This window comes from Nuphar pumila, chromosome 8 (genome assembly GCF_984573655.1).
Source record: "Nuphar pumila chromosome 8, dmNupPumi1.hap1.1, whole genome shotgun sequence".
NCBI lineage: Eukaryota > Viridiplantae > Streptophyta > Magnoliopsida > Nymphaeales > Nymphaeaceae > Nuphar > Nuphar pumila.
Genome location: NC_143256.1, coordinates 89531407 through 89675585, shown reverse-complemented (window position 1 = coordinate 89675585; position 144179 = coordinate 89531407).

Sequence of the window (144179 nt, the reverse complement as noted above, 5' to 3'; positions counted from 1 at the left end):
ACAAATAAAATATGTTTTTAAAAAGGATTCTAGTTACCTTTTTTTCATAAACCATAGAATGTCGACTTACTTGAAGTCATCATTCTCTCTACAAAGCATTAAATAACTTCTGTAACAAATCCTTGTTAAATATCCTTCTCAAAGAATGTCGACCTTCTTTTTGGTCCTCATTCTCTCTAGAGACTTTGAAATACACAACATAAAGAAAACACTTGACATGACTATGTACAAATAAATATCTCAAAGCACTCATAGTACTTACACTCATTTAAAGTAAAGAAGTACTAATGTACCTCAAATCATTAATTAGAATAAAGACAAAACTACAACCCAACGTTCAATGTACTATTGTAAGAAATAGACTTTTTACATAAAATATGTATTACCTAAAATATTACAACGACTAGTGTACCCACTATTTCACCTTTATGGAAAAAGGCATTCTCGAACTTCTCTAAAAGATGTTTTTGAAATGACCTAACATTTCACATTTCAAAAAGTTACAATTCCAAAATGTAACGACTACTTTTTATAAGCTATATAAACACACACAAATAAACTATTCAAACAATGGAATGAAATAGACGTGTGAGCTTACAAAGAGAAAATTTTCTATTCGTGATTTGAAAAGAGAGCCTTGAAAAAGAAAGAGAAAAAGAAAAAGAACGAAAAGAGAAAAAGTCAAGTCCAGCTCTTTGACAAAGAGTATCCTCTGAGTGACAAACAGAACATTCTTAGAATCCTTCATTCGTGCATTCATATCATTCTGAAGGTTCTATAGGAAGTATTGTAACTCTGTTATTCACTGTATTCCTTCTTTGTTTAAAGAAGTAGACCTCTGTGAAAGAGGGTGTTGCCCTTCTCTGTTGAGAGAAGAAGACCTCTTGGGAAGAGGGTGTGCCCCTTCTCTGTTGAGAGAAGAAGACCTCTTGGGAAGAGGGTGTTGTACTATTTATCTGGTAACTCGGATGTTATAGTGGAATCTCAAGTGGTTTGCTTGGGGACTGGATGTAGGTCTGGATATTGACCGAACCAGTATAACTTCTGTGTTTTATGTGTTGTGCCTTATTGCTTAATTATTTTATATTATCAATCATTATCATATTTCACTATTCACCCCCCCTCTAGTGGAATTTCATTTGGTATCAGAGCAGGTTTGCTGGTTTCGACGTAACAAGTCTTCCAGCACAAATGGCATCTACCTCTTATGCTCGTGATATTGAAGGTCAACACGCATCTCGTCCTCCTTTCTTCAATGGCTCCAACTATGGATATTGGAAGTGCAGAATGGCTATCTTTCTCAAATCCATAGACTTTGCTGTATGGAAAATTGTTGAGCATCCATACACATCTCCATCCGCAGACTATAACTTATGGTCTGATGAAGAAAAGAAAATGGCAAACCTAAATGCAAAGGCTATGAATGCCTTATATTGTGTCATTGATCAGAATGAATTCAACAGAATATCTATATGTGAATCCGCATATGACATTTGGCATTCTTTGGAGGTCAATCATGAAGGAACCAACAAAGTAAAAGAAGCCAAAATATCATCTCTTGTTAGAAAATATGAGTTGTTCAAAATGAACAAAGATGAACCCATCACAGAGATGTTTACCAGATTCACCAACATCACCAATGATCTGAAATCTCTGGGTGTAACATATTCCCAGACTGAAAAGGTGAAGAAAATCTTGAGATCTCTCACAACTGATTGGGAGAAAAAGACTACTGCTATTGAAGAAGCTCAAGATTTATCTAAACTTACATTGGACGACTTAATAGGCAATCTTATGGCCTATGAAGTCCACATGAAAGAAAGAAGGGAAGAAGAGCAACCAGTAAAGAAAACTCTAGCTTTTCCAGCCCTATCTGAGAATGAAGACTCAGATAAAGAATCAGAAATTGCGCTACTTACCAGAAAATTCCAGCGCTTCATGAGAATGAACCGGCTTCCAAACAGGCACAAGGAAAGAAAAGATCTTAAAGAAGATCCCATGTGCTTTCAGTGTAATAAGTCAGGCCACTTAAAACATGACTGTCCCCTTCTCAAAAGAAAGTCCAAAACTGAGGAACCAAATAAGAGGTTCTTCAAGAAAAAGGCTCTGCATGCTCAATGGAATGATTCAGAACCATCTACTAGTGAAGAGTCAAGTGATGATGAAGCCGAAACTGCAAATATGTGCTTCATGGCAAACAAAAATTCGGTAAGTGAAATCTCTGATTTTTTCTTTGAAGAACTTCTAGATGCTTTTCAAGAACTATTTAAAGAATCTAGAAAATTGAGTTTCAAAAATAAAGTTTTAAAATCTGAAAATTTAAAGCTTTCTCAAGAGAATGAAAAACTCAGCAGTGAAAATTTTGAGTTGAAAAAGAAAAATCTTTTGCTTATGTCTGAAATTTCTTCTACTAGCTCCAAAACTAAAAATATGTAAATAGAGATTTCAGAGCTAAAAAGTAAAACTGAGAACCTCATAAAAACGGTTTTCAAGTTTACTAAAGGTAAAGAGAACTTGGATAAACTCTTATCCTCTCAGAAGATCTCTTTTTACAAGAATGGTATTGGCTATTCTCATTTCAAAAAACCTTCTTATATAAATCAAAAGACCATGTTTGTGAAAAGTTCATCTGAACCAAATAAGGAGTATTATAATGATAATCTTTTTAACTCCTCTAAAGAGATAGACAAACCCAAATCCAAATGGATATGGGTTCCAAAGTCTAACAAAAAAGGACCCGATTGGGTACCAAAAAGGAGATTTACTTAATGTTTTGCAGTCTCCAAAGAAGAAGAACAGATGGATACTAGATAGTGGATGTTCAAAGCACATGACAGGACATCCAGACCTTTTTGCTGTTCTTCATCATAAAGAAGGAGGAACCGTCACCTTTGGAGACAACAACAAAGGTTTGATAATTGGTATTGGAAATATTGGTAACATAGACAAACCTCTTATCAAAGACGTTCTCCTTGTTAAAGGCTTAAAACATAACCTACTAAGTATCAGTCAAATGTGTGACACAGGTTATAATGTTAGCTTTAATCATGATGCATGCCTCATAGCTGACACCAATGAAAACATCATCTTAAAAGGTATAAGAAAGAATAATATATATGAACTGTACCTAGAAAACATCACAGAACATTGCCTCATAGCTAATAATGACACTCAACATCTATGGCACATGAGAATGGGTCATGTCAATTCTAAATACATGTCTAAACTAGCTAAAGATAAGTTAGTACGTGGGTTACCCAACATATCTTTTAAAAAGGATTGTTTTTGTGATGCATGTCAATTAGGAAAATTGTCAAAATCTTCTTTCAAATAAAAAAATGTCATTTCAAGTAAAAGACCTTTAGAGCTTCTCCACCTGGACCTTTTTAGTCCTTCTAGGGTAGCTAGCCTTAATCATAATAGATATGCTTTTGTCATTGTAGATGATTACTCAAGATTTACTTGGGTAATATTTTTGAAAAACAAAAGTGACACGTTTTGTCAGTTTGAAATCTTATGTAAAAAATTACAAAACGAAAAATCTTGTTCTATTGTTAAAATCCGTAGTGACCATGGAGGAGAATTTGAAAATGAACTCTTCGAAAATTTTTGTAACTTGCATGGTATTTCTCATAACTTTGCCTTTCCTAGAGCTGCACCTCAAAATGGTGTAGTAGAAAGAAAGAATAGAACCCTTCAAGAATCTGCCAGGACTATGCTCCAACACAATAATCTTGCAAAATCTTTTTGGGCAGAAGCTGTTAATACTGCATGCTACATAACAAATAGAGTTCTCATTAGACCCTTATTAAATAAAACTCCCTATGAACTATTCTATGACAGAACTCCAAGAATAGACTATTTCAAAGTCTTTGGATGTAAATGCTTTATCCTAAACACAAAAGATAGCCTGGATAAGTTTGATGCTAAATCTGTTGAAGGCATATTCTTAGGATATTCAAGTCATAGTAAAGCATACAGAGTTTTCAATAAGAGTCATAATACTATTGAAGAATCTATGCATGTTAGTTTTTGCGAATCTATTGATCAATCTGTTCATATACAAACTAATGATGATGATGTTGAAAGTACAGATTTATTTTTAGATAACACAGCTAAGTCTAATGAAGATGATCACCAAAGAACCTTTGTCGATATCAAAGATCATCCTCAAAAGCAGATTTTGGGAGAACTAACAAAGGGGGTTCAAACTAGAGCTCAGCTAGAACGGATTGCAAACATGGCATTCATTTCTCAACTTGAACCAAAGAAGATTGATGAAGCCATCATTGATGAGTTCTGGATGCTAGCCATGACTGAAGAACTGAATCAATTCCAAAGAAATGACATTTGGGATCTTGTACCTAGACCAAAGGATCATCCAATTATTGGGACAAGATGGATCTTCAGAAACAAGCTAGACGAAACAGGTAATGTTATAAGAAACAAGGCCAGACTAGTAGCTCAAGGATACAACCAGGAGGAAGGTATTGACTTTGATGAAACATTTGCTCCTGTTGCTAGACTTGAATCTATTAGAATGCTCTTAGCATATGCAAGCTATATGGATTTCAAATTATTTCAAATGGATGTTAAAAGTGCTTTCTTAAATGGTTTTATAAATGAAGAAGTCTATGTAAAACAACCTCCAGGATTTGAAAATGAACAATACCCAGATCATGTTTTTAAACTCAAATGTGCTTTGTATGGTTTAAAACAAGCACCTCGTGCTTGGTACGAAAGACTTAAAACCTTTTTATTAAAAACTGGTTTTTCTGTTGGCAAAGCAGATTCTACACTATTTGTCAAAGTAGTGAATAATCATACCCTAATTGTTCTAATTTATGTCGATGACATCATCTTTGGATCTTCTAACAACACTCTCTGTGAAGATTTTTCTAAGTTCATGCAGAAGGAATTCGAAATGAGTATGATGGGAGAACTCACCTACTTTCTTGAACTGCATATTAAGCAAACCAAGGATGGAGTTTTCATCAACCAATCTAAGTATGCTCGTGAACTTCTGAAGAGGTTCAACATGAACTCAACTGCTTCAAAATCTACTCCTATGAGCACTACTACTGTGTTGGACAAAGATGAAGATGGTAAGTCTGTTGATACAAAGGTATACCGAGGTATGATAGGATCACTTCTTTATTTAACTGCTAGCCGTCCAGATATAATGTTCAGTGTTTGCTTGTGTGCTAGATTTCAGTCAAATCCAAAAGAATCACATCTTAAAGCTGTAAAAAGAATAATGAGATATTTAAAAGACACAGTTGATTTTGGATTATTCTATTCAAAATCCTCTACATTTGATCTAATCTCATACAGCGATGCTGACTTTGCTGGAAGTAAATCTGACAGAAAAAGCACAAGTGGAACATGTCACATGCTAGGGCACTCACTAGTATCATGGTTCAGTAAGAAACAAAACTGTGTATCATTATCAACTACTGAAGCCGAATACATTGCTGCTAGCCTAGCCTGTACACAAGTCATCTGGATGAAACAAACTTTAAAAGATTTTGGTTTAAATTTTGAAAATACAACTATTTTCTGTGATAATACGAGTGCTATAAACCTATCTAAGAATCCTATTTTACACTCACGAACTAAGCACATTCAAATAAGACACCACTTCTTAAGAGAACAAGTCTTAAACAACATAATTAAACTAGAATTCATACCCACTAATCAACAATTAGCAGACATATTCACTAAACCATTAAAACATGAAGACTTCACACGAATTAGAAAAGAACTAGGAATATGCAAACTAAGTGACTTATAAATTAATCACACTTATTACCTCTTATAAGTTTTGTTTAAATCTTAAATAGCTTTCCTTCTTATCGATTTTTGTTAGTCAAACTAAGTTTCCATATTCACGTGCTCTTCATATTCTTATAAGACACATTCTTTATGTCTTTCAACTTGTCATCTTTCAAGTACACATCCATTATGACTCCTTGTCCTATCTCCTTTCTCTCATATCCATAAAAAAAAAATTTAAAATTATATTAAAAGGTATCATAACAATGTTCACATCACTCAACTCCTTTATTATTTTTTTTACGATTCACCTCTCTACTTAGTTTATGAGAACTCATACTTTTCATTAGTTAGAATCGAATGACTTTTTTTTTGTCCTTTTACCTTTTTCTAAAAGATCTAGTTGCTATATTCTCACGTAAATTGTTTTTACTATATCATTTGTTATATCATAGCCCAACAAACTATCTATTATCATCTCTCTCATATACAAATTGAGCCTCCATTCTCGTCAATTCTTGTTTAAAACTTAACCTTATTCTCTAATAACTATGAACTTCCTCAAATCAAGCTTCTTTAAGAATATAAACAATAATTCATATCGATCATAACATTATGTCTTTCATCAATCATGTTTTTTTATTACTTCTTTATCCTACACAAAAATCCATATATGTCATCTCATTTCTCTCTATGACAACTCACAATTATTACTCTTCACTCATAAATATTTCCTTGTCTCCTCATTTCATCTCTCGAATACATTTTTTTATTATATATTTTTGAATCCGACTCCTCCATGTCTATTCTTATTTTTAATCTATCATTTATCAATTCTTATATACTTTTGACTCTTTCTCCTTTTTGTCTCATCATCTCTTTTACCACTAGTCAAAGTCCAAATGTGTCCTTCTCATATCTACGTATACTCATAAAAATTACAAATATGAAAACACATTAATCATGAAACATTTTTGTAAGGCACTCTTTTCTTTAAAATGTCATATCTTTCAAAGTACACATCACATGATCACCCTATGACCTATTTCCATAAAAACTATTTCTATATTAAATAAGCAATCATGACTTTTCTTTCCATCCGTGACCTTGCCTCTCTCTTATTGTATATCTCACTAAAATCGAGAATCATTAAAGTCTTGTCTCCAAGCAAACCTTTATTTATTCTACCTCTACTTTATGTCATATCTTAATCAAGTAAATGTTGTCCTTTATCACCTTTCTCTCTTCTCTACATATCCATATCATCTTTTTTTGTCCTTAACTCTCCATTCACGAATTTAGAATCCCTCCACATAGAGTAAAAAGTTGCTTGTTTTATTAGGCCATTATTTTCAAGATCAATCACTCTTTTTTTGGTTCAATATGACACCCCATACTCTATTAATGGCTTCTCTCACTAGTCGATAAACTCATCCATAGTAAAATCTATATATTTCAATAACTATGTCCTCCTCAATCTAATATAATACACTATCCTCAAACATTGATTTGATTTGTCATTCACAAGTCTCTTAACTTACTACTCACGGATTTCCTTATTTGACTAAAATCTAAAAATTACTCACTTCCAATGTCATTCATTTCATATCAACAATTATTTTCTTCTTTCTATTTAATCAATTGGTTCATCTCTTACCATTCCATTCGAACTTTTCTATCCTTATACAAACTTTCTCTCGGTTCAAACTCGCTCTCCTTAGTTCTTTGTTTTACAAACTCTTGACAATGGGCCAAAATTCACGTCGCCGCCGCCGCAAGCTCAATACCACTGACTCTGACTAAAACTCATTTTTTATCTGTAATAACTTTTCAATACTTTCGGTCTGTAATAAATTTTTTTTACTCTGATCCCTCCTTTTTGTCCATGACAAAGGGAGAGAAAACCTGTCTCCATTATTGGAGAAATATTCTCTCTTTAAACATTATTTCACTTTTTTATCATATTATTATTTCTATGCATAATGTCTTTTTGACAGAGGGAGCATATTTTGTCATCATCAAAAAGGGGGAGAATGTTGAGAAACTCGGTTTTGATGTCACATAATATGATACACTGTCTCATTTGATTTTATATGATATGATAATATGTTCTCTTGAAATAATGTTATATTATGACTGAATATGTTTTGCCATAAATCTAACGAGTATTTGATGCAAGGATATCTCACCCAAAAAGGATGGAGACTTCCTGTTCAAGTACAACTATGGTGCAATCATACTCCTTGAAGAAAAAGCTTGATGAGCCATGCTTTCCTAAAGTTCAAATGAAGAGATCGGCTACCTCAAGATGAAGATTTTTTTCTTCTTTAGAGTCATATGTAACAGAACCTTCAGGAACTTGCATATTGCATATTACATACTCATTCATAAACACTATTTCATAAAAGTATAAGATAGTTTCAAAAAGCTCCTTTTTGAAAACCAATAAGTGTACCTTCTTACAACCTTTTATGAAAAAGATATTTTGTCATATAATAATTGTACCTTCTTACAACCTTTTATGAAAAAGACATTTTGTCATTGTACCTTACACTATATACAAGACAACATGAAAAAAGGAATGTAGGAAAAAGACAAAAACATAACATCGACTACATGGAGAAAATAAATAAAATATGTTTTTGAAAAGACTCTAGTTTCCCTCTTTAAAGAAATATTTTTTATAAGAAGAAGACAAAAACATAAAATCGACTACATAAGAAAAACAAATAAAATATGTTTTTGAAAAGACTTTAGTTATCTTCTTTAATGAAATGTTTCTTAATACAAGAAGAAGACAAAAACATAAATCGGCTACACATAAGAAAAACAAATAAAATATGTTTTTAAAAAGGATTCTAGTTACAATTTTTTCATAAACCATAGAATGTCGACTTACTTGAAGTCATCATTCTCTCTACAAAGCATTAAATACCTTCTGTAACAAATCCTTGTTAAATATCCTTCTCAAAGAATGTCGACCTTCTTTTTGGTCCTCATTCTCTTTGGAGACTTTGAAATACACAACATAAAGAAAACACTTGACATGACTATGTACAAATAAATATCTCAAAGCACTCATAGTACTTACACTCATTTAAAGTAAAGAAGTACTAATGTACCTCAAATCATTAATTAGAATAAAGACAAAACTACAACCCAACGTTCAATGTACTATTGTAAGAAATAGACTTTTTACATAAAATATGTATTACCTAAAATATTACAACGACTAGTGTACCCACTATTTCACCTTTATGGAAAAAGGCATTCTCGAACTTCTCTAAAAGATGTTTTTGAAATGACCTAACATTTCACATTTCAAAAAGTTACAATTCCAAAATGTAACGACTACTTTTTATAAGCTATATAAACACACACAAATAAACTATTCAAACAATGGAATGAAATAGACGTGTGAGCTTACAAAGAGAAAATTTTCTATTCGTGATTTGAAAAGAGAGCCTTGAAAAAGAAAGAGAAAAAGAAAAAGAACGAAAAGAGAAAAAGTCAAGTCCAGCTCTTTGACAAAGAGTATCCTCTGAGTGACAAACAGAACATTCTTAGAATCCTTCATTCGTGCATTCATATCATTCTGAAGGTTCTATAGGAAGTATTGTAACTCTGTTATTCACTGTATTCCTTCTTTGTTTAAAGAAGTAGACCTCTGTGAAAGAGGGTGTTGCCCTTCTCTGTTGAGAGAAGAAGACCTCTTGGGAAGAGGGTGTGCCCCTTCTCTGTTGAGAGAAGAAGACCTCTTGGGAAGAGGGTGTTGTACTATTTATCCGGTAACTCGGATGTTATAGTGGAATCTCAAGTGGTTTGCTTGGGGACTGGATGTAGGTCTGGATATTGACCGAACCAGTATAACTTCTGTGTTTTATGTGTTGTGCCTTATTGCTTAATTATTTTATTTTATCAATCATTATCATATTTCACTATTCACCCCCCCTCTAGTGGAATTTCAAATCTGTGCTCTGATACCAAATGAAAGTGCACTAGGATCGAGGCAACGAGCACTAGAGGGGGGTGAATAGTGCTTTTAAAACTTTCTGCGGAATATTGAAGGATTTTGCAAATCTCAAAGCAAACACACAAAGAACACGAGATTTTATCCTGGTTTGGTCAAACCCGACCTACATCCAGTCCCCAAGCAAAACCCGCTTGAGATTTTCCACTATCAACCTTGTAAACTACAAGATCACACAGACCATAACCGGTCCCACTTTCAGTAACAATCCCACTGAAAGCAAACAACTCCTTTACACCAAGGAGTCCTTCTTTTTACAGAAAATAAATAACAACTTACAATACAACCTACGAGCCTTCCTTTTGAATGTAAATGAGATGCAATTGGCTTTTGAGGTTGTTGAAACACTCTACTCACGAATTCACTATCTCTCAAAGTGATTTTAGTGAAAAACTGAAGTGAAAATATCACGTGAGTGAGAAAACAAATACTTGAATGAATAGGAGTGAAAAGCAAGAAGTAATTCAATATAATTCTATTGAATTTTATGTTTTTGAGTGTAGAATGCACTCATATTTATAGTTAAAATATTCCATACGTTGAGAGTATGAAAGGGTGTCAAAACTGTCCATTTTGAATGATCAAAACGTTTGAAAAATGAAAAGACACGCCTTTTTTGAAGTTTCAGGAAAACGGCAAAATTAGTCGACTGAAACATCAGTTAGTCGACTAATAGTTAGTTATTAGTAGACTGACCGTTATCGTCGGTCGACTGATCTGTTAATCGAGCCGTTTAAAAATCTGAACTTTTGAAACTTAGTCGACTTGAGAAAAGTTAGTCGACTGATAATATCATCAGTAGACTGAAAAACCTTTTAGTCAACTGCTGCTAAAAACTTCTGAAAAACAAACATTCTGTTCGGTCGACTGATAAAAAGCATTAGTCGACTGCTGCTAAATTTTTCAGAAAATAGACATTCTGTCCAGTCGACTGATAAAACCTTCGGTCGACTAATTTGACAAGAATGACTTTTTAGAAAATATGGCGTGAAAGGATTAGTCGACTGATAAGTCTATTGGTCGACTAATAAACATGAAAATTTAAGAAAAGAGTTTTCTAAAAAGATTTTCAAAAGAGTTTCTTTTAGAAAAGTTTTTCTAAAGACTTTTAAGGTGAAATGCAACCTAAATATGCACTCTAAGTAAGGCTCTTACAAGAATCTAAGACTTTTAATGAATTAAACATATGCACACTAGTCTTCAAAGATTCTTCACTGAATTCTTCAATTTATTCATAGCCTTAGCTGAAATGCAGTTGATTCCACTTGCTCATCATCAAAACCTTGTACTTGAAGTATCATGTATGACTTCATTGTCGTAACAGGGAAGCCATTACCTTAGAACCGGAGAAATATTTTTATGCCACGTACTTCTAGCTTCGGCTTGAGTATATCGGCATACCTTGATTAGAATCAGATGATCTGAACTTCAGAGTTAGGATTAAGGTCCTACGAGTCATTTCAAAATATTGCATTTTAGAGTCAGCTTCTAGGGAGTGCTATTCTGTGCATCATTGCTTGTATAAATTGATTCTTTTGTAGATATTATCTTGAAAAATCTTATTTTTCAAAACCCTGGATGTTTATTTTATAAAAATCCTTTTATGTTCGCAAATCCAGGATTGTATATTTCTCATTTCTTTATTCTTTCATAATTTTCTTAAACCCTGGACATTCTTTTAAGTTTTTCCTCTATCTTTCAAAAGTCCAGGCGTATTTATCTTCTTTTCTTCTGATTTATTTAAATTCTTTTGATCCTGCCTGCAATTTTTCAAAATATTCAGGTCTTGTCATCCATCGTCAAAAATATCTTTAAAATTCTATTTTCTCATCCAAGACCTCTTTTTATCAAGAGATCTCTTCTCAAAATCTTGTAAATATCTCTTTCATCGTCTCTTTTTCCCAAAAAATTCCTCAAGTTTAAATCCTTCCTTTATTCTACAGAAAACATCAACACTTCATCATGGTTCAAACACGGGCATGAAGGAGGGAAGCTCAGCAGCACAATGACAGTGAGGTGGAAGAATTGAACTCTCCCAAATTATCCCGAAAACATGATTCAGATGAAGATGATGTTGACCCGGCAATGTACAAAATATTTCAAAAGATGATGGCAAAAATGATGTCCGAGCAAGCTGGGGCAGCTTCAAAGAAAGCATCCTCTAAAAACAAAATCAAGAGAAAGCCAGTAAAGAAACATGTCAGGATCAATAAAAGGAAAGTTCAGCAGGACAGTACCTCTGAAGGTACAAAATCAGAAGAGGAGTATTCTGAGGAAGAACAGTTTGTATTCATCCCAAGACATCTGCGACAGCCCAAGAAGGTGACAGAAGAGCCTGAATCAGTCAACAAGCCTAAAGATGGGGTTTCGACAGAAGATTCAATTTAAGTATTGACTAAGATGGTCAAAGATCTTCAGATTCGAGATAAGGGAAAGAAAGTGTATACTAGACATGACTTCTACCTTGGTCTAGATAGGGACAACAACTTAGAAGACCTCTCCAGAAAATTCATTAAATTCGATGGATCCAGTAACCCAAAGGCCCATCTAGCAATGTTTTTCGCAGAGTGTGTCAGATTCAGCGAAGACAATCGTGCTCTTTTCTTGTGCTTCCCACGCAGTTTAGAAGGCGTAGCAGCTAAATGGTACACAAAACATATCAACCCTATTGAGCTGCAAGATTTTGACAAGGTCGTTAATTTGTTTGTGGAACGGTTCATGTTCAACACTGAGGCACTGCCAACCCTCAATCACTTATACAACCTGAAGCAAGAGGACAAAGAAAAGGCCGTAGATTTCATTCGCAGATGGAGAGATACATGCAACAAAATGTGAACCCCGATCTGAGAAGAGCACGCGCTCCAAGTCATCTTGAACAATTTTTCTCAGCCTCTCAGAAGCCTTGTTTCCACTTACCCATTAAAATCATTCATAGAGCTTATTGAACGAGCTGAGTGGGTCGAGATGGGGATAGACAATGGGAATTATGAGCGCATCACTCTCATGAAGAGCGGTCAAGACCTCAAAAAGAAGGTGAATTATACATTCTCAGCTAACTCTAGGGGCAGTAGCAGCAAGGATAACAAGAACAAGCAGACAGGTCAGCGAGAAGAACCCTTCAAGAAGAATGAAAAGCCAGTTCTAGCCAAGCAGAAGGAGAAGATAAAACGTGAAGGTTGGGGTTATGACCACCAATTCACTGCTCTGGAACAGTCTCTCGAGCAAGTTCTGGAGTATATGTTGAGCAAAGATATGATTAAACTTCCGAGAGTTGCTGATCTCCCGGTCCCCCTAAGAAAATGGAAGAACAAATTCTGCAAGTTTCACCAAGCAGTGGGGCACGATATCAAACACTGCTTTGTCCTAAAGAACATCATCCAGGACTGCATCGATAAAAACCTTCTGATAGAGGATGAAGATGAAGAGCAGCCCGCTGTCCTAACCAAGCCTTTTCCGGACCACTCCAAGAACTAATGATGCTGAAGTTTTTCTGTCTTTTTCCTTTTCTTAGCAGTCATCCTATAGGGGCAAGTCAGCCCCAATCTTCTGTGATCTCTTTTTATCACATACTTGTAAATATCCAAGTTTTGTTTCCAGTCGTTACTTATCAATGAAATGTCAATTTTCTTCCTATCTTTGATGTTCAATTCTTATTTCTTTCGCCATATTGGGGCATCTTTTATTGTTAAAATTACCTTTACAACTTCAAAATATTCTTTTGCCATCAAATTCCTATTCTTTTCAGGATGAAGGGCAGTCCCGACATCATCCATGAGAGAAATGATATTACCTATGAGGGTTTTTCAAAATCATAAAAATCTGAAAAACTTCTGCAAAATCTTCGTCATGATCACCAAAAGTTCAAAATTTTGATCCAATCTTTTTCAAAATCAACCATCGTGTTGATCCTCCTTTTCAAAATCGGTTTCAAACCATTGTTTTTAAAGAATCGACCCTCATGATGATCTCTCTTCAAAAATCAACCCTAGTGTTGATCCTTCTTCAAAAATCAGCTCTCGTGATTGATCATTCTTCAAGATCAACCGCACGGTTGATCCTCTTTCCAAAAATGATTTTCTCATAAAAACATTTTCATCTCATTTTAAAGATCCCACATGCAGACAGGATCAAACAAATTCTTTTCCTCAATCAACTCTTTTCATTTGCCAATTTTTATCAGTCTTATCAATTTTTATCATTTTTTGTCAATTTTATTGATTCTTTATTGATTTTATTTATTTTTCTTGTCAATTATTATTTCAAAAATACCCTTTCAGGTTAAGGGATAAACCTGATGCCTCTTTCCCATGAGGTATTTCTTTTTTCTTCTGAATTCCCACTCAGGTTAAGGGATAAACCTGAATTTCCCTTTCAAGTTAAGGGATAAACCCGAACCTCGTCCTACGAGGTCCTTCTTCCTTCAGAATAAGGGATACTTCTGAAGTCTTTCATTGTCCTCCAAGAATCCTCAATTTTTCTACCAAATTTTACCAATTTCTACCAGATCTTTGTCAATCTTTGTCAATTCTTTATTAGTTCTTATTTTCTATCAATTTTATTGATTCTTTATCATTTTTGTTATCAAATTCTTTTGATTCTTTATCAACCTTTTATCAATTTGGTCAAATTTGTCTATCCTATTCTTTTCCCACTCAAATTAAGGGATAAACCTGAATTTGCCGCTCAGGTTAAGGGATAAACCTGAACCTCGTCCTACGAGGTCCTTCTTCCTTCACGATAAGGGATAGTCTTGAAGTCTTTTATCATCTTTCAAGCATTATCAATTTTATTGATTCTTTATCATTTTTTATCAATTCTTTTAATTTTTTATCAACCTTTTTGTCGAATTTGTCAATTTTATTCTTTTCCCCTTTCAGGTTAAGGGATAAACCTGAATTATCTTCCATAATTTCTTTAATTTTCATCAATTCTTAATTTTCTTTCTATCTTTTCCTTTTAAGATTCGAGTTTCGACTCGGGTCTTCCTTTTTATCTTTTCTTTTGAAGTTTCGAGTTTCGTCTCGAGCTTCCCTTTGGTTCTAATGCTCGCCTTGGACCAATCATTTTCTTTAAAAATTCGAGTTCCAAAAACTCGAGTTTTCTTTTATCTTTTTCCTTTTAAGATTCGGGTTCCGACTCGAGTCTTCACTTTTATCTTTTCGTATGAAGTTCTGAGTTCCGACTCGAACTTCCTTTTGGATCCAATGCTCATGTTGGAACCAATCGTTGCTTCAAAAATTCGAGTTTTCAAAACTCGGGTTTTCCTTTTATCTTTTATTTTGAAGATCTGAATTCTAACTCGAATTTTCCCCTTTTATCTTTTCTTTTGAAGTTTCGAGTTTCGACTCGGACTTCCTTTTGGATCCAATGCTCGTGTTGGAACCAATCATTGCGTCGAAAATCCGAATTTTTAAAAACTCGAATTTCTCTTTTATCTTTTATTTTGAAGATCCGAGTTCTGATTCAGGTTTTTCCCTTTTATTCTTCCGTTGAAGTTCTGAGTTCCGACTTGGACTTCCTTTTGGATCCAATGCTCGTGTTGGAACCAATCATTGCGCCGAAAATTTGAGTTTTCCAACTCAATTTCTCTTTTATCTTTTATCTTTAAGATCCGGGTTCCGACTCGGGCTTTCCCCTTTATATATTCCATCTTCCTTTTTAAAATACCCGAGTTTTGGACTCTTCTCTTTTTAAAAAAAACCCAACCCTCAGATTGGTCCATCCATCTTTTTAAATATCTGAGTTCCGACTCGGGCTCTTCCCTTTTTCAAAAACCCAACCCTCAGGTTGGTCCGCCCATCTTTTTAAATATCCGAGTTCCGACTCAGACTCTCTTCTTTTTCAAAAAACCCAATTGCCAGGTGGGACCTTCTTCCAAAATCAAAACTTCCGGCTAATCACTTCCAAACTTCAAGCTTCAGGTTTATTCTCTTCAAAAATTCCTTATTTCTCCTTCAGGTTAAGGGATAATCCTGAAACCATTCATAGAAGCAGCGCAACCTTCTATAAGGGTCTTTCAAAATCCAGTTTAACACTGGTCCTTCATCAAATCCAATTCTCACATTGGTCCTTCCAAATCCAGTCTAACACTGGTCCTTCCAAATCAAACCCAATTCTCACGTTGGTCCTTCCAAATCAAGTCTAACACTGGTCCTTCACCAAATCCAATTCTCACATTGGTTCTTCCAAATCCACTCTAACACTGGTTCTTCATCAAATCCAATTCTCACATTGGTCCTTTCAAATCCAGTTTAACACTGGTCCTTCATCAAACCCAATCCTCACACTGGTCCTTCATAAAATCCAATCCTCACATTGGTCCTTCCAAATCCAGTTTAACACTGGTCCTTCTTCAAACCCAATTCTCAAATTGGTCCTTCAAAATTCCAATGTTTTCATTGGTCCTTCCAAATTCCAATTTCTCAGATTGGTCCTTCAAAATTCTAGTTTTACACTGGTCCTGCAAATTCCAAATTGGTCCTTCATCAAAAAAATTCCAATGTTTACATTGGTTCTTCAAAATTCCAATTTTTCAAATTGGTCCTTCAAATTTCAATTTTACACTGGTGTTATCATCGCAAAATTTTTATTTTTGCAAGTCAAACTAACCTTTGAAAAAGTTTTTGAAAATAACTCGCCTCTGTTTTAAAATGCGAGATAATTTCGAAGAATGAGACTCGCTTGTCGATACGAGGTTCAATCGTTCTTGGCGCCTTTACCAGGGCTAATTGAACCAAGAATCAATTATGTGTTTAGCTTTGCTCAACTTGTCTAAATCGTGTTCTATTTCCTAAATGCACAAAGAATCAGGCATGTGCTATGAATTTTCTGAAAATGCAGATTTGAAAACATGATGTTTGCTTCTGAGATTTGAAATAATTGGAAAATTCTTGGAAAAGAAGTCCTTTGAAAATCGTGAATCATGATTGAGAGAATGTTTCTGAGAAAATGAAAATCGATTTCTGAAGAAATATAAGGGTTTTGTGAAAATCGATTTCTAAGGAATTTGAAATAACTTTGGAAAAACTTGATTTCTCTGAATTAAATCTTTGAAATGGAATATATAAAATGGAAAATCATGATTTGAACTTGATAAATACTTGAAATATCATTTGAAAATCAATGTTTTGAGAAAATCAATTTTTGAATAAGACTTAGAACATTTGAGAAAATCGATTTCTTGGAATTGGAATTGGAATTTGCAAATGAATGAAATGAATGAATATGGATTTGAAAGACTTGATTTTGAGGAATTGAGAAAATCCTTTTATATTTTTGAGAAATACAGTGCATTTTGAAGTTAACAGAGTGTAGGCTGAACGTGGCTAATACGAAGATCACAAATCTAGGTCTCATTCGTATTCTGACTATGGCCATAAATACGAATTCCACCAAGTTTTTCAACTCCATAAGAGCTAGTGCACGTGCCATTCGTGTAGACCACAGTGAATTTGAAAAAAATGTGCATGAATTGGCATACATTGCAATTATATATCAAAGTTTAAAACTATATGCAATGCAAATCCTATTCTATGCAAGAATTGAAATTCTTATTCCAAATTTATTTACAATTTACATCACTAATTGAATTTAAATGACTGAAAAGTAAAGTCTTTAATGCCCCTAAAAAACTAGAAAAATAGATTAGTGAAGATATGTTGGCTTTTCTAGGTTTATCCAGCAATATCTGGAAATTGCTGGATTTTGTTAGATATAAGCCTTTTTCCATGATTCCCTGATATAAACTTATTGAAATATGAAATATAAAATATGAAATAAAACTAAATAAATAATAAAGATGAGATTTGAAAATTCGAAATTGGGGTCAAAATGACCAAAATACCCCTGATAGCAAGACTATGGCCTTGAAATCTGGGTTTTCAGAAAGATATTTTGTAAAATACAACTTTTGAAATTCAAATGAAGATAAATAAAAAAAATATGATGTTATAAGATAGAAAATAAGAAAATTAGGGTTTAGAATTTCGAAATTGAGGTCAAATGGCCAAAATGCTCCTGATAGCAAGACTATGGCCTTGAAATCAGGGTTTTTTGAAATAGATTTTGGTAAAAACTTGGGATTTATGATTGAATGAAGTCAAATAAACATAAAATTAATCATGAATCATCCTAATATGATTCTAAACATGAAAAAACCCTAAAAACATGAACTTATACACGAAAATAATAAAATATCACAAAAATCACAATTTTGGCAGTGTTTCTAGATCCTGCAGGTACCTTGTTTTGCAATTTGATCCATTCAAGCATCAAATGAATTCCAAAATTCATAAAAATTGGCACATACACTTATTATAACCTTAAAATAAGATTGGAATTATAAAAATATATTTTTGACATTATTCCAACTCGAAAATTGTATTAAAACCCTAAAATAAGCTATTTTTACCCTTGGTCACAGACCAGTTTCAATGTTAGACCCGAATCAGGAGTCAAATCACCATAAAAATTTCTGAAAGTTTACATAAGTAAACTAGACAAAAAACAAATTTTTTTTTTTTACAGATTGGAAAAAACATCTCCGATGAGGGAGAAACTTTTCCGGCAATCTGGACTTAAATATAACGAATCTAACATTGGTTAAAACAGATACTTCCGGTTGAAAATACAAAAATAAATAGCATACTTCATCAAAAATTTCTCAAATTTCAGCAGTGAACATTAGACAGAAAAATAATAAACTTCTTTTTTTACAGATCCTGAATCGGATCTATGGTTTGAGATCTATGATCAGCACAAGTCAGATTAGGGTTTTGGTAAACCCTAACGAGTTTTAAATTTAAAATCCGACTCTCTAACATAGGAAAAATACTAAACAGAAGCAAAAAATTATCAAAATTTCACAGTAAATAGTTCACATGAATATGAATCCACTGCACTTTACGGATCTCGAATCGAATATCAAATGAGAAAAATAACACAACTGCAAGTTGCCTATGAATTTTAATAATGATTCTAAATGATTTAAACTTATGGTTTAATCTTTTATTTTTCTGACAGAGTTTTTGAATCCCAAAACTTCTGATTTTTTTATAGTAGTTTACTGACATATCCGTGTATCACATATAAAAAATCAGAAATTTACAGTGAGTTTTCAATACAAACTAACATGATCTTTACTGATCTAAGCTTAAAACAAACAGAAATTTAACAAAACTTAATAAAACATGCATTAATCAATGAAAACAAATAAAATAATACCCAAACAGTAAAATGAAATTAATTTCTATGCTGGAACACATGTAATAAACATGAATAAGTAAAAAAATAATTAAAACACAGGGAATCCAAGGCTGGAATTGCTTTCACCTTTGAAATCATGGATTTAACCCATTTAACGGGTAAATCTCACGTTTCTTTGGTTAAGAACGTAGAAAACACACCTTTCATCGATTCTAATGGATTAGAATACTAGAAAACAGCATGGAATAGGTTTAGATCATCTTCTTGGATTGAACTTGAGGTTCTTGATGGTGATTTCATGGTTTAAACCATGAAAAGGGAGGTGCCAATGGTTAAATCCATTGAAAAATCATAAACAAATAATAAAAACTATCAAAAAATACTAAGGAATCTTACCTTGGATGGTGCAGCAATGGAGGGAGCAGCTGGGAGGATAGAGAAGGTCCAAGAAAATTCTGAGAAAGCCTTAGGGGTCGACCTCCCCTCTAGCCTCTTTAAATAGAAAAAAATTAGGTTAAAAAAAAGGCTAATTAATTCCAATTTTGTCCCTTTTAAAAACCTATCTCAAACAATTATTAGAAGGTGATTTTTCCTAATTAAATTTGACTCTTGACCTTCCTAATTAAGCTCCTAACCAACCTAAGACTGCTAATTAGACCTCTAATTGACCTAAAGACCCCAAATGTTGCACCATTTGGGCTTTTCAAAAACCTAATTTTTTAAAACTTTAAAATCAAAGTTAGAAACTAGAGTGAAGATAGGGTTTTTTTAAAATTTTGACTCACCTAGACATCTAACCTAGGTAGGACATTGACTAATCCTAGTCTAACCCTGACTTTTACAAATGTGGCGCCACCTTGAGTGGGCCCCACTTGAATTTTCAAAAATGATTTTAAAGCTTGAAATTGAGAGAATTTTCAAAAGATCTTCAAAAGTAAACTTGAAATTAATAGTTTTGAAATGGCATAGAGTTCTAACTGGGCCAAAACACCTCAGGATATGGCGCCAATTGAGTGGACCCACATCAGGTTTTGAAAAAGTTGAAATAAACACTGAAAATAACTTTAAAAAGGGGTTAGAATCAATAGTTGAAATTCAGAATTTTTGAAAATAGCATCTCAAGCGAACTGGAACTCCGGGTTAGAGTCTTGAAATTTTAGGACTATGAGATTTTGGGTTTTAAAAGCCAAATGAAAGAGCTTTTGAAAAGATTTTACCAAAAATTGTGAAACAAGTCAGAAAATACAGTCAGGGTTAGACTCCTAACTCAATCAGAACTCTGAAATAGAGTCCTGGATTAACTGGACTCTACAAAATGACCTAATTTTTGAAAACAAATGGAAATAAATGAAAATGGAAGTAAAAACGATCTTTAAAACAGACTCCTGACTAGATTAGGACTTCGAGACAGAGTCCTGATCGGACTAAAACTCTAGATTTTTATTGGTATTTTTCTAAAAAATAGATAAAAAAACTCGTAAAAACAGTGAAAACAATAACAAATATTGAAATAAACCAGAGTTTTGATTCAACTGAGACACTAGGGACAGAGTCCTAATTGAACTTGGTCTCTCAGATTTTTGGATTTTCTGAGAAAACAAATGAGAGAATTTTGAAAAACAGTTGAAAACAGTATAAAATTGAAGTTTTGGTTCAGAGTCTTTATCTAATTAGGACTCTAAGAAAGAGTCCTGATTCAATCAGAACTCTAAAAATTTTGGTTTTTCTGGTAAGCAAATGATGAAATTTGGGCAAAGCTTTTGAAAACCAGTGAAAATGAAGTATGAAAACCAATTTTGGATAGAGTCCTGATTCGATCAGGACTCTTGGGCAGAGTCGTGATTCTATCAGGACTCTAGGATAAAATCCCAGAATTTTGAAATTCTTTGATATAAGTGTAACAGTTTTCATAGATAGAAAGATTTTTAAACGATTCTCTCAAAATTGAAATCAGGATCAGAGTCCTGATCCAACTAGGACTCTCTGAACAGAGTCCTGTTTTGACTAAAACTCTGAGTTTTGACTCATTTTGAAAGATTTGGTTAAAAACAGGTAAAAATAGTGACAAAAGACATAGTCCTAGTCCGACTAAAACTCTGAAGAAGAGTCCTAATCCGACTGGGATTCTTGAAGAAGAGTCCTAATCCAACTAGGACTATGGGATTTTAGCCAAAATGGAAGATTTTGAAAGGTTTTCTCCAAAACCGGTAGAAAAGGTAGTAAAAAGTAGAGTTCTGATCTGACTGGGACTCTGGAAAAAGAGTCCTAATCCAACTAGGACTCTAATATTTTGGCCAAAACGGAGGAAATGGACAAGGGATATGACCAAAACTGGTTTAAAATCAGAATAGAGTTTTGAAAATGTTTTAAAAAGATAGAGTCCTGATCCAACTAGGTCTCTGAAATTTTTGAAATTTTTGATAAATGAAGGAATCCAGAAGAGACACCACCTAAATGGGTCTCATTTGAGAATTAAAATCAGATGAAAATTGAGTTTAAAACGAATCCAGATTGTTTTTTGAGAAAACATTTCAAAATATAAGGTCCTGGGGGTTGGCAAATGACAGAATGTTGATTAAAAACCCAGGTTTTAAAATTGATTTTGAAGAAAAGTTTTAAAACTCGAATCTGGATTAAATATTTTGAAAACAGGAGTGTTGGATCTCGAAAATGAGATGTAATGACATACAATGCTATGCAATGCAATGAGATGACTTGTCAAATGGATGAAATGATATGCAATGACACATGAAATATATAAACACTGGATGAGGGTAAAAAATTGGGGTGTTTACAGATGCCCCTCTTTGCTACTAAGCCGGTTGTAAGCCGAGCTTAGTGGCAAAGAAAAACACACCAAATTTGGACTATAAAAATGCCCCAATTAAAAAAATTATGGCTGGGTGTGAAAGAATTAATTCAGATAATGATAAATATGGAATATAGAACAAAGAGGAAGATTCACCTCATCGAAATGAGGCTCAGGCTTATCCCTTAATCTGGATGGGATGCGAAATGAAATACCTCATAAGAATGAGGCTCAAGTTTAACCCCTTGACCTGATCGGGGACAATACCTCATGGAAAAATGAGGTTCAGGCTTAACCCTTTAACCTGAAATGGGACGATACCTCGTGGAAAAATGAGGTTCAGGCTTAACCCTTTAACCTGAAAGGGGACAATACCTCGTAGAAAAATGAGGTTCAGGCTTAACCCTTAACTTGAAAGGGGACGATACCTCGTGGAAAAACAAGGTTCAGGATTAACTATTAACCTGAAAGGGGACGATACCTCGTGGAAAAATGAGGCTCAGGCTTAACCTTTAACCTGAAAGGGGACAATACCTCGTGGAAAAATGAGGCTCAGGCTTAACCCTTAACCTGAAAGGGGACGATACCTCATAGAAAAATGAGGTTCAGGCTTAACCCTTAACCTGAAAAGGGACGATACCTCGTGGAAAAACGAGGTTTAGGCTTAACCCTTAACCTGAAAGGGGATGATACCTCGTGGAAAAATGAGGCTCAGTCTTAACCATTAACCTAAAAGGGGACGATACCTCGTGGAAAAATGAGGCTCAGGCTTAACCCTTAACCTGAAAGGGGACAATAAACAGAATCTTCAAATAAAGAAACCATGATGGGACCTTCGAATTTTGCATAATAAATCCGAGAGGGGTTTGCAAAAGGAAGAAAGGGGGTTCCCTAAAGCTTGAAAAGGGATTGATCTTGGACGTCTCATTACTGGGACTAGATGGCTTTTAAAACAGATGACCTTTTGCAGAAAAATTCAGGTTTAACCCTTACTCTGAATGGGAACTGTCTATGGTGGGACAGTGGAGAGCACAAGGAAGTGTGCGAATCTGAGAGCCCAGGCACTCAGATCAAAACAAGAAAGGAAGGATCTTGGACAACTCCCATCATCTGATCCTAAAAGAGATAACAACAACGCCTGGATACATCAAAATAGACATCAAGCTCTCACTTCATGTCAGGATAACTTGAAAAGATTGCCAATAAGATAAAAAAATTGCGATTGATTAAAAAATAATCGAAATGTAAGCATATTTATATGAAAAATATTCCCTCTTTTCTACTTGAAGTATTACCTCCAACGGGACTTAACTTCGTAAAATTAAGATTCGAATTCAAATTGCTTGCAATTGACTTTTTTTCAAGGAAACTATCAATTTCCTTGATATGAACAGAAAAGAAAGGATTCTCATTGTAAAAACAATTGGTGAAAGGATATTGATAAAAGAATTTCATAAAATTAAAGAAGATTCTTGGCAGATTCAACAGTTTGATATCCTGGAATTCTTTTCTCAGAATGGTCTTTCTGCCTGTACTCTTTTTTTTTTCGACAGAATTGAATCTTTTGGCTTTTTGGGGAATTCATTACATCATCCTTCATTTTGGAGATGTCCTAGCTTTTTCTCTCTTTTTAGAAGGGTACATCACAAACTCCTTCATCTTGGAGATGTTCTGATCCTTCTTTGCCTCAGGGATTATATTGACGATATTGACTCATTGGCTGGTGATCTCTTAATGATAGCTGAAATTAAATATCTTTTAGGGTTTGTCGGGAGGCTCATCGCAGTCGCCTTCATCTTGACGATGCTCTAAACTTTCCCTAGAAGGATCCATCACAAACTCCTTCATCTCAGAGATGATCCAAATCTTCTTTGGTTCCAGGGGTCTAACTCGCATAATTCATCTTCATCTTGACGACAATTGAGCGATCCCTTTTGCAGATATTTAATTATAGCTTGGGTGATTGAGGAGATATAGGAATTGAATTGATTTTTCTGTATTACCCAGGATATTTCGACTGCCTTATCTTTACAAGAATGATCTTTAAAAATGTGCCATAGCTTCGATCAATATCAATCACTTATGGCTTTGCGACAACATTGAATTTTCTTTGCTGGTCATATCAAGGATTTATTCTTCATCCCTTTGTGGTTGGTCAATAAAAAGAATTTGGATTTTGAATCCTTCTTCGCAAAAGCTTCGCTCTTTTCGAAGTAATACTGAAGGTAACTTGAGATAATTCTTTTGTGTAATAAAAGATTTTTGGAATCAACAACTATTTTTCATAACAAATTGGCAAAATATTCTTGGAATCCTTGGTGAAAGAAATCACTTGAGGTCTAAATGACACATCCGTGGCTAGATTCTCCTCTCATTTCCCCAAAGGAGAGACTCAGGCTTGACCCTTACCTGAACGGGTAACAAAATATACTCCTCTCTTCCCTAAAGAGAAGGTGTTTGCAAAACGAACTTTCGAAGAGAAATGAAGTTTTTGTCAAAACTCCCTATTTCTAGGCTTCTCTAATGGAAAGGGGGCCGCTAACAAAAGTTGGAAGGATATCATAGAGGAACAAGTCCATCACACTCTCCCTGGAAAAAGGGTCCTCGATGACGGGAGTGGCCTAACAAAAAACATTCAGGATTACAAAGAGGACGAGTTTCCGTTGAAACTCTCCCTGGAAAAAGGGTTCCTTGTATGACAATAAAGATTGTTTTGCAAACTGTTCGTGAAGCATGAGTCCCTTCAAGCTCTCTCTAGAAAAAGGGGTTCAACGAACGAACAATAAAAACATGCAAAAAGAACGAGCTCCCTCGAACTCTCCCTGGAAAAAGGGTCTCTCGCAAGAGAAAATGATTGATAATTGATTTTGAACTAATTGGCAGACGGATTCGACATAAAAGTCAAATCTTGAAAGACTATGATTGCAGAATACGACTCAAAGGTCGGACAAATATGATCGACATTGATAGAATTTGATAACCCAAAGGTTTGCTTGGTAAAATAGATGACCGGAGGTCTGAAAAAATTGGTGACCCAAAGGTCAGATCAATAGAATGGGGTGACCTAAAGGTCTGATAAAGATTGTTTGATTCGCAGATCTGAAGATTGAGTCTGAACTTCAATGTGAGATTTATGTTGCGACTAGTATGAAGACCGAACTTTGACAAAGTACCAGTACGAGCACTGGAATTTAAAAGATTACCAGTACGAGCACTGGATTTTTAAAGGATACCAGTACGAGCACTGGATTTTAAAAGACTACCAGTACGAGCACTGGATTTGGAAAGATTACTAGTACGAACACTGGTTTTTTGAAAGACTATCAGTATAAATAGAGGATTTGGTAGAGCAATCAAGACGATGTTGGATTTCATAAAAGGACCAATTTGAAAATTGGATTTAACCGGATCGGTGGAAGACTAGGTTTGGTTGGAAGCTTCGAATCAGAATTCAAATCTTCAAGGAAAGACTAGATGAGTTGGATTTTGAAAGAGAATTCGAGTCGGAACTCGGATCTTCTAGACCAATTGCTAAATTTGTAGGAAAGTTTGAGTAGAAGTTCAAACTTTTAAAGAAAAGCTAAACAAATTGGATTTGGAAGAAAACTCGAGTCAGAACTCTAATCTTCTGGACCGATTCTAGACATTTGAATTGGATTTGGAAGAAAATTTGAGTCAGAACTCTAATTTTCTAGACCAATTCAGAAGGAAAAGAAAACTCGGGTCGGAACTTGAATCTTTGAAGGAAAACTAGATCCATTGTAGAAGGAAAAGAAATTCAAGTCGGAACTCGAATCTTGAAAGAAAAGTAGATGAATTTGGGAGAAAAAGAAACCCGAGTCGGAACTCGAATCCTGAAGAAAAAAATAGATCAATTTGGAAGGAAAAGAAATTCGAGTCGGAACTCGAATCCTGAAGGAAAGGTAGATTAATTAGAAGGAAAGAAAATTCGAGTCGGAACTCGAATCCCGAAGGAAAACTAGATTAATTAGAAAGAAAGAAAATTCGAGTCGGAACTCGAATCTCGAAGAAAAACTAGATTAATTAAAAGAAAAGAAAATTCAAGTCGGAACTCGAATCCCGAAGGGAAACTAGACCGGTTAGAAGGAAAGGAAATTCGAGTCGGAACTCGAATCTTCTAAACCAATTCTAGAATCTGGAGGAAAGAAAATTAGATGAACTAGATTTGGAAGAAAATTCGAGTCGGAACTCGGATTTTCTAGACCAATTCTGAATTGGATTTGAAAGAAAATATGAGTCGAAACTCGGATCTTCTAGACCAATTCAAGACATTTGAAGGAAGGAAACTTAGATGAATTGGATTTGGAAGAAAATTTGAGTCGGAACTCAGATTTTCTAGACCAATTCTGAATTGGATTTGAAAGAAAATTCAAGTCGGAACTCGGTTCTTCTAGACCAATTCAAGACATTTGAAGGAAAAAAAACTAGACCAATATAATTTGGGTTTGGAAACATTGACTAGAAAGAAAACGAAATCAGATTTAAGAGTTTTAACCAGTAAAATAGGATTTAGAAAAGTACCAACACGAGTACCGAATTTTGGAAAGATACCAGTACGAGCACTGGATTTTAAAAGATTTGTCAGTACGGGCACTGGGTTTTGAAAGATTGTTGGTTGATTGTAATAAGGGATTTTCAATCTTCACCCTCACAATGACTTGGACAAACACCACGGGTCTCAGGATTTACCCCTTATCCTGAATGAGAATTGGACTGATGTAAATTGATGCAAATGAATGCAAAATGATGTAAGTGGGTACACATGCATGCAAAATGAGAGATTTGTTTGATCGTGTTTGCATACAGAATGTTTTGAAGACAATTTTCAAAATAATGCCCAATGTAATGGGGGAGTAAGATATTGGACGAAATGATAAATAAGTGATATTTAAGGAACATTCTCTCAAGATAACAATGGAAAGATTGATGATGTGCTTCTTGATGGATTTGGGAGGCACTTTGAAAGATGTTACTCCTTGTAAAAAGATATTTTGTAAAGGAGAAATACAAAAGATGACGACAAGCTGTGAGGAAGATTGATAATTTTATTGATGAAGGAGATAGGACCATGCCATCCATATAAAATGACAAAAGCAAAATGCAAGAATGAAAGAGTGTTGGCCTTGTCGCTCTTAGGGTGTTGATGATCTGGCTGCTTTATCCTCTTCTTTGCCTTCCACAAGGATATTTTTATCGATATAGTCTTGGATAATATTCCTGAGAACAAATCAGTACTCGGTATCATGCCCCATGGCCCGATGAAACTTGCAGAATTGATCTTTAAATCTTCCCCTAATCATAGGAGGATCATCGACTCTTGGGAGCTTAATCATATCCTTGGCCAACATATACTCAAGGATTTCTTCGCGCGACTGATCTAGAGGAGTAAAGTCACGTTTAAAACTCCAGTTGTCGTGCTTCGACTTTTCTTGAGGTCTCGACCCTTGCTTAAAAGTTTGCTGAGGTTGCTTATCGTACTGGAGAATCGACTTACCTTTTTGCTCATTTTTGCAGGGTTTTGGTCCCCCTGAACCAGAGCTGTGATTTTTTACATTTTCCTTATGATGGTTTTTGTTGTTGCTGGTAGAGTAGGTAAAATGGGTTTTCTTGTTAGATTCTTGCTGACTATTGTTTCTGGTGAACATGAAGCCCTCATAAGATTCATTTTTCATACTCAACTCAAGCCATTCGGCTCGTTCTGTCAGTTCTATGAAGGTCTTTGATGGAGAGGTGGAAATTAGTCCCCTTAGGGGTTGCGAGAAGTTACTCAGGATTAAAGATAGTGTGTGTCCCTCTGATATCGGATCACGCATCTTGTTGCAAGCAGATCTCCACCTATGAATAAAGTCCCTGGCTTTCTCATTTTCTTTCTGCTTCAGACTGCAGAGTTGGCTGAGAGTTGGGAGGGCTTCGACATTGAATAAAAAGCGCTCAATAAACAAATTGACCACTTTGTCGAACTCTTTCAGCTCTATAGGATTAATATGCTCTGAATATCATTTCACTGCAATACCCTCCAAACTGCGGGGAAAACAAAGGAACAAGGCTCGATTATTCCTTTTGAACTTGGAACACTCTGCAAAAAAAAGGGAGAGATGTGCCTTTGGGTCACCTGAACCATCGAATTTGATAAATTTCTTGAGGAGATTGTCAAGATCATCATCCCCATCCAGTTCGTTATAGAAATCTTCACTTGTGAAGACCCTTTTGCCCTTGTCACGGGCCTGCAGATCCTTGACCATCTTCATCACATCTCGGAGTTGTGGCTGAGTAGGGTCATTGACAGACTGATTCCCAGATTTATAAGCTGACCCCTGCCTTTGAGTAGACTTTCTAATTGCTGGGTGAGTTTCATATTCCTCATCAGTATCTCCCGCTGATTCATCAGATGTTTCTTCGTGACGATTCTGCTTCCTAGTGATCTTCACATTCTTTTTCACTGTTCGGCCTTTGACCTTTTTCTTATTGTGGGCTTTTCCTAAGCTAGCTCATGTTTCTTCAGTCAATAACTTACTCAGCATTCTCTGGAACAACGAATACATCTCAGGATCGATGTCATCATTAGCTTGCTGATTTCTATTTCCGGCAGATTGTTAAGAGGTCATTTCTTGTACTGAAACTGACGGGGAACTGGTAATCTGGACTGGTGCGGTTTTCTTTCTGGACCTCGTCTGAACCATGTAAGGATACAAGTGCTCTCTGCAGGGCAAAACTGAGGGTTAACTGCTGAAAATGATTTTTGAATAAGAAATATTTGCTCGATATCTGGTAGACAATTTGAATGATGTCCCATAACTAGGGACTGAGTCATCGCTGGAGTCACGACAATTGCGTTGTTATTCTTTATAAAATAAACAACTGAAAATACGCCTTGTTACCTAGGCGAGGTCGTCAAACCAAGATAGGATGAAAATTAAAGGAATTTTATTAGAGGAAAAACATGATTTTATTAATAATAAACTTGACAAAAGGGAGCGGGTCGAACAATTTTTCACCACTCCTGATAATCATTGGACACTCGAGGACCAGGAAAAATAGTGAGAGTAACAAAAGAATCCCAGCCATGTCTGGCAGAATGGTATGCTCCGGACCACTGATCTGATGTGAGATCGAACTTTGGCAAGATCTCTGATAGTAGACGAATTTCTATGCACTTTTGTCTTTGAGAGAACTGCCTGACACAGCGCTCTGGATGATAGTATGCACAAAAGAATGGGCCAAGTAGCCTAAATTGTTTGTCATATGCATAAGTATATCTAGGAGGTGATTCCTGACGATCAAAGTAGCCTCATACGACTTCTTCCTCTTGAAGGTTGTCGATTAAAAACCAATATCGCGCAACTGGCAGAAGCTTTTCACCATTGTATCTGAATGAACTGGCTCGGGCTGACACATGTCGGAGGAACCAAGATTGCAATGCATAAGTGCACCCTTCGACCAGAATTGATTCTCCGAGTGTGAAACGGGTCAACCCTCTGAAAGTGCACTAGGATCGAGGCAACGAGCACTAGAGGGGGGGTGAATAGTGCTTTTAAAACTTTCTGCGGAATATTGAAGGATTTTGCAAATCTCAAAGCAAACACACAAAGAACACAAGATTTTATCCTGGTTCGGTCAAACCCGACCTACATCCAGTCCCCAAGCAAAATCCGCTTGAGATTTTCCACTATCAACCTTGTAAACTACAAGATCACACAGACCATAATCGGTCCCACTTTCAGTAACAATCCCACTGAAAGCAAACAACTCCTTTACACCAAGGAGTCCTTCTTTTTATAGAAATAAATAACAACTTACAATACAACCTATGAGCCTTCCTTTTGAATGCAAATGAGATGCAATTGGCTTTTGAGGTTGTTGAAACACTATACTCACGAATTCACTATCTCTCAAAGTGATTTGAGTGAAAAACTGAAGTGAAAATATCACATGAGTGAGAAAACAAATACTTGAATGAATAGGAGTGAAAAGCAAGAAGTAAATGATTCAAATCGATTGAATTCTTGTTGTTTTTTAGTGTAAAATGCACTCATATTTATAATTAAAAGATTCCATACGTTGAGAGTATGAAAGGGTGTCAAAACTGTCCATTTTGAACGATCAAAACATTTGAAAAATGAAAAGACACGCCTTTTTTGAAGTTTCAGGAAAACGACAAAATTAGTCGACTGAAACATCAGTTAGTCGACTAATAGTTAGTTATTAGTAGACTGACAGTTATCGTCGGTCGACTGATCTGTTAATCGAGCCGTTTGAAAATCTGAACTTTTGAAACTTAGTCGACTTGAGAAAAGTTAGTCGACTGATAATATCATCAGTAGACTGAAAAACCTTTTAGTCGACTGCTGCTAAAAACTTCTGAAAAACAAACATTCTGTTTGGTCGACTGATAAAAAGCATTAGTCGACTGCTGCTAAATTTTTCAGAAAACACATGTTCTGTTCAATCGACTGATAAAACCATTAGTCGACTGCTGCTAATTTTCTAGAAAACAGACATTCTGTCCAGTCGACTCATAAAACCTTCGGTCGACTAATTTGACAAGAATGACTTTTTAGAAAATATGGCGCGAAAGGATTAGTCGACTAATAAGTCTATTGGTCGACTAATAAACATGAAAATTTAAGAAAAGAGTTTTCTAAAAAGATTTTCAAAAGAGTTTCTTTTAGAAAAGTTTTTCTAAAGACTTTTAAGGTGAAATGCAACCTAAATATGCACTCTAAGTAAGGCTCTTACAAGAATCTAAGACTTTTAATGAATTAAACATATGCACACTAGTCTTCAAAGATTCTTCACTGAATTTTTCAATTTCTTCATAGCCTTAGCTGAAATGCAGTTGATTCCACTTGCTCATCATCAAAACCTTGTACTTGAAGTATCATGTATGGCTTTATTGTCGTAACAATCTCCCCCTTTTTGATGGTGACAAACTTAATCAAAGATGAAGCATTTAGATGCATAGATGGAGATTTTACTCCCCCTATCAATATGCTGCAAAACATTAAAAGTTAGCACATTTAAAGCACATATATCACATATTGATTGGTTTGCATTTCCATTCATCATTTCTTCATGCATTTAGAAATAAATTCATTCAAAGCTTTCTTTTTCTCTTAATTTTGCATTTCTCATGCAAGATCTCCTGTAATGTAATTGCTATCATCTTTTTCTCAAGATCTTCTGCAATTTCAATGTAATGCTATCTTTATCTTTTTCTCCCCCTTTGTCAGAATCAAAAAGAGTAAGGGCAAAAATAGCATAAGCAAAATAGACTTTTAACTCGTATCTCTATTTTAAAACACGGCAAGAGAGTTCCGGCGTGTTTTGAAGATGCGTCAGTCACTGTAAGAGGATTCTGGCGTTTCAAGATCACGGCCAGAAGATTCTGGCATCTCCTTGTTATGGTAAGAAAATCCCGGCGATGATGGAGTCGAACGGCACTCCGAGGGTTTTTCGGAAGAGAGAGAGGCAAGAGAGAAAGAGGGGTTTAAGGGTTTCGTTTTTAAGAAAAAACGAAAAGGTACGAAGTGAAACGATGCCTCTTTTAAAAAAAAAAATAGGTTTTAAAACAAATCCAAGGGGTGTCGGGTCCCTTCACTTTTTTTTAAAAAAATTTAGTCGACTAAAACTTTATCGGTCGACTAAAAAAGTGCGACTTTTTCTAAAAATATCATCAGTCGACTGGAAATATATCGGTCGACTAATATGGTGCGATACATTCCAAAATATAAAACACCAGTCGACTAGAATTTTATCGGTCGACTAATATAGTGCGATTTTGAGATTTTGTTCAAAAATCTGCATTTTTATAAATCCAAAAATGAGCAAATACCTAGTTCTCTCCTAATTCTCATAAAATCTTCATTTTTAAGAGGTTTAGTGAAGATATCGGCATGTTGTTCTTTAGTGGAAATAAAATTTAACGAAATATCTCCTTTTAACACATGATCTCTTAAAAAATGATGTCTAACTTCAATATGCTTAGTTCTTGAGTGCTGAATAGGATTTTTCGAAATATTTATAGCACTAGTGTTATCACAATAAATAGTTGTTGTGGAGTAATTCAAACCAAAATCTTTTAAGGTTTGTTTCATCCATAGTACTTGTGAACACGCTAAACTAGCCGCTATATATTCTGCTTCAGTTGTTGAGAGTGACACTGAATTTTGCTTTTTACTAAACCAAGAGACTAAGGAATTTCCTAAGAAATGACAAGTTTCGCTAGTACTCTTGCGATCAAATTTACTTCCTGCAAAATCTGCATCACTATATGAAACTAAATCAAAGGAAAATGATTTTGGGTAAAACAAACCAAAATCTGAAGTATCTTTCAAATAACGAAGAATTTGTTTTACTGCAGTTAAATGAGATTCATTTGGATTAGATTGAAATCTTGAACATATACAAACACTAAATATTATATCAGGTCGACTAGCAATTAAGTATAATAGAGATTCGATCATACCTCTATAGAGCTTAGTATCTATATTTTTACCATTGTCATCTTTATCAAGAGAAGTAGTTGTACTCATAGGATTTCTTCTTGATTTCGATGAGTCCATCCCAAATCTCTTGAGAAGTTCTTTTGTATACTTAGCATGATTGATGAAGATTCCTTCTTCAGTTTGCTTTATTTGAAGTCCAAGGAAGTAGTTTAATTCGCCCATCAAGCTCATTTCAAACTCTTCCTGCATAGCCTTAGCAAATTCTTTACAAAGAGAATCATTAGTAGAACCAAATATTATGTCATTAACATAAATTTGCACAATAAGAATATCTGAATTAAAATGTTTAAAAAATAAAGTGGAGTCTACCCGACCAATGGAAAAACCAAATTGTTCTAGAAAATTTCATAGTCTTTCATACCACGCTCTTGGTGCTTGTTTGAGTCCATACAAAGCTCTTTTCAATTTGTAGACCTTTTCTGGATATTTCTCATTTTCAAAGCCTGAGGGTTGCTCTACATAAACTTCTTCATTGATGTGTCCATTTAAAAATGCACTCTTAACATCAATTTGATATAACTTGAAGTTCATGTAACTAGCAAAAGCAAGCATCATACGAATTGACTCTAATCGAGCCACTGGTGCATAGGTTTCATCAAAATCTATTGATTATAGCCTTGTGCCACTAGCCTTGCTTTGTTACGAATGACTTCACCATTTTCATCCAGCTTATTTCGAAAGACCCATCTTGTTCCAATTACTGGATGATCCTTTGGTCTATCAACTAGATCCCAAACATCATTCCTAGTAAATTGGTTAAGTTCTTCAGACATGGCTAAAAGCCAAAATTCATCATCACATGCCTCATTGATATTCTTTGGTTCTAATTTAGATATGAAAGCAACATTTGAAATATATTTTTCTAACTGCCTTCTAGTTTGGACACCACTCTTTATTTCACCAATAACTTGTTCATGTGGATGATTAGGAACTTCTTTCCAAACCGGTTGAAGAGGAATATTTTCTTGAGAAGTACTCTCTATCAAGGGTTCTTCTTAAAGTGTTGCTTCTTCTTCTTCGCTTAGAGGAATAACCTGCTCACAATTCTCATCAAACGCAACATGTAGAGATTCTTCAATACAAGATGTTCTTTTATTGAAAACACGATATGCTTTACTTCTAGAAGAATATCCAAGAAATATTGATTCATCTGATTTTGAATCAAACTTATCAAGATTATCTTTGGTATTTAACAAGAAACATTTACTATCAAAAATTTTGAAATATGAGATCTTTGGTATACGATCATAATACAATTCAAAACATGTTTTATGTAAAATTGGTCGAATAAGAACACGATTTAAGACATAACATGCTGAATTAATTGCTTCAGCCCAAAAATATTTTGGTAAATTTTTATCTTGAAGCATGGTTCTAGCACATTCTTGCAAAGTTCTATTCTTTCTTTCAACAACTCCATTTTGTGGAGCCGCTCTAGGAAAAGCAAAGTTGTGAGATATACCATGTAAATCACAAAACTTTAGAAAAGATTCATTTTCAAATTCACCACCATGATCACTACGAATTTTAATAATAGATGTAGATTTTTCATTTGTAATTCTTCTACAAAGTTTAAAAAATTCTGAAAAAGCATCATTTTTGCTTTTTAGAAAAATCACCCATGTAAACCGAGAATAATCATCTACTATAACAAAAGCATACTTGCTACCATTCAAACTTTGAATTCTAGATGGTCCAAATAGATCTAAATGTAAAAGTTCAAGAGGACGTTTTGTTGAAACTATATCTTTAGCTTTAAAAGAACTCTTAATTTGTTTACCCCTTTGACAAGCATCACATAAGTGATCCTTTTTATATGGTATTCTAGGTAGGCCTCTTACAAGATCATTCTTGGATAATTTTAAAATATTTTTAAAATTAACATGTCCAAGTCTCTTGTGCCATAACCATTGAATTTCATTTGAAACAATAAGACATTTTTCATTAAAAGAGGGTAATTCATCTAGATATAATTCATACACATTGTTTCTTCTTTTACCTTTAAAAATGATCTTTTTAGATTGAAAATCAGAAATTAAGCATAAATCATTTTCAAAAGAAACATGAAAACCTTTATCACATAATTGATTAATAGATATTAAATTATGCATTAAACCATCCACTAAAAGAACATTTTCTATCAAGAGAAATTTTGGATTACCAATATTACCAATACCTATCACTTTTCCCTTGTTATTGTCACCAAAGGTGACGGTTCCTCCATCCTTATTTTGGAGGGTGGAAAATAACTCCGGCCTTCTAGTCATATGTTTGGAACAGCCGCTGTCCAATATCCATTTGCTCCTTATGTTGTGTACCTACAACAAAATCAGAAAACAGAGCATTTGACCCCTTCTATTTTCGGGTCCATGAGAGTTAGTCTTAGGAACCCATATCCATTTGGATTTTGGTTTTTTTTTATAATAAATATTTTTTCTATAAAAGAATTTAGAATAAACATTTCTAGAATAATCATTTCTAGATGCATTTCTATTAGAACTAGAAAGTTTAGTTTTATGAACAAAAGGTTGAGAATAATGTCTTTGATTTTTCACCACATAGTTTGGTCTATTTTGAGTATCAAAGAAGCTATATCCCAATCCGGTTTTATTAACCGAGCATCTTTGAGAACCAAGAAGTTTTTCTAGATTCTCTTGACCATTTGTGAATTTGGTCACTATAGAAAGAAGATCATTTGACTTTTCTTTAAGACTAAATATTTCATTTTGTAAGAGATTGGTTCTAACTCCAATTTCTTTTATCTCAAGTGCTTGGCAAGAATTTTCCTTCTTGAGATCTTCTATTTCTTGAAGTAACACTTTATTTTGAGAGTCAAGAGTTAAATTTTTAGTTTTTAACTCTTTATTTTTAGAACTAAGACTCTTAAATTTAGCATATAAATCATTAAATGCTTCAAATAACTCATCATAGTCAAATTGACTTACCGAATCTTCTTGTGCTACAAAACACATGTTGGCGACTTCTTCATTTGATTCTTCATCGAAAGAGGAGTCACTATCATCCCAACAGGCTTGAAATGCCTTTTTCTTCTTGAATTGGTCCTTGGGCTTGAATTTGAGAAGAGGACAATCTTTCTTGATATGTCCTGCCTTTTTGCAGTTAAAGCACTTTACTTCATTGGGAATGAAAGAATCTGCTTTCTTTGCCTTTCTTTGAAATCTTCCCTTTTTGATGAATCTTCTGAATTGTCTTGTGATGAGGGCAATATCTTCATCTTCATGTTCTTCAGAATTTTCTGAGTCAGAAGTAGCCTTAAAAGCAAGAGATTTCTTTTTAGGCTCTTCTTCTTGTCTGTCTTGAAGTTGGACCTCATATGCCATTAGGTTACCAACTAAGTCTTCAAGAGTGAGAGTATTGAGATCATTTGCTTCTTCAATAGCAGTGATTTTTCTCTCCCATTCAGGAGTTAAACACCTTAGAATCTTTCTGACTAAATCCACTTGTGAATATTCTTTTCCAAGGGATTTCAAAGTGTTAGTTATATTGGTCATTCTAGTTACCATGTCCGATATAGATTCATTTTGCTTCAATTTGAACAATTCAAATTTATGAACTAAAGAAGCAATTTTAGATTCCTTTACCTTTGACATACCTTTGTGTGTTACGAGAAGAGTATGCCAGATTTCATTAGCTGTAGAACATTGAGAGATGTGATTGAACTCTACCTTGTCAACGCTACAATATAAGGCATTCATTGCCTTGGCATTAAGTGAAGCAGTCTTCTTTTCATCATCGGTCCATCGGCTAAAATCAGTTGATGGAGTTTGGTACTTTTCTGAAACAACTCTCCAGATATCGAGATCCATGGATTGCAGGAATATTGTCATTCTTACTTTTCAGTATCCATAGTTTGTTCCGTTGAAGAGAGGAGGACGAACAGAGGAACTTCCTTCTTTGTGCTGAGATGTTGTAGTTGCCATGCTAGATGATGGTCAAATCAAAGTAATAGCAAACTTGTGCCCTGATACCAAATGAAAGTGCACTAGGATCGAGGCAACGAGCACTAGAGGGGGGGTGAATAGTGCTTTTAAAACTTTCTGCGGAATATTGAAGGATTTTGCAAATCTCAAAGCAAACACACAAAGAACACGAGATTTTATCCTGGTTCGGTCAAACACGACCTACATCCAGTCCCCAAGCAAAACCCGCTTGAGATTTTCCACTATCAACCTTGTAAACTAGAAGATCACACAGACCATAACCGGTCCCACTTTCAGTAACAATCCCACTGAAAGCAAACAACTCCTTTACACCAAGGAGTCCTTCTTTTTACAGAAAATAAATAACAACTTACAATACAACCTATGAGCCTTCCTTTTGAATGCAAATGAGATGCAATTGGCTTTTGAGGTTGTTGAAACACTCTACTCACGAATTCACTATCTCTCAAAGTGATTTGAGTGAAAAACTGAAGTGAAAATATCACGTGAGTGAGAAAACAAATACTTGAATGAATAGGAGTGAAAAGCAAGAAGTAAATGATTCAAATCGATTGAATTCTTGTTGTTTTTTAGTGTAAAATGCACTCATATTTATAGTTAAAAGATTCCATACGTTGAGAGTATGAAAGGGTGTCAAAACTGTCCATTTTGAACAATCAAAATGTTTAAAAAATGAAAAGACACGCCTTTTTGAAGTTTCAGGAAAACGGCAAAATTAGTCGACTGAAACATTAGTTAGTCGACTAATAGTTAGTTATTAGTAGACTGACAGTTATCGTCGGTCGACTGATCTGTTAATCGAGCCGTTTGAAAATCTGAACTTTTGAAACTTAGTCGACTTGAGAAAAGTTAGTCGACTGATAATATCATAAGTAGACTGAAAAACCTTTTAGTCGACTGCTGCTAAAAACTTCTGAAAAACAAACATTCTGTTCGGTCGACTGATAAAAAGCATTAGTCGACTGCTGCTAAATTTTTCAGAAAACACATGTTCTGTTCAGTCGACTGATAAAACCATTAGTCGACTGCTGCTAATTTTTCAGAAAATAGACATTCTGTCTAATCGACTGATAAAACCTTCGGTCGACTAATTTGACAAGAATGACTTTTTAGAAAATATGGCGCATAAGGATTAGTCGACTCATAAGTCTATTGGTCGACTAATAAACATGAAAATTTAAGAAAAGAGTTTTCTAAAAAGATTTTCAAAAGAGTTTCTTTTAGAAAAGTTTTTCTAAAGACTTTTAAGGTGAAATGCAACCTATATATGCACTCTAAGTAAGGCTCTTACAAGAATCTAAGACTTTTAATGAATTAAACATATGCACACTAGTCTTCAAAGATTCTTCACTGAATTTTTCAATTTCTTTATAGCCTTAGCTGAAATGCAGTTGATTCCACTTGCTCATCATCAAAACCTTGTACTTGAAGTATCATGTATGGCTTCATTGTCGTAACACCCTCGGTATAGAAAAGCTAGTGCGGCCATGGCTATGGAGAGACGACTGGTCTATCGACTTCCCCACCTTCGCAGAAGTTGAACTATCCTGATATCCATGTAATTTCGTCCATCTGGAAAGGGAGCTAATCCCATAGTGCATAAGACCATCACATGCTGGATTCTCTCTTGAGTTGTTCGAGATAAGGAGCTGACTTCCGCAAATGCCCCATACTGTCTGTAGATTTTAAGCAGGTTCACATATTCATTTCCATTCTCCTCGATCAATGGCCAAGACTTGCGTCCTATCATGCGAGCTAAAGCGTCTCGGGGGTCTAGACCTTTGACATTGATAAAAAATTGTTTCTCCATTGGGTCTTTAGGCTAACCAACTGGTTCAGGTAATCCCATAATCTCTGAGAATTCGTCCATCAACAAAGTCATTTCCCCCCATGGGAACCATAAGGTACTAGTGCTCGGGTTCCACCGCTCTTCCAGTGCGTGGATCAAATTGTCGTTGACTGTCTGCTTTTCCACTGCAGATGCCAGTTCTAAACCACAATCGCCCACATGGTCTAGAAACATATGAGAAAAGTTCTTGAGCCATGAATAATACCACCGGAGAATGAAGGATCCGATGTTGAGGACTCGATGTTCAGGAAGACCTTGTCGCACCTCGTAGGAGATGTGACCCTCAGGAAAGACTAAATCAAGTCGACTGGATGCCATCAGACTAAAAAACATGGAAAATTTGGAATAAGACTTGGGAAAATACAAGAATTTTGAAAAGAATGCAGGCAGGATAAAAGAAATAAAGCAGGAAATTCGAGATCCAGAAGAAAGAAAGGATGGGAAATCACCTGGAGTTTTGAGAAAAAATCAAGGAGAATTTGGAAAATCATCCAGGGTTTGAATAAAATAGGAATTTTTAGCTAGTATATGGAAACAGATGGAGAAACTGGGGATTTTTGAAAATCGTCCAGTATTTTAGAAAACTTGTGGTAAATGTAATAAAATAGAATAAAAGAAACTAACATTCAATCTCATCCTGTACAAACAAGCATGCACATACAACATTCTCTAAAGGCTGACTCTAGATGCATCCATTTTGAAATAGTTGTAGGACCTTAATCCTAACTCTAAGGCTCAGATCATCTGTGTCCAATCATGCTATGCCTATATACTCGATCCGAGGCTCGATGTACGTGGCATAAAATCAATTTCTCTGGTTCTAGGTTCAAGTTTTCCAACATCCTTGAGCGCCTACCGATATACGTTGGACTATGGCCCTTAGTACGTGGCAGGGGGTGTTAACCCAAATAGGTGGCCCAGTTGTGAGGCTCTGTTCCGAACTATGGTTCCGGAAGAGAGCCCAACAACGTGAAGACCGGGTAAAGATAGGTGGGGTGGTTTTTGAAAACATGAGCACATGCAAGAAAATCAAAAGGCTCTAAAACCTAAAGAGATAGAGATTTTAAAATTTTTGAAGAAGCAAACATTGTTTTCATACAAATCCTAGATTGAGGAGTGTTGTATTAGACCTAGGTCTATGTGAGCATGAATAATTCTTCTCAATATGGTCCTACCAAACCATGTCTAGTCTACATGCAATCCATGTCAGCTGGGTTCAAATCTAGGCTCCTAGGTTCACATGATAACATAAAGTAAAAGCTGACTTTCCATGGAACACGATTTTGACAATTTGAACTAAGTTAAGCACACAATTGATCAGGCGAAGCCAGGTCCCATCTTGGTCGCCAAACCTGTTATCATCGCAAAATTTTTACTTTTGCAAGTCAAACTGACCTTTGAAAAAGTTTTTAAAAATAACTCGCCTCCGTTTTAAAATGCGGGATAATTTCGAAGAATGGGACTCGCCTGTCGGTACGAGGTTCAACCGTTCTTGGCACCTTTACCAAGGGTAATTGAACCAAGGATCAATTATGTACTTAGCTTTGCTCAACTTGTCTAAATCGTGTTCTATTTCCTAAATGCACAAAGAATCAGGCATGTGCTATGAATTTTCTGAAAATGCAGATTTGAAAACATGATGTTTGCTTCTGAGATTTGAAATAATTGGAAAATTCTTGGAAAAGAAGTCCTTTGAAAATCGTGAATCATGATTGAGAGAATGTTTCTGAGAAAATGAAAATCGATTTCTGAAGAAATATAAGGGTTTTGTGAAAATCGATTTCTAAGGAATTTGAAATAACTTTGGAAAAACTTGATTTCTATGAATTCAATCTTTGAAATTGAATATATAACTTGGAAAATCATGATTTGAACTTGATAAATACTTGAAATATCATTTAAAAATCAATGTTTTGAGAAAATCGATTTTTGAATAAGACTTAGAAATTTTGAGAAAATCGATTTCTTGGAATTGAAATTGGAATTTGCAAATGAATGAAATGAATGAATATGGATTTGAAAGACTTGATTTTGAGGAATTGAGAAAATTCTTTTGTATTTTTGAGAAATGCAGTGCATTTTGAAATTAGCCTGAGAGTGTAGGCTGAATGTGGCTAATACGAAGATCACAAATTTGGGTCTCATTCGTATTCTGACTATGGCCATAAATATGAATTCCACCGAGTTTGTCAACTCCATAAGAGTTAGTGCACGTGCCATTCGTGTAGACCATAGTGAATTTGTAAAAAATGTGCATGAATTGGCATACATTGCAATTATATATCAAAGTTTAAAACTATATGCAATGCAAATCCTATTCTATGCAAGAATTGAAATTCTTATTCCAAATTTAATTAAAATTTACATCACTAATTGAATTTAAATGACTGAAAAGTAAAGTCTTTAATGTCCCTGCAAAACTAGAAAAATAGATTAGTGAAGATATGTTGGCTTTTCTAGGTTTATCCAGCAATATCTGAAAATTGCTAGATTTTGCTAGATATAAGCCTTTTTCCATGATTCCCTTATATAAACTTAATGAAATATGAAATAAAACTAAATAAATAATAAAGATGAGATTTGAAAATTTGAAATTGGGGTCAAAATGACCAAAATACCTTTGATAGCAAGACTATGGCCTTGAAATCTGGGTTTTCAGAAAGATATTTTGTAAAATACAACTTTTGAAATTCAAATAAAGATAAATCAAACCAAATATGATGTTATATGATAGAAAATAAGAAAATTAGGGTTTAGAATTTCGAAATTGAGGTCAAATGGCCAAAATGCTCCTGATAGCAAGACTATGGCCTTGAAATCAGGGTTTTCTGAAATAGATTTTGGTAAAAACTTGGGATTTATGATTGAATGAAGTCAAATAAACATAAAATTAATCATGAATCATCCTAATATGATTCTAAACATGAAAAAACCCTAAAAACATGAACTTATACACGAAAATAATAAAATATCACAAAAATCACAATTTTGGCAGTGTTTCTAGATCCTGCAGGTACCTTGTTTTGCAATTTGATCCATTCAAGCATCAAATGAATTCCAAAATTCATAAAAATTGGCACATACACTTATTATAACCTTAAAATAAGATTGGAATTATAAAAATATATTTTTGACATTATTCCAACTCGAAAATTGTATTAAAACCCTAAAATAAGCTATTTTTACCCTTGGTCACAGACCAGTTTCAATGTTAGACCCGAATCAGGAGTCAAATCACCATGAAAATTTCTGAAAGTTTACATAAGTAAACTAGACAAAAAACAATTTTTTTTTTTTTACAGATTGGAAAAAACATCTCCGATGAGGGAGAAACTTTTCCGGCAATCTGGACTTAAATATAACGAATCTAACATTGGTTAAAACAGATACTTCCGGTTGAAAATACAAAAATAAATAGCATACTTCATCAAAAATTTCTCAAATTTCAGCAGTGAACATTAGACAGAAAAATAATAAACTTCTTTTTTTACAGATCCTGAATCGGATCTATGGTTTGAGATCTATGATCAGCACAAGTCAGATTAGGGTTTTGGTAAACCCTAACGAGTTTTAAATTTAAAATCCGACTCTCTAACATAGGAAAAATACTAAACAGAAGCAAAAAATTATCAAAATTTCACAGTAAATAGTTCACATGAATATGAATCCACTGCACTTTACGGATCTCGAATCGAATATCAAATGAGAAAAATAACACAACTGCAAGTTGCCTATGAATTTTAATAATGATTCTAAATGATTTAAACTTATGGTTTAATCTTTTATTTTTCTGACAGAGTTTTTGAATCCCAAAACTTCTGATTTTTTTATAGTAGTTTACTGACATATCCGTGTATCACATATAAAAAATCAGAAATTTACAGTGAGTTTTCAATACAAACTAACATGATCTTTACTGATCTAAGCTTAAAACAAACAGAAATTTAACAAAACTTAATAAAACATGCATTAATCAATGAAAACAAATAAAATAATACCCAAACAGTAAAATGAAATTAATTTCTATGCTGGAACACATGTAATAAACATGAATAAGTAAAAAAATAATTAAAACACAGGGAATCCAAGGCTGGAATTGCTTTCACCTTTGAAATCATGGATTTAACCCATTTAACGGGTAAATCTCACGTTTCTTTGGTTAAGAACGTAGAAAACACACCTTTCATCGATTCTAATGGATTAGAATACTAGAAAACAGCATGGAATAGGTTTAGATCATCTTCTTGGATTGAACTTGAGGTTCTTGATGGTGATTTCATGGTTTAAACCATGAAAAGGGAGGTGCCAATGGTTAAATCCATTGAAAAATCATAAACAAATAATAAAAACTATCAAAAAATACTAAGGAATCTTACCTTGGATGGTGCAGCAATGGAGGGAGCAGCTGGGAGGATAGAGAAGGTCCAAGAAAATTCTGAGAAAGCCTTAGGGGTCGACCTCCCCTCTAGCCTCTTTAAATAGAAAAAAATTAGGTTAAAAAAAAGGCTAATTAATTCCAATTTTGTCCCTTTTAAAAACCTATCTCAAACAATTATTAGAAGGTGATTTTTCCTAATTAAATTTGACTCTTGACCTTCCTAATTAAGCTCCTAACCAACCTAAGACTGCTAATTAGACCTCTAATTGACCTAAAGACCCCAAATGTTGCACCATTTGGGCTTTTCAAAAACCTAATTTTTTAAAACTTTAAAATCAAAGTTAGAAACTAGAGTGAAGATAGGGTTTTTTTAAAATTTTGACTCACCTAGACATCTAACCTAGGTAGGACATTGACTAATCCTAGTCTAACCCTGACTTTTACAAATGTGGCGCCACCTTGAGTGGGCCCCACTTGAATTTTCAAAAATGATTTTAAAGCTTGAAATTGAGAGAATTTTCAAAAGATCTTCAAAAGTAAACTTGAAATTAATAGTTTTGAAATGGCATAGAGTTCTAACTGGGCCAAAACACCTCAGAATATGGCACCAATTGAGTGGACCCACATCAGGTTTTGAAAAAGTTGAAATAAACACTGAAAATAACTTTAAAAAGGGGTTAGAATCAATAGTTGAAATTCAGAATTTTTGAAAATAGCATCTCAAGCGAACTGGAACTCCGGGTTAGAGTCTTGAAATTTTAGGACTATGAGATTTTGGGTTTTAAAAGCCAAATGAAAGAGCTTTTGAAAAGATTTTACCAAAAATTGTGAAACAAGTCAGAAAATACAGTCAGGGTTAGACTCCTAACTCAATCAGAACTCTGAAATAGAGTCCTGGATTAACTGGACTCTACAAAATGACCTAATTTTTGAAAACAAATGGAAATAAATGAAAATGGAAGTAAAAACGATCTTTAAAACAGACTCCTGACTAGATTAGGACTTCGGGACAGAGTCCTGATCGGACTAAAACTCTAGATTTTTATTGGTATTTTTCTAAAAAATAGATAAAAAAACTCGTAAAAACAGTGAAAACAATAACAAATATTGAAATAAACCAGAGTTTTGATTCAACTGAGACTCTAGGGACAGAGTCCTAATTGAACTTGGTCTCTCAGATTTTTGGATTTTCTGAGAAAACAAATGAGAGAATTTTGAAAAACAGTTGAAAACAATATAAAATTGAAGTTTTGGTTCAGAGTCCTGATCTATTTTGGACTCTAAGAAAGAGTCCTGATTCAATCAGAACTCTAAAAATTTTGGTTTTTCTGGTAAGCAAATGATGAAATTTGGGCAAAGCTTTGAAAAACCAATGAAAATGAAGTATGAAAACCAATTTTGGATAGAGTCCTGATTTGATCAGGACTCTGGGGCAGAGTCCTGATTCTATCAGGACTCTAGGATAAAATCCCAAAATTTTGAAATTCTTTGATACAAGTGTAACAGTTTTGATAGATGAAAAGATTTTTGAAAGATTCTCTCAAAATTGAAATCGAGATCAGAGTCCTGATCTAACTAGGACTCTCTGAACAGAGTCCTGTTTTGACTGAAACTCTGAGTTTTGACTCATTTTGAAAGATTTGGTTAAAAACAGGTAAAAATAGTGACAAAAGACAGAGTCCTAGTCCGACTGAAACTCTAAAGAAGAGTCCTAATCCGACTGAGATTCTTGAAGAAGAGTCCTAATCCAACTAGGACTCTGGGATTTTAGCCAAACCGAAAGATTTTGAAAGGTTTTCTCCAAAACAGGTAGAAAAGGTAGTAAAAAGTAGAGTTCTGATCCGACTGGGACTCTGAAAAAAGAGTCCTGATCCAACTAGGACTCTAAGATTTTAGCCAAAATAGATGAAATGGACAAGGGATTTGACCATAACTGGTTTAAAATCAGAATGGAGTTTTGAAAATGTTTTAAAAAGATAAAAAGATAGAGTCCTGATCCAACTAGGACTTTAAAATTTTTGAAAATTTTGATAAATGAAGGAATCCAGAAGAGACACCACCTAAATGGGTCTCATTTGAGAATTAAAATCAGATGAAAATTGAGTTTAAAACGAATCCAGATTGCTTTCTGAGAAAACATTTCAAAATATAAGGTCCTGGGGGTTGGCAAATGACAGAATGTTTATTAAAAACCCAGGTTTTAAAATTGATTTTTGAAAGAAAAGTTTTAAAACTCGAATTTGGATTAAATATTTTGAAAACAGGAGTGTTGGATCTCGAAAATGAGATGTAATGACATGCAATGCTATGCAATGCAATGAGATGACATGTCAAATAGATGAAATGATATGCAATGACACATGAAATATATAAACACTGGATGAGGGTAAAAATTTGGGGTGTTTACAACTGGTCCTTCAAAATTCCAATGTTTCCCTTGGTCCTTCAAAAATTTTAATTTTCATGAATTGGTTCTTCAAATTCCAGTTTCTACACTGGTCCTTCAAAATTCCAATGTTTTCATTGGTCCTTCCAAGTTCCAAGTTCTCAGATTGGTCCTTCAAAATTCCAGTTTTACACTAGTCCTTCAAATTCCAAATTGGTCCTTCAAAAAAAATCCAATGTTTACATTAGTCCTTCCAAATTCCAATTTTTTAAATTGGTCCTTCAAATTCCAGTTTTACACTGGTCTTTCAAAATTCCAATGTTTGCATTGGTCCTTCAAAAATTCCAATTTTCACGAATTGGTCCTTCAAATTTCAGTTTCTACACTGGTCCTTCAAAATCCCAATGTTTTCATTGGTCCTTCCAAATTCCAATTTCTCAGATTGGTCCTTCAAAATTCCAGTTTTACACTGGTCCTTCAAATTCCAATTGGTCCTTCATCAAAATTCCAATGTTTACATTGGTCCTTCCAAATTCCAATTTTTCAAATTGGTCCTTCAAATTCCAGTTTTACACTGGTCCTTAAAAATTCCAATGTTTGCATTGGTCCTTCAAAAATTCCAATTTTCACAAATTGATCCTTCAAATTCCAATTTCTACACTGGTCCTTCAAAATCCCAATGTTTTCATTGGTCCTTCCAAATTCCAATTTCTCTAATTGGTCCTTCAAAATCCTAGTTTTACATTGCTCCTTCAAAAATTCCAATTTTCTCCAAATTGATCCTTCAAACTCCAATCCTTTAAAAATTCCAATGTGTACATTGGTCCTTCAAATTTTCAATTTTCTCAAAATTGACCCTTCAAATTTCCAATTTTTCAAATTCGTCCTTCAAATTCCAGTTTAACACTGGTCGTTTACCAAAATCTTTTTACCAAAAATTCCTTTACCAAGATCCTTCTCAAATTCCAGTTTAACACTGGTCCTTTAACAAATTCTTCTACTCAAAATCTATATTGAGTGATTATTTCATAAAAGATTCTAAAAAAACTTTGCCAATTTGCTAAAAATATGTGTTGATTCCAATATTTTACTGCACAAAAGAATTACCTCTAGCATTCTTTTCAAAAGAGTGAAGCTTTTTGCAAAAAAGAGTAAAATTCAAATCTTCTCTCTGTTGGTCAACCAAGAGGATGTAAGAAATATCCTTGGTATGATTAGAGAAAGAAATATTCAATGATGTTGAAAAGCCGGAAGCGAATCGATATTGATCATAGCTATGATGCATGTTTAAAGACGATTTTCTGGCAATCAGGTAGTGGAAATATCCTGAGCGAATAAAAAGAATCCACTCAATCCATATCTTCGCATTCATATAAGCTACAATCAAATATCCGCAAAGGGGATCTCTCAATTGCTATCAAGTTGAAGACGAATATGCGAGTTTGACCCTCGGGGCCAAAGAAGATTTGGATCATCTCCGAGATGCAGGAGTTTGTGACGGATCCTTCCAGGGAACATTTAGATCACCATCAAGATGAAGGTGACTGCGTTGAGCCTCCCGACAAACCCTAAAAGATATTTGATTGCCGCTATCATCTAGATATTTTTAATCAATGAGCCAATATCACCAATATAATTCCTGAGAAAAAGAAGGATCGGAGCATCTCCAAGATGAAGGAGTTTGTGACGTACCCTTCCCCGAAGAAAAAAAAGAAAAGCCAGGACATCTCCAAAACGAAGGATGATGTAATGAACTTCCCCCGAAACCCAAAAAAAGGCTCAATGTCTTAAAAAGAGTGCCATAAAGATCATTATGGAAAAAGCCCCAGGATATCAAACTGCCAAAATTGCCAAAAACCAGTTTTTCTCATGTAAAATCCTTTTATCAATATCTTTTCGATGCTTGCTTTTATGAAATTAAGAGTATTTATTCTCTATTCATGTCAAGGAAATAGATAGCTTCCTTGAAGAAACTCAACAACTTTAAAATTTGAATCTGACTCTGAAATCCAGGGAGTTAACCTCGTTGGAGGAAATACTCTAGGTAAAAGAGAGAATATCTTTCGCACATACGTGCACACTTTAAAGCATTTGAATCAACTACATCTTATTGGCAAAATTTTTTGGTTATCCAAAATGAAATAAATGCTCAATATCCATTTTGATACAACGTAGCATTGTTTATATTTTTCAAAGAGAATCGCTTCATTCCGGTGAGGTATTTCTCCTAGTCCCATCATGGTTTTCTCCATCAAGGAATCCATGCTTTATATATCCATTCAAATAAAGATTATACCTGGACCTCGTCTCACGAGGTATTTTTCAAAAATGTCCCATCGTGGTCTTTCAAAATATCTTCATCCCATCTAGGCTAAGGGCTAAACCTGTGTCATTTCAAAAAAATTCTTATTTTTGTCTCGGCCACGAGACTTCTTCAAAATCTCTCCTTTTTACCATTTCGGGATATTCATCCCAAAGTCCCAACACGATTCCCTCATTTTTCTTCTGTCCGAATTACTTTCTTCTCGAGGATTTCGTTTCTTCCCAAAAACCTTTCAGGGTAAGGTACAAAACCTGAAAAATAAAGCTTTTCAAAGCCGATTCTTCCACACCCAGTTCAGACCTTCTGACTGGGGCATTTTTTTAAAGAAAATTTGGCATGTCTTCTTTGCCTCTAAGCTTGGCTTACAACCGGCTTATCAGCAAAGAGGGGCATCTGTAAATACCCCAAATTTTCCAAAAAACCTAAAAATTCCCCTTTTGCCCCTGACCTTTGTCTTTTGAATAATTTGGTTAATTTTTAAACCAAAATTCTATTCATTTCTCGGATTTGCTGGAATCCAAACTCAATTTTCATTCTTGACCCAATTTCTGATCCAAATCGAGCCCGGATCCATTCTGAAATCCCAATTTTCAAAATTAACCTGATATTTTCCAGAAACCTCATTTTTAGAAAAACCTTATAATTTCAAAACCCTATCTGGATCTCATCTTTTGAAAATCCTCAGGTTTTTCCTTGTATTTTTTCATGTCTTTAGAATTTCTCTCAAAAACTTAAAAAAGTTTTTTTAATAAAAATATATATTAGCTTAAAACCCTTTTGCTAAAACCCTTTTTAGAAAAACTTTGAAAGAAAGAGCCTTGTTTTTGAATTTTTGAAAAAACCTACGAATGGTTTTCTCGCCCTATTCTCCTTCTCGAACTTTCCCCAAAAAAAACCCTCTCCTTTTCTTCCAACTCTCTCTCTCTCTCTCTCTCTCTCTCTCTCGAAAGATCTCTCGATCGCCATCCTCCATCACCAACAACCTCCTCCATGTGCTTCCCCTCTCAACTATTGATCGCCAACTCCACCTTCGCTCATCTCCAACCGACTACCTTCCAGAGTCTTCCTTCTCCCCTTTTAAAAGCACGCTGGAGTCGATGAAAACTACCGCGTTTCACCTCTCCACCCTCTTCTGTCATCCTATTTTCTTCATCCTCTGCTTCCCCTTCTTATTTCTCCGATTTGCCTTCAATCAACGAAAAGGATTAACCAACCTTCCAACAATCCGTTCACAAGAAGCACCATTCCCTCTTCAGTTGAAGCCTCACAATCGGGAGTTTCAATCCTGAAATTCAAACCACGAATTTCTTCCCTGACGGCTGAAGAAGGTCGACTTCTCAAGGCAAGGTAAACAACTATCTCCTTTCGTTTTGATTTTCTATAAGGATGTTATTTTGCAGCATCCCTACTGCTTAGTTTTTTTTTCTCTTTATTTTCTTTTTTTTTAGGCATCAAGGGTTTTGATCGACCTGCATATAGCAGGATTGATCCACCCTATGTTACAGCAAATGGAATCTCTGATTCCAATATTCGTTGTTGTTTTCTTTTAAAATCTCTTTAAGTTTAAGTGACTTGAATATCAGTTTAGTACAGTATTTCCCTTACAATATATCTTTTTCTGGTTTTTATCTTAGCCATTAAATGCTTAAATTTAAACCCTGTACATAATCTTGGATTAATATTTCTGGAATGACTTGCATTTGTATTTTAATTCTATTTGATTTCCATTTCACTGCTTTCACTTATCTCATCGTTCACTGCATTTCGACAGATGCAGATCCAACATTTCAAGCAGGGCAAACTTACCATCCCTGCATTTTGATCCTACATCGCACATCATTAGCATATCTGTTATTTCAATTCCACTGCATTATTAATTTTCATTTTGCTTTATGATACGTTTTTTTCCTTTGCCACTCAGACATGTATTTCATGGTCTTCTCTGCCTCCATCTCCACTTAAAATCATTTGAGTTCTGTCCATCCATGCATCTGAGTTTATTTTTTTTCTTAGAATCATGTCCAACTTTGAATCGACATCCATTGTTAGTTTAAAATCAAATCTTATAATTCCATGTTTTACTGTGATGATTCCTTTTAGATTATCAACAGGTTTTGATCTTGTACGTGTCATTTGAGTAATGGTAAGTCCGATCTCTAGCTTCCCCACTGCAATATCTCTCTGATTTTTATAGCCATTTTTGTGGCATCAGTTTTACAGTAGCCTTTTTACATCTTATGAGATCGTGTAATGTCCCTTTATCTCTTCTCATGACGCTCTCTGTTTTCTGCAAATTTTGTTTTATGTCACCTAAACAACAACAGATGTGGGATTGGGTTAGAGATGGAGTGCCCCGTTTTCTTCTTACAAATGTTGACTTATGCTCAAAACTGTTGATTAGATAAGAAAATTTCATTGTCGCTTTTGTATATGCTCTGTATGGAACACAGAGAGGATTATTGGCCAGACCCGATCTTCATATGGGAACCTTTGTCGTATAAGTTTTGAAGGAGGCCAGAATTCAAGATCATTGGCATGGCAAGGTATAAATACAGAAAGATCCTTTTGTAGTTACTGTCAGAGTTCCCGGGCTCATTCTTTAGTGCAGAAAAGATCTTTCATGATCTTTCTCGCTTTTGGAAAATTTGGAGAGAGAATACCTGGTAAGGAAGCTAGTAATTGGAAACTGGTTTTCACGTTTCATGGCAATTCAATTGGGTACATGTGATGGAATATTGATGTTCAACCATATATTTCAAGTGAGCTCATTGATTTTGATTGTACCAATCTATAGCAATTAGCAGGGCTGCCTGTACTAGTGACAATAATAATTCTTTGAAGTGGTGAATTCAGATAGGAATGCACAGAAAATGCATGGTTGGTCACTGTGTTTTGTGTCGGCAGGTGAACATTTCACTGAGCTCTTGATATGTGTTTTGACAATGTTGTGAAACTTCTAATCTCTATTGTTGTTGTTTCCCTGTATTACAAATTTTGAATTGTTTCAGTCTATGTAACATTTTCTTCATTCACAGGTGAAGTTCATGTGTTTTCCTCCAATCTTCCTCAAATAATTATTTCAAGATTGCATATGTCCAATTGCCTGCTTTTCCCCTGTGTGATTCCCCTTGGATTGACTAACGTGGTTACTTTTGTCAGCTATGTGATTGTTTGTATAATTCATTCCATCAGCCTGTTATAGTAACATCTTCGTTGTTATGGCTTATAGTTAAAAAAAAAAAAAAAAAAAGAAGCTGGATGGTGTCAACATGAATTAGATATATATGATGCAACAGTAAGAGGAAAAAAACACAATCCAGGAAGGTACATCTTTCGAGTAACTGCTTCTATTATGATATATTTGAGGTTTTTTTTTAAACTAATGTCCTCATATGTATGGTTTTGTAAGTTCCCATCACATCTACAATTCCATTATTACACATGCTGTTACATCTTATCCAATCTTCCCTCCAAATAGCACTATTCACTGGCACCTGTATTCACATCACTCCAGCCACTTCCACTTAGCAATGACCAGCCTACCCTTTCACTTAAACATTGCAACACTCACTTACCTACAACACCATTACACAGTATCACTTCACTGTTCTTCTTAACTTCTTCATAACATAGGCCTTCCATCTTGCATATACCTTCAGCCGTCACACCCACAATGCACAACCTCTATGGTTTGCGCATCAGCCACCTGTTGTGGCTCACGGTGCCCCATCTTCCATCTAACTACCACCTGCTTACAGTATCATATACCTTTCCCTTCATAGCTGAATATACTCTTCCCTTTACAACACATTTTCACTGCTGTCAATTACAACACCTTCCTCCACTTTACTACTTATTACATAGCATACCTATTGTAACCTTCTGCACATTCACTAACTACAACATATGTAGTTACACCCACCCTCTTCACTTTACATTCATTCACCATCACAAACCATAACATCCACTTCCCCAACAACATACATCACCTTCACCACTATGCACAAGCCTTCATAACAACCCTGCTGTCACTTACAGTATCTTCCTCCAATTAGCTTCAGCCAATATATCACTAATACCTAAATCACAAATTATATATTTTGAAACTTGGATTGCAATGTAGTTGAGCATTCTTTTCCAAAATTTATGGTGGTTGATTCATATGTATAACGATATCTCATCTCATTCTCATGCAAGCATAAGATATCATATGGGCATCGTCATTCTTTTTGTAAGCACATGTATATATGTACTCTCTCCATGTAGACATCCCATTTGCATATATAGGTTTTTGGTGTAATACCTACCCTTGTCTTCCATGTTTTTTTTATGCTAACCCTGTTTCGCAAGAAATGTATGGAAATGTTATTTTCTCTCTTAGCTTAGAAATTATAATTTCAATCCCAATTTCAGGATTGTATTAATTAGATGATAATGAGAAACCTTACCTTTCCAGCTCTTAAATTAGGATGTATGAGCATGTAAATAATACTCGTTTCATATTAACTTTTTTTTCCATTTTAAAATTTCAAATAATGGAACACGAATGACACGTGCACCATTCTAATAAGAGGTGATTAAGTCCTAAGTTGATGATTTGCTTCAATGGCCATAGTCAGGGTGTGAACAAGACTTAGGATTTTCATCTTTTATGAAATAACATTGGACCCACACTGGATCCCTTTTCAAAAATCATCATATTTTTCTAAATATTTTCCTTTTTTATCAGAGTTTAGTTTAAAATTAATTCGATATATATATCAATGACCATAGTTAGGATATATTGAGAGTTAATTTCATTTTAAACTCTATAAAAGCACCAAAATATGTTTTATTCTTCACCTGAATTCAAATATGATTACTATATAATACATTCAATGACCATAGTCAAGGATGTATTATATTTTCAATCTTATTTCAATTCATTTAAAGAATGAAATGTGCTTTTCAAATCCAATTTGAAAATTCCTTAAATTCATTCATCATTTAGGATAGAATTACATCATGTTTTCAAAAAAAAAATCTTTTTTTTTTCAAAATCCGAGTGATTTCCTTCAAATATCTTCTTCACTTCTCAAATCAATTTTCAAATCTTGTGCTATCTTCAAATTCTAACTCTAAATTCAAAGTCCAATTTGACTTTGAATTTCATTTATATATTCAAAATTCAAATTCTAATTCTAATCAAATTTCAAAGTTCAAATCAACTTTGAAATTCCAAATTCATCTTCAGAATTCAAATTCAAATTCAAATTCAATTCAACATTTCGGATTAAAATTCAAAATTCAATTTAACTTTGCAATTTTCAGATTCATGTCCTGATTCAAAGTTTCAGTCTCTGTCCTTCCTTTCAAATTTCAAAAGTCAATTAAAATTTCTCAGATCCAATTCCAGGTTTCATCTGGATTTCTGAAATCCAATCCTATCTTCAAATTCCATGGGAATCTCTCAAATCTATTTCAGATTCAATATGGGTTCTCAAATTCAATTCTGAATCTCTCAAAATCTGATTTTCTACTTTTTCAACATTGGATATTTTAAAGATCCCAATCCAAATCCAATTTAGATCTTGAAGTCCAAATACATGTTCAAAATCCAACCTTCGAATCCAATCCCATTTAGGATTCTAGATTTCAGATTCAACTCCATCTTGGATTCCAGACTTCGAATCCGACTTTATCTAGGACTCTAGATTATAGATCCGATTCTACTTTTCAAATCCCATCTTGGATTCTAGATCCGATTCCATCTCTGATTCCGGATTTCGGATCCAATTTTATCTAGGATACCAGATTTCACATCCAATTCTAAAATCCAAATCCCATCTAGATTTCTTCCACATTTTCATTCAGATTTCAAATTTTAAATCTAGAGTTCCATCCTATCTTCAAATTCCATCTTGACCCTCAATTCTAGATCCGTTTTGAAGTCCATATTCAACTTTCAATTCTTATTTTCTAAACTCCCTTCTTCAAATTCAGGTTCATCTCAATCTTTGATTATTTCAAAACTCAAGATCTATTCTTAAGTTAGAAAATCTAACTTTTCCAAGTCCTTCAACTTTCAAAAACCATTTCTTCATCATATTCTTCACAAATTGAAAATCACTTGGATAAAGTTTCCAAAATTCTTCCCAAAAGAGCATACATCTTTTGCATTTACACAAGCATGATTCTTTGTGCATTTTCTAGACTTAAAATAATTTCTTAGACAAAATTAAGGCAAAGCAAAAAAGCATAAATTCGATCATTGGTTTGATTACCCCTGGTAAAGGTGCCAGGAACGGTCGAACCTCGTACCGACGAGCGAGCCCCGTCTCCCAATTTTCCCGCAAATATTTCAAAAACGGAGGCGAGTAATCTTTTAAATCTTTTCAAAAATTAAGGTCAAGTGAGACCTTCGCAGAATATTTTCTCTCTCTTCTTTCTTTTCTTTTCTCTTCTCTCTTCTTTTTTGTCTTTCATTTTCTCCCTTCAAAAAGGAAAAATAGAGGCTAGAAAAGAAAAAGAGAAGGAAAAGAGAGAAACCACAAGAGAGGAAAAATTTTTTGATGATCACACTTGGCCACATACCTGTAATGTGCCCGGGGTTTTCTAAAACTGATGACCTATTATCGTCTGATTCTGCTGCTAAAAGCTTTTGTCAGTTCGTTGCGAAGAAAAAAAAAGAAATTCATGAAAATTTTAACTTCGCTTTGTTTTGAAAATCTGGGGCATTACACTTTGGTTGCAAAGCTTCTGAGTTGATCCAAGCTCCCCCTTTCCAAGGTAAAGTACCTATCCTCTTCATCATTTGAATGATTTTTCTTGCTGTATAATGACATGAGTTTCTCTTTTTTTTTATGATATGAATACAACGTGAGCCCAATTAAAACTGAATTCATGTTGATCTTGCTTTATGGATCTAAACAATAGGAAATATTGGTTTTATCGTGGCAAAGCTATGCAAATGAGGCGATCCATCCGATGAATGGATCAAATCCCTCATTTCAATGGCTAACATAAAACATCAAGCATATCTCCCTAAGGTTTTTCATGTTTTATTATCATCATCATGTAGATTTCATGTTTCTTTTTCATTTAACATTGCATTTAGTTTTATTTCTTAGTTTTATAGTCGTTTTATTCATTTAGCTTAGTTTAATTAATGTTAGATAATTAGTTTATAGGTTTTAGATTCATATGCACAGTCCAGTTGTTATTTCATGTGGATATTTTCGTTTATAAATCTTGGAAATTTTATGATAATTATATTTATTTTTCTGTGATCTTCTGCCAAAAAATCGAATTGATTTGGGTTTTGTGACTCCATTAAAAAATCAAATGTTGAATCGAGTTTTAGTACTATAGAATCGCTATGCGTGGTTAAGGCTGAACTTTTTAATCTGAGATCTCCCTCATGGGAGATCCAAATCATGATCTGTAAAATATAGTGGATTCATAGAGAAATCTAGTAATTTACTAGATTTTACTGAATTTTTGTGATAAAAATCTCTATCTTTCAAAAATCGGGTTTTACATATCAATGTGAAAAACCTGTTATAAGCTATCGGGGTCCTAAATTGAACTAGACCGACTGTGGCTTTCTGACCTATGAGTTGGATGCTCTGACTGTCAACAGAGGAATTGTTCCTCAGGATATTCTCTGTCATTTCCCAGAATTTCAGGATTTAGATTTTGTGAACACCCCAAATTTTTTTAAAATTCACAAAAATTCCTTTTTTGCCCCTGACCTCCGTCTTCTGAATAATCGAGTCAATTTTTAACCAAAATTCCATTCATTTCTCGGATTCACTGGAATCTGGACTCAATTTTCATCTCTGACCCAATTTTTTTGGATCTGAACCCATTTTCTGAGAAAATTTTCAAGGTTTAAACCTGAATTCTCAGAAAACCCTTCTTTTGTAAATATTTCTCAAAAATTACAAAATGGTTTTTAATCCCTTATTTTCCCTTAGATTTTAGATTTTTATTTCAAAAACACCAAAAAAATAGAAATTGCAAAAAAAAAGAACAAAAAAATAATAATAAAAGGAAAATGCAAAAAAGTGGTTAAGTGAGCCCCTTTTTATAAAAGTTGTTTTAGTAAAAAAAAACCCTTTTCATGAAATTTCTTATAAAGAAGCCATTTTTCTGATTTTTATTAAAGCTTCTCAGATCATTTTTGAAAAAAAAAACCTTCTCGATGTTTCTTCCCCTTTTATAAAAATGGGCACAGGGAAAGGGGTCGAGCACCGCCCCTTCACCCCCGCACCCCTTTTCTTCATGCATCAACCGCCTCTTCACCCCCGCACCCCTCTTCTTCATGCATCAACCGCCTCTTCACCCCACCATTGTCGCTCAGATCCTTCCTCTCCCCTCCTTCTTCCCCTTTTCCTTCTCTACATTCCTCTAGTTTTTCTCCCCGTCGATTAAAGAAGGTCGACGCTATGACAGAAATTCCAGAGATAAGTACTTTCGCTTCTGCTTCCTCTTGAATTTTACTTTCAGTTTTTATCTCTTCTCTGTTTAAAGCAAAATGATGCAATGTCGATCTGCTTATGACAACATCAGAATGAATCCTGCAATAAAATGTTGGCACCATTGTTGGCTACATTTCTTTTCATGGATTGATACACTTTGTTTTTTTTTATTTACATCTTTTTATTGTATATTGGTGGTAGCCGATTTTAATTTCCAATCTACATTCGATTTCCCGTTTTAGTTTGCATTTGGTTATTCTCCTAATTATGTTTCATCCATATGTTTTACTGTATCTCATCAATGTTAATTACATTTTGCTGTATTATATTTCCACAACATTTGATGCCCTTCCTGACTTATTGATTTCCATTTGATGCAAATTTTCAGTTGTTTACCTATATTGTTATGCTTCAATGATCCTTTAATATCCATCAACCGCCAATATGATTCAGCATTCGCTTGAATCCAGTTCACGGTGAAATCCATTTGCTCTGCATATGATTTCACTGTGAACCCATCCATTGGATTTACTATGAAGACCATCCCCTTCTACGATTAGATTTGTTCATGCTACATCCCCTTACTTAGATCTCTCATCCTTTCATTTTTTTTTTGATTTTATAAAGCATTAACGGTGGGATCGACTTGCATATAGCATGATCGACCCACCCATTGCAACATCAACGGAACATTCATGTTCCCACAATTTCTTCTGACTTTTTTTTTTTTTATATTTCGTTTGCAATCCATCATCATTCTGTTTTAATTCAATCCTATCGTCGATCTGTATATTCCAACTTATATTTAATTTTGTTTTGATTTTTTGTTTACATCCTTCATTTTGATTGTCTTTCTTTCTTTTATTTACGTGCTTATGTAATCTATTTTCTATTTTTCATCCCTCATATTTTATTACCGTTGTTTCCTGTATGCCAATCTTATTTCTCTTTACAGGTATATCTGATCTAAAGGCACAATTCATGTCCTAACAGCTTAATGGGTTCCACAGTTCCAATTCTTATCCAGGCTCAAACAATTCCTGTCAATGTGGCAGGGCATCGTGTACTCGTTAATGCCGCTACAGGAACTACCAATGCAATGGTGTATCTTGCTCCCATAGTTCGTCACTTGCAAATGTTTATGAAGTTTTGCAGATAATGTTACATCATTTTCATTGGATTATCCCCAGTTAATTAAATGGATGGTGAAAATCGCTAAAAGGAGAAGGCCAAATTATGTAAAGGAATATCAACTTTTATTGCAACCCCATGCCGACTTCTGGACCATTTGAAACATACATCATCCTTCTTGTAAAAAAAAAAAAAAATTGTGTTGGGTGATCTTTGATGAAGCTGATAGGATTTTGGAGCCTGGCTATGGCAAGGATATGAAAGAAACACTTAATATTCTAGGGACAAGGGAGCCAAATTTGATTTCTGGGAACAGTACAATGCCAAAGCTCCACACAAAGGGGTCCTTAAGACAAAATTTGTTACTACCTACAACTTCGAATGAAAAGGTCTGAATAATAAATTTGATCTGCCAAGCCATGCGTCATACTTAAGTGCATTCCAAAAGTCCTGTTGATCCCAGCGCTATATGGGGTGTAAGCACGTTCACTGTGTGTATTCACTTCATCAGGTATGTGATCACTGTAAGCACATTCCTACACCTGTGGTTTCCTTGCATAAAATTTCTATATCTTTGTCTTTGTTTCCCATTATTTACATTTACACAATTGAAGGAGGTATGCTCGCTCACCATTGCCTTTCTTCTTATGCTTAAGGGTTTTAATGAACATTTGTTACTGTTGATTTTTCTCCTGGAGGGTTATCCATGGCTGTTAGTATTTCACAAAATTTTACTGTATAAACTTATTCAAGGTACTCCTCAGCATGCGCATGGTGTGTCTTTTTATAATTTTGATGGGGGTCCAAACCATTCCCTTCAAATAACTTGCATATGATAGAGCTTTGTAACTGACTGGGGCATCATCAACACCTGCATTTGGAGCTATTTCTACTTCTCTATTTGGGGTATCAAGCGCATCTGCATTTGGTTCATCTTCTCCTTCACTTTTTGGCTCAACGACAACACCAACGTCAACTCCAACATTTGGAGACTAATCCATTCAGCACATCATCAACTGGATTTGGGACAAATTTATTCACCATCAATTCTATGCCATCAGTTGGATTGGGTCAAATTCCATCACTTGCAACTGGTTTTCAACCCATTGCACCTGCTCAGACATCTGGAGCTTTCTCCTTCAGCAACTTTGGCCAGACGCAACCTGCTGCTTCCAGGAGTTTTGAAGGGATATCAAATGCTTTTGGTTAGAACACCCTTGGGCAGCAGATTGTCAACTAGAATGCTACAATTATGCAGCCGGATCCTCCTACAAATCCTTTTGGATCGCTTCCAGCGATGCCTCAGATTTCAATTGGTCGACAAGTTTTCAGAAATGGTTGCCAATAGTAGCGAGAACCATGCTTCACAACAAATGGCTTCAAAGCCACCTTCAATGCCATCACCTTTGCGCAGTTCCAAATTTTGTCAGTAATGACAACCCAAATTGCGAATCTTAGCGACTAGTGGAACTGGATTTATTGGCTCTCACTTGGTAGATAAATTGAAAAAAAAATGATAAAAATGAGGTAATGCAATGTTCTCTTTTATGAAAAGCATAGTTTGCCCTTTTTATGTTGAACACTACTAATTCTTTAAGGGAACACTCGTAGTCATTGTTAGTTTTTTTTAGTTAATGGAAGGAATGACACCCACTAATTTTTTTTAGTGATTTTGTTTGTCATGAACATTCTACATTTGTTTTGTCATTTATGGAAACATATATCAATGAATTTCTTTACCATGTTGTTGTCAGCAAACATGTATCAACATGTTGTATTGCACCCAATCACTTCACCTTCACAATACTCTTTCTGTAATTTTTATGAGTTTCATAAGCACAATATCCACCTCTATTTTTTTGCTACATTCCTCTGTAACCTGTGACTTACCAACAGTATATATCCACCAGCAGCATTGCACTTCCTCCAGCTCAAGCACCCTACACCTCCTTCCCAACCATCTTCAATGTCTATACCATTTGCTCCCTACTGCATTTCCAGCCCCAGCACCCACAGTCCATCTTCATTTCATCTTCCCTTGCCACTCAATTTTCCCCTTCTCCAACATTCCCATCTCACGGCATATGCACACACCACCGTCACCTATGTTGGATACCTCTATCAGCACCCAATACCCATCTTACTAGAGCTTCAATCACCCTGTTACACCCTTACTGTAGTATATCACTTCTATTTCCAACATTATACTTATAACCCTCTTCACATACATATTTCCTAGGTGGCATAATACATCTCCATCAGTATCGGATTACCCTCATTTATTGTATTTTGCATCTCTGGTGCACTACAGTGTACTTGTTGCTACATCATTTGTATTTATCCCATAGCCCCCTTTTTCATTCACTTTCTACTTATACCCCCCTTAGCACCTGCTATCACTGCTATGCACTACCTCTCCATTCCCCTTGCTACAGTCATTCTGGCAGCATCACACACTACATATGTTGCTTCAATACACACAACATCAGCCATACCTATTGCTTCTCTATTTTGCCTTCATTAACAATACCTATTTTCCAGCTCTCACATCCACTAATGGTATAGCATCACCCTCCTGCACTCAACACCTACTTGTTGTCACCATTACCCCTTTTACCATTTGCATCTTCCTGCTAATGGTAATATTCATCACAGCTACATATATGTTACCTATAATACATTTCAGCACATTATTCCCGTCTCATGCACATCACCTGCAAACAACACTATTCACAAGTTTCACCCCAGTACATCACCCATCTATATGCATATCTTCACCATCAACTTTACACATACATATTCATAGGCACTCTTCAAACATATACATTGTATCATAAAGGCATCTTCATATGTGTGACATGTTGGCATATACATGAATTCTTTACCATTTAAATTTTTGATTCAATGTAATGCTTCACAATTTTCCTTCTCTATGTATCTTTTACCTTATGCTAACTTGGTTTTGTAGGAAATACATTACTTTCCTTCTGAGATTAGGATTTTTGTAACTTCAAATATTGTAATAGGTAGATATCAATGAGAATTTACATTTTCAGCATTAGATCAGAATGTATGAGCATGTAAATATTGCTTGTTTCATATCATCTTTTCTGTTATTTCAAAATTTCACAAATGGAAACACGAATGGCACATGCACCATTCTAATAAGAGATAATCAAATCTTAAGCAAATGATCCACATTGAAGGCCATAGTCAAAATGTGGATAAAGCTTAGGATTTTTATCTTTTATGGAATAACATTGGGTCCACACTAGACCCTTTTCAAAAATCATCATATTTTCTGAATTTTTCCTATTTTATCAGAGTTTAACTTGAAATTAACTAAAAATATATATCAATGGCCATAGTCAAGATATATCAAGAGTTAATTTCATTTTAAACTCTATAAAGGCACCAAAATATGTTTTATTCTTCATCTGAATTTAAATACAGATTATTTTATAATACATTTTATGACCATAGTCAAAGATGTATTATATCTTCAATCTTATTTCCATTCATTTAAAGAATGAAATATGATTTTTCAAATTCAATTTTAAAATATACTTTTTAATTCATTTCAGCATTTAGGATAGAATTATATCATTCTTTCAAATTATTTCTTCAAAAATCAAGTAATTTTTTCTTCAAATATCTTCTTCATTTCTCAAATCAATCTTCAAATTCTTATTTAAATTCATTTTTCTATTCTCAATTCTATTTTATTTCAAAATTCAATATTCCAAAATCGAATTTCAAAATAATTTTGAGATTTCAATTTCATCTCTGAATTCAAAAATTCAAACTTTCCATTTCAAATCAAATTTCAAAGTTCAATTCAACTCTGAAATTCCAAATTCATTTTTCAGGGGTCAATTTCAAAATCAATTCAATATTCCATATTGAAATTCAAAGTTCAATTCAAACTTTGAAATCCCAGATTCATCATCTAATTTCAAATAATTCAAGTTTTAAAAATAAGTTTATTTTCTATTCTTCGCTTCAAGTTCTTAAATCCCCAAATTCTTTATAAAAACTTCTGAGTTTTCGATCTTTAAAATCACTTTGAAATTAAAGATCAAAGTTCTAAAAAATAGTACTAAATTCAAGTCCATCTTCAAATTCAATCAAGGATTCTCAAATCCAAACGCATCATCAAGATTTATCTGGATTTCTTAAATCCCAATTCCATTCTAAATTCCAAACTTTAAATCCAGAATTCAATTCCTTTTCTATCTCAATTTCAAAATCTAGATTTAAAACTCAAAATTCAAAGCTTACTTTGGCTTTGAAACTTCATTTTTTCAAGTATTCTAAATTCAAATTCCAATTTCCCTTTTCTCTTCATCTAAGATTTATTTCCCAAACTCTGATTATTTCCAAGACTTAGAACTTCAAGTTTCTTCCATATCTATTTCAAAGTTCTAAGTTTGATTCCAAATATTCAAAACCTTCAAAAATCATTTCTTCACCATATTCTCAAGTTTATTTCAAAATTACTTAGATAAATCTCAAAAGTTCTAAAATTATTCTTCTCAAAAGCATACACTTCTGCATTTACATTTCACAAACATGATTTTTTGTGCATTTAGACTTAGAATAAATTCTTAGATAATATTTAGGCAAAGAAAAAGGCATAAATTTGATCCTTGGTTCGATTACCCCTGGTAAAGGCGCCAGAAACGGTCGAACCTCGTACCGACGAGCGAGCCCCGTCTTCCTTTTTCCCGCAAATATTTCAAAAATGGAGGCGAGTAATCTTTTAAATCTCTTTAAAATTAAGGTCAAGTGAGACCTTCGCAAAAGAGTTCCTCTCTATCTTCTTTCTTTTCTCTTCTCTTCACTCTTCTTTTTCTTTCTTTTATTTTCCTCTTTAAAAAGGGAAATAAAGGCTAGAAAGGAAAAGAGAAGGATACAAGAGGAAAAATTTTGCGATGATCACAGATTTTTGTTTGTCCTAGATTTTAAAAGTTTATTTATTGATTTCCAGTTATTTCAATTTCATCAGATTTGGGGGTTTGTTAATCCAATATGTCCTCTGTAACCGTAGCTCCAATGTCAAAATTGCAAAAAAGGACATGCTCCTCTGTGTGTCAGTGACATTCGCCTAATTTTTCATAAATTTTGGCCACTGTTTATTATTTTTCTCAGAATTTTAGAAAACAACTTGTTGTTTCTCACTGGTTTTAAACTCACCAGATTCCGATCAATTTTGTCAGAGTTGTAATTCTCTGACCATAGGTCGAATCTTAAATACATAAAAGGCGAAAATCATTGTCTAACTGTCCTCTGTTACTCTGTAAAATTTGGTGAGTCTCTATAGTAAGTTGCTACCCAAAATTAGGTTGTCATTAGAATAGGTGCAGACTAAAAGGCAAAATTCATGCATTTTAGGATTTTTTATTAAATTTCTATATTGAATATTACCAAAAAAATTGATTTTCGTATTCCATTCCATTCCTAGGATTAAAATAGGTGTCCATGCCAAATTTGATTTGATTCTAAGTTTAATTGCCAAGTGTGTTAGTCAAATTGTCAAAAGAAAGGCAAAATTCAAGCGAAATTCAGGCAAAATTCAGTGTTTTGTGATATTTTGCAATTTTAAAGTTTTAGCATGCATATAATCATATCATATCATCTTATGTTTGATTCTATCTTCATTTGAATTTCAAAATTCTCATTTTTACAAAAAATATTTCTGAAAACCCTGATTTCAAGGCCATAGTCTTGTTATCAGGGGCATTTTGGTCATTTTCACATCAATTTCGAATTTCAAACTTTTATTTTTGAATTTTCATGCATTTGCATCATCTATTTCTCATATTTATATCAGGGAGGTATGAATTAGGGTTTATATCTACATAAAATTCGATAATTTCTTGATATTGTCGGATAAATCCAGAAAAACTTACATATTTGTGTTAACTCATTTTCTAAGTATTGCAGGGATATTCAAAAGAAAAATTTTATTTATTTTTCTTTTATTTCATTCAATGTAAATATCAAATATAATATTGGAATAAGAATTTACATTTCCTACATAGAATAGGATGCATTGCATATAGTTTACTTTCATAAAATTCTGATATTTGATGTATGGCAATTCATGCACATTTTTCAAATCCACTATGGTTGACACAAATGATACGTGTGCAAGCTTTTAGGGAGTTGACAAACTTGGTGGAATTTGTATTTATGACCATAGTCAGAATATGAAGGAGACCCATATTTGTGATCTTCATATTAGCTACATTCAGCCTACACTCTTAGGCAATCTTCGAAAACTATTGCATATTTCAATTTTTTCATAAATATTTTATCAAAGTAGCATTCATTCATTTAAGTTAGAGTGCATCATGAAAATATTTCCTAGGGACACACGCCCCTTTTTCTGACTTACTTTTTAATTCCATTTCAGAGAAATCAATTTTCTCAAAATTTTGGAAGTCTTTGTCAAAAATTGATTTTCTCAAAACTCTGAGTTTTCAATGATGTTTCAAATATTTCCCCAGTTCAAATCATGATTTTTCAATGTTCTAACATCTTCAATTTCAAGGTTCAAAGCTCCAAGAAATCAATTTTCTCAAAGTCATTGGGATTTCATCAGAAATTAATCTTTCAAAATCTCATGATTTCTTCAGAAATCAACTTTTCTTTTCTTTAAAAATGTTTTCTCAATGCAATTCACAATTTTTCCAAAATCATCATTTTTCTAAAGTATTTTTCAAGCAACAGAAGCAAACATCATATTTTTCAAAATATGTGTTTTTCAAGAATTTCATAGCACATGCCTGATTCTCTATGCATTTAGGAAAAAGAGCATAATTTAGATATTTGAGACTAGCACATTTTTTATCCTTGGTTCAATTATCCATGGTAAAGGCATCAAGAACGGTTGAACCTCGTATCGACAAGCGAGTCCCATTCTATGGAATTTTCCTGCAAATTTTAAAAACAGAGGCGAGTTATTTTCAAAAACAATTTTCAAAACTTTGGCAGAGTTTGACTCACAGAATCATTTCTCTCTCTCGCAGAGGGAGGGAAAAATTTTGCGATGATAACAACCCACCCTAGAGTCCTTATTTATAGGTTTTCAAGCATTAATTAGGGAAAGTCCTAATTGTTTTGAAATTTTCTTAATTAACGTAATTAGGGAGGGCAGTTTTTCCAACTGAGAATCCTATCCTAACTAACCTCTAATTAGTCAACCCTAACTAAGACTCCTAATCAGACCTTAAAACCAACCCAAATGTGGTGCCACCCCTGTGGGCCCACATTTGATTTTAAAACTTTAAATAAAACAAAGTTAAAATTATTAGAGTAAAAATGGATTTTTTTAAAGTAAATTTTGACTCTTTTAAACTCCTACCCTAATTAGAACACTGACTAACCCAAAGCTAACCCTAACTCTTTCAAATGTGGCTCCACCTAGAGTGGGCCCTACTTGATTTTTCAAAAGCGATTTTTAAAACTTGAAAATGAAAGTTTTCAAAAAGAGGTTTAGAATTTGTAATTGAAATTCAAAGTTTTTGAACCAAATAGAGTTCTGACTGGATCAGAACTCTTCAAGATGTGGCATCAACTGAGTGGACCCCACATCTGGGTTTTGAAAAAGTTAAAATAAAGACTAAAAATTGTTTCAAAACAGAGTCAAAATCATCGAATGAAAATCAAAAGTTTTAAAAATAGAGTCCTAAGTGAACTGAAACTCTAGACTAGAGTCCTAAACCAACTAAAACTCTAAAATTTAGGTTTTTGAAAGCCAAATGAAGAGGTTTTTTGAAGAATTTTCTCAAAACTAGTGAAAATAAGTCAGAAAATGCAGTCAGGGTTAGAGTCCTAACTCAACCGAAACTCTGAAAGAGAGTCCTGAATCAACTGAAATTCTGTAAAATGGACTAATGTTTGAAAAACAAGTTAAGAGAATGAAAATAAAAGCAGAAACAAAATTCAAAATGGAGTCCTAACCAGATTAGGACTCTGAGACAGAGTCCAGATCGGACTGAAACTCTAAATTTTTTGGTTTTTTTGACAATAATTGAGTGTTTTTAGAAAACAGGTGGAAATAGGATGAAATTTGAAATCAGGATTAGAGTCCTAATCCAACTAAAACTCTAAGACAAGGTCCTAGTTCAACTAAAACTCTAAAATTTTTGGTTTATTTTTGAAAAATAAGTAAAATAAAGGTAACAGATGAAATCATGGTAGAGTTCTGAATTGATTGAGACTCTAGGATAGAGCCCTAATTCGATTGTAACTCTAGAATTTTGCTTCTTTTGGAAAACAGATGAAAGGATTTTTGAAAACAAGTAAAAATAGAGACAAGCAGTGAAATCAGAATAAAGTTTTGACCCGACCGAAACTCTGGAGACAGAGTCCTAATTCGACTAAAACTCTAGATTTTTGGCATTTTTGAAAGATAAAGAAAAGAGTTTTAAAAAGTTTTCTCAGAATTTGATAAAATGAGCTGAAAAATAAAGTTAGGGTCAGAGTTCTGATCAAACTGGGACTCTAAGATAGAGTCCTAATTTGACTAAAACTCTTAAAATTTTAAACAAACAAGGAGGTTTTAGAAGTTTTTTTGCAAAAATACATAAAAACAAGATGGAAGCTGAAATCAAAATTAGAGTTCTGATCCAATTGGGACTCTGGGACAGAGTCCTAATTCGACAATGAATGAGAGGGTTTTAGAAAATAGGTAAAAATAAGATAGAAATAGAAGTCAGGTTCAGAGTCCTGATCCGACTAGGACTCTAGAGAAGAGTTCTAATTCAACTAGAACTCTGAGAATTTTTGGTTTTCTGAGAAGCAAATGATGAGATTTTAAAAAGGATTTTTTAAGACAAGTGGAAATAAAATAAAAGAATGAAATCAGAATATAGTCCTCATTCAATTGAAACTCTGAAAAAGAGTCCTAGTTTGACTAGGACTCTAAGATTTTGGCCAAAATAACAGAAATGGACAAGGAATAAGACTACCTATGATTTAAAACCAAAATAGAATTTTGAAAAAGGTTTAAAAAGTAAAAAGATATAGTCCTGATCTGACTAGGACTCTAAAAATTTAAGAAATTTGAAGAATGAAGGAATGTAGAAGCGACACCACCTAGATGGGTCTCATTTGAGAATTGAGATCAGTTAAAAATTGATTTTAAAATGAATCCAGATCGTTTTGTAAAGAAAATATTTTGAAATAAAAGAATATAAGATCCTGGGGGTTAACAAATGGCAAAATGTTGATTTAAAACCATGTATTTGGAATTGATTTTGAAAGAAAAGTTTTAAAATCGAATCTGAATTGAATATTTTGAAAGACTAGAGTGTTGGATCTCGAGAATGAGATGCAATGCAATGAAATTACATGCAATGACTTACGATAATATGAGATTATATGCATTGAGATGCAAAAGGTAAACCCTGGATGAGGGATTTGAAGTCTCAGACCCCTGGCAGACACAAAGGATTGGAAATTCTTATCTGAGGATGAGAACTGATAATTGAGATTGAGCCAAAATGAGGATTGAATCTTGATTGTAGGATAAAGTATTGAAATTTATTATAAAATTTGGGCTATGAACAACCCTGGCTTAGATGTCGACCAGCTAGTTTCCTGAAGGCTGCAGAGAGTGGGTCCTAGTGGCAGATAGAAAGGGTTTATGAGCGAATGTTGAAAATTTGGAGTGTTTACAAAATCATAAAGAGAGAAGAGAAGGATGGCATCCAGACAAATGAGAAAAATCGATAACTTTATTGAAGACTTGAATGAAATGAAATGGGACGACATCCCTATAGAATACAAAAATCAAATAAATAAAGTGAAAAAGAATGACTGTAGATGCTTTTAATGGGTCCCCTTGACGAAGACAATATTCTCATGAGATTTTCTACCTGTAAATCTCAATCCTGCTTTGTGCAGATGATGGTCAGGGATTACTGACTCTAGCCGACCGTCTCCGTTCTTGCTCAGGCCCTTAAAAGGCTGATAGTCGTGCTTCAGTAAAAGATCAAATCCTCTTTTAGCTCTTTTAAACTGTGGGAACAAAGGATGATCTCTGAAACTGCTGTAGTCAAGACGACCTTCGATCTTGAAAAAGTGTGGTCCTTGTGTTATCATTGCAAAATTTTACTTTTGCAAGTCAAACTGACCTTTGAAAAAGATTTTGAAAATAACTCGCCTCCGTTTCAAAATGCAGTATAATTCCGAAGAATGGGACTCGTCTTTCGGTACGAGGTTCAACCGTTCTTGGCACAATAACCAGGGGTAATCAAACCAAGGATCAATTCGGTGTTTTGCTTTGCTCAACTTGTATTCTAGTCCTAAATGCACAAAGAATCATGCATGTGCTATGAATTTTTAAAAGATTTTGACTTAAAAAACATGATGTATGCTTGAAATACTTTGAAATAAAAAGATTTTTAAAAGATTTTTAAAAGATTTTGACTTAAATTCTTATTCCAATGTTTACAATTATAAATTACATAAAAGGAAAAATAAAATAAAAAGAAAATACACTCTTGAATGTCCCTGCAAAACTAGAAAACATGTTAGTACAAATATGTTAGCTTTTCTAGATTTATCCAATAATATCTGGAAATTACTATATTTATCCAGATATAAGCCTTTTTCCATGTTTTCCTGCGATAAACATAATAAAGGATGATGTAAAATTAAAGAAATAATAAAAATAAACAATTTTGAAATTTAAAATTTGAAATTTGGAGAAGAATGAAAAAATGCCCCTGAAAACAATACTATGGCCTTGAAATCAGGGTTTTTAGAAAAGTTTTTTGTAAAATACTGGATTTAGGGCTCAAATGAATTCAAATAGACACCAAATCGGGTGTGGAACATCCTAGCATGATTATGAACATAAACAAACCCTAAAAGATATAAACTTTTTATATAAAAATCAAAATATCACAAAAATAGTAAATTTCACCAGTGTTTTACTCAAATCAGGACTCCGCGGGCACCTTGTTTTCATGATTTAATCAAATAATATATCAAATGAACTCAAAAATCTGTAAAAATCAACATGGATAGTTCTGATAACCCTAAAATTAAACTGCATTCAAAAAAATATATTTTTGACATTTTTTTAGTATGAAAATTGAATAAAACCCTAAAATACGTGATTTTGCTCGCGGGCACGTACCTGTCACAGTGTCAGACCCGAATCAAGTATCAAATCACTGTGGAAATTCATAAAAAGTTATAGAGAAATACTAGACAAAAAAACAAAGATTTTCTTTTTTACATATTGAAAAAATCATCTCCAGTTAGGGAGATTGTTCCGGCAATATATGCTCGATTCTGACAAATATATAACGAGTTGAAATAAACACATCCGGTTTCAGGTACAGAGAAATATAGCAAGTCATGCTCAAAAATTATAAAATTTTAGCAAATGAAAGTAGACACACAGAGAAAGGTTTTTCCTATTACGGACATCGATCGGATCTTCGGTGAGGGAGATACGATTGATATAAATTGATCTAGGGTTTAGACCATTTATAACGAGCTCTATAAAACTTATTCTACTTTCTGACCGAGAAAAAATAGTAAATAGATGCATAAAAATTCAAACATTTATAGAAAATACTAGACAGAATAATGAAGAAACTGTACAGATCATCGATCGGATCTCCGATGAGGGAGATATCGCCTTGGCAAGTCATTCTCGAATCTACATAGTGATTTCACAGTTTAAAAAGTAAGGTTCGGTTTTCTATTTTCTTTGACAGGGTTCCAGAACCCAAAATAAACCAACTTTTTTACAGGAAATCACTGACATGCTCAAGGTTTAACCCTAAAAAAATAGATTTTTTTGACAGAAAAATGTACATGAAATAACACTGTTCCCGCGTACCCGAGATCGAGGATTGCATATTATCGACAAAACTTGAAAAACCCTAATCTAAACGTGAAAAATAATAAGAAAAACATGCAAATAATATCACGAATTTGGATTTGATGCTTGAATGAGTAAAATAAACATTAATATAATAAAAAAATAAAAAAATAAAATTAGGGAATACACAGTTAGAATTTGATTTAGCCTTCAAAAAGAGAGATTTGACCCATTTAACGGGTGAAATCTCGTCTTTTATTTGGCTTAAATATAAAAAATAATAATCTAAATGATTTTAACGGTTTGAAATCCTGAAAAACGTCCCTACACAGCCTTAGATCACTTTATTGAATCGATTTTAAGGTTCTTGAAATCCATATGCAAGGGGCAGCAATGGTGAAAACCATAGAAAAAGCATAAAAAATTAATAAAATTAATGAAATAAGATAAGAAAGACTTACCTTGGAGGTTACTGCAATGGAGGAGATCTTAAAGGCTGTTGGAGGAGAGATAGAGAAAGAAAAAGAGAGAGAAAGCCTAGGGGTCGCCCCCCCTTTTGGCCCCTTTATATAGGTTTTTAAAATTCTATTTTTAGAAAGAATTTTGAAAATTTCCTAAATGGGTTTGGATAACTACATGGGGGGGGGGGGGCAATTTTTTGAAAACTCCTAACCTAACCCTAACTCTACTTAATCTACCTAAGTCTTAATTAAACCCTGAATCAATCCAAATGTGGCGCCAACCCCTGTGGGCCCACATTTGGTTTAAAGGCTTAAATTTAAAAGTGAAAAATGTGTTGAAAATACTAAAGTAAAATGAAGTTTTAAAATTAATTTGGACATTTTCAAACTCCTAACCTAATTAGGACACTGACTAACCATAATCTAACCCTGACTCTTTCAAATGTGGCGGCACCCAGAGTGGGCTCCATTTAATTTTCAAAGGTGATTTTTAAAACATGAAAATGAAAGTTTTCAAAAAGAGGTTTAGAATTTAGAATTGAAATGGAAAGTTTTTGAACCAAATAAAGCTCCAACTGGATCAGAACTCTTCCAGATGTGGCGTCAACTGAGTGAGCCCCATATCAGAGTTTTGAAAAAGTTAAATTAAAGACTGAAAATGGTTTCAAAATAGAGTAAAAATCAATGAATGAAAATCAGAAGTTTTAAAAATAGAGTCCTAAATGAACTGAAACTCTAGACTAGAGTCCTAAACCAACTAAAACTCTAAAATTTAGCTTTTTGAAATTCAAATGAAGAGATTTTTTGAAGGAATTTCTTAAAACTAATGAAAACAATTTAAAAAAAGCAGTCAGAGTTAGAGTCCTAACTCAACCAAAACTCTGAAATAGAGTCCTGAATCAACTGGAACTCTGCGAAATGGACTAATTTTTTAAAACAAATGAAGAGAATGAAAAATAGAAGTAGAAACATAAATCAAAATAGAGTCCTGACCGGATTAGGGCTCTAAGACAGAGTCCTGATCAGACTGAAACTCTAGATTTTTTTTGGTTTTTCTGACAATAACTGAAAGAGTTTTTTAGAAAACAGGTGGAAATATGATGAAATTTGAAATCAGGATTAGAGTCCTAATCCAACTGAAACTCTAAGACATAGTTCTAGTTTAACTGAAACTCTAAAATTTTGGGTTTGTTTTTTAAAAACAAGTAAAATAAAGGTAACAAATGAAATCTTGGTGGAGTTTTGAACCGATTGGGACTCTGGGACAGAGTCCTGATTCGACTAAAACTCTAGAATTTTGCTTCTTTTGTAAAACAGATGAAAGGATTTTTGAAAACAAGTGAAAATAGCAACAAGCAGTGAAATCAGAATAGAGTTCTGACCCGATCGGAACTCTGGGGACCAAGTCCTAATTCGACTAAAACTCTAGAATTTTGGTATTTTTGAAAGATGAATAAAGGAGTTTTAAAAGGTTTTTCTCAGAATTTGATAAAATGAACTGAAAACGAAGTTAGGTTCAGAGTCTTGATCAAACTGGAACTCTAGGGTAAAGTCCTAATTTGACTAAAAATCTCAGAATTTTGAACATGCAAGATGGTTTTAGAAGCTTTTTCGCAAAAAAAGATAAAAACAAGGTAAAAACTGAAATCAGAGTTGGAGTCCTAATCCAACTAGGACTCTAGGACAGAGTCCTAATTATACTAGAACTCTAAGATTTCTTTTATTTTTTGAGAAGCAAATGACGAGATTTTAAAGACTTTTGAAAACAAGTGAAAATAAAATAAGGAAATGAAATCAAGATAGAGTCCTGATTCAATTAGGATTCTGGAGTAGAGTCCTAGTCCAACCAAAACTCTAAAATTTAGGATAAAATGAAGGGTTTTGAAATATTTTCTCGAAAAGAGATAAAAATAGAGGTGGAAAATAGAGTCCTGATCTGACTGAAACTCTGAAAGAGTCCTAATCTGACTGAAACTTTGAGATTTTGGCCAAAATGATAGGAATGGACAAGGGATAAGACTACCTCTGATTTAAAACCAAAAATAGAATTTTGAAACGGTTTAAAAAGTAAAAAGATAGAGTCCTGATCCGACTAGGATTGAAAATTTGAAGAATGAAGGAATCCAGAAGCAACACCACCTAGATGTGTCTCATCTGAGAACTGAGATCAGTTAAAAATTGATTTTAAAATGAATCCAGATCATTTTGTAAAGAAAATATTTTGAAATAAAAGAATATAAGATTATGGGGGTTAACAAATGGCAAAATGTCGATTTAAAAACCCAAGTATTTGGAATTGATTTTGAAAGAAAAGTTTTAAAATCGAATCTGGATTAAATATTTTGAAAAACTAGAGTGCTGGATACGAAAATGCCATGCAATGGCGTGCAATGCCATGAAATGATATGAGATGATATGCCAAATGCATGCAGTGATATGCAATGACACATGAAATGTAAACCCTGGATGAGGGACTTGGAATCCTGAACCCCTGACAGACACAAAGGATTATAAATTCTCATCTGAGGATGAGAACGGATAATTGAGATTGAGCCAAAATGAGGATTGAATCTTGATTGTAGGGTAAAGTATTGAAATTTATTATAAAATTTGGGCTATGAACAACCCTGGCTCATATATCGATCAGCTGGTTCTCTGAAGGCTTCAGAGGGCAGGTCCCAGTAGCAAGAGAAAAGGGTTTGTGAATGAAGGTGGAAAATTTGGAGTGTTTACAGATGCCCTTCTTTGCTACTAAGTCGGTTGAAAACCGAGCTTAGCGGCAAAGAAAAACATGCCAAATTTAGGCTTTAAAAATGCTCCAGCTAGAAGAATTTGACTAGGTATGAAAGAATTAACTCTGATGATAATGGTAGATATGTCATGGAGAATGAAGAAAAAAATTCACCTTATCAAAATAATGCTCAAGCTTAGCCCTTAACCTAGATGGGACAAAAAATACCTCGTGGAAGAACGAGGTTTAGGCTTGACCCTTAACCTAAAGGGGAAAAGATACCTCATAAAAAAATGAGGTTCAGGCTTAACCCTTAACCTGAACAGAAAATAAGTATACTCGAAAGAAGAAACCATGATAGAACCTTCGTATTTTTCATAATAAATCCAAGAGGGGTTTGCAAAAGGTAAGGAAAATGAGATTGCAGGAGTCAACTCGGAAAAATAAGGCAATTCTTTCAAAAAAGTATAAGGCAAATTTTTTGTTAGTGCAAAAGACGAATAAGGAAACTCTCTCAAAGAGGGCAAGGGTGATTCTTTCGACAACACAAAGGACAAATGAGGTGATTCTTTTGAAGAGGAACAAGGCAATTCTTTCGACAATGTGAAAGACGAATAAGGTGATGTGAGGCGATTCTTTTGACAATGCGAAGGACGACTAAGGAAATCTAGAGGAGAGAAGTGAGACAAATCTTTCGACAATGCGAAAGATGACAAAGGCTATCCTTTTGAAGAAAAGGTGAGGCAAATCTTTCGACAACGCGAAAGACGACAAAGGCTATCCTTTCAAAGAAAAGGCGAGGCAAATCTTTTGACAACGTAAAAGATGACAAAGGCTATCCTTTCAGAAAAAAGTGAGGCAAATGTTTCAACAACGCGAAAGATGACTAAGGCTATCCTTTCGGAGAAAAGTGAGGAAAATCTTTCAACAACGCGAAAGACGACAAAGGCTATCCTTTCAGAGAAAAGTGATATGAATCTTTCAACAACGCGAAAGATGACAAAGGCTATCCTTTCAAAGAAAAGGTGAGGTGAATCTTTCAACAACGTGAAAGATGACAAAGGCTATCCTTTTAGAGAGAAGTGAGGTAAATTTTTCGACAATGTGAAAGATGATAAAGGCTATCCTTTCGAAGAAAAGGTGAGGCAAATCTTTTAACAACGTGAAAGATGACAAAGGCTATCCTTTCAGAGAGAACTGAGGCGAATCTTTCAACAATGCAAAAGATGACTAAGGCTATCCTTTCAGAGAAAAGGTGGGGTAAATCTTTCAACAACGCGAAAGACGACTAAGGCTACTCTCTAAAGGAGGCATAAAGTGATGCCAGGATGTGTCAAAATGGACATCGAGCTCTTGCTTCATATCAAGATAACTAGAAAATTTTGCCAAAATGATAAAAATTGCAGTTGATTCAGAATAATTGAAATGTGTACATCCGTGCAAAAAATATTCCCTCTTCTACCTAGAGTATTACCTCCAACTGGGCTAACTCTACAGAATCTAGAATCAAAATCAAATTTATTGCTGTTGAGTTTCTCCAAGGAAGCTATTCATTTCCTTGATATGAAAAAAAAAGAATGTATTCTTAGTATCATAAAAGCAATTAATAAAAGTATATTGAAAAAAGAATTTCACATAAATAAAAATAATTCTTGGTAGATTTGGCAGTTTGATATCTGGGGTTTACTCATGATGATCTTTTTGCATTCTTTTGAGACATAGAGAATGAGTTTTCTTGGGGTTTGACGAGAAATTCATCACATCAACCTTCATCTAGGCTATGTTCTAATTTTCCTTGGAAGGACACATCACATACTCCTTCAACTTGGAAATGATCTAAGTCTCCTTTGGTCCCATGAATTATATTAATGATGTTGTCTCTTTAATTGAAATCTCTTGATAATCTTTTGCGCTCTTTTGAGACATGAAAAGTAAGCTCTCTTGAGATTTGATGAGAATTTCATCACATCAGCCTTCATCTTGGCGATGTTCTGATTTCCCCTAGAAGAACACGTCACAAACTCCTTCAACTTGGAGATGATTCAAGTCTTATTTAGTCACAAGAATTATATTGATAAAATTGTCTCATTGGATTGAAAATCTTTTATGATAACAATGATTAAATATCTTTTAGGGATTGGTGGGAGGTTCATCGTATCAGCCTTCACATACTCCTTCAACTTGGAGATATTTTGAGTCTTCTTTGGCCCCGGGGGTCGAACTCATCCATCAGGCTTCATCTTGACGATGATTAAGAGATCCCTTTTGTAGATAGTTAATTGCAGCTTGAACGATTGGAGAGATATTAAAATAGAGATTGAGTGAATTCTTTTATATTGCCCAGGATATTTTCACTGCCTTATTACCAGAAGAATAGTCTTTAAAATACGTCATAGTTATGATTAATATCAGTTCACTTATGACTTTTCAACATCATTGAATTTTCCTTTATGGGTCATATCGAGGATTTTTCTTTATTCTTTTGGTTGACCAACAGACAAAGCTTGAATTTTCTTCTTTATTCACAAAAGTCTTGTCCTTTTAAAAGAAATACTGAAGGTAATATGAGGTAAGATTTTGTGCAATAAAATTTTGAGATCAACAACTGTTTTTTACAACAAATTGGCAAAATATTCTTGAAATCCGTGATAAAAGAAATCGCTTGAGGTCCAATTGACACATCTGTGGCTAAATTCTCCTCTCCTTTCCTCAAAGGAGAGACTCAGGCTTGACCCTTACCTGAACGGGTAATAAGAAATACTCCTCTCTTCCCTGAAGAGGAGGTGTTTGCAAAATGAACTTTCAAAGAGAAATTAAGTTTTCGTCAAAACTCCCTAACTCTAGGCTTCTCTTATGGAAATGTGACCGATAATAAAGGTTGAGAAAAATATCATGGAGGAGCGAGTTATGATCATTGCAAAATTTTCTCTTTGTTTCTTTTCTTCTTCCCTTTCTCTTTCCTTTCTAGCCTCTTTTCCCTTTTTGAAGGGGATAAAAGATAGAAAGAAGAGAGAAAGAGAAAGAAAGAAGAGAGAAACCCTTTTGCAAGGTCTCACTTGACCTTTAAAAATATTTTGAAATTACTTACCTCCATTTTTGAAAATTTGCAGGAAAAATAGAGAGTCGGGATTCGCTCGTCGGTACGAGGTTCAACCGTTCCTGGCGCCTTTACTAGGGGTAAATGAACCAAGGATCAAACTTATGCCTTTTGCTTTGCCTAAAATAATGTCTGAGAAATTATTCTAAGTCTAAAATACACAAAGAATCATGCCTGTGTAATGCGAATGCAAAGATGTATGTTTTTTAGAAGAATAATTCAGAAATTTTGGGATTTTCTAAGTGATTTTGAAATAAGTTTAAAAAATAGTTTGAAGAAATGGTTTTTACAAAGTTGAGATCGATTTGGAAGAGTTAAGCTTTGAATCTAAGCTTAAGACTTGAAATAGTTTTGGGAGAAGAGACTTTGTAGTTCTAAGTCTTGGAATAATCAGAGATTGGAAAATGGGTTAGGATTTGATTTTAAGGAGAAAGACTGGGTTTAGAGTCTTGGAACTGATAAATTGAGAAAAAATATTGATTTGAAATTTCAGACTTGGAGTCCGAATAAAATCTGATTGTGGAGTTCAAAATCGATTTCTGATTTTGAAATAGAGATTAGACCTTTGAATTTGATATTTGAACTCAGACTTTGGATTTTAGAAATTGAATTGGAAATTCAATTTGAAACTTTGAATTGATTTCAAAATTGAATTCTGATTTAGAAATGGGAAATGGAATTGGGAATTGGATTTGGAGTTGAAAATCAAGATGGGATGTAGAAATGGAATTGAATTCTGGAATTGGAAATAGAATTTGAAATTGGAATTGGATTTGAGAAATCAAGATGGAATTTTAAAGATGAAATTGGATTTGAGAATCCTGAATCGATCTTGAAATCTGCTTTGAATTTAGAGAAAAACCAATTTTTGAGATTTAGAATCAATCTGTGAACACCCCAAATTTTCCAAAAATGCAAAAATTCTCTTTTTGCCCCTGACTCACATCTTCTGAATAATCGGATCGACTTCTGATCAAAATTCATTCATTTCTCATATTCACTGGAATCCAGACTCATTTTTTATTTCTGAACCAATCTCGGATCCAGATCGGACATTCAGATCCAATTCTGATTCCGGATCTCTTATTGTTCAAAAAATCAAAAAAATCAATTCTTTGAATCTTATTAGATGTTTTATCTGGATCCAATCTCAATTCGAGAACCAAAATCCATATTTTCTCAAAATCTTGGATCTAAATCCATTTTGGGGGTCATTTTCTGAAATAAATAATGTATTTTATGAAAACCCTATTTCAAAAAAACTTACAATTTCAAAGCGAATATTTTATAAAAATCTTTCAAAAACCTCGTTTTGGATCCCATTTTCCTAAAATCCCTGTATTTTCCTCATATCTTTAGAATTATTATAAATAAATATATATATATATATAAAAGAAAAATTTCCAGAAAATATGCCTTTTTACATCATTTTTTAAGAAAAACTTGTAAACAAGCCCTCCTTTCTGAAAATTTCCAAAAGATGGAGGACCTCCCTTGAAAAAATCACAACGGCCTTCCATTGCGAGAAAAGCCGCAGAGACCTCTCTCTCTCTCTCTCTTTCAATCATCCTCTCTCGTTCTTGATCCTTCTTCTCCTTTCTATATAAACAGACCCTCCACCCTCTCTCAATTCATCTGCTATTCACCTCTCCACCACACTTCTCTTCTCAAGTTCCCTCTTCTTCTTCATTTCGGTTCTGAATGGAGCCCCACAGTAGACCACCTCTTCACCCCAGCACCCCTCTTCTCATTCACGATCGCCTTCACCTCCCCATGGTTCACACATTTACTTCTTTTCTCCCTCTCCTCCCTCCTTCAAAGCTCCTGCTTCAATCAACAAATTCGGTAAGCATCGACTCTTTCCTCTATTTATTTCCTTTAATTTTAATTTCGTTCGGCAATAATGTTTGCTTTTCATCAATTTTTTTCTTTCATTCCTTCTTCTTTACTTCCCCTTTTCTTGCTTTTTTGTTGTTTCTGATTTCGTTAATCTTCTCATTCGTCGCCCCATTTGAAAGCACCACAAGTAACACCGTGTTGCCTATAGCAACATTGATCTACCTATGTGCAATATGAATAGAATCCTCAGATTCCAACATCTTTTTCCCTTTGCTGCAATTTTAGTTTTCTTCAGTTTGTTTAACTTTCAACATTTTTTTATTTTTTTATTCATTTCTATTTGTTGCATTTTATCCATTTTAATCACATTTGAGCTTCATCAGATGTTATATTTATGTTTATCATTGTTCATTTCTATTTGAAATCACTCTATCTGACTCGTTTTGATTTTGCCTGCTTGTTTGCCACCGTTTTCTCTATTTTATTTCCCTCATTCTTTTTTTCAGTTTATACTTTCTTTCTGGTTTTAATTTCTTAATTTCATTATGATTCTCCTTTATTAGTATACCGTAGTGAAATCTCGATTTCACTCAGCTAACATTGTTTACATTTTTTATCATTTTCTTTTTCTTTTTCTTTATCTTCCATTACGACATACCTACGTCGATTCAACATGTTGCCTTTACTTCACTCATTTTTCTGTAACTCGTGCATTTCTTTTCCTATAAATTCATTTGAATGGCCTACCATCCGATGCATCTTACTATTAGCCCTTAAATGGTAGATACTTAGATATTGGGTAATACCATTAAGAAGAATTTAGAAATTCCCATTGCTTTGACAAGAATCCCCTCTCAATGAGGTTGCACACTATCTGATCCCAATCGATTTCACATGCTTTGACCTGAGTTCTTGTATTTGATATACATTTCTTTAAATTTTCATATGTTTTGACATTGCATAATATCATCATCAGGTGATTTCTTTTCATTGCACTTTTAAATATCCTCCAGCATCACATAGCATAAATTCTCATGTTTTCGTGCCTTATTGAAATTTTCATGTAAATGTTTCGGTTTACCCTGGACTGCTGTTTATATAACTTTTGTATCTTCATTTTTGTATGATCTTTGTTCTCTTGATATGTTTTTATCTGTTTTCTCAGTGTCATTGTTTATGATTGCCATTCACAATAATCAGTTTCATCATAACATAACATATACTGATTTGGCATCCTTTGATTAGCGTCTTTGGAGTTACTGTTACATCCCATGGTACTTTGTGATCATCGCAAAATTTTTCCTCTCGTAATGTTTTCTCTCTTCCTTCTCTTTTCCTTTTCTAACCTTTATTTCCTCCTTTTTGAAGGGAGAAAATAAAAGACAGAAAGAAAGAGAGAAGAGAAAAGAAAAGAAAAGAAGAGAAAAGGAACTCTTTTGCGGGTCTCACTTGACCTTAATTTTGAAAAATGTTCAAGAAAATAACTCGCCTCCGTTTTGAAATATTTGCGGGAAAACTGGGAGACGGGATCCGCTCGTCGGTACGAGGTTCGACCGTTCCTGGCACCTTTACCAGGGGTAATCAAACCAAGGGTCAAACTTATGCCTTTTGCTTTGCTAAGAAATTATCTAAGAATTTATTCTAAGTCTAAATGCACAAAGAATCATGCTTGTGCAAATGCAAGGATGTATGCTCTTTTGAAAGATGTTTTGAAAATTTCCAAGTATTCTGAGATGAACTTGGTAAGGGAGTGAAGAAAAATGATTGAATCTAACTTTAGAACTTGAGATAGATCCGAGAAGTTGTAAGTCTTTGAAGTAAATCAGAGTTGGAAGAATAAGTCTTGATTTTGAGAAAGAATGACTTGAAGCTTTAAAATGAGAGAAAATGAAGTTTCAAAGTAAAAAATGGACTTTGAATTTGAACTTGAATTTTACGAAAGGAAATGAATACTTGAGATGGAATTGAATTTAGATTTTGAAGTTTGAAATTTAGAATGGATCTGAGAAATCCAAATGGTGTTTAAAAATAGAGATGAATTTAAGAAATTCAGATGTGATCTGTAGATGGAATTGGATTTGAAATCTGGAAATGAAATGAAATTGGTTTTGAAAGTTGGAATTGAAAATAGAACTTGATTTGAAATTTGGATTTCAAGATGTAATTTGAATCCAAAGTCTGGATCTTTGAATCTGAAATCTGAATTGGATCCGAAATTTGAAAGGGATTTTGGATCTGAGATACAAGATGGAATTGAATTCTGGATCCTAAAATGGATTTTGGATCATAAAATGGGTTTAGGATCTGAAATCTGAGATCCAAGATAGAGTTGGACTCCGGATCCTAAGATGGATTTGGATTTGAAGTCTGAGATCCAAAGTAGAATTGAATTCTGGATCCTACAATGGAATTGGATCCGAAGTCTGAGATCCAAAGTGGAATTGAATTCTGGATCCTAAGATGAAATTAGATCTGAAGTTTGAGATCGAAGATGAAATTTGGATCTGAAGTCTAGAATCTGAGAATGGAATTGAATTTGAAAGTTGGAATTGAAGATAGAATTTGATTTGAAATCTGGAATGGAATTCGAATCCAAAGTCTGGATCTTAAGATGGATTTGGATCTGAAATCTGAGATCCAAAGTGGAATTGGATTCTGAATCCTAAAATGGAATTGGATCTGGAGTCTGAGATCCGAAGTGGAATTAAGTTCTGGATCCTAAGATGGGTCTTGGATCTTTAAAACGGGTTTAGGATTTGAAATCTGAGATCCAAGATAGGGTTGGACTCTGGATCCTAATAGGGATTTTGGATCATAAAATGGATTTAGGATCTGAAATCTGAGATCCAAGATAGAGTTGGACTCTGGATCCTAAGATGAATTTGGATATGAAGTCTGAGATCCAAAGTAGAATTGGATTCTGGATCCTAAAGTGGATTTGGAGTTTGCTAAATTCAGAAGATGAATCAAGAACTTCCAAGTTTTGAATTGACCTTGGAAAATGAAATTTAGAATTTGAATCTTGAATACATATGTATATATATATATATAAGTATATAAAGGGGATAGTGAATGTGAAGGAAATGAACCTTAAATGGGATGGATATATAAAAGGTGATGACATATATGAGAGTATGCAATGCTTATGAATGACCACTGACCCATATTTGAAATATGTGGACAAACTGACTTCTCAATCTTGAATGTAAATCGACTTCAATGAATTGAAATCCCTTAGCAGTTCGGCTTCTCAAACTGATATGCCATAGCACAACAGCCTGGTAAGCCGTCTCCAGTAGCAACCAAACATTTTACGTCCATATTACTCAAATAAATTCAGGGATACTGCCTAGTTGTGTTTCCTTTGTTGATTTGGTGAAATATAACAGTTTATTCAGCGAATCAAGGTGATCGCGCACAATGAAGCAAACTTTCTGTAAAATCGAACCAGTGATCTTCCTTTCTTGACAGCAATGAATCACCAAACGTTTTTCTTGATAATATCAACTCAATTATAGTAAAACGACCTTCACCAAAGAGCCACTATGGTGACTGGAGGTTCAAACAGCAAATGATTATATACAGGCAGTGTGTAGGAAACACAGGAAACAAAACACCTAATCGCATAGCAGAATATATTGCAATTTGCTGGAAATAGAGATATACCTGGTGACAATGTGCAGGAATTGTAGGTATTGTGCAACAGTGCTGACAGCGAGCCACACATAAGTGGAGACACAAAGACATTATACAGGGGATATTGCTGGTGAATGACATAGGGGTTGCTTGCTGGTAACAGCAGGATGCTGTCTTGAGACACCTACAGCAGGTAGTAGGATGCGGTGGCAGCAATTCGGTTAAGTGTAAATGCAAAGAAATCAGACAATAAAGTGTAAGGGGATGATGATGATATATTGAAGGTGAGAAAGTGGGTGAATAGTGATGATATAAGCTAGCAATTAAGTGTTCATGCTAAAAAAAAATGAAGTTATGAAGGTGGCTGGAGACGTGTATAGTGTCTATAGCAAGTGGGAGTTTTGCTGCCATATGATAACAGCAGTAACCTATGTTAGGGTTGTCAAGGTGTTGACATAAGCATACACAGGGGAGGCTAATTGTGAGGCTAAGGTGCGCAGGTGGGTCGTAAAGAATGGATCAATATACACAGGATTATGACCCTCATGGCACAAATGGTAAAACTGAATATTGACCTATTTGAACTAACTCAGATTTTCACCCCACGATCCTGGTAACATCTGTCACGAGTCTCCAAGACTGCTGAATGACCTGTACAGAGGCTCCCTCCAATGCTTGCTCATGCCCAACCACATGACTTCCTAACCACAAGTTCACCTTCCCGTAGACCTTACATCATTTGACGACTCTCCATCCATACCAAATATACAGGGCCACCATTCGGGGAGAACAAATTGGATGAATTAAATAGGTCAGAGCCCATTAACTGAACTCATTTCTTTAGCACCTTCTGAGTGCCGCCATCGATCTCAAATTTCTAGAAAATATGCTGGAATGAGATGAGTGCCTCAAAACTCTATGTAGGGGATCTGACTACTCATGGTCAAGATTTTGCAGAGAATAAAGTGGTAAGCTTTGAAACATTACGATCGCAAGGCAAAAGAAAGTTATGAGCAACCCAGTGAAACATATGTAGAGCAAGTTACTTTCGGGCCAGCCATGCTAAATATATATGAAATGAATGGTTTTAGTAGCATGTGAGTGAGTAAGAAATTCTGCAAAATCCAGAAAATTTTGGTTCCAGAATAAAAATAATCTTAGTTTCATTGACATACCTATTAATGCCGCTTCCACCCTGCGAATACCAGACCGCAATGATATTTGTACTTTGCAGAGTTTTGTGAAGGATGGGATTCCCCTCCTTTTTTTTTCATGGAACTCCTCTACTGTTGATAGCTGGACCTCCTTGGAGAAAGGAGCAATGCTCTTTGGTAGGGGAGGGTCAACTTTTTCCTTCAATCGATCGAGAAAGGTATGCAGGAACAGAAGTGATGAATGGATGATGAAGCTTTTTTTCCTCCTTTCTCCCCACCCCTTCCTCTGTTCCCGTTCTTATAGAGGAGGAAGAATCACCCGGAAGGTGGAGGTTAGAGATCAACGGATGATCCGTGAAGGATGAAGCAAATGGAGGAAGTTGGAGATGAAGGGTGGATGAGAAGAGGTTGTCTGGTGACAAAGGGTTGAGGAAGGAAGGTTGCACATGATGGGGATTTGCCATGGAGGATTCAGGCGATGGAGGGAGAAGGCCAGAGAGAGGGTTCGAGAGGATTCTCGAAAGAGAGACGGAGAGAAGAAGCCCGTCTTCTTTTTACAAAGGGTCTTCACCGCAACCCTAAAAAAAAAGATTCAAAGGGGGCCCCTTTCTTTCAGGTTTTTACGAAGAGGGGGCTCCCTAGCAAATTTTGCAAAAAGGGTGTTTTCATAAAACTTGATTTTCAAAAAGAAGTTTTTAGAAAGAGGACGCTTTCAAAAAGGGGGTTTTTTAAAACTATTTTTTTCTTTTCTATATTTTTATTTTTTTTGTTCTTTTCTTCATTTTCTATATATATTTTTTTGATATTTTTGAAATAAAATCCTAAAATTTACAAGAAAATAAAGATTTAAAACTATTTTTTTTGTATTTTTGAGAAATATTTACAAAAGAGGGTTTTTAAGGCTATTTTGGAAAAAAAATGGGTTTTGACTCAAGTTTTGAGAAAATATTCGAGTTTTAAACCTCGAATCGAGGAATATAACATGATGGATCCAAACGGATATCGGATGAACTTGTTTGAGCTTTTCAAAAGTTATTTTGGTAATTTTAAGAATTTATTTTAGAAATTGGATAACGAAGCTCAGATTTGAATCTTTTATCTGGATCCGGATCTGAAATTGAGTCAGATATGTAAAATGAATTTAATTTCAACAGAGTTTGAGAAACAAAATGGAATTTAGATTTAAATTTGACTCAATTACCCAAAAAATGGGGGCAAAAGGGCAAAAAGGGAATATTTACAATCATTTTAAAAAAATTGGGGTGTTCACAGATGCCCCTCTTTGCTACTAAGCTGGTTGAAAGCCGACCTTAGTGGCAAAGAAACACTCCAAATTTTGAAAAATGACCCAGTCAGCAAATCTGAATTGGGTGTGGAAGAATTTATTCTGAAAACATGGCTTTTCAGGCCTAAAACCTTATCCTGAATGGTTCTGGGGGGATGAAATCCTCAAAAACAATATGGCTGAAAAAAATGAGAAAATCGTGATAGGACTTTGGGTAAAGGTCCCAAAATGGTAAAAAATAAGAGTTTTGATAAAGTCTCGTGGGTAAGACAAGATCAGTCTTTTGGAATGACTCAAGTTTAGCCCTTAACCTGGATGGGACGAAGATATATCAAGATGAATTGGATGGAGAAAGGAATATAAGTGGACCTCAATGGGACATTTTTGAGAGAAATGCCTTGTGAGATGAAACTCAAGTATGATCCTTTCCTGGATGGGTGTTGTAAACACCCCAAATTTTCACTCACCTTCTTGACATCACCCTCAATCGACACATTTCAGTTCTCCGGAAGCAATAAAGGGCAAAATAGTCATTTTCTGAGATTGAACCTTGCAGAAAGTCTAAAATTTCATTCTTGAACCTCAAAATTTCTATATTTAGGTTCAAAGACATCTTCAAACTGCAAATCTTCAAAATCTTTTTCTGAACAAAAAGCTAGAATTTTCAAGTCCGAGCTGAGAGTGATATTTCATAGAACATGTCTTTGCATAGCATTGCATCATTTCACTGCACATCATGTCATTTTGAGATCCAAAACTCCTGATTTTCAAATTTGTCAATCCAGATTTGATTTTTAAACTTTGCAAAATAGATTTCAAAACCCTGGGTTTTCAAAATTGTCAGTCTTTCCCATTTTACCCCCAGGACTTTGAATTACAAAAGTTTTTCTCAAGAAAAACAATCTGGATATTTGGATATTGATTTTAAAGATTTTATCTCAAAACTTTTTGCAAAAAGATTTTAAATCTCTTTACAAAATTTTTTACATTTACTTTATCCATATTTTTGCTCTGAAGAACCAAATTTTCCAAATTCTTGAAAATAAACAAAGTTTTATCTCGTGTTATAAAAATTCCAAAAAAAAAAAAGTTTATTTCTTGTGTCTTTATTTTCAAATAAATGGAGCGGGATTCACCCGGAGTTCGTACCAATTTGCAAATTTTTCTTTTTAATTTTTCAATATTTATTTATTTTTAGTTAGTGGCCCCACACACATGTGGCACCCCAATTGAAAATAAAAGACTTGCAAAAACAAAACAAAACTTTATTTTCAAAAGGATTTTAAAAGTGGACTGAGATGGCATTTCCATAAATTCCACTCATTTATTTCACTATTCATTTTTTTTCTTTTATCAATTTGCTTACCTAAAAATTTAAAAGGAAATAGCCCAAATGGCGCCACAGCCATACTTTCAAAAATTTTCATCTTACCTAAAACTTAGGTAAATGAAACACATTTTTTTGAAAAAAACATAAGGAGGTGCCCTTTTGAAAACGGCTACCTTTAATTCTACAGTTTCAAAAAAAATTCAAAAAGGAGGTAACAGAACCTCATGAATGGGGGGGGCTGCGTTTTTCTTCAAAGGAGCTGAAAGTTTTTTTTTTAAAAGGGAAGGCTATTGATTCAAGGAGAAGGGGGGGAACTTGAGGTGCTTATCGTAGGATTGTTTCACAAAAGAGGGAAATCATTTTCCTACAGCCAAAAGAGGGGGAAACAATTGAATTGGCTTTTTCGGTTGTGCAGGAGTCATCCTCTCAAGCGTGAGGCTGCCCAGCTGCTTCACCTGGCCTTCAGCTCAACAGCAGGGAGTCCATCATCTTCAGCCCACCCGCTGAACGTCCAAGAGGCTGCTGCATATCCTTCACGTTACCTTCAGCCAACTGCCGCCCATCTACCTTCAGCCCAGCTGCAGGGAGTTCGTCATCTGCAGGCTCAAGGGGTCCATCACTACAAGCTGCAAAGGGGGGTCTTCTTCTCAAACGTGAGGCTGCCCATCCATCCTCATTTCAGCCTAGTCGCAGCTCCAGCCAACGTTTGCAGTCCATTTCCTTCAACCCATCCAGCTGCTGCCCCTTCTTCAGTCCACCAACCAGAGATCCAGCAGTCTCTGCATCTTCTTCAGCATACCAGCCGCAGGAGAGCCAGCTGCATCACCATCCTTCGCCCTTCTTCAGTACACTAGCCGCAGAGGATCCAACAGATCCATTAGAGTAGAAATCCCCAAAACGCTGGCAGCAAGCACACCATCCAGAAGGAGCGTTCCTTTCTTCCAGCCTCTATCGAATCAAGGTGGTGATAACAGTCAACATTGAATTTACCCATGATACAATCTCTGTAAAAGTCCATAAGTGAGACCCCATTTGAATTTTTTTTTATTTTTATTCACGTATGACATTTCTGGTGTCATAACTTTTCTTTGGAGCTTATTATTTTCATGCTTTTTTACTGGTTTTCTACAGGTTTTCTGTTTGATATCATCATAATTTAACCCTCCTGCATATTCAATATCTGTAATTTACTTACAGCATATCCATCATTGTTAGTTTATTAATTTTCTGTAGGCCTGGGTATGTTAATCTATACCTTCTTTAGATTATGTATAAATGCATTCTATGTACTGCTGCCTATGTATCAAGTGGCATGTTTTCCTGTAAATCCTGTTATTTACTATTGATATGTCTCTTTAGCCTTCTTAAAACCAAGGTACCATGCTATCTGTTCAACCTTATAGACATGAAAACCTATGAAGCATATCTGTAAAAAGTATTGCTTATGGGCTGTTATGTCATAACATTTATTGTGAATATGGGTCAGCTCCAAGCTGTGCCTTGATCACTTAGGCATGAAGTTGTTTTCCCTGTTCAAGTGCAGCTTGGCTAGCGTAAGTTTTTAGCAAACTAGAGAAGATAAATTCATTAGAAGCAATACTGCGCCTCCGCAAGTCAAGGCAAACATCCACAGTTTTCTCAATTCCATCATTTTCAGCAAACCCAGCAATTAGTTTTGCAGGAAATAAATATTGGGCAGCTACACATTTGAGTGATGTCCAGTAGTCAGTTAAATGTCTACAGCAGACTTTCTTAGCACGCGTCATCGGCTCCATTTCCATCACACCAAACCTCTTCCCCAACACCCTTCATATTTACCTTCTCACACTAACCCCCAGTCATCACTCCCGTTTGCAATTGTTGTAGTTAGTAAACAGGGTATAAAGAGAAGATCCAGTTATTTCTTTTATAGCAATACAAATGTATGCTGGAGTTTCAGTTGCACATATGGTTAGCAATATAGGAAGCTCTTATATTGCTAACCACATCAAAACACTTTATGGAGACCCATTTTCAGTTGGACCATCCTCTACAGTTACCTACATCCTCCATGGCAACTCAATTGTTATGCATTTACCCACTTTTTCTGCTGCAGGTACCCAGTCTTGATAATTGGCCATGTTCATGTATTAATATTTTAATATCCATTCAGGCTTTATGGACCATCTTTTGCATGCTTTGTTATGGATATATAGGGAAGCTCCATACCCAATTCTACTGCAAAATATGTTATAATTTATGAATTACGGCTTCGTGAAATCCCCTACAGAAACTGTATATACCTGTATTTCCTGATTTTACCCATTATATGGAATTTCATTAACATGTATATTTTCTTATTATATGTATATATATATATATATATATATGTATATATATGTATATCTATGTATATCTACCTATATGTATACGTATATATGTATATATATATATATATATACATTGGACTGTAAAACCCAAATTTTGAGAGATAGTAACCTTATCATAAAAATCCCATAAAATACAGTAAAATAGTAGATCTAATCATGAATCTACTTTATTTTTTAGAGGGTGAATCGGATCTCCCATGGGGAAGATCTCGAATTAGCAAGTCTGCTATAGGGGGGATCTAGTGCTTCCACAGGGTTAAAAACCCAATTCAGTGTTTGATTTTTCTGATGGGGTTACAAAACCTGAATTGATTCAAATTTCTTGCAGGAAATTGATAACAAGCAACTCTAATTAGTCATAAATTTTTTGAAAATTACATATGAAAACTTGCACATGAAATAACGATGGTACTATGCGCATAAATCAAAAGCTAAACACAAGCTATATTACATGAACAAAATAATTAAGGAATGATAAATTGAGCCTATGTGCAACTACAAAAATGTAAAACCTACATGAAATTGATAAGAAAAAGAAAAAAAGAAATACCCAGGGAGGCTTGACATTGGTTTGATGTTAGATTTTAATGAGAGGGGATCTGATCCATCCATCGGATGGATCCCTTCTCGTACATAGCTTTAACATAAAAGATAGAATCTCTCTTTTTTTTTTTTTGCAATGTAAACCTAGTTCTACACTGGTTTTTCATATTGGATTTATCAAGAGGAAAAGATGAAACAGGTTTTTACCTTGGGGAGCTTGGCTTGAACCGATCGAAGGAGAAGCGGAGACGACTGCGCCAAGGTCGAAGATGATGGCACTGTTTGAAAAGGGGTGTCTCCTTGTGTATGTTGGAGATTGAAGATGGAGGCTTTGGTAAAGTTGTTGCTACTTGGACTCGTGCTTGAAGTAACTGGAGGTGGGTTGAAGGTGATGAAACAAGATGTCAGTGCCGACCATGGTAGCACTACAGTGGTGGTCAACACGGTTGGAGGTGGCTAGAGGTAGGCACCGGCTGGAGGTGTGTTGCTGCCTTGGTGTGGAGATTGTAGTAGTAGCTAGAGAGGAGTTGGACCTGCTAGGCGTCAAAAGGAAGTGAGAAAGTTGGGGCAATGGAGGGCTGCAAGGAGGAGCAAGAGAGGGAGAGAGAGAGAAGTAGAGAGGGGAAAGGAGAATAAGAGAGAGGTGGAGTTCTAGGCGTGAAGGGGAATTGGAATTAGGGATGAGAAGGGGTCCACCGTATGATAGATAGGGAATTGGAAAGAAGAAGAAACAATAAGAAGGGAGGAGGAAAGGAAAAAAGGAAAGAAAGAGGAAAAGAGAAGGAAAGAGAAGGAGGAAAGGAAAAAGGAAAGAAGGAAAAAAGAAGGAAGGGGAGGAAGGAAAGAAGAAAAGAAGAGGGAGGAAGGGCTGGCGTCAAGGAGGAGAGAGGAAAGAGAGAAGGAAGAAAAGAAAAGAAAGGGAAGGAAGAAGAAATAGAAAGAGAAAAGGAGAAGAAATGAAGGAAAAAGAGGAGGGAAAAGAAGAGAAAGGAAAGAAAAAGAGAGAGGAAGAATAGAAATAAAATGGAGAGGAAGAGGAGAGAGAGGAAGTCGACCACCTTAATGGGCCCCACTCTCTTAGGCCAAAATAATAAAAATAAACAAAAAAAAAAAATAGAGAAAAGAAAGACTTTATATATATATATATATATATATATATATATATATATATATATATATATATATATATATATATATATATATATATATATATATATATATATATATATATTTTAAAAAACTCAGAACGTGGAGCCATCTTAGGAGTAGGCGCACATATTATTTTGAAAACTAAAGGCGGTAGAATGGTTTCTCAGAAAATTTTTCGGATGAAATGAGCTATTTTTGGCAATTTTGAAATAAAGCTCAAAATATGAAATTCTATAGCCCTTTGCAGAGTAAATCCATTTTGAAAGTTTAAAAATCGAGTTTGTAAAGAATCCAGATTGTTTTCTCGAAAAAATATTTTCAAATTTAGAGTCTTGGGGGTAAAATTGTCCATTTTAAAAACCCAGGGTTTGAAATTGATTTTGAGAAGCTTTAAAACTCGAATCTGGATTGGAATTTTCAAAATTGGAGTTCTGGATCTTGAAAATGAATTCAAATGTAATGAAATGATGAAAAATGATATGAAATGCCATGCGAAATGCTAACCCTGGATGGAGAATTTTATGTATTAGACCCCGATTGGCAGTTATACCAGTTTAAATAGTGATAATTTTGACAGAAATGAGCAAAATGGTTCAAGAAATGGTTTTTGTCCCTGCCGGGCAAAGAGTGACACTGAAAATTTAGGTTTTAGCTGGTTTGAACTGGATTGAGCTGGGTTCTAGGGTTTCATAACTCAAATGGACTGACAAGACACTAACTCAACTAAACTCCTAGACTAAATTGTCAAGAAATACTATCATTCTTAGAGAAATGGTGAGAAATGGTAACTCGAGTGAAGTGAGATATGGACAAGAACTAGGTTTGAGCTGGGACAAAGGTCAGTAATACTGAGATGAACTAAAACTGGAGCTCAAACACTAGCTCAACTGACTTAATTTAGCTCAATTCCAGCTAAAATGAGCTGAAATAAGCTAGAAATGATTGATGTTCTAGCTGCTCTGAGCTTGAGAATGAGCTCGGTTGACTCTGACTGACAGGGTTCTAGGATGATCTAGGGGTAAAATGGTATTTTTTCTATTAAAATGGGGTAAAATGGTAATTTTCTAAGACAGACTCGAGGTTGGGTTCCTATACTGACCTACCATGATTGACATCTGCACGAGGGGTGTCTCTGAGAATGGATGAGGAAAATTTGGGGTGTTTACAGGTTACAAGGAGAACGAGCTTCTATCGAAACTCTCCCTGGAAAAAGGGTTCTTTGTGCGACAATAATAATAAAAAATTGTTTTGCAAACTATTCATGAAACACGAGTCCCTTCAAATGCTCCCTAAAAAAGAGGTTCAATGAACCAACAAAATTGCATGCGAAAAGAATGAGCTCCCTTGAACTCTCCCTGAAAAAAAGGTCTCTCGCAAGAAAAATGATTGATAATTGATTTTGAGCCAATTGGCAGACGAGTTTGACATAAAGGTTGAATCTTGAAAGACCATGATTGGCAGATGCAACCCGAAGGTTGGAAAATAATGATTGACTTTGATAGCATTGATAACCTGAACGCTTGCTTGATGAAAATTGATGATCAGAGGTCTGACTGACAAAATTGATGAAATAGGTGACCCGCAGGTTTGATTGATAAAAATTGATTTGATAAAAAAATGGTTGATAAAAATCAATTGATGAGAATTGATTGACCCGGAGGTCTGAAAATGATTGATTTTGAAAAAATTGGTGACCAAAGGTCTGATTAATAGATTGAAGTGACCCGAAGTTCTGCTAAAGATTGTTCGACTCGCTGATCTGAAGATTGACATTGAGCCTGAACCCTAATGCAAGACTAGTGTTTAGATTGAATTTTAGAAGAGCGACCAGTATGAAAACCAGATTTTGAAGAAGCACCATCATGAACACTGGGTTTTGAAAATAAAGTACCAGCACGAGCACTGGGTTTTGAAAAAGTACCAGCACGAACACTCGGTTTTGACAATAAAGTACCAGCATGAGCACTGGATTTTGAAAACAAAGTACCAGCACGAGCACTGGGTTTTGAAAAAGTACCAGCACAAGCACTTGATTTTGAAAAAGTACCAGCACAAGCAATGGATTTTGAAAAAGTACCAGTACGAATGCAAGATTTTGAAAAAGTACCAGCACGAACACTGGATTTTGAAAATGTACCAGCACGAACACTGGATTTTGAAAAACTACTGATGCGAAGCTGGGTTTGGAAGGAAAGTTTGAGTCAAAACTCGAATCTTTAAAAGAAAACTAGACAAATTGGATTTGAAAGAGGATTCCAGTCGGAACTCGGATCTTCTAGACTAATTCTTGAATTTAAATGGAGGTTCGAGTAGAACTTCGATTTTTCAAAGGAAAACTAGACAAATCGGATTTGGAAGAAAGTTCGACTCGAAACTCAGACTTTCTAGACCAATTCTTAATTTTGAAGAGAATCAAATGAATTGGGTTTGAAAGAAGATTTCAATCGAAACTCGAATCTTCTAGACCAATTCTTGAATTTAAAAGAGGGTTTGAGTAAAAACTCTAATTTTCAAAGGAAAACTAGACGAATTGGATTTGAAAGAAAGTTCGAGTCGGAACTCAGATTTTCTAAACCAATTTTGGAATTTAAAAAAAGGAAAATTAGATGAATTGGATTTAGAAGAAAGTTCAAGTCGAAACTTGGATTTTCTAGACCAATTCTAGAATTTAAAAGAAGAAAAATTAGATGAATTGGATTTGGAAGAAAATTCAAGTCGAAACTCAGATTTTCTAGACCAATTTTGGAATTTGAAGAAAAGCAAATTAGATGAATTGGATTTGGAAGAAAATTTGAGTCGAAACTCAGATTTTCTAGACCAATTCTAGAATCTGAAGGAAAGAAAATTGGATTAGTGTGAAGATGGAATTTTGGAATAGTTCGACCAGTATGAAACTGGATCTTGAAATAGTACCAGCACGAGCACTGGATTTTGAAAAGGTACCAGCATGAACACTAGATTTCGAAAAGGTACCGACACGAACACTGGATTTTGAAAACCTACCAGCATGAACACTGGATTTTGAAAAAGTACTAGCACGAACACTGGGTTTTGAAAACAAAGTACCAGCATGAGCACTGGGTGTTGAAAAGTACCAGCACGAACACTGAATTTTGAAAAAATACCAGCACGAACACTGGGTTTTGAAAAAGGTACAAGCACGAACACTGGATTTTGAAAACTTACTAGCACGAACATTGGATTTTGAAAAAATACCAGCAGGAACACTGAATTTTGAGAAAGTAAGTCAGCGCTTTAAAAAATATTTGAAAATTGTGATGAGAATTTTTAACTTCACCTTTATGATTGATTGTCATAAATGACTGCTGGAGTCTCAGGATTTATCCCTTATTGTTGAATAGGTAAAAATTCGATGGATGCAAATAAATACAAAATGTAGATAAATGTGGATGAATGCAAATAGATGCAAATGAATGTAAATAAATGCAAATGAATGGTGAAAGATTTTGTTTGATCTTGCCTGCATATAGGACGTTTTGAAGTAGAGACAAATTTAAAAAAAAATGCCCCAGTGTAACTGGGGAGTAAGATGTTGGATGAAATGATAAGTAATTGATATTTGACGAAAGCTCTTTGAAGATAACAAGAGAAAGATTAATGATGTGCTTCTTGATTGATTCGGGAGGCACTCTGAAAGAGGTCACTCTTTTAAGAAGACATTAAACATTTTGCAAAGGAGAAATATAAAAGATGGAGCCAAGCCATGAGAAAATTGATAAATTTATTAATGCGTGGAAGAGAGAAAAACAGATCGATAAGAGAACTGGGACTACATTGCCCCTTCAAAATGACATAAACAAAATGAAGGAAGTGATATAGCATTGGCATCATCTTTCTTCTTCGTATCCAGAGAGTATGTTGGCGAGATAGTTGATTGACTCTCCTCCTCGTCAATAAGCTTTTTGTCAATGCAATCCTGCACGGTGTTCTTAAAGATGAAGCAACATTCGATATCATGCCCTGTTGTTCGGTGAAACTTGCAAAATCGATCTTTCCATTTGCCCTTTGTGATAGGAAGATCATCAATCTTTGGGAGTTTAACCGTTCCCTTGACCAACATATATTCAAGGATCTTTTCGAGGGGCTGGTCTAGAGGAGTAAATTCGCAATCGTAACCTCAACCATCATGTTTTACCTTATGTTGAACGCTTGCTTTCGTCTAGGAGCTGGAATGGAAAGGCTTGGTCAGGACAGCCGGTTGGTCCTCTTCTTCCTCAATGAAGAGACTCTTGTCGATATGATCTTGAATGATGTTCTTGAGAACAAAGCAATGTTCGGTGTCATGTCCCGTTGCCTGATGGAATTTACAGAATTGATCTTTAAATCTTCCTATAACGACAGGACGATCAACAATTTTTGGAAGTTTAATCCTCTCTTGGGTCAACATATACTTGAGAATTTCTTCACGCGGTTGATCAAGGGGAGTGACATCATGAGTGAAACTCCAATTGTCATGCTTCACTTTTTCTTGAGTGCGCGATTTCTGACAAGAGTTCGATTGAAGAATCTTGTTATCTTGCTTGAAGGTATCTCCCTTTTTGCCTCCATTATTGCTTCTGCTGGGCTTAGAACTTTTCATGTTGCTGCTCTTGCTAGTGATGTTCTTGGAGAAGGAGACAAATGTCTTTTTCTCGATGGGAGCCTTTCTGGGATTGTCTTCAGCTTGCTTGGACATCATCTTAATCATCATTTTCTTGAACAACTGATATGCAGCAGGATTGATGTCATTATTGTCAGTCTGACTCTGTCCTTTGGCAGATCTTGGAGAATTCATCTCTTCCTGCTTGCTGCTTAAATCACTAATGCCCTGATATGGTGGCGTCTTCTTGCCTGATCTGATCTGAACCACTTGGGAATACTGATGCTCTCTGCAGAATAAAATGGGTAATTTAGATTTAAAGAGTAGTTTTAGGATAAAACAAATAGGGGGAAAACATTTGATGAGAGTTAGGTTGACAATTTGAAGGATATCTCATTACCAGGGATCGGGTTATCGCTGAAATCACAACAATTGCGTTGTTATTCTTGTAAAGGAAATAAACAACTAAAATATGCCTTGTTACCTAGGCGAGGTCGTCAAACCATAATAAAAAGATTAATTGTTGAAGGAAAATGCTTTTATTAATAATAGACTTGATAAAGAGGGGGCGAACAAAAAATTTGCCACCACTCATGGTAATCAGAAGACACTCGAGGACCAGGAAAAATAGTGAGGGTAACAAAAGAATCCCAGCTATGCTTGGCAGAATAGTACGTTCTGGACCACTGAGCAGACTTTTGATCAAACTCTGGTATGATGTCTAACAATAATTGAGCTTCAATGCGCTTCTGTCTCTGTAAGAACCGTCGAACACATCATTCTGGTTGTTAATAAACTGAGAAGAAAGGTCTGAGTAACTTGAATCGCTTGCCATATGCATAGGTGTATCGAGGGAATCACTCATGACAGTAGAAGTAGTCCCACATGATTTCCTCTTCATGGAGGTTCTCGATCAAAAGTCTGTATCGGGGTATAGGTAGTGACTTCTTGGTATTATATCTGAATGAGTTGGCTCGAGTTGGTACGTGCCAAAAGAACCAAGACTGTAGTGCGTAGATGCATCCTTCTACTAAGATAGAATCTTTAAGCACGAAACGGGTCAGTCCATGGTATAAGAAAGCAAGTGCCACCATGGCAATTGAGAGACGGTTGGTCTGTCGACTTCTCCATCTTTGCAGAAGCTCTACTATTTTGATATCAACATAGTTCTATCAATCCTATAAGAAGGTTAGTCCTACGATGCACAACACCATCGCGTGCTGAATCCTTTCTCGTGTTGCTCGGGATAAGGAGTCAGCTTCTTTAAATTCTTCATATTGTTGGTATAGTTCGAACAAGTCAACACATTGAGTCTCATGGACTTCTATCAGCGGCCAGGATCTACGTCCGGTCATCCAGGCTTAAGCATCTCGAGGGTCGAGTCCCTTGACGTTGATCAGAAATTGCTACTCCATAGGATCATCTGGCTGACTCAGGTAGACCCATGATGTTTGAAAATTCATCCAGTAGTAGAGTCATCTCTTCCCACGGGAACCAAAAGGTACAGGTACATGGGTTCCACCGCTCTACTAAGGCTTGAATCAAATTGCCATTGATGATTTGTTCTCCCACTGCTGATGTCAGTTCTAATCCGTAGTCACTCAGATGGTCCGAGAACATACAAAAGAAGTTTTTGAGCCAAGAATAGTACCACCGGAGAATAAAAGGTTCGGTGTTCAGAGTTCGATAATCGGGGAGACCTTGCCACACCTCATAAGAGATATGGCCCTAAGGATAAACTAAATCGAGTTGACTGGATGCCATCAAGATAGATTGGAAAATAAAGTAGAGGTAAGGACAAGACTTGAGGAAAAACCACACAATTTTTGAAGAAATTGCAGGCAGGATAAAAACAAGGCTGCAATTTCGAGATCCAGAGGGAAGGCAGGATGGAAATCATCTAGAGTTTTGAAGGAAAGAGATGAGTTTTTTGAAAATCATCCAAGGTTTGAAAAGTAAGAAGGGGATATTAGGCAGTGCATGAAAACAGATGGGAAATAGTGGGTTTTAAAAATCGTCCAGTATTTTTAAAAAAATTATGGGAAATATGAGAAAATAAAGGAAAATAACCAAAGTACATTCAATCATATCCTGTACAAACAAGTATGCACATACAACATTCCCTAAAAGCTGACTCTAGATGCATAAATTTTGAAATAGCTGTAGGACCCTAATCCTAACTCTAAGGCTCAGATGATCTGTGCCCAATCATGCTATGCCGATATACTCGAACTGAGACTCGAAGTACATGGCATAAAAGAATTTCTTCGGTTCTAGGCTCATGTTTTCCAACATCCTTGAGCACCTGCCGATATACTTTGAACTATGGCCCTTGGTACGTGGTAGGGGGGGTTTAACCCAAATAGGTGGCCCAATTGCGAGGCTTTGTCCCGAACTATGGTTCTAGAAGAAAGCCCAGCAATGTGGTGATCAAGTAAAAGTAGGTGGGGTTGTTTTTAAAATATGATCAACATGCAAGAAAGCCAAAGGCTCTAATGACCTAAAGAAGTAGAATTTTGAAAATTTTATGAGAAACAAACATTGTTTTCAATCAAATCCTAGATTGAGGAGGATTGTATTTGACCTAAGTCTAAGTGGATATAAGTAATGTCTCCTCAATCAGTCCTACCAAACCATGCCTAAGTCTATATAAAATTCATGTCAGCTGGGTTTGATTCTAGGCTCATAGGTTCACATGAAATAAAGCTGACATTACAGAACACGATTTTGACAAACCAAATAGAGCAAAACACTTAGATTTATCAGGCGAAGACAGGTCCCATCACGATCGCCAAACTTGTTATCATTGCAAAATTTTACTTTTGCAAGTCAAACTGACCTTTGAAAAAGATTTTGAAAATAACTCGCCACCGTTTTAAAATGCAGGATAATTTCGAAGAATGGGACTCGCATGTCCGTACAAGGTTTAACCATTCCTGGCACTATAACTAGAGGTAATTGAACCGAGGATCAATCTAGTGTTTTGCTTTGCTCAACTTGTCTAAATCGATGTTCTATTCCTAAATGCACAAAGAATCAGGCATGTGCTATGATTTTCAGAAAATATAGTTTTAAAAACATGATGTTTGCTTGGAATAGTTGGAAATATTTAGAAAAGAATACTTTGAAAATCGTGAACCTTGTTGAGAGAACATTTCTGAAGAAAAGAAAATTGATTTTTGAAGAAATCTTGATGTGTTGTGAAAATCGATTTCTGAGAAAATTCAAATAACTTTGAGAAAATTGATTTTTCTTAGATAAATTTAGAAAATATATCAAAAGGGATGGGCATGTGGCCCTATGAAAATCCTTTCATGATGCAATCTAACTTAGATGAATGAATACAATTTTGAAGAAAACATTTTCTGAAGAACTTTTGAGAAAATTGTTTGAAAAAGACATTTTTTTGTGCCTTATAGAATTTCAATAAAATAGATTTTTCTCATATCCCTGACTATGGCCACATAGATGGATTGAATCTAATCCATTTGATTCTAAAATGAGAAAATATTTAGAAAACTTTGAAGTATGCAATGGTTTTTGAAAATAGCCTAAGAGTGTAGGTTGATTGTGGCTTAAAAGAAGATAAATCTGGATTTTATTCATATTCTGACCATGGCCATAAACACGAACTCAATCGAGTTTATCAACTCCCTAGAAGCTAGTGCATGTGCCATTTGTGTAGACCATGGTGAAATTGAAATATGCATGAATCATCATCCATCGCACAATTAACATTTATTAAAAAATTAAACTATATGCAATGCAGTCCTATTCTAAGCAGAAAAGTAAATTCTTATTCCAAATTTACATCACTAATTGAATTTAAATAGAGAAAAATAAAAAAAATACAGTATTGAATATCCTTGCAAAATTAGAAAACTTGTTAGTAAAAATATGTTGTGTTTTTTGGATTTATTCAGTAATATCTGAAAATTACTAGATTTATCCGGATATAAGCATTTTTCCATGTTTTCCTAAGATAAACATAATAAAATATGATATAAAATTGAATAAATAATAAAAATAAACAACTTTGCAATTCAGATTTTAGATAAAAATGATAAAAATACCCCTGAAAACAAGACTATGGCCTTGAAATCAGGGTTTTCAGAAAATATTTTTGTAAAACTTTGGATTTAGGGCTCAAATGGATTCAAATCAAAGCGAAATCGGGTATGAAGTACCCCAACATGATTATAAACATTATCAAACCCTAAAAATATGAAAAACATGCATAAAAATTCAAAATATCACAAAAAAAGCAATTTTTAATAGTGTTTTACTCGAATCGAGACTCCGCAAGCATCCTGTTTTCATGATTTAATCAAATAACATATCCAAAAAACTAAAAAATTAGCAAAAATTGACATGGATAGTTTTGATAACCCTAAAATTAAATTTCATTCTAAAAAATATATTTTTGACATTATTTTAATTACAAAAATTGAATAAAACCCAAAATATGCGATTTTGCCCATGGGCACTTGCCTGTCACAGTGTCAGACAAAAATGAGAGACCAATCACCATAAAAATTCATAAAAATTTATAGAGAGATACTAGATAGAAAAACAGAGATTTCAGTTTTTACAGACCAGAAAAATCATCTCCGGTTAGGAAAATATTGTTCCAGAAATATGGGCTCAATTCCGACGAATATATAACGAGTTGAAATAAGTACATCCAGTTTTGGGTACAAGGAAATATAAAAAATCATCTTAAGAAATTTAGAACTTTTAGCAATAAACAATAGATACACAGAGGAAGATTTTCCCTTTTACGGATCATCAATCGGATCCTTGGTTAGGGAGATACGATCGACACAAGTCGATCTAGGGTTTAAACAAGCTGTAACAAGCTCTAAGAAACCGACTCTACTTTATGACAAATAAAAAATAGCAAAACAATGCATAAAAAATATAAAAAAAACATAATAAATACTAGACATCAAGACAAAACCACTTCAACTTATAGATTGTCAATCAGATCTCTGATGAGAGAGATATTGCCTCTGCAAGTTGTTCCTGAATCCCAATAGTGATTTCACGGTTTGAAAAATAAGGTTCGGTTTTCTATTTTTTTGACAGGGTTTCAGAACCCAAAATAATTCAATTTTTTTACAGAAAATCACTAACAAACCCGTGAACACATGAAATAACACTGTTTCCGTGTGCTCCGGATTAAAAATCACATATTAGCGATAAAGCTTGAAAAACCCTAATTTAAACGTGAACAAAAAATGCAAATAATGTCATAAATTTAGATTTGATGCTTGAGTGAATAAAATAAACATTAATACAGTAAAATAAAATAAAAAAATTAGGGAAAGCATGGTTAGAACTTGATTTAGCCTTCGAAAGAGGGATTCAACCCATTAAACGGGTGAATCTTATCTTTTATTTGGCAAAAACATAAAAAATAACAATTTAAACGATTCCAACGGATTAGAATCATGAAAAACACCATTAAAGAGTATTGAATCACTTTCTTAAATCGATTTTATGGTTCTTGAATGAAATCTAAGCTTGAATCCAACACACAAGGGGCGATAATGGCGAGATCTATAAAATAAACAATAAAAAATTAATAAAACTAGTGAAATAATGTGGAAGAAGTTTACCTTGGGGCTGCAGCTTCAATGGAGGAAGGAGAAGGTGCTGGGAGGAGAAAGAGGCAACAAGAAAGGGAGAGAGAAAGCATAGGGGTCAACCCCCCAATTTGCCCCTATTTATAGTTTTTTGTTTTTGAAAAACCTAATTTAGAAAGAATTTTAGGTTAATTAAAACATTCCTAAAATGACTACATGAGAGGGGAATCTTTTGGAGAATTCTAGCCAAGGTGGGACTCTATCTAACCGTAATTGACTTAATTAATAAAAATAAATTCCAAATGTGGCGCCACCTAGGCGGGCCCACATTTGGTTTTTAAAACTCGAATTTAAAAGCTTTAAAAACTGTTAAAAAGCAAAGATAAAGTTTTAAAATCACTATTGACTCTTCTAACCTAGCTAGGACACTGAGTAATCCTAAACTAACCAAAACTTTCAAGTGTGACGCCACCCAGTGTGGTCCCCACTTGCTTTTTCAGAAAATGATTTTAAAATTTTTGAAAATAAAGGGTTAAAAATATTTTTTTTCTCAGAAACTTCAAAAGAACATCTAAGCTAAGTAATTTTTTTTTTTTTTACATATGAATGATATGAGATTGAAAATTAGTGTTTTACATCCCTGCAGGGTGGTCCCGCTTGAAGAAGGTTGAAAACTGATTTGGAAATCAAGTTTTTGAAATGAAGGATTTTAAAAAGGAAATTTTTAAAGGAAAGTTTGAAAATAAAATTGAGGTTCTAAACCAAATAGAGTCCTAAATGGATTGGGACTCTTTCAGAGGCGGCGCCAACTATGTGGGCCCCACATCACAATTTTGAAAAAGTAAAAATAAAGAATGAAAAGAGTTTTGAAGCAGAGTTGATCACCATATGAGAATCAGAGGCTTTAAAATAGAGTTCTGACCAGATTAGAACTTTGAGACAGAGTCCTAAAAATTTGAAACTCTTTATTTTTGGGGTTTTTAAAAGAAAATAAAGAGGTTTTGAAAGATCTTTTCAGAAATTGGCAAAAATAAACAAAATACAAGACCAAAGTCAGAGTCCTACTCCAACTGGAACTCTAGCATAGAGTCCTAAATCAACTGGGACTCTGGGATAAAATCTTGGAACTTTAAAATTTGGTTTCTAAAAAGATAAATGAAGAAGTTTTTGAAAGATTGTCTCAAAATTGAAGTCAGGGTTATAGTCCAAACTCAACCGAAACTCTGAAATAGAGTCCTGAATCAACTGAGACTCTGCAAAATGGACTAATTTAAAAAAAAAAACAAGTTAAGAGAATGAAAATGAAAGTAGAAACAAAAATCAAAATGGAGTCCTAAGCGGATTAGGACTCTGTCCCAGAGTCCTGATTGGACTGAAACTCTAGATTTTTGGCATTTTTAAAGGATAAATAAAAGAATTTTAAAAGGTTTTCTCAGAATTTGATAAAATGAGTTGAAAAACGAAGTTAGAGTCAGAGTCCTAGTTTAACTGAAACTCTTGAAATAGAGTCTCAAGTTGACTAAAACTCTACAAAATTGGTTTTTTTTCGAAAACAAGTGAAAAGGTTTTAAAAACAGGTAAGAATGAAAGTTAAAACAGAGATCAGAACAGAGTCCTGATCCGATCAGGACTCTGAGACGGAGTCCTAATTCGATTGAAACTCTAAAAATTTTGATTTTTCTGAAAACAAATAAGAAGATTTTGAGTGTTTTTTGGGAAAACAGGTGAAAACAAGATGAAAACTGAAATTGAAACTAGAGTTTTGATCCAACTGAGACTCTGAGGCAGAGTCTTAATTCGACTAAAACTCCTAAACTTTGAACAAACAAGGAGGTTTTAGAAACTTTTTGCAAAAACTGATGAAAATAGGGTAAAAACTAAAATGAAATTAGAGTCCTGATCCAACTAGGTCTCTGGGGAAGAGTCTGAATTCAATTGTAACTCTTAAAATTTAAAGTTTTCTTAGAAAACCAATGAAAGGGTTTTTAGAAAACAAGTGAAAATAAGATAGAAATTGGAGTGAGGTTTAGAGTCCTGATTCGACTAGGACTCTGGAGAAGAGTCTTAATTTGACTAGAACTCTGAGAATTTTTGGTTTTCTGAAAAACAAATGATGAGATTTTAAAAAAGGACTTTTGAAAATAAGTGAAAATGAAATAAAAAAATGAAATAAGGATAGAGTCCTGATTTGATTAGGACTCTGGGGCAGAGTCCTAGTCCAACTGAAACTCTAAAATTTTGGTCAAAATGAAAGGTTTTCTCGAAAAGAGATAAAAATAGAAGTGAAAAGTAGAGTCCTGATCTGACTGAAACTCTGGAAAAGAATCCTAATCCGACTGAGACTCTTAGATTTTGGCCAAAATGACAGAAATGTACAAGGGCTAAGACTGCCTCTGATTTAAAATAAAAATAGAATTTTGAAAAAGGTTTAAAAAGTAAAAAGACAGAGTCCTGATTCAACTAGGACTCTAAAATTTTAAGAAATTTGATAAATGAAGAAATCCAGAAGCGGCACCACCTAGCTGGGTCTCATCTGAGGATCCAAATCAGTTAAAAATAAATTCAGATTGTTTTGTAAAGAAAATATTTTAAAATAAAAGAATATAAGATCCTGGGGGTTAACAAATGGAAAATATTGATTCAAAACCCAGATTTGTGAAATTGATCTTAAAAAGAAGGTTTTAAAACTGGAATCTGGATTAGAAATTTTGGCAAATCAGAGTGCTAGATCTCGAAAATGACATGCAATGCCATGTAATGCAATGCCATGTAATGCAATGAAATGCCATAAAATGATAAGAAATGACATGCGATGATATGCAAAATGCAAATCCTGAATAAGAGATTTGAAGTCCCGGACCCCTGATAGAGATAAAGATTTGGACTTTTCTGTTCGGAGGTAAGAATTGATGATTAAAATCGAGCCAAAATAGATATTAAATCTTGATTGCAAGATGAAGTGTTGAAATTTGGTGCAAAATTTGGGCTTTGAATAGCCCTGGCTTGGGTGTCGACCCACTGGTTTCCTGAAGGATTTAGGGAGTGGATGCCAGTGGCTGAAGAAAAGGTGTTTGTGAATGAAGATGGAAAATTTGGGGTGTTTACACCTGTGCACAACCATTTACTGCATAGGCATCCAGTCACCACAGTGATTCTTTAGCAGAAATTAGTTTGCTGCAAGTCAATTTGCTGCTACTAGAGGCAACTCATCGAGCTGTTATGCCATGATATATCAATACTGATCAGTGTTCGTTTACTAGCTCTATCACCTGCATCTGGCTCATCACTGTACTTCACATCAAAATCTGAGGATGCTATATGTTGTTTAAAGCTAACTTTCCTATGTAGTCATTTTTACAGAAATCGATTGGCTAATCGATTTGCTGTGACTGTGTTGCAACTTGCCCATGTACCTTACTTACTACTCAAGTGCTTATTTGCCATTCAGTATTCCTGCCATCCCCTGTACATCAAGCATCATACCATTTAACATTCACTTTCACTTTCTTTATCACTTGCACATTGTCCCCAGCACATCACTTCACTTCCTCACTCTCTTGTATATTACTTGCACCTATATGTCCACCGCCACCTCTTCACTAGCACTTCACAACATTGTTGTTGCTTTATTAGCACTTCACTACACTCTATCAAATTGTTGCACTTACACTTTCACTTGTACACAACTCCCTGCACTTCTTACACTTCATTGCACCTGTACACTCTACACTTGCAACAACACATGTACACTTGACACTTGTATTCAACTGCACCTCTGCATTTACTTCATTTCCAGCAGCACCTATTCCACTCTGATATACATCTTAGCATAAGTATGGTAGATGCATTCTCATATGCATCTTGGCAGATGCATTCTCATATGCATTTTGGTAGATGCATCCTCATATGCATTTTGGTATATATATTCTCATATACACTTAGGCATATGCATATGCATTCTTCATTTAGCATAAGCATAACACTTAGGCATATGCATATGTATTCTTCATTTAGCATAAGCATAGCACTTAGGCATATGCATATGCATCTTGTCATCAACATGGGCATTACATATAGGTATTGATATGCATTTCTTCATAATGCATTGCATTTAGGCATTGCATCTTCATTAACATGTGCATTTCCACTATAGCTTAGGCATAATCATCTGCATATTAGTTTTAATGTGGTATTTTAAATTTCTTTTCTATATTTTGCATTTCTTCTGCTTGTGTTATCTTATGTTTGCAGGGAAGCTTAGAAGATGTTGATTTTCTTTTCTATATTAGAAATTTTGATATTTCAATTTCAATTTCAATGTAAGACTGTAATGATTTGATATTAATGAGAATTTCTACTTTTCAGTTTAGAATAGAATGTATGAGCATATAGTTCTCCTAATTGCTTATGACATCTCATTTCATTTTTATTTTTATTTCAAAAATTCACAATGGTAAAACACGAATGGCACGTGTACCTTTCTAATAAGAGGTAAATAACCCTAAGTAAATGATTCACATTTATGGTCATAGTCAAAATGTGAACAATACTTGGGATTTTTATCTTTTATGGAATAACATTTGACCTCCACTTAGGTCCATTTTAAAAATCATCATGTGTTTCTAAAAATACTTTTTTCTTCCTCTATCAGAATTTAAGATATAAATTAACTTGAGAAATATTTATGGCCATAGTCATGGATATATGAAAAGTTAATTTTATTTTAAAACCTATAAAGGCACAAAAAATTATTTTATTCTCTATTAGAATTTAGATATAGATTAGATTATAATATGTTTGTGACCATAGTCATGAATGTATTATGATTTAATCTTATTTCAATTCTATTAAAGAATAAAATTTGCTTTTAAATTTGAATCTTTAAATAAATTTCAAAGCATTCACATTTAGGATAGAATTGCATTCATTATCAAATTATTTCAAGTCATCTTCAAAATTCCAAGTGATTTTGAAATAAATCTTCAAAAACACAGTTTTCATTTCTAAATTCAAAATCATTTTCAACTTCCATTTACAAATTCAAATTCATAATTTATTCTCAATTCCACTCAGTTTTAAATCTTATTTCAAAATTTCAATTTTCAATTCTTATTTCTGAATTCCACATTTCTGAATTCTATATTTTAACTTGAATTTCATTTTTAAATTCCAATTTCAAAATCAAGGCTCAATTTCTATTCAATTTCAAATTCCAAGTCTACATTCAAATTCAATTCTTAATCCCAAAATCCAATTTCAAAGTTTATTTTAAAGTTCTAAATTTTCAATTTCTAAATTCACTCAAGTGCTTATTTGCCATTCAGTATTCCTGCCATCCCCTGTACATCAAGCATCATACCATTTAACATTCACTTTCACTTTCTTTATCACTTGCACATTGTCCCCAGCACATCACTTCACTTCCTCACTCTCTTGTATATTGCTTGCACCTATATGTCCACCGCCACCTCTTCACTAGCACTTCACTACATTGTTGTTGCTTTATTAGCACTTCACTGCACTCTATCAAATTGTTGCACTTACACTTTCACTTGTACACAACTCCCTGCACTTCTTACACTTCATTGCACCTGTACACTCTACACTTGCAACAACACATGTACACTTGACACTTGTATTCAACTGCACCTCTGCATTTACTTCATTTCCAGCAGCACCTATTCCACTCTGATATACATCTTAGCATAAGTATGGTAGATGCATTCTCATATGCATCTTGGCAGATGCATTCTCATATGCATTTTGGTAGATGCATCCTCATATGCATTTTGGTATATATATTCTCATATACACTTAGGCATATGCATATGCATTCTTCATTTAGCATAAGCATAACACTTAGACATATGCATATGTATTCTTCATTTAGCATAAGCATAGCACTTAGGCATATGCATATGCATCTTGTCATCAACATGGGCATTACATATAGGTATTGATATGCATTTCTTCATAATGCATTGCATTTAGGCATTGCATCTTCATTAACATGTGCATTTCCACTATAGCTTAGGCATAATCATCTGCATATTAGTTTTAATGTGGTATTTTAAATTTCTTTTCTATATTTTGCATTTCTTCTGCTTGTGTTATCTTATGTTTGCAGGGAAGCTTAGAAGATGTTGATTTTCTTTTCTATATTAGAAATTTTGATATTTCAATTTCAATTTCAATGTAAGACTGTAATGATTTGATATTAATGAGAATTTCTACTTTTCAGTTTAGAATAGAATGTATGAGCATATAGTTCTCCTAATTGCTTATGACATCTCATTTCATTTTTATTTTTATTTCAAAAATTCACAATGGTAAAACACGAATGGCACGTGTACCTTTCTAATAAGAGGTAAATAACCCTAAGTAAATGATTCACATTTATGGTCATAGTCAAAATGTGAACAATACTTGGGATTTTTATCTTTTATGGAATAACATTTGACCTCCACTTAGGTCCATTTTAAAAATCATCATGTGTTTCTAAAAATACTTTTTTCTTCCTCTATCAGAATTTAAGATATAAATTAACTTGAGAAATATTTATGGCCATAGTCATGGATATATGAAAAGTTAATTTTATTTTAAAACCTATAAAGGCACAAAAAATTATTTTATTCTCTATTAGAATTTAGATATAGATTAGATTATAATATGTTTGTGACCATAGTCATGAATGTATTATGATTTAATCTTATTTCAATTCTATTAAAGAATAAAATTTGCTTTTAAATTTGAATCTTTAAATAAATTTCAAAGCATTCACATTTAGGATAGAATTGCATTCATTATCAAATTATTTCAAGTCATCTTCAAAATTCCAAGTGATTTTGAAATAAATCTTCAAAAACACAGTTTTCATTTCTAAATTCAAAATCATTTTCAACTTCCATTTACAAATTCAAATTCATAATTTATTCTCAATTCCACTCAGTTTTAAATCTTATTTCAAAATTTCAATTTTCAATTCTTATTTCTGAATTCCACATTTCTGAATTCTATATTTTAACTTGAATTTCATTTTTAAATTCCAATTTCAAAATCAAGGCTCAATTTCTATTCAATTTCAAATTCCAAGTCTACATTCAAATTCAATTCTTAATCCCAAAATCCAATTTCAAAGTTTATTTTAAAGTTCTAAATTTTCAATTTCTAAATTTTCAATTTCTAAATTCATTCTTTAAATTCCAATCCAATTTTAATTTCAAATTCTAAATTTCTAAATTTGTTTCCAATTTCAAAGTTAAATTTCAATTTCAAAATCAATTCAAAGTTCCAATTTGAATTTCCAATCCAATTTCCAAGTTCAATTCTAATTTCAAACATTAAATCAAATCAATTTCAAAATCCCAATTTGAATCAAGTTTCCATTTCAAATTCTAAATTTCAAATTCTAAATTTAAAATTCCAACTCCTAAATTCAATTTTAAATTCCAATTTCAAAGCCAGATTTCAATTAGACTTCAATCCCAAATCTCAATTTCAAATTTTTCAATTTCAAGATTCTATTTCAATTTCAAAATTTTGATTTAGCAATTTTAAAGCTCCAAATCCAGTCTTTATTGTTTAAATTTCACTCTTTTCCAAATTTCATTTTCGATTTCAAATCTTCCTTTTCGATTCAAATTTTAATTTCAAAAGCTCTCAAAAATCTCAAAATTCTATTTCAATGTTTGATCTCAGTTATAATTTCAACTTCCAAATTTCAAATTTCCTTTTCAAATCTCAAATTCATTTCATTCAAGTTTTGGATTTAAAATTTCAATTTTCCAAATCAAGTTCAATTTCTGAATCATTTCTTTAAAGATGTTTTCAAATCTATTTCAAAATCACTTAGAACATCCAAATTTCTGTAATATTTCCAAAGCATGCATATTTTTCAAAGTTTAAAATTCATTACACAAGCATGATTCAATGTGCATTTAGGATTTTAGAATAATCACTTAGACAAATTTTAGGCAAAGAAAAAGGCATAAATTCGATCCTTGGTTCAATTACTCCTGGTAAAGGCGCCAGTGTGATCATGCAAAAATTTTCCTCTCGTTCCTCTTTTCCTTCTCTTTGCCTTTCTAGCCTCTATTCCCTTTTTAAAGGGGAATAACAGATAGAAAAGAAGAGAGAGTGAGAAAAGAAAGAAGAGAGAGGAACTCTTTTGCAAGGTCTCATTTGATCAAAGAAATGTTTGAAAATCACTCCCCTCCGTTTTGAAAATACTGCGGAAAAAATGGAGAGACAGGATTCGCTCATCGGTACAAGGTTCGACCGTTCCTGGCGCTTTTACCAGGGGTAATCAAACCAAGGATCGAATTTATACCTTTTGCTTTGCAAAAATATTATCTAAGAATTTATTCTAAGTCTAAATGCACAAAGAATCATGCTTGTGCAATGCAAATGCAAGGATGTATGCTTTTGAGAAAATAGTTTAGAAAATTTGAGATTTTCCAAGTGATTCTGAAATAAATTTGATAATGGAGTGAAGAAATGATTCAAAGATTTGAAGTTGGTTTGAAAAAGTTAGATTTTGAATCTAACTCGGAATCTGAAATAAATCTGGAAGGCGAGACTTGAAATTCCAAGTCTTGGAATGATCAAAATTTCTTTAGATGAAGAGAAAAAGGAATTTAGAATTGGAATTTTGAAATAAGAATGAATCTTCAAAGTCATAATGAACTTTGAATTGGGATTGATTTTCAAGAATCGATTAAAAGAAAATTTTGGATTCAAGTCCTAAAACAGAAATTGAATTTTGAATTCAGATTTTGAGAAATAGATTAGTTTTGGAAATGAGAATTGAAAATGGAATTGGATCGTAAATTTGGAATAGAATTTGATTTGAAATCTGAAATGGATTTTGGATCTGAAATCTAGCATCCAAGATGGAACTGAATCCGGAATCTGGAATCCTAAATGGAATTTTGGATTCGAAGTCTTGAATTCAAGATGAAGTTGAATCCGAGATCTGAAATCCTAAATGGAATTGGATCTGAAGTCTGAAATCCAAGATGGAGTTGAATCTGAATTTTGGAATCCTAACTGAAATTTGGATTCGAAGTCTGGAATCCGAAATGGAGTTGGATTTGAAAATCTGAATCCAAGGTGGAACTAGGTTCTAAATCTAGAATCCAAGATGAAAAAAAAAATCCAAATGGGACTTGTTGATGGATCTGGATTTTGGAAATCCAGATTTAAATTTAAAACTTAGGAAAGATCAGATTTTGAGATTCTGAATCGATCTCAAGACTTTGATTTTGAATTTGAGAATCAAGGCTCAATGAAAAATAAAAGGGTAAACTTGATTTAAAGCTTGAGTTTTTGAAATCAGAAGATGAATCAGGAATTTCAAAGTTAAATCGAACTTTGAAATTTGATCTAAGATGTTAAATTGATTTTGAAGTTTAATCCTAAAAATGAATTTGGAATTCCAAAGTTGAATTGAACTTTGAAATCTTTGAATTGGAAATTGAATTTTGAGTACAAAAAGAGAATTTCGAAATTTTAAAGTCAAATTGGACTTTGAAATTGAAATTTGAACCTTTGAAATAAGATAGAAGAATGAATTGAAATAGAAATTGAAGATTGGTTTGAGAAATGAAGAAGTCATTTGAAAATATGTCCCAAAATCTCTTGGATTTTGGAAAAAAAAAAATTTAAAATATGATGCAATTCTATCCTAAATGATCAATGAATTAAAAGAATTTGAAATTGAACTTTGAAAAGCATATTTCATTCTTTAAATGAACTAAAATAAGATTGAAGATATAATACATCCCTGACTATGGTCATTGAATGTATTATATAGTAATCATATTTAAATTCAAGTGTAGAATAAAATATATTTTGGTTTTTTTATAGAGTTTAAAATGAAATTAACTCTCAATATATCCTGACTATGGTCATTGATATATATCTTGAGTTAATTTTAAATTAAACTTTAATAAAGGAAGAAAATATTTGAAAATATGATGATTTTTTAGAATGATCTAGTGTGGATCCAGTGCTATTTCATAAAAGATAAAATCATAAGCTTTGTTCACACCTTAACTATGGTCATTGATGCAAATCATCCACTTAAGATTTAATCACCTTTTATAAAATGGTGCATGTGCCATTCGTGTTCCCATTTATGAAATTTTGAAATAAGAGAGCAAAATGATATGAAACACACAATTTTATGAAAAATGCATGCTCATACATTCTAATCTATGCTAGAAATATAGAATTCTCATTAGAATCTAGCTATTACAATCTTAAATTTACAGAAATCCTAATCTAAGAAAGGATTTTAACAATTTACATCTTTCCTGCAAAACAGAATTAGTACAGGGCAATATTGCAAAAAGTTCTAAGTGCCATATTCATATCAAATGGAAAAGACATATGGAAATATGTTCATTCAAATGGAAATGTGATGCTTGCCTTGCTAAAAGGCATATATGACATACCATGGGAATTGCAAGTATAAGGGTAATGTATGATATGCAGGAGATATGAAGGCAACAAATGCAGTGGTATTGAAAGTAAGGGGAGATGCAAGGTGTTGTGGGATGTAAAAGTATGACAATGGGTAATGAATTATGAAGAGGTGGCGTGTTGTGAGAAGGGTGTTGGAAAAATATGATGAAAGTGGAGAGTCTTATCCGTGAATCACGAATTTTGAAATCATCTTAACTTGGTCTTGATTCTCCAAACCAGTACATCGAATCAGATTATGATATCAAGTGTTGTTTGGAATCACATATACTAATGTCTGTTTCAACACAGATTTTATAGATGCTGAGAAGAACACAGGGATATTACTGCAGTAGAGGGATAAGGAAATGTATGAGTGCCATGAACTACAACAAGCAGCTGGTGCACAAATAATGAAGTTTGTGTATCGTAGTAAGCTGTAGTGTACAACAAGTAAGCAATATGCTAAAGATGGAAAGTGGGCTTACAGATGTTGTGCAATAGATGGTGAGATATGTGAGGGTGTCGAGTGAAGACATATGATAGGCTGGTGCGGTGATAATACAGGTGGATAGGGGGGGATTGGGTGATGACTGTGGAGAAAGTGGACAGTGTAGAATGTGGGTGTTGTCAGTCATGCACATGATTGGTGTTGTGATGAATCAACACAGTGATAATACATTAACTCAGTTAATAATAAAAAAAAATGCTCAAGCAACATGGGACCTCCATATCTAAATGCAACAGCCAGTATTTTCAGCTGGTACTCGACTGCTACTTTAAAAGGTGGAGGTAAGGCTAGTATGGTGTAGCTGCAGTGAATGTAGGAAATGAAGGGATACTGGGAGATGAAGGTAATGCCATACAACGTTGCTGTAAATTGCAGAAAGGGGTGTAACAGGTGGTTCCCCCTTTTAGAACTTCAGACCAAGACCGACTGAACCTCACCTAAAACCCCATACAGATAGGCTATATGCATCATCAGTGCTTAAGATTTTAGACAGTAGGAACCAGTAATGACAAATAAAATTTGATTCCTCATACTAACAGGAGCTATCCTCATCATAACAGAAATAACGTTCATTATAGGACAAACCTTGTACTGCAAGAAAGATTGATTCAACTAGCATAATACTACTGATAAAATAAACAGTTGATGCCTAATTAACAATGATTCTCCAAGGCATATATCACTTATTACGCTTCTCCCCTGTCTTTTTCAAACTAAACTCATTTAACCCTGACTATTGGGGTTGATGGAACTACATTTGCCTATCACATAATGTTTCATGAAAAGGGCAAAAAAAATGTAGAGAGTGTGAATTTTACATTCAAGTTGCAGACCAAATTAACTAAACAGGTTATAGAAAAACCTCAATCACCCTGTGCTAAAATGAGGAATCAAAGGATATGGAGGTGTGATGAAATTGCTGTGAGCTCCCCAAAAGAGAGACACGAGCCCACCAAACAAGGAACGTAACTTAAAACAAGACAAAAGTTTGAATATAATGCTTGAACTAACAAATATAAAAGCACAGCTGCTGTGAAACGAACCAGAAAATGAGAACGCAGATTAAATTATGTTGGAACCTGAACGAGATTAACAAGATGAAGGTACTCTGATAATAATAAGAGGTACAAACCGATGTATGAATGAAATGTAGAAACCGTAATTCCACACTATTGAGATACCTACCATTAATATGCAGGGTAACAGTAACGTTAAGATGAGGGGATATTATAGGGAATGGTTACATGGTAAGTTTGGTGGAGATTCCTAATGAATTAGATTAGATATATCAAATAATGATGTTCTTGGATACTAATGGAATCTAATTTCACAGAGGGATTATCGGACAAAAAATCTTACAGCAGATCTTTTCATGAATCATGATGAAATCTAAGCGAGTTATGCGATGCATTTACAGGAAATATAATATCAAAACAGGAGATTAACAAAAGATCTATGCTAATGTAATTAGTGTGATGTTGTTGATGCTAGGCGAATGAAACAGATGATACAACATCGAAACAAAGGATTACTGAAAATGAATAACCTACATCAAAGCCATTGACGCAATACAACTGATGATGTGTTCAAGGGAGATAGTGAAATGTGGTGCTTGTGAAACCAGTAAAATGACCACTTATGCTGCCACAGACTACGGATTTTCCAGGTTTTAGCAATGCAAAGAAAACCACAAGTAAACATCTGAACAACAGAAAACATGGTGGTCTCCTTCCGAATGTCAGTGAACCCAATATTTTTTTTTTTAGCAATTCTTCATTGATTTTATAATAAAGAAAGTATAGCCAAAACAAGAATTCATTTGGAATCAAATCAGACACAAGTGTTTGAAAAAGACAGAAGAGAGGGATTCAATTGCAGGAAACACGAGGGTACAGGGATGAAACGAAAAACTGATACTAAATCGTAATAAAGTACAGAGCATAGTATGAAAATAAACTAAGGAAAAACCCAAAAATGACTTGAGAAGGACAGAAAAACCATTGTTGACAGAAATCACACAAAAGAATCATATGCTAGGTAAAAGGATAGACCATGCCCTCCATTGTAGCCTCAATTTCAAAAGATACTGGGACAGAGGCAATGGAAGCACTCATTCAAACTATGGCAGGGTGTGTGGTATAGAGAGGCCCAAAGGTTATGTGCTGGTGTTTATGCTATGGTAAGAGCATAAACGCCTGCTTGCAAACAAAGCATCTGAACATTTACTGTAAATGAAAGCATGGCCTAGCAAAAGAATGAGAAAAAAAAATGAATCAGATGATTTTAACAGAAGAGTCGGGAAACAAAAACAATTGGGGATTTCTGCAAGATGAATCCGACTTGATACAGGATCAAATCGGACATCATTGTAGAAGCTGTTCCCAAATATAAAGTGTAAATGGATTGATACATAACAAAAAAAAATAGATGAAAGAAATGCTTACGAAAGGGGAGACAGTAATACATCATCAAGCACTATTAAAACAAAAAAGTAACTGCAAACTAGATAACCATGTTAAAATTAAAAGGAAAAGAGGCATGGCAATGAAAGATAATGTTGGAATTGTAAGATTCCTGTTGCTGTTACACATCGATGTATTGAGGTTGCTATATGCAACTCAACGTCGTCCAAGGTGTATTAATGGGGATAGGAGCAAAGTAAATCGAAGATCAGAGCCGAGAGAAAGAGATTTCTACCTTGTTAGAGGACTTTGATCTCCTTGAAGTCACTATAGATGAGGCACCTCGGGAGATCGCTCTCCAGCACTTGCAGAGGAAACTTCAGAGAGAGGGAAAAAATATGGAGAGGGGATAGTGAGAGAATGAGGCGTGATCGGGTGAACAATTCTGGATCTAGAGGAGGCCTGCGACTTTTGTTTTATAACAGAAGGTCGTTAGGCCTTCTTTGACATCGGCCCCTCTCATTTAAATTTTTTTTATAAAAAGGGGGCTCCTTTCAAGAGTATTCTAAAAAGTGGTTCTTCATCAAAAACGATTTTCAAAAGAGGCTTTCAAAAGTCCTTTTTTTGTATTTTTCTTTTTCTGTTTCAGAATTTTTTTTCTTCGTATACTCTATATATATATTTTTGTTTTTGAAATAAAGTTCTAAAATCTAAGGGAAAATAGGGGATTTTAAACTAATTTTATAAAAAATTGGAAATATTTGTGAAAGAGAGGTTTTTCTGAGAACTCGGGTTTTAAACCTTGGAAATTTTCTCAGAAAATGGGTTTCAGATTCGGGTTTTGTGGAGATATTTGAGTTTTAAGCCTCGAATCGAGAAATACAGAGTAAATGGATCCAAATGGATACCAGATGGACCATCCAAGCCTTTCAAGAATTATTTTTGGCATTTTTGTAATTCAATTTGAAGATTGGATAACGAAACTCAGATTCAAAATTTGATGCGAGATCCAGATCCAAAATCGAGTCAGATATAGAAAATGGATTTGATTCCAGTAAATCCGAGAAATAAACTGGAATTTTGAGCGAGAAATGACTCAATTTACTCAGAAAATGAGGCTCAGGGGCAAAAGGGGAGTATTTACAATATTTTGAAAATTTTGGGGTGTTCACAGCCATGAACGGTTGAATCTCGTACCGACGAGCGAATCTCGTCTCTCCATTTTCTAGCAAATTTTCAAAACGGAGGCGAGTTAATTTTTCAAAATATCTTTTTCAAAGAAAGGTCAAGTGAGACCTTGCAAAGAGTTTTCTTCTTTCTTTCTTTCTCTCTCTTCTTTCTTTTTCCCTCAAAAGGGAAAAATGCTGAAAGAAAAAGAAAAGAAGAAAGAGAAATTTTTTACAACGATCACAGGTTTGGCGACCGTGATGGGACTCATCTTTGTTCGATTGAATTAATGCTTTTGCCTTGTTTAAATTCTTCTAAGTCATTATTCTTTAAAATGCTAGCTTCATTTTCATGTAGCCTTAGGAGGCTAGACTCTAAACTAGCTGACATTAATGCATATAGGATTAAGTATGGTTTGGTAGGACCATATTGAGGAGAATTTATCCATGCTCACTTAGACTTAGGTCTGAAATACAACTCTCCTCAATTTAGGGATTGAATGCAAACAATGTATGCAAGTCTGTGCTTCTTTATGATTTTTCAAAATTCTATTTCTTTAGGACTTTGCATTAGAACCATCTGATTTCTTGCATGTTGAGCATACTTTCAAAAACATCCCTACTTATATTGTCCTGGTCTTCACGTTGCTGGGCTATCTCACTAAACCATAGTTCGGGAAAGAGCCTCACAACTGGGCCACTTATTTGGGTTAACACCCCCCTGCCACGTACTAAGGGCCATAGTCCAAAGTATCTCGACAGGCGCTCAAGGATGTTGGGAAACCATTACCTTAGAATCGAAGAAAATTTCTATGCAACGTACTTCGAGCTTCATCTTGAGTATATCAGCGTATCTTGATTGGAATCAGATGATTCAAATCTTAGAGTTAGGATTAAGGTCCTACAAGCCTTTTTCAAATATTGCATTTAAAGTCAGCTTTTAGGGAATGTTGTTTTGTGCATCATTGCTTGTGTAGTTTTGCTTCTTTTGTGGATATTATCTTATAATCCTCATTTACTTCACATTTTCAAAACCTTGGATATTTATTTTAAAATTTCCTCTATTTCTCAAAATCCAGGTATGTATTTCTCTTTTTTTATTTCTTCAGAATAATGTTCTTAAACCCTGGATATTTTTTAAGATTTCTCTACATTTCTCAAAATCCAGGTGTATATTTCTCCTTCTCTTCTTCAAAATAATTTTCATAAACCCTAGATATTTTTCAAGATTTTCCTATATTTCTCAAAATCTAGGTATATATTTCTTTTTCTTTATTTCTTCAAAATAATTTTTAAAAGCCTAGATATTCTTTTTAAGATTTCTCTTTATTTCTCAAAATCTAGGTATATATTTCTCTTTCCATATTTCTTCAGAATTATTTTCTAAAACCCTAGATATTTCTTTTGAAGTCTTCTTCTATTTTTCAAAGTTTCGGCATATATTTTCTCTTTTTTCTTATTTCTTCATAACTATTTTTCCCAAACCCTGGAAATCCTTTTTAAAACTCTCCTTAGATTTTCAAAACTCTAGGTGTATTTTCGTTTCTTCTGGTTTTTTTTTTATCTTAATTTCGTCAAATTCTCTGATCCTGTCTGCAATTTTTCAAATATTCAAATCTTGACATCTATTTTTCAACTTTTCTTATGTCTTCTAGTATATCTTCTGATTCTATTCAAAAAAAATCTTGTGTCTTCTCACATAAAATCTCTTTCGTCAAGAGATATCTTTTTCAAAATAACAGTTTCAGGAGGAAATGAGAGACTGACATGTGGTGCCACCTCAGGGTGGCTCCACATTGACATGTGTCAGGAGGCAGGAGCTGAAGAAGCAGAAGACGCCACCTCAGAGGGGAGTTGTTTCTACTTTTTTTGATGTAGGGAGGTCTGGCCATGTGGCGCCACCTCAGGGTGGCTCCTACAATGCCATGTGGCAAAAGGGAGGAAAAGGAGGGAAAGGGACATGTGGCACCATCTCAAAAAATGAATTTAGGGAGGAGACTTCAGGATTTGCGCCACCTCAGCCTGGAGTTTGAATATTTGAATTATTGATTTTTCTGAAGGAGGCAGAAAATGACATGTGGCATTTGCTTTTTCTGAGAAGAGCAGAGAATGACACGTGTCACTTGCTTTTTCTGAGGAAAGCAGGGAATGACATGTGTCACTTGCTTTTCTGAGAAAAGCAGAAGGTGACATGTGTCAGTCTGCTTTTTCTGAAGGAGAGCAGAGAATGAAAAATATCAAATTTGCTTTTTCTGAAAAGAGCAGAGGATGACACGTGTCACCTACTTTTCTGAGAAAAGTAGGGAGAGACATGTGTCAGACTACTTTTCTGAAGGAAGGAGAGGTTGACACGTGTCCTCTGCAGGAGACACACTTCAAATGGTGCCACCTCAGAGGAGACAAGTTTTACTTTTTCTGGACAGGACAACACATGACACTTGGCCTCTCAGGGTGACCTTGGAATGACACATGGCGTAGGGTGGATACTGACACGTGGCATGGAATGAAGAGGATGTCTAATGACATGTGGCGGCTTCTTAAGGTAGCCCCACACTGACACTTGGCAGATAAATGGGAGGAGAGAGAAAAGACAAGTGGCGCCAATCCAGGGGACAAGGCTCCTATATTTTTGGGTTTTTCAAAATTCAGGTTTTTCAAAAGAAAAGCCTGTGTGACACCACCTCAATGTGGGTCCCACATTGCTTCTTTATTGAAATAAGGACAAGATAAGAAAACCACTTTTTGGAATTTTCACAAAATCTAGACTAATTGCTAAAACAAAATTTTTTGAAAAGAGTTAGCCCCTGTGAGGTGATTTTGTAAAAGAATGATAATTGAAATAGCTGACAAAAGGGCAAAATCTGAGTTGAAGAGGCTAAAATCCATATTGAAAACTATCCAGATCGTTTTCTTGAGGAAATATTTTGAAATTCAGAACCCTGGGGGTAAAATGGGAAGAATTGATAATTTTGAAGACCCAGGGTTTTGAAATCAATTTTGAAAAGAGTTGAAATTCTAATCTGGATTGAAAATTTTTGAAATCAAGAGTTCTGGACCTCGAAATGACATGTTGTGCAGTGCAGTGATATGAAATGCTCATGCAATGCTATACAATGACATGTCTTATGAAATGTAATCCTGAACCGGGTTTTGGAGATTCTCGTCTCCTGTCAGAAGTAAAATTTTAAACATCTGAGCTAAAAATAGAAAAAAAATTGAGAGTTGCAGATGCAATTTAGACTTTTGTAAGGTCCGAGCTCAAAAAATGACCATTTTGCCCTTCGGCGATTTCAAAGGCTGGATGATGATGCTTGGTGGAAATGTTGGAGAGGTGAATGAAAATTTGGGGTGTTTACAGGCCATCCCCTCTTTAAAGATTTTGAAAGTCGTTTTATCAGAAAAATCTAAACTTTTGAAGCTTTCCAACCAATCTTTGAAAGTATTTGAAAATCTTTTCAACAAATTTTTGAAAATTTTTGAAAACTCGTCCATCTTTAAGAAAGGGGTGGCTTCTTTACTCAGAAATCTCGGTTCATTTACCTACAACTTAGGTAAAGTGAATGTTTTATGGGTAGGGCTTCACGGTGGCGCCATTTGGGGGCTGAAAAAGTAAAAACAGAAAAAAATGAGTAAAACAAGTTTTTCTCTTTTTTTTTTAAGGTGGTGCCACCTCAGCCAGATTTGAAAACCTTTTGGAAAAAAAATATATATTTGCTTTTCTCTACAGGGAGCTCTAGTGAAGCGCCACCTATGTGTGGGCCCACTTTCTTATTTTGTAAAAATAAATAAAATGAGAAGAAAAGGATTTGAAAATTTGTGCCATCCCAGGGTGGGCCCCGCTTGAAAATAAGAGAAATGCCTGAGAATTTGAGTGTGAAGCCACTTCAGGGTGGTCCCATGTCATTTATTTGAAATAAAAAGCAAAATCAAAATAAATAAATTCTTTTTGGGTTTTTTTTATAATAGTGGGCTAGTTAGAAAATACGAAGTAAAATTTTACAAAAATTTAGAAGGAAGATAGTCCTTCAGAGCAAAATATAAAAAAAAGAAATGCAGAGATTTTTGTAAAGAAATTTAAAGTTTTTTTTTTTTTTGCAAAAGTTTGAAATAAAATCTTCTAAATTTAAAGTTGTGTCCCCTTCTTTTTGAATTGCCGAAATTTTAAAATCAATATAAAAAACCATCCAGATTGTTTTCCTTAGAAAACTTTTGTAATTCAGAGTCTTGGGGGTTAAAATGAGGGAAACTGACAATTTAAAAAAAAAAAAACCAGGGATTTGAAATCAATTTTGAAAGAGTTAAAATTTCAATCTGGATTGATAATTTTGAAAATCAGGAATTTTGGATCTCGAAATGACATGTTGTGCTGTGAAATGATATGAAATGCTCATGCGATGATATGCAAAGACCTGTCTCATGAAATGCCATTCCGAATCAGGAATTGGAAATTTTAGTTTCTTGTCAAGAGTAGGGTTTTAAAAATTTGCAGTTTGAAGATATTTCTGAGAGAAATTTTGAGAATTGAGAATGAATTTTGGACTTTCTGCAAAGTCTAATCTCAAAAAATGACCATTTTTCCCTCCAGTAATCTCGGAGAACCAAAATGTGATGATTGGTGGAGATATCAAGAAGGTGAGTAAAAATTTGGGATGTTTACAGATGCCCCTCTTTGCTACTAAGCCAGCTTGTGGCCGAGCTTAGTGGCAAAGAAAAACACACCAAATTTGGGCTAAAAAAATGCCCCAGTTAGAAGGATCTGACTAGGTATAGAGATATTAACCTGGTGGAGATGGTAGATATGAAATGGAGAACGAAGAGGAATAGATTCGCTCTGTGACGGTGAAGTTTAGATTTTTGCCCTTAACCTGGATGGGACAAAAAATGCTTCGCATGGGAAAAAGCTCAGGTTTGACTTTCAATCTGATTGGGGAATAAAATATCTCAAAGAAATGAGACAAAGGTTTATACCCTTGACCTGATTGGGCGGAAAATGAAATACCTCATCAAAGGAGGCTCAGGTTTATACGCTTAACCTGATCGGGCGGAAAATGAAATACCTCATCAAAGGAGGCTCAGGTTTATACCCTTAACCTGATTGTGCAGAAAATGAAATACCTCATCAAAGGAGGCTCAGGTTTATACCCTTAACCTCATCGGGCGGAAAATGAAATACCTCATCAAAGGAGGCTCAGGTTTTATACCCTTAACCTGATCGAGTGGAATATGAGATACCTCATCAAATGAGGCTCAGGTTTATACCTTTAACCTGATCGGGCAGAAAATGAAATACTGCATCAAAGGAGGCTCAGGTTCATACCCTTAACCTGATCGGGCAGAAAATAAAATACCTTATCAAAGGAGACTCAGGTTTTATACCCTTAACCTGATCAGGTAGAAAATGAAATACCTCATCAAATGAGGCTCAGATTTGTACCCTTAACCTGATCGGGCGAAAAATGAGATACCTTATCAAATGAGGCTCAGGTTTGTACTCTTAACCTGATCGGGCGGAAAATGAAATACCTCATCAAAGGAGGCTCAGGTTTATACCCTTAACCTGATCGGGAGGAAAATGAATAGAATCCTCGAAGGAAGAGACCATGATGGAACCTTCGGTTTTTGCACAATAAATCCGACAGAGGTTTTGCAAAAGAAAGGAAAATGGGGTCCCTAAAGCATGAAAAGGGTTTGATCTTGGGCGCCTCATTTTTGAGACTAAATCAGTTTTTGAAATTGCCTTTTGCGATAAAATGATTGGTGGTTAGACCTCGAACCGAAATGGGACTGTTTGTGGTTGGACAGTGGGGACATAGGAAAGTGTGTGAATCTGAGAGCTCACACTCTCAAATTATAAAAAGAAGGGAAGAAATCTTGAAAACTCCCGTAATGAAGTCCTAAAGAAGGATGAAAATGGTGTCAGGATGTGTCAAAAACGGACATCAAGCTCTCACTCCATGCCAGAATAGCTAGAAAATATTATCAAAATATTGAAAATTTTGTTGTTGATTCAAAGTATTTGAAAATGGTACACATTGTTGCAAATAATATTCCTTCTTTTCTACCTAAAGTATTACCTTCAAACGAGATTGACTTCATAGAATCAAGATTCAGAATTCAAATTGCTTGCAATTGACCTTCTTCAAGGAAGCTATCAATTTCCTTGATATGAACAGGAAAGAGAGAATTTAATATTACGAAAGCAATTTATGAAAGAATATTGATAATAGAATTTCACAAAATTAAAGAAGATTCTTGATGGATTTGGCAGTTTGATATCCTAGGATGTTTCTCTCATGATAATCTTTCTGCACTCTTTTGGACTCTCTTGGGCTTCAGGGAAGTTTATTACATCATCCTTTATTTTGGAAGATGTCCTAACTTTTTTCTCTTTCTTTTCCCTCTCTTTCTCTTTTTTGGAAGAGTACGTCACAAACTCCTTCAACTTGGAGATGTTTCGATCCTTCTTTGCCTCAGGGATTATATTGACAATACTAGCTCATGGGTGGCAGATCTCTTGGTGGTAGCGGAAATTAAATATCTTTTAGGGATTCTCGGGAGGTTCATCGCATCTGCCTTCAACTCGACAGTGCTTTGGACTTTCTCTGGAAGGATCTGTCACAAACTCTGTCATCTTAGAGATGTTTTAAATCTTCTTTGGCCCCGGGTGGTTACTTGCCTGATTCATCTTCATCTTGCCGACAATTGAGAGATCCCTTTTGCAGATATTTAATTGCAGCTGAGGAGATAGGGCTTGGGTGAATTCTCTCTTTTTCTAGCGCTCATGATATTTCCACTGCCTCATTTTTATAAGAATAGTCTTTAGAGATGTGCCATAACTGCGATCAATATCAATCATTTATGGCTTTGCAATAACATTGAATTTTCTTTGCTGGCCATATCGAGGATTTATCATTCATCCTTTTGGTTGGTCAATGGAAAGAATTTGAATTTTGAATCCTTCGCAAAAAGCTTTTCCCTTTTGGAAGTAATGCTGAGGTAAAGATTTGTGCAATGAAGATTTTGAAATCAATAGGTAATTGATTGACAAATTGGCAAAATGTTCTTGAAATCCTTAGTGAAAGAGAGCATTTGAAGTCCGGCTTAACGCATCCATGACGAAAATTATCCTCTCCTTTCCCCAAAGGAGAAGACTCGGGCTTAGCCCTTACCTGAATGGGAAATGAAAATTACTCTGCTCTTCCCTAAAGAGGAGGTGTTTGCAAAATAAACTTTCGAAGAAAAAATGAGCTTTCGTCAAAGCTCCCTAATATTAGGCTTCTCTTATGTAAAGGGGGCCGATAATAGTGAGGTCGGAGAATTGGGTCATGAAAGGAACGAGTCCATCACACTCTCCCTGAAAAGAGGGTCCTCCATGACGAAAATGGCCTAGTATGAAAATTGGGGTGGCCACAAAGAAATCGAGTCTTTGTCGAGCCTCTCCCTATAAAAAGGGTTCCTTGTGTGAAATTGGAAATTATTTTGCAAACGGTTCACGAAGACATGAGTCCCTTCAAACTCTCCCTGAAAAGGGGCTAAGTGAACAAGTTGGATATCATGCGAAAAGAACGAGCTCCCTCGGACTTTCCCTTAAAAATGGTCTCTCGCAAGAGAAAATGATTGAAATTTGGATATTGGGCCAATAGGCGAAATGAATACGACCATGATTGGCAAAGGTGACCCGCAGGTCGAAAATGATTGAGATAGAATTAGTAACCCGAAGGTTTGAAATTGAATGACCTAACGGTTTAAATTAAGAATTGGTTGACCCAAAGGTCGAAGTTGTGTGACCCGGAGGTCAAAATTGAAAATTGAAAACTGAGAGTATGAAAATTGGGCGACCAGGAGGTCAAAATTGAGAATTGAATGACCCGAAGGTCGAAATTGGAAATTGAATTTGAAAAATTGGAAATTGGGTGACCCAAAGGTCGAAATTGAGAATTGAATGACCCGAAGGTCGAAATTGGAAATTGAATTTGAAAAATTAGAAATTGGGTGACCAGAAGGTCGAAATTGAAGAATTGAATGACCCGATGGTCAAAATTGAAGAATTGAATGATCCGAAGATTTAAATTGGAAGTTGGTGGACAAAAGGTCAAATTTGAGAAAGGAAAATAAAGGTAAAGGGTTCACAAGTCGGAACTCGAAAGTTGGAACTCAGAAGTCGGAAGTCGGAACTCGGAAGTTCGGGTTAGAGCATCGAATAAGGTAAAGGGTTCACAAGTCGAAACTCGGAACAACAAAGGAAAATGAAGAGCTCGAGTCGGAGCTCGAATACAGTAAAGAGATCACGAGTCGGAACCCAGATCAACAAAGGAGAAATGAAGAGCTCAAATCAGAGCTCGAACAAAGTAACGAGATCACGAGTCAGAACTCAGATCAACAAATGAAAAATGAAGAGCTCGAATCAGAGCTCGAATAAGGTAAAGAGATCACGAGTCAGAACTCGGATCAACAAAGAAGAATGAAGAGCTTGGGTCAGAACTTGAATAAAGTAAAGAGATCACGAGTCAAAACCCAGATCAACAAAGGAGAAATAATTTGAAGAAAAACCCGAGTCAGAACTTAGATCTTCAAAGGAAAAATAATTTGAGGGAAAACCCGAGTCGGAACTCGGATCTTTAAAGGAAAATATAAACCAACTTGAAAGTTGGATATTGAAAATGTAGACGTTTGAGCATTGAATTTTTAAAATATACCAGTTTGAACACTGATTTTTTAAATAATTCCAGTTCGAGTACTGGATTTTGGTTAAGTGCTAATGACTGTCTTTCAATTTTGAATAACAATTAGGAATTGTGGTGGGACTATTTGCTGAAATCTCAATAATGACCGAATTTATATTAATGCAGTTGAATGCAAATTGATGCACATGAATGCACAAGTGTGTAAAATGGGAGATTTGTTTATCCTGCCTGCATACAGAAAAAAAAAATTTAAAAATGCCCCAGTGTAATTGGAAAAAGAAAGTTTGATCCTTATTGAAGGAAATAGGAAGACTACAAAGAAAGAATAGATGCTTCAAGTATAGAACTTTTTCAAGTGTCGAGCATTAATGGGATCTGGTAATTCTACCCCATCGGCATTGATGAGCCGATATGAGTTGCGGGGTAATGCTTCTTTGACAACATAGGGACCTTCTCAATTTGGCGACCATTTGCCGCCAGGATGATGCTTGAGATAAGTTGTGGATCGAAGTACTAGATCATTGACTCTGAATCTCTTTTCGATGACAGACTTCACATATTGTCTGACTATTCTTTGGCGATAGGATTGAGCATGCTTTGCTGCTTTTAGCCTTCTTTCGTCGAACAAGTCTAGCTGAATTAATCGCTGCTGCTGGTATTGATCAAGAGGTAATTCTAGAAGTGACGCGAATTTCAAAGCGGGCTTTTGAACATGTAGCGACAATGCTATTTTTGTTCCATAGACCAATTCTGATGGAGTTGCATTTGTTGGAGTGAGAATGGTGGTTCGGTAGGCCCATAGTGCATCGTGGATTTTCTCATGCCAGTCACGGTCTGTTTCTACAGTTCGTTTCAAGATACGAATTAAGATCTTGTTGGTAGCTTCTGCCTCACCATTCCCTTGAGGATAGTAAGGATCGGAAAAATGATGATGGATTTTGAACTTTGAGCAGAATGTCTTCATTCTTTCATTCTTGAAATGACTGCCATTATCTGACACGATGTCATGCGGTATGTCGAAACTGCAAAAGATGCTCTTGTGAATGAATGAGACCACATGTCGTCCTTCTACTGTGCAAAGAGCGATAACTTCTACCCACTTAGTGAAATATTCTGTTGCGGCCAGGAAGTATTTGTGGTCATTTGAAGCAGAAGGAGTGATGGGACCTACGACATCAAAGGCCCACATAGAAAACGACCATGGAGAGACAACAAATTGCAAATATGTTGCTGGCGCATGAATAAAGGGTGCATGTATCTGACATTGAACACACTTCTTCACAAAATGGTAACAGTCTTGCTGCATAGTCTTTCAATAGTAACTTGTTTGGGTGATTTGCTTAACAAGGGTTTGGTAGCCGATGTGGCCACCATAAATGCCTTTGTGCGCCTCCCGCACGACTTCTTGGCTTCGTCTTCGTCTAAGCATCTGGAATACTCTGAACTGAATCTCAGACGGTAGAGGACGTTTGCCAAAATAAAATATCTGGTAGACATACGCTGGATTGCTCGATGCTCTTTCTTTGAGAGTTCTGGAGAAAATTCACCAGTTTCTATTAAGTTTTTGATATTGTAATACAAAGGCTTCTTCTTTTGTTCAGCTTGGTTTACTTGTTCTGTTGCAAGGAAGGCGGGTTGGTCGAGTCTTCCAATTTCAAAAGAGTGATAAGATTCTCCGTTCTTGAAAGCCATAATGGAGCCTAGGCTGGCTAGGCTATCAGCCACTTTATTAAAATCTCTCTTGATATGGAAGAACTGAAATTCTTCAAACTTGCTGACAAGAGCTGAAATGATTTTCTGATAAGGAAATAGCTTTTGATCTTTCACTTGTCATTCGGCTCGGACTTAATTGACAACGAGTAATGAGTCACCGTAAGCATACACTCTCTTGACATTGAAGTCTAGTAGAATCTTTAGACCTTGTATCAGAGCTTCGTACTCGTCCATGTTATGGGTACATGGGAAATCGAGCTTAAGAGAAAAGGGAATCATCTCATTCTCAGGAGTTATTAATAAAATCTCAATGCCTATTCCTGTCATGTTCTTAGAACCATCAAAAAATAAATTTCAGACTAGAGATTGCTGAATATTGCATATTTCCTCATCCGGGAAGTCATCTTCGGCTTTCACTTCTTCTGCTAAAGGAAAGTTAGTCAATTGATCTGCAATTGCTTTACCTTTAATTGATTGTTGTGAGACATATTTTAAGTCATACTGCATCAGTAAGACTTGCCATTTGGCGATCTGTCCACTAAGAAAAGGTTGCTCTAGGATGTACTTGAGAGGATTGAGTTTGGACAAAATTTTGACTTCAGATGCCAGCAAGTAGTGTCTTAAGTTCTGACACATCCATACTAGAGCTAAACATGTTTTTTCTATTTGAGAATATTTCTTTTCATAATCTATGAAAGTCTTACATAATAAATGACATGCTCTATCAAGCTGCCTTCTTTATATTGTACCAAGAATCCACCACATGCGACTTGATTAACTGAGATGTATAACAAAAGGGGTTTTCCCAATTCTGACGGCTTCAGGATGAGGGGATTGAGGAGATATCTCTTGATATGATCGAATGATTGCTGACATTCTGGTCCTCGTTCGAGCTTCACTCCTTTTCTGAGTAAGTGATTAAAAGGCTTGCATCTCATAGCCAAGTTGGAAATAAATCGCCGAATTGATTGCATGCATCCCTGAAGGCTGCGTAATTCTTTGAGATTAGTTGGGGGTGGCATATCAATGATAGCCTTTGCTTTGGCTGGGTCAACTTCAATTCCCTTTTTGCTGACCAGAAAACCCAACAGTTTGCCTGATTCAACTCCAAAAATACACTTTTAAGGGTTAAGTCTTAGCTTATAAAGAATGAGTTGTTTAAACACTTGATTAAGAGCTTCGATGTGATCTTCTTCCTCTTTGGATTTCACGAGGATATCATCAACATATGCATCCATGATTTTGCGTATTTGATCATGAAAAATGACGGTCATTGCTCGTTGATATGTTGCTCCAGAATTCTTGAGTCCAAACGACATAACGGTATAATTGAAAGTGCCCCAAGGCGTAGTAAAAGAAGTTTTTGATTGGTCACGGGCGGCCAATTTAATCTGATTATAGCCGGAATATCCATCCATAAAAGAGAACATGGCTTGCCCTGTGGTGCTGTCAATTAGAAGATCAATGCTTGGAAGTGGATAATCATCCTTTGGAGTTGCTTTATTGAGATCTCTAAAATCTATGTAAATCCTCACTTTGCTTGGAAGGAGTTGCTGTCAATCTTCGAGTGATTGGTTCAGAGGAGTGAATTTCCTGTCGTAAGTCCATCCTTCATGTTTGGTCTTTTCACGCAGTTTTGGCCCTTAATCTTGCTGAAGGGGCTTATTGTATTGAGAAGCAGGCTTCCCTTTCTAATCCCCTTTGCTGTTGGGATTGCCTGTGCCATAGCAGTAATCTTTCTTCTGCCCTTTATAACGATTGTTGTTGCTGTTGTTGTTGGCAGAGTAGGTGAAGTGAGTTTTCTTTTTCTGCTCACCTTGGCGGTTATTCTTGGAAAATGTGAATCCCTCATAGACTCCATTCTCCGTGCTTAGCTCGAGCCATTCGTCTCGTTCAGTCAGCTCAATAAAAGTCCTAGATGGTGCTGTGGAGATTAATCCTCTTAGAGGTTGCGAAAAATTGTTGAGGATCAGCGATAAAGCATGCCTCTCTGATATGTGATCCCTTATTTTGTTGCAAGCTGACCTCCATCTATGAATGAAATCCCTTGCCTTTTCATTTTCATTTTGCCTTAGATTGCAGAGATGGCTTAATGTTGGGAGTGCCTCCATGTTGAACAGGAAGCGTTCAATAAACAAATTCACAACTTTATCGAACTCCTTGAGCTCGATGGGATGGATATGCTCAGCATACCATTTAGCTGCAACTCCTTCCAAGCTGCGGGGGAAGCATAGAAATAGTGCTCTGTTGTCCCTCTTAAACTTAGAGCATTCAACGAAGAACATGGCAAGATGTGCTTTGGGGTCACCAGAACCATCAAATCTTAATGAATTTATGGAGAAGATTTTCGAGATCATCATCCCCTTCTAGGCCATCATAGAAGTCCTCGCTAGTGAAGACTTTCTTGCCCTTGTTCCGGGCTTGTAGATCTTTAACAACTCTAGCCATTTCCTTCAATTGAGCTTGCAGTGGGTCTTCTCTCTTCTTTTTTTCTCTTCTCTCTTCTTTTCTATCTTTTATTTTCCCCTTCAAAAAGGGAATAGAGGCTAGAAAGGAAAAGAGAAGGGAAAGAGGGACACAAGAGAGGAAAAAATTTGCACTGATCACAGAAGTGGCGACTGTGATGGGACCCGTCTTCATCCAGTCGGATCTATGCCTTTGCTTTGCTTTGATATTATCTAAGTCTTTATTCTACAAATGTCAGCTTCATTTCCATGCAAACCTTAGGAGCCTAGACTCTGTCCTAGCTGACATAATGCATACAAGATCTAAGTATGGTTTGGTTGGACCATATTGAGGAGAATTTCTTCATGCTCACGTAGACTTAGGTCTGAAATACAAATCTCCTCAATTCTAGGGATTGAATGCAAACAATGTATGCAAGTGTATGCTTCTCTTTATTTAAAATTTATCTCTTTAGGACTTGCATTAAAAATATCTGGTTTTATTGCATGTTGAACATGTTTTAAAAAACATCCCTACCTATATTGTCCCGGTCTTCACGTTGTTGGGTTGTCTCACTGAACCATAGTTTGGGAGAGAGCCTCACAACTGGACCACTTATTTGGGTTAACACCCCCCTACCACGTACTTAAGAGCCATAGTCCGAAGTATATCGGCAGGTGCTTAAGGATGTTGGGAAGTCATTACCTTAAAACCAGAGAAATATTTTATGCCACGTACTTCGAGTTTTGGCTTGAGTATATCAACGTACCTTGACTGGAATCAGATGATCTGAACCTTAGAGTTAGGATTAAGGTCCTACAAGCCATTTCAAATATTGCATCTAGAGTCAGCTTCTAGGGAATGTTGTTTTGTGTATCATTGCTTGTATAGCTTGGCTTCTTTTATAGATATTATCTTGTAAATTCTTATTTACTTTACCTTTTTCAAAAGCCTGGATGTTTATTTCAAAAAATCTTTTATTTTCTCAAAATCTAGGATTATGTATTTCTTATTCTTTATTCTTTCATAAATTTTTCTTAAAACTTGGACATTCTTTTAAAACTTTTTCTCAAAATATAGGTATACTTTTCTCTTTCCATGTTTCTTCGGAGTCATTTTTGAAGTCTTCTTCTATTTTTCAAAGTCCAGGTGTATTTTTCTTTTTTTTTCTTCTGATTTATTCAATTCTTTTGATTCTGCATGCAAATTTTCAAAATATTCAAGTCTTGTCATCCATCTTTAAAATACTCTTCCTCGTAGATTCTATCTTCTTCATATAAAATCTCTTTTATCAGGAGATCTCTTTTCAAGTCTTTTAAACTTTTTCTTCACTATCTCCCTTCCTCTAAAAAAATTCTTTGATTTGAACCCTTCCCTTATTTTACACATCAGGCATTCCATCATGGTTCAAATGAGAGCAGGAAAGAGGGCAACTCGGCAGTACAATGACAGCGATGTAGAGGAAGTGAACTCTCCCAGATTATCCCGAGGACATGGATCACAAGAAGATGATGTTGACCCAGCAATGTATAAGATATTTCAAAAGATGATGGCAAAAATGATGTCTGAACAGGCTAGGGCAGGTTCAAAGAAAACATCCTCTAAAAACAAGATCAAGAGAAAGACAGTGAAAAAGCATGTCAGGATCAGCAAGAGAAAAATCCAGCAAGACAACACATCTAAGGGTACAAAATCGGCAGAGGAGGATTTCGAGGAGGAGCAGTTTGTGTTCGTCCCAAGACATCTGCGACAACCCAAGAACGTGGCAGAAGAGCCCAAATAAGTAAACAAGCCTAGAGATAGGGTCCTAATAGAAGATTCAATCCAAGCATTAACTAAGATAGTCAAGGACCTACAAATCTGAGACAAAGAGAAGAAAGCATACACCAAGCAAGACTTCTATCTAGGGTTGGATGGGGATAGCAGTTTGGAAGACCTCCCCAAAAAATTCATTAAATTTGATGGATTCGGTAACCTAAAGGCCCATCTTGCAATGTTTTCGCACAGTGTGCCAGATTCAGTGAAGATAACCGTGCCCTCTTCTTGTGCTTCCCTCGCAGTTTAGAAGGCATAGCAGCTAAGTGGTATGCAAAGCACATCAACCCCGTTGAGCTGCGAGATTTTGACAAGGTTGTTAATCTATTTGTGAAAAGATTCATGTTCAATTCTAAGGCACTGCCCACCCTCAATCATAGAAAAAGCCACAGATTTCAATAAAATGAGAACCCCATCTCAGATTTCATTCGGAGGTGGAGAGATACCTGCAATAAAATGAGAACCCCATCTCAGAGCAGCACGCACTCCAGGTTATCTTGAACAATTTCTCTCAACCTCTTAGGAGCCTTATTTGTACCTACCCATCAAAATCATTCATCAAACTTATTGAACGAGCTGAGTGGCTAGAGATGGGAATGGACAGTGGAATGTATGAGGGCATCACCCTCATCAAGAGCAGTCAAGATTCCAAAAAGAAGGCAAATTTTACCTTCTTAGCCAACTCTGGTGGCAGTAGCAACAAAGATGGCAAGAATAAGCAGGCAGGTCAGCGAGATGAACTCTTCAAGCAGAATGACAAGCTGGTCCAATCCAAACAAAAAGAAAAGATAAAGTGTGACGGTTGGAGTTATGACCGCCTGTTCACTGCTCTAGAACAGTCCCTCTAATAGGTCCTTGAATACATGTTGGGCAAAGGGATGGTTAAACTTTTGAGAGTTGTTGATCCTCTGGTCCCCCTGGGAAAATGGAAAGACAAATTTTGCAAGTTCCACCGAGCAGTGGGGCACAATAACGAACACTGCTTCATTCTCAAGAACATCATCCAAGACTGCATCGATAAAAATCTTCTGATAGATGATGAAGACGAAGAGCAGCCCGCTGCCCTGACCAAGTCTTTCCCAGATCACTCAAAAAACTGATGATGCCAGAGTTTTTCTGCTTTCCTCCTTTTCTTTTACCAGTCATATTGTAGGGGAAAGTTAGCCCTAGTCTTTTGCAATCTTTTGGTCACGTACTTATAAATATTCAAGTTTTTATTTTTAGTTTTTGCTTATCAATGAAATGTCAATTTCCTTCATATCTCTAGTATTTAATTCTTCTTTATTTTGCCATACTGGGGCATCTTTTATTGTTAAAATTATATTTACAGTTAAAAAATCTTATTTGCCATAAGCTTTTATTAAATTCCTACTCTTTTCAGGATAAGGGACAATCCTGACATCATTCATGAGAGAAATGAAATTACCTATGAGGGTTTTTCAAAATCATGAAATTTTGAAAATTTCTGTAAAATCTTCATCATGATCACCAAAAGTTCAATATTTTGATCCAATCTTTTTCAAAATCAACCATCGTGTTGATCTTTCTTTTCCAAAAATGGTTTCAAACCATTGTCCAGAAATCAACCCTCGTGTTGATCTTCTTTTCCAAAATTGGTTTCAAACCATTGTCTTCAAAAATCAACCCCCATGTTGATCTCTCTTCAAAATCAACCCTCGTGTTGATTCTTCTTCATAGATAAGCTCTCGTGTTGATCACTCTTTAAAATCAACCTCGCAGTTGATCCTCTTCTCAAAAATGATTTTCTCATTTATTTTTTGAATGAACATTCTCATCTCACTTTAAATATCCCGTATGCAGGCAGGATCAAGCAAACTCCTTTTCCTTAATTTTTCATTAGTCTTTTGTAAATCTTTATTAGTTTTGTCAAATTTTTTATTTATCTTTATTAATTTCATCAACCTATTAATTCTATCAATTTCTTTAATCTTTATTGATTCTTTATTATCAATTTTATCAATTTTTATTCTTTATCAATTTTCATCAATTTTTATCGATTCTTCACCCAATTTTTTTATCAAAACTTTTTTAAATTTTATTCAATTTTTCCACCCAGGTTAAGGGATAAACCTGGATTTTCTAGCTCAGGTTAAGGGATAAACCTGAACCTCGTCCCGCGAGGTCCTTCTTCTTTCAGGATAAGGGATAATCCTAAAGTCTTTCATCATTTTTCAAGCGTCATCAATTTTCCACGAAATTTTATTCTTACCAGATTTTTTTATCCATCCTTGTCAATTCTTTATCAATCCTTCAAAATTCCAATTGGTCCTTCAAAATTATAATGTTTACATTGGTTCTTCAAATTTTCAATTTTCTCAATTGGTCCTTTAAAATTCTAGTTTTACACTGGTCCAAATTCCAATTGGTCTTTCAAAATTCCAATGTTTACATTGGTCCTTCCAAATTCCAATTTCTCAAATTGGTCCTTCGAATTCCAGTTTTACGTTGGTCCTTCAAATTTCAGTTTTACACTGTTCCTTCAAATTTCAATTGGTCCTTCAAAATTCCAATGTTTACATTGGTCCTTCAAATTCCAAATTCTCAAATTGGTCCTTCAAATTCCAGTTTTACGCTGGTCCTTCAAAAATTCTAGTTTTATGCTGGTCCTTCAAATTCCAATTGGTCCTTCAAAATTCCAATGTTTACATTGGTCCTTCAAAATTCCAGTTTTACACTAGTCCTTCAAATTCCAATTGGTCCTTCAAAATTCCAATGTTTACATTGGTCCTTCCAAATTCCAATTTCTCAAATTGGTCCTTCAAATTCCAGTTTTACACTGGTCCTTCAAAAATTTAAGTTTTACATTGGTCCTTCAAATTCCAATTGGTCCTTCGAAATTCCAATATTTACATTGGTCCTTCAAAATTCCAATTTTTTCAAATTGGTCCTTCAAAATTCCAGTTTTACACTGGTCCTTCAAATTCCAATTGGTCTTTCAAAAATTCCAATGTTTACACTGGTCCTTCAAACTTCCAATTTTCTCAAATTGGTCCTTCAAAATTCCAGTTTTACACTGGTCCTTCAAATCCCAATTGGTCCTTCAAATTCTAGTTTTTTCACTGTTCCTTCAAAATTCCAATTTTCTTAAATTGTTCCTTCAAATCTAGTTTTTTTTCACTGGTTCTTCAAAATTCCAATATTTACACTGGTCCTTCAAAATTCCAGTTTAAAACTGGTCCTTTACCAAAATCCCTTTTACCCAAATCCATTTAGTTGGTCCTGCCAAATCCAGTTTTTACTGGTCGAAATTTTCAAAGTCTAAAAGTCTTGCATTATTCTTCCGAGTTTCAACCCAAGGTCCTATCAAAATCTATATTGAGTGATTATTTCACAAAGGATTCTCGAAAACTTTGCCAATTTGCTAAAAATGTGTTGATTCCAATATTTTGCTGCATAAAAGAATCACCTCAGATTACCTCTAGTATTCTTTTCAAAAGGGTGAAGCTTTTTGCGAAAAAGAGTAAAATTCAAATCTTCTCTCTGTTGATCAACCAAAAGGATGTAAGAAATATCCTTGGTATGATTAGCGAAAGAAATATTCAATGATGTTGAAAAGCTGAAAGCGAATCGATATTGATCATAGCTATGGCACATGTTTAAAGACGACTTTCTGGCAATCAAGCAGTGAAAATATCCTGAGCGATAAAAAGAATTCACTCAATCCATATCTCCTCATTCATTTAAGCTGCAATCAAATATCTGCAAAAGGGATCTCTCAATTATCGTCAAGTTGAAGATGAATATGCGAGCTAGACCCCTGAGGCCAAAGAAGATTTGGATCATCTCCGAGATGAAGAAGTTTGAGATGGATCCTTCCAGAGAAAGTTCAAATCACCGTCAAGATGAAGGTGACTACGATGAACCTCCCGACAAACCCTAAAAGATATTTGATTTCTGCTATTATCTAAAGATTTTTAACCAATGAACCAATATCATTAGTATAATTCTTGAGACAAAGAAGGATCAGAGCATAACCAAGATGAAGGAGTTTGTGACGTACTCTTCCCAGAAAAAAAGAAAAGTCAAAACATCTCCAAAATGAAGAATGATGCAATAAACTCCTCGCCAAAAACCTAAGAAAGCTTAATGCCTCAAAAAGAGTGCCAGAAAGATCATTATGGGAAAAGCCCTAGGATATCAAACTGTCAAAATTGCCAAAAATCATCTTTTCTTATGCAAAATCCTTTCATCAATATCTTTTCACTGCTTGCTTTTATGAAATTAAGAATATTTCTTTTCTATTCATATCAAGAAAATGGATAACTTCCTTGAAGGAACTCAACAACATAAAAATTTGAATCTGACTCTGGAATCAGGGAAGTTAACCTCATTTTAGAGGAAATACTCTAGGTAAAAGATAGAATATCTTTCGCACATACGTGCACACTTTCAAGCATTTGAATCAATTACAATTTCATCTTATTGGCAAAATTTTCTAGTTATCCAAAAATGAAATAAATGTTCAATATCTATTTTGATGCAACATAGCGTTGTTTATATTTTTCAAAGAGAGTTGCCTCATTCTGGTGAGGTATTTCTCCTAGTCCCATCATAGTCTTCCCCATTTAGGAATTCATGCTTTGTGTATCCATTCAAATAAGGATTATACCTGAACCTCGTCTCACGAGGTATTTTTCAAAAATGTCCCATCATGGTTTTTCAAATATCTTCGTCCCATCCAGGTTAAGGGTTAAACCTGAGTCTTTTCAAAAATTCTTATTTTTGTCTCACCCATGAGACTTCTTCAAAATCTCTCCTTTTTACCATTTCAGAATATTTATCTCAAAAGTCCCATTATGATTTCCTCATTTTCTTCTGTCCAAATTATTTTCATACTCGAGGATTTCATTTCTTCTCAAAACCTTTTAGGATAAACTATCAAACCTGGGAATAATGTTTTACAAAAACAATTCTTCCACACCTAGTTTAGACCTTCTGACTAGGGCATTTTTAAAAAAATTGGTATGTCTTCTTTGCCGCTAAGCTCGGCTTACAACCGGCTTAGCAGCAAAGAGGGGCATCTGTGAACACCCCAAAATTTCCAAAAATCCAAAAATTTCCTTTCTGCCTCTGACTCACATCTTCTGAATAATCGGACCGACTTTTGATCAAAATCCATTCATTTCTCAGATTCATTGGAATCGAGACTCAATTTTTATTTCTGACCCAATATCGGATCCAAATCGGATATCCGAATCCAATTCTGATCCTGGATCTCTTATTGTTCAAAAAATAAAAAAAATCAATTCTTTGAATCTTATTGGATGTTTTATCTGGATCCAATCTCAATTCGAGATCCAAAATGCATATTTTCTCAAAATCTTGGATCTAAATCCATTTCGGGGGTCATTTTGTGAAATAAATCATTTATTTTATGAAAATCCTATTTCAGAAAAACTTACAATTTCAAACCGAATATTTTATAAAAATCTTTCAAAAACCTCATTTTGGATCCCATTTTCCTAAAATCCCTGTATTTTCCTCATATCTTTAGAATTATTATAAAAAATATATATATATAAAAGAAAATTTTCCAGAAAATATGGCTTTTTACATCATTTTTTAAGAAAAACTTGTAAACAGGCCCTCCTTTTTGAAAATTTCCAAAAGATAGAGGACCTCCCTTGAAAAAATCTCAACGGCCTTTCGTTGCGAGAAAAGTCGTAGAGACCTCTCTCTCTCTCTCTTTCGATCATTCTCTCTCATTCTCGATCCTTTTTCTCCTTTCTATATAAACAAACCCTCCACCCTCTCTCGATTCATCCGCTATTCACCTCTCCACTGCGCTTCTCTTCTCAAATTCCCTCTTCTTCTTCATTTCGGTTCTGAAGGGACCCCCACAGCAAACCGCCTCTTCACCCCAACACCCCTTTTCTCATTCACGATCGCCTTCACCACCCCATGGTTCACACATTTACTTCCTTTCTCCCTCTCCTCCCTCCTTTAAAGCTCCTGCTTCGATCAACAAATCCAGTAAGCATCGGCTCTTTCCTCTATTTATTTCCTTTAATTTTAATTTTGTTTGACAATAATGTTCGCTTTTCATCATTTTTTTTCTTTCATTCCTTCTTCTTTACTTCCTCTTTTCTTGCTTTTCTGTTGTTTCTGATTTCGTTAATCTTCTCATTCGTCGCCCTATTTGAAAGCACCACATGTAACATCATGTTGCCTATAGCAACATTGATCTACCTGCGTGCGATATGAATGGAATCCTCATATTCCAACATCTTTTTCCCTTTGCTGCAATTTTGGTTTTCTTCAGTTTGTTTAACTTTCAACATTTTTTTATTTATTTATTCATTTCTATTTGTTGCATTTTATCCATTTTAATCACATTTGAGCTTCATCAGATGTTATATTTCTGTTTATCATTGTTCATTTCTATTTGAAATCACTCTATCCAACTCGTTTTGATTTTGCCTGCTTGTTTGCCACCGTTTTCTCTGTTTTATTTCCCTCATTCTTTTCTTCAGTTCATACTTTTCGGTTTATACTTTCTTTTTTGTTTTAATTTCTTAATTTCACTGTGATTCCCTTTTATTAGTATACCATAGTTAAATCTCGATTCCATTCAGCTAACATTGTTTACGTTTTAATCATTTTCTTTTTATTTTTCTGTATCTTCCATTACGGCATACCTACGTCGATTCAGCATGTTGCCTTTACTTCACTCATTTTCCTGTAACTCGTGCATTTCTTTTCCTGTAAATTCATTTGAATGGCCTACCATCCGATGCATCTTACTATTAGCCCTTAAATGGTAGATACTTAGATATTGGGTAATACCATTAAGAAGAATTTAGAAATTCCCATTGCTTTGACAAGAATCCCCTCTCATTGAGGTTGCACGCTATCTGATCCCAATCGATTTCGCATGCTTTGACCTGAGTTCTTGTATTTGATATACATTTCTTTAAATTTTCATATGTTTTGACATTGCATAATATCATCATCAGGTGATTTCTTTTCAGTACACTTTTAAATATCCTCCAGCATCACATAGCATAAATTCTCATGTTTTCGTGCCTTATTGAAATTTTCTTGTAAATGTTTTGGTTTACCCTGGACTGTTGTTTATATAACTTCTGTATCTTCATTTTCGTATGATCTTTGTTCTCCTGATATGTTTTTATCTATTTTCTCAGTGTCATTGTTTATGATTGCCATTCACAATAATCAGTTTCATCATAACATAATATATACTGATTTGGCATCCTTTGATTAGCGTCTATGGTGTTACTATTACATCCCATGGTACTTCTTGTTCAGAATTCATCATATAGCATCCTGCTTTGATTTTACATCATTATCTAAGTCTCAATTCCAACATTCGCTTTGTTTTAATTTTGATATTTCAGCAAGTTGAATGTTAATCGGTTCAATATTTCCGTGCATTTGGGTCCCATTTCTTTTCCTCATGCTGATTTTGATCCTCATATTTATGTTTGATTTTCTGTTTTTATTTTCCATTGTCTGTTTTTTATCTGCATATTAATTTTCTATGCTTATTTTATTTCCAAATTACATTAGATTCCTTCCTTCCCTTTTGTACATTGCATTATATATATAATTAGCATCATCTCCTCTATATCCCTTACATACCATCATCGTCTTCCTGCTGTAATGTGCCACTATATAATGGGTTTGTCCCCTGCTTATACAACTTGAGATCGTGGAGCTTTAGAAGTATTTAATAACAACATGGCTTCTGTCCTTGAAGTCAGGCCTGCATAGCATATCTCAGACAAAACTCCTGCATCTCGGTTCATCAGGATTGTGTGTATTGTCGATTGGTGTAGCTTGGTGCTCAGGTCATTCATCTACAGATGCCTTCTGGAGCCTGTGAAATCGGGAACATGAATTGGACCCCTTTATTTTATTCCCTTTACATCTGTAAATAATCTGAGTTCCATACTGAGTTCATTTTTTGGTTTAGTTTATAAACATCTAATCGATTGCTTTTTAGCAGGTTTTTTAGTCTTATTGCCATCCTTGGTATTAGAAGAAGCCACGGGGTTATCACGGTGACCTGTTAGTATCAATTTTCTTTTGACTATTGCTAAGAAAATTCAATTTAGCACAATGTGTAACAATTCGCTACAGAAAAAAAAAAAGTTAGATGATTTAATTGCTAACAAATACAATGGCTTGTTTTCTATGTTGATCTCCCAAGATCTGTCTGTTGATAAATTCATCATAATACCTCATATCTTGGCTGTCCACTTCTTTTACTCTTACCATCTATATCCACTTTATTTTCTGTAGTATCTTCACATATACCCACACCCAACATTCCATCCCTTAGTTATCTTACATAATGCTTGAAAACCTATCTGCCTGTATTGCCATCTGTATGTTCACCTCCCACGATAGCACACTCCTCCCCCTGCGTGCTCACAACAATGGCGAGCACTGCTGTGGCTCCCTGTATTTTCGTTCATTCGCTTCATTACACCACTTCATAGCATAATTGCATTCCTGGCATCTACACAGTATCAGCATACTGCATTGCATTATCTTCACTATTTGCATATATACCACATCACTTTTATCACTGTGGCTTCCTGTGCACAGCATCACCATCCTTGTTGTCCATACCTACAACATTTCAACCAATCCCAACCCCTATTGTAGCCTTCACATTCACACACCCCAACACTCATATCTACCTGCTAATTGCATCCATTACAGGCTCCATCTACTTGCACTCACATGGCTGGTCACCTCTCCATCATCTGTCATAGCATCCCCTGTACACTACAACATTTATGCCCATCCACTTGCACCTCCTCATTTCCCACATCTTAGCTATTTCATAGTATCACTTAGCATCATTTCCCTAACCTGCAAACCTTCACTCATACACTATCCGGCAACCTCCAATCCTTTCCCTGTTATAAGTATTCACAACAATTTACAATTGTTGTGTAGTCACCCTGTAGCAACACATTGCAACTGTCACCTTCATTAAACCTTCACCTTAGCACTTGGATAATACCTCCCAACCTCATTTCATCACTATCTTCATTCACCATCATCCCCACCTACCTCACAACCACCTATTGTTGGAGCGCCACCACAAGGATACAACAGTCAACCACCATCTGCTGCAGCAAGCTATCCTTTTCAAGCACCTAGCTAGCCTGGTTGTGGGACGCAACCTTCTCAGCCTGACTATGCAACCCAGCCTCCTGCTTGGCCAGGTTATGGATAGTTATGGTTAGCAGCCAGTTGCACAGAAACCTCCTGGTCAGATAGTATATGGGCAAAACCCAAACCTTTCAAGAAAGATATCCTGCACCTCAGCAACCAGGTTATGTACCTTCACAACTTACTCCAGCACCTCACCCTGTTGCAGCCTAAGGTAATATCCCCCTTTGTTGGATCATACTTGTGTTCTCAGCATCATTTTCCTATGCATATTCTTGTTGAGAAACTATGTTTTGATGAGACATGATAAATATGATATGCTTTCATGTTATATTATGACTAGATATGATGTGTTATGAATCCAACGTGTATTTGATGCAAGGTTATTTAACTTAAGAAGAGTGAAGACAACTTGATCAAGTGCAACAATTTGATGCAATCATACTACTCTAAAGAAAAAGCTTGATGGGTCATACATTCATAAAGTCTCTCTAAGAAGATCGGCTACTTCAAGATGAAGTTCTTTTCTTCTTTAGAGTCATATGTAACAGAACCTTTAGAAGCATGCATATTTCATATTAGACTATATGCTTTAAAATCATACAAGCCATTCATACACAAAAAGACAAGCTTTCATAAAAAGAACATTATGTATTTTAAAAACACCTTTTTGAAACAAATCATTATACTTCATACAAGCATTTATGAAAAAGACAATTTGACAATATATAAAAGCTCATGATTTGAAAAGCGTTTATGTAAGAAAAGACAAAATGCATTGGTTCATAATACACAAATATTTACGTAAGAAATTTTGGTTCATAATACATAAACATTTATGTAAGAAAAGATAAATTGTGAAAAGATGTATTGGTTCATAATACACAAGCAATTAAATTAGAAATGACGATTTGAGAAAATAAATATTATTTTCATACACAAACATTTATTGTTGAACAAAACAATTAATTTAATAAATGACCATTTATTTCTTTAAGCATTAAATATAATTTCAAAAATACTCACTCAAGAAGTGACGGCTTATATTTGAAGTCATCATTCTTTTAGTAAGCATTAAATGGTACTTCAAAAGCATTTACTCAAGACATGACCATTTGTAAAATAAGGTACTAAACAAACATTTATTGTACTTTCATGCATTTAAACAAAGAAGTGACGATTTGTAATAGAAAAAAACTCAAACAATTAATGTACTATAAATCATTTATTTGAGTAATGACAAATTACAATATAAATTACATTTCTAAATACTTCAACGTTTAATGTACTACAAAACATTTATTTGAGAAAAGACACATTACAAATTAAATCTCATTTATAAATACACCAACGTATATTGTACCTCAAAATATTTAATTTAGAAATGATGACTTGAAGAAACTATCAATATTTAAATACGCCAACGTATATTGTACCTCAAAATATTTAATTTAGAAATGACGAATTGAAGAAACTATCATTATTTAAATACACCAAACATTTATTACTTAATAATTATTTAATTTATGGAATGATGATTTTTGAAAAACTAATATAGTACACACACTATTACACACCTTTTCTCATAAAAGTTGTTTTTGAAATGACTAGGCATCTCACATCACAAAAGGACAATAATTTCAAAACATTTCAAAAAGCAACAACTATTCTTGAATATCTATATATACAAACAAAATAATTTTTCAAAGATAGACATGTGAGCTTTAAAAGAGAAACATTCTTACTCGACACACTGAAAAAGTGCTTAGAAAAAGAAAGAGAAAAAGAAAGAGAAAAAAACAATAAAAGCTCTCTGACAAAAGAATCAAGTGTGTGAAGAAAAAGAAAAAGAACATTTTGTTCTCCTGAAAAGATTATTCTGCCTATTTTTAAAAGAGAGAACATTTTGAGAGAATCTTCATACGTGCATTCATACTCTGCATATCATTCTGAAGGTTCTATAGGAAAGTGTTATAACTTTCTGTTTTCTGCTATTTCCCTTCTCTGTTGAGAGAAGTAGACTTCTGAGAAAGAGGGTGTTGTGTTATTTATCCCGTAACACGGATTATATAGTAAAAGGCTCAAGTGATTTACTTGGGGACTGGATGTAGGTCAGTAACTCGGCCGAACCAGTATAAATCCTATGTTTATTGTGCTGTGCCTAATTGTCTTATTTTTTATATTATTGATTTGAAACAAATTTCACTATTCACCACCTCTCTAGTGAAATTTTATTTGGTATTGGTTTGACTTTTGGAGATGCTATTTTTAAAAGATATTTTTCAATGAAACCAAGGGAAAATCGTCAACCAAAGATATAAAAACCGACTTTCCACAGACGTGGCGAGTACGGGTCGAATCCACAGGGAACGAGATACATTCTGAAATAATTTTAAAATAACACTTTATTAATATAACAAAGTTTACAACTATGTCAATATTATAATTTAAATTAAATAACAATCTAAACTATGTAAATAAACTAAAGTAGGAAGCTAAGTCTTCTGCAGATCTCCAGAGGCAAAATTGTCTTTTCACCACATGTGCAGTTGCACTTCATCTTTGAAATACACCTGTAAACCTGTTCTAACTTATCAACCTACACAATGAAAATAAAAAGTCAGTAAACAAATTAATAATTAAACCTAAATTACATCTACGATTATTTCTAAACAAAGACATAAAATAAACTACATTTAATTAATTAAAGAAAACTAAAATTACAACTTCTAACTAAACTAACTAAAAAAATGCATGCTAACTACTCTAACTACTGTTAATTCACTAACTACAATACTAGAAAACATGAAAACTACACTAAATCAAACAATTAACTAAATGACTGTTCTGTCCCTAAAGAATGCAAAAGTGGACTCTGACAGCTTTTTGCAAATCGACTGATTGACAGATCAAACAAATTCCAATTTTTCCAAAATCACTTCTGTTCTGTAAATGATAAATTCAAGAATCTGACACACTTTACATATTTGAAAAATACATTCTGGATCCCCAGATATAAGCGTTTCAAAATCAGGATAATCTTGGAAATCGCAGGACCCGAAATTTGAAATTCCGAAAAAGCTGTTTTCACAAAACGCTTAAAACCCAGACCAAATCAACTCGGATCGAGCTGAATTTTGGTCTGCATACAGTTAACACACGTATGTGAAGAATAGAAAAATAATTTTCAGAAAACTTTAGAAAAATCCACATAAAATGATGAGTGCCAAATATGATAAAAATCAGTTTTAAAAATCAGTGCACTATTCATTTGTGCCGATCCACAAATCACACTTCGACATTAAACCACGAACAAAGACAGTCTTAAACTAATTTAACCTACTGTTAAACTATAGTACAAAGGCAACAATTAAGCTAATTATAAAATAACTAAGAAATACCCTAAACAACTAATAGTAATTCTAATCTAAACCACTCATTAAATCTAATCTAACCTAAACTCACTAACTAACTAACTAAACTATTGTTACTTCTAACACTTAATTAAAACAAGTATTATCCTAATAATATGACTAGGGTTAGCCACTAACTAAGTTAACTAACTATCTAAGGTTAGTAGAGGTTAACTATCTGACTAGGGTTCTAGGGTACGGTTAGGCAAGGATTAGCTACTAGGGTTACTAGGATTATTCACTAACTAGGGTCGGTGGTTAGGGTTAACTAACTAGAACTAATAATTAACTATGGTTAGTTGACTTAGGTTAGACTACTAGAATTACTAAAGTTAATTACTAACTAGGGTCGACTAGGTTAGTTTCTAACTAAGGGGAGTTAGGTACTAACTATTGTTAACCTTATAACTAGGGTTAGTAGGTTTTAACTAATTAGGCTAGCTAATTAATATTAACTAGGGTGGTGGTTTTAGATATGGATTTAAACTACACGCCACCCTATATGGGCTAACTATGCTAACTACATAATATTTACTAAAACACTAACAAAAACCTAATCTAGATCCTAAATTAAATGTAACCTAAAATGAGTACCTACCAAAAAGGGTCAACTCCTAATTAATCTATCTAATTAAAACCCCTAAATGGAATATAAACTAAGGTTAATAAATACCTAAATAGGTCATACACGATTTCTCTAATCTAATCCTAATTCTAAACTTACTAAGTTAACTAATATCTAATTAATGCTAAGTCAAACTAGGCAATTAGTAATTAAGGCTTATAAAAGATAAAACACGAATTTGGTAAGGGCCAACTCCATTATTTCTTACCTTAATAGCTTATTTGGAAAGCTTTTAATTTCAAAAACTGTCCAGCCTATTAATACCCCCCCCCCCTTTTTCAATCCTTTTCTTTTAAAAGCATTAAATCACTTGTTTGAAACTCTTACCTAAAGCATGGTTCACGTTTTTGGCTGGCTTTAAGAGAGAATGTAATATTTCAATTCTTGCCAAACTCGTGTAAACCAATTTAGAAAATCTTTTGAAAACATAAAAAGGGGGTTTCCACATTTAAAACAATAGCTCCTTGGCAAAGTGGCTGGACCAAATTTATTAAAACTTTCCTTCAATGACATTCACGAATTTGGAGGTGTTGGTCATCTACCAAAAACGGTTTTTTCAACTACAAAGACCATAATGCCCTTCATCTAATCTAATTAAGTAATTAATCTAACCTAATATTATCCTAACTAATTTGTCCTAACTACCAATGACTTAAGGGATAAAAAGGGGAAATCAAATATAAATTAGAGATGGATAACTATGTTACTTGCTACATGAAACTCGACCTATCTAATGTAAACATAATATGACTAAAATGAATTTATCTAAATCTAAATTTCCTACATAATCTATAATTACATCTAACTAACATAAATCAAACCTACAGAAAGTACACAAACTAAGAAATAAACAACACATAACATGAATCTACGAAACTGAATTAGACTTAAAATGAACTATAACTAACCTTATGACAATAATCAAAAATATATTCTGCACTACACTAACACACGTTCATAACTGGAATTGTAAATTATTAGATGCACAAACTAAATTAATGAATATCAACACTATGTTATAAATAAAACCCACAAAACAGAAAATGTTAAATCAACAATTTAAATCCAAAACCGAAATTTAGAAATAACAAAATCTGCTACATGGTTAAGACTAAATCTAAACAATAACTAAAACACAGTAAACTAATTTATCAAAATATATTTAACCTAAACACTACAGCCGGTTGGACGACCTACCTAAAAACTAGAAAAACAACACTCGACACTTAGTTTTCTCAAGATCTAAAAACGCACAAAACAGAAAATGACATAGACACGTTTCCTAAGGTAATGTATTCGACCAAAATAAAATATACAAAATTGGGAAACACTAAACAGACGCAGACACACAGCAGAAACTTTGGATCACTTGCACACACCCACAACTACTAGTCGATGGATTACAAATAACATTTAATTAAAATAAAACACCTAAACATAACTACGTGCTGGTTTATGCACGAAATACCTACACTAAGGCTGACGAAAAACATAAAAACACAGCACACCACTCACGCACAGTTTGGGTTCTATCTAGAAGCAATGGATGGGAAGATCTAACCTCCAGGGCGATCCGACGACTGAGGGGAAAGGCAGAGCGGACTTTGCAATGATTTTGCGTCATGAAGGACCTCGTTGATGCTGAAAATACACCATGGGACTGTATTAGGCTGCTGCAACACGTTTGAAGTTCATCGAAGATGGAGGATGAAGCTGATTCTCGATCGGGTGGCTTAGAAGATCGGATGGAGGTAGAGCCGATCCCTCTCGTTGGAGTGTCTCGCACTTCCATGCAAGAGCAAGTGTCTTCAACCTCTGCTGCACCTGCAAAACACAACAAACATGGGATTAGCCAACATGGATGTAAAAGAATCGAAGGGATTTGAAAGGGAGGCAAGAAAGGATGCTTGGATCTCAAGCATTTCTTCAAGCTTCAATGGCAATGGCATGGGGTGAGGGATGATAAGAGGCTGGACCAAAATTCGTGCCCCTAGGGCACAAAAACTAAAGCAAAGACAAAAAACAATGGGCGTCCCTCTCCTCTTTTAACGATTTGCCTAGTTTGGGCATTTTTTCCAGAAAAGGGTTTAAAAATAAAATAATCACTGGGCGCCTCTTTCTACAGGGGGTTTTTGAAAAATCATTTATGTTAAGACATGAATGGGCTGGCTGGAGTGGTTCTACATGTGTTTTGGTCCAGATCCAAGACCCAGATGGGCGATTTGGATCTTGAATACCTGATTCAACTCCAAGGTTTGACTCGCAACACTAAAAATGCATTAATTTCCTCAAATTAAGTCTAATTTCTATGAAATTCGAACCATAGCTCTATAACATCATTATGCACCTAAGTGTGGACCTTAAACCTATATATGATGCATTTATGCAGTAAAATTGTATTAATAAAATGTAATATTTATGCATCATCAGGTATCAAAGCAGGTTCTGCTGGTTTTGACATAACAAGTCTTCAAGCACAAAAATGGCATCAATATCTTATGCTCGTGACATCGAAGGTCAGCACTCCTCTCATCCTTCTTTTTTTAATGACACAAACTATGGATATTGGAAGTGCAAAATGGCCATATTCCTCAAGTCTATAGACTTTGTTGTATGGAAGATTGTAGAATGTCCATACACATCTCCAACTTCAGACTATGCTTCTTGGTCTGATGAAGAAAAGAAGATGGCAAACCTAAATGCAAAAGCTATGAATGCATTATATTGCACCATCGATAAAATGAGTTTAACATAATATCAGTTTGTGAATCTGCCTATGATATATGGCATTCTCTGGAGGTTGTCCACGAAGGAACTAACAGAGTAAAAGAAGCAAAGATCTCATCTCTAGTTCGAAAATACAAGCTATTCAAAATGAATAAAAATGAATCCATCATAGTGATGTTTACCAGATTCACCAATATCACCAATGATCTTAAATTTTTGTGAGAAACCTATTCCCAGACTGATAAGGTGAAAAAGATCTTGAGATCTCTTACAACTGACTGGGAGAAAAAGACAACAGCTATTGAATAAGCCCAAGATCTTTCCAAGCTTACTATGGACAACTTAATAGGCAATCTTATGGCCTATGAAGTCTATATAAAAGAAAAAGAAGAAGAAGAACAATCTCCAAAGAAAAATCTAGCCTTCCCAGCCATTTCTGAGAATAAGGACTCAGAAAAAGAATCTGAAATTGCTCTACTTACTCGAAGATTCCAGTGCTTCATGAGAAAGAACAAGTTGTCCAAAAAGCACAAAAAAGAAGAAAGATTCTAAAGAGGACACCATGTGCTATCAAT